Source organism: Stenella coeruleoalba (genome assembly GCF_951394435.1).
Source record: "Stenella coeruleoalba genome assembly, chromosome: X".
Lineage (NCBI taxonomy): Eukaryota > Metazoa > Chordata > Mammalia > Artiodactyla > Delphinidae > Stenella > Stenella coeruleoalba.
The window spans coordinates 30,814,350-30,958,528 of NC_137152.1; the positions used below are offsets into that span (position 1 = coordinate 30,814,350).

The 144,179-nt window shown below is 47.8% G+C and overlaps 2 long non-coding RNA genes across 2 annotated transcripts; both read left to right on the forward strand.

Annotated features, from left to right (window-relative positions):
- The first annotated feature begins 2,481 nt into the window (after nucleotides 1-2,481).
- LOC307180130 lies at nucleotides 2,482-61,875 on the forward strand. Its single transcript, XR_013825686.1, has 7 exons — nucleotides 2,482-3,031; nucleotides 5,138-5,375; nucleotides 14,588-14,702; nucleotides 14,779-14,974; nucleotides 33,039-33,238; nucleotides 36,838-37,007; nucleotides 61,670-61,875. It is a non-coding gene; the product is annotated as an uncharacterized lncRNA (long non-coding RNA).
- Nucleotides 61,876-77,917: 16,042 nt separating this feature from the next.
- LOC307180131 lies at nucleotides 77,918-82,031 on the forward strand. Its single transcript, XR_013825687.1, has 3 exons — nucleotides 77,918-77,990; nucleotides 78,927-79,608; nucleotides 80,929-82,031. It is a non-coding gene; the product is annotated as an uncharacterized lncRNA (long non-coding RNA).
- Nucleotides 82,032-144,179: the final 62,148 nt, after the last annotated feature.

Here is a 144,179-nt window from a genome sequence, read left to right on the forward strand (position 1 = left end):
CAAATGTCGGGCTTCCTCATCTCTTCCCAAAACCCTTTGGAAGGTGGGGGGTCCAACACCCCCCCAAACAGCTCACCTTCACTACACAACACTGGGGAGGCAGCACAGCCCTACATTCCTCGGTCGGGGGGCGATCCTGGCCATAGCCCAAACTGTGCAACAAAGCCGCTTAACAGTTCTGGGCCTCGGTGTCCTTATCTGTAAAATGATACCAGTAACGTGTCTAACTCACGGGGTTGTTTTCAGGATAAGAGTTAATACATAAAGTGCCTAGAACTCTGCCTGGCATACAGTGCTACAGTGTTGGTTGTTAGGGTTTGGTACCCTCTTACCAGGCTGAAGCAGGTGAAGGTGGGGTTTGCACAGGGTAGAAAGGGCACTGCTGCCCACAAAAGGCGGCAAAATGGGCTCCAACTGTCTCCACTAGATTTTCCCTTAAAGACCCTCGTGTGTGGTAGGGATGGAAGGGGGAACTTTGCTTTAATGGTGCTCATTTAGGCTGGATTAATGGGAAGCTCCTGCTAGGGCTCAGGCACAATTACCCACCCTCTCCCTGAGGCCTTGGGCGAACAGCACCGGTTTAGAGGACGTCCGGTAGACTCTTCCAGGACACCCTTTCTGATGGCTCAAGGCCACCTCCTATAAATCAGTTCTTAGAGGCGCTGGGCAAAAGCCACATCCTCTGGGGATGTAAGTTAGCCAGATTTTAACACTGGTCCAGAGCTGGCAGGCGGCAGGCCCTAGTCCCCGGGCTGCTGGTGAGTCTCATTTTAGAGACTCACAAACGCACCACTATTTACGTACATAGAACGGGTCAGATTTCTAATTTCAAAAAGCTTCCCATTTCCTTTGAAATGGGGTCTCCTGCGCGATGGGGCGGAGTTGGGGCAAAGAAGCGCCCCGAGGAGGCCTCGGCGCCACTCACTCCCCGCCTGGCCTCTCCCAGGTCACTCATAATTCATTTGGTGGGACAGCCTTTTCCTTTTCAAAGACAACGCAAATGGCCTTTCCCTTACGTGGCTGCCGGCGTTCGCCTAATCACTGAAATGTGCTGGCGGTGCGCTCTCGCTCTCGCAGTTGATCCTTATCGGAACTGTGCGTGCCAGGCGGCCAGCCCCGCGAAAGACAAAGACGCGGGTGCCTCCGGGTTTGCTCCCGAAGCCTCAGGGTCACCTCCGGGGCTTCCCCTTCACAGCCTCTGGCTCCCAAGCCGCTGCCGGCCAGCCTCCGGAACAAACCCGCAGCCTTAAGTCAGAATTCCAGTTCTCGAGCGCCACCCGGAGCGTTCACTTTTCCCCTCCTCCGAGGCCGCGTGGTGCGCGAGTGAGAGTCCGAGGGCGGCGGGAGCAGACGTTTGGGGCCGGGGGCCGGGGGCGGGGACTCCCCGGCACCCAGCAGCACGAACGCAGGTTAAAGAAAAAGGCAAGAGAAAAACGTGGGCTTATAAAAGCCAAAGCCCAGGACCATCTAGTCTGAAGTACAAACAACCTCAGGAGGGAGTTTGCAAGGAGCAAGCAACCCCCATATAGAAACTACAACTAAACGAAATCCCCGTTTAGAGTTATAGTAAGAGTCCTCGAAGGTGGAGTGCAAAGGGGACCGCGGTTTCTTAGGACACACACGGGCTGTGCTAAGATACATCATGCTCAGCCCGGCACCTCCTGCACACACGTTTAACAGCAGGCAGAGAGCGGAGTTTCATCTACAGATCAACTAGTTCTCACAGTATTTATAACTGACTCAACGTTTACTTGATTTTTTAAAAAAAGATTTATCTTGCTTGAAAGATACATTAACAACCTGTATTTAGATGAGCTAAGTTCTCTCAGCTGTCTGCCCATGTCTGTCTGGTCTCTCTAAGAATCCACGTTTTCTAGCCCGGGAAGGGGCAGGCTCCTCCTTCGGCGGTTTCCTGGCTTGGCGCCCATCCTCCCCAAGCACCGGGAACGGAGACGGCCGCATTAATACTCGCGGGCAGCCTGTTCTGACCTATACTGTCATTTTTTCCATCGGTCAGAATCGGGCGGGGGGGGGGGGAGGTGTTCTCCTCCGAGGGGCTCTGCACGGATCATTGGGTTTTCCCCGGCGAACTTAACACGGAGGCAAAAGGGGCAGATGGAAACCAGGCCTCGGCTGGCCGGGCGCGCGTAAGCGCCGCACTCGGCAGCTCGACGCAAAGCCAGGGCTGGATTTTCGCAGCCTGGGCCCGGCGGCCTCCCCGCGCCGGCGCGATCCTCTCTCCCTCGGGCTGAGCAAACGTGCTCTTCAAATTCCGCCCTGGAGACAGCAGCTGTGCGGCGCGGGGGGGTGGGGGGGGATAACCCGCAACTTTTCCAACAGAAAGTGTATGCGCACAGGAGAGGTGAAGGCCCACCCGATTCTGTGCACGTACCGACACAGCATCTAATCAGTGTCACTGCCAGGAATACGCTTCCGCGGCGGGCGACACCCCGGCCCCCGCCAACCTGCAGGAGGGAGGGGGGGATGCAAATGGCGTCTCGCGTCGTCCCAGACTCTGCACAGCTCCCGCTGCCGAGACTCCGAGCAGACGTCGCAGCGGGCCAAGCGTCGCCACTCTGGGGACGCGAACAAGCCGGCGGCCCGCGCCTCTCTCCTGCTACCTGGTCGCGGGAAAACGAACTAGCACCGCTCCCCGGGCCGAGGCCATTCCCCCGCCCCCACCGCCGGAAGAGCTGCCCTTCCCCGATGGGAGGGGGGCGGGAAACTTTGCGAGACGACTGTTCCGCGCCTTTCTCGCGTGGCGTCGGAGAGGAACTTGGGTGGGTTTCCCGTCCGAGGCCTGACCACACCCTCCCACTTTTCTAGGCCTCGGACCTGAACCTCGTGGACTACGGAGCGGAGGGGGACACTTCGGGCCACTCGGAGGGCGGCACCGAAGTCAGGCGTCCCCAAGGGCTCTGGCGGACGGCCAAGTTTGTGTTCTTTCCATCCCACGCCGGAGTAGCGCTCGCTACTTTGGGGAAACTTCAGACTCCTCAACCCCGGCCACGAGGCCACCCCTGTCTTTAAGGTAGGGCCAATGGTCTCTCTACAGCACCCTCTCCCGCTCTGCGGCCCCCGCACCGCTCCCACAGCCCCGGGGAGTCCCCACAGATGGCCCGCGCCTTCCCTCGCCCGCTCTTCCGGGGGAGGGGGAGGCGCGTGGGTCGTGTGCACCACGACTCCGGCCCGCATCCTCCGCGGAGCCACCTCCGCAACCTGCCCCGCCCGGAGTCGCCCTGCGGGATGCAGCCTTCCCCGCGCGTAATGGGGCACCCCTGGGACGCAGGCAAGGATGGCGGTTCCGGTCGTTCCGGGATTTGCGTGCAAGAAGACAACAAGGCCGGCGACTACAGGAGCGGCGCCTCCATTCTCGGGGTTGAGACGCCCGCGCAGTCTCCGCGTCGGTCCCGCTATCGCCACTCTTGCCTGGGGGGCCCGCTTCCGTACCCCGTGCCACCCCCCAGCAATCCCTCGTCCCGCCCTTGCGGCACCACGCGGAGCTCCGAGCACGCTGTCTCCCACCCCAGCCCCTCCATAACTCGCGCACCTCCCTCGCCCCGGGCTCGGGGCACTACTCGCTCTCAGCGCCCGGAGTACGCCGGTTCCACCCTCGGCTGCGAAAGCCGCCGCCCCGTGCCACCCCCGCCCGGCCCGGCCCTTGTCCCAGCCCTTGTCCCAGCCCGGCTCCCCCGCCAGCTGCGCCGCCACCGCCGCACGTGACCCGCCCCCGTCGCGGCTTCCGCCTATCTGCCTGTTCCGGAGCACAAACAATTTCTGCTCTGACGCGGGGTCTCTCGGGCCCCGGCGTCCTCTCCTCCTTGCCTCCCCCCCTTCCGGGTACGAGAACTCAAAACAACTCGCTGACCTTCGGGCCGACCAGCTCCAGCTTCCACCGACTCCGGCATTCTGTTCAAACCCGGCAGCGGCGGCTTCTAAGATTTCACTCCGCGCTGGGCTGGGGGGAGGGGGTGATTCCTCCGGGAGGGGGTGTCTCAGATCGAAAGAGCCACTTCACGCTCATTCCTCTCCTCCCAAGTGAGTTTTTAGACTGTCCAGAGGCCCTGGGGAAAGCCGCGCGCAAAGAAAGCCACCCCCCCACTCCCACCCCAACACGCGGGCGCGCGCGGGCGCGCGCGCGCGCGCACACACACACACACACACACACACACACACACACACACACACACACACACACACACACACACACACGCCGCCTTGACTGGTGCCTGACCTGATTTCCAGGGTCACGGCCCAGCGGCGGAGGGCCTGGACAGCCTCCGAAATACCACGGAGCGGTGGAGTGCGGCACGGATCAGAGCTGGGGTGGGGTGGAGGGATTGCGCTAAATAGTCATAGTAGCTCCCACTTCTGCGCTGTGCCGAGTACTTTACAAGCCCTTGAACTTTACGGATCAGGAAACTGAGGCGTAGAGAAAGGTCAGTTAATTGACTCTATCAGTCACCCAGCAAGCTAAATGACTTAGTAGGAGTAGGAATTTGAACCCAGGTGTCCCGGAGTCCGGGGTGGTTAAACATTATGCTAGTACTCACATTGGAATCAAAAGTACAGACCCATCTCCAGAACTTAGTGTTCACTTGAGGGCTACATATTTTCCACGTTGCGTTGTGACTGGTACCCAGTAGGCCTTAATAAATAATGGTGAAATGAATGGGTGTCTGAATAAATGATTGACAGAATCACTGATGGCAAGTGATTTTAGAGAAAACAGCCCCAACCACTGCTCCTTCTAAGAGGACTGTTTTACCTTAATAAAATCTCTAGCTGTTTTGTGACTGTTTGCAGATAACAGGAAACTCTTATTCAAAAATATATTAACCTCCCACCCCTCCCCCCAGCCAATCAGCCTGGCAGCGTTTGAACTTGCTGGGGCACATACCCAAAGCAGCTTGTACTTGATCTCAGCCATTTTCCCTACCCTGTTCCTTCTCCGTAGGCTTCTGCTCAGGGTCAGGCAGCCTGGAGCTGCATTTGAAGTGATTCTGAACATATCCCAGGAAAAGAGTATACACCCACCAAACGTGGCTCATTGACTTCCCTTCCACAGGCTGGTGGTGGTGGTGTTGGCGTGGGGGGAGCGTGACTTGCAGCTCAGTGGTTATCTTTTAATTCACAGACCACATAAGGAACACCATGATCCGTGCGTCTGTGCAGCGTGTTCCAGAGTCCCAGCCCTCACCAGCTGTGAGGTCACATCTCTTGGAAGGCAGTCATCTACCTCAACCAACAGCTCCGAGATGCTGGGCAGCGGGACCGTATCTGCCATTGGGAGAGCTGCCGCTGGTGCTCTGGGCTGTCCTACTCCTTCCGGTAGCCAAAGAGAGGATGCGAGTTTTAAAAATGCATATATTCAGGTAATCCATATTGTCATACGCCATCTCCCCCCCCGCCCCCGTTTTCTAAACCTAACAAGTTGTTCCTTCTGTGTCACTAATTGGGCAGCCTGAAATGAGGACAAATTTCATTTCCGGTTACCTGAAAGTAAACTTTCTCCCTTCCAGTTTGATTCCTCCAACATCTGTTGAATGCCTCTGTGGTGTAAGTCACTATATTAGGCAGAACATGGAGGAGGAAAATGGCTAGCCTCTGTTTCTGATTAGTGATATAGTCTGTCCTCCCTCCTCTCTCTCTCTCTCTCTCTCTCTCTCTCTCTCTCTCTCTCTCTCGCCCTCCCTTCCTCCCTCCCTTCCTCCTTTGTCTTTCTCTCTTTCTGACAGTTGTCTATTTTGGCTCATGTTCCTATGATAATTACCCAAGAAATGAAAGCGTTTATTTTCTAAGTAACAACCCAATATTGATTAGAAGGCTGGGGTTTCAGCCGCCTCTTTTACAGTCTGGTCTGGAGGGACCAGCAGGACCCTGTGACCTCAGCTTGTGGCCAGCCCAGGTTGGAAACATCAAGGGATTTCCAAGGAGGCCACAGGCCTCAATCCTACTTGGTCAGATCGTAGCTGCACACACTCTTGCCGAAATTCACTTACCCCTCGTGCAGGGGGAACTGGTGACAAGTGATGCTGAACCAGAGGTTCAGGACGCTCATATGATTTATTATCTGTGTACAGCCTGGGGAGGAGAAAAGACTCATAGAAGTGTTCTAGGCTGGTCATTCTGCATGTGAGCATTTATTTATCTGCAAAGCTGCCGAATGTCCCTGCAGGAAGTCGCGGGCGCAGCAACCCCTGACTGCACAGACAAAAGTCTCCCCTTTACACAGGGCTGCTTTTATTGTTTCCAACAGCTTTGTGCTTTCCCTGGGGGAAGAGGAGAGTCACAGAGCGAGTTTTCTTCCTCTTTTCTCACGCTGCAGAGGAAGTGATGTTGTGGAAACAGGGGCATTAACTTGGCCTGCAAACCACATCAGAGCCAGAGTTGGGAAAAGCTCGGAGCAGGGTGGCATTCCTATGGCTTTCGTCCTCCGGGTCCCCAAAAACCCAGCCTGGGTCTGAGCATGGGGATGGCGGGCGCTCACAGGTGGCACAGAGCAAGAGAAGTCGTACTTGGGAATCATTCCATGGGTACAAGGGGCTCCCTGGGGACGGGTGCGCCTGAACCATTAGGAGTCAAGCCCCCAAATGACTCCTGGGGCAGCTTCCTTCATTCGTCATTCATCTATTGGAACACACTTAGGGATTAGGCACTTGGTGCCCAGCACTGTGTGGCCCAGGGTGTGCAATGGTAAGCGACAGAGACACAGCCCCTGCGTCACGGAGCTTACATTCTACTTCGCTTGGCACGCGCAAGGTACCGGATGTGGTCCCGACCGTCGAATCCTGTAGGTCCTACCTCCTTAACGTCTATCCTGGGCTCTTCCTCATCCGACCATCCTTAATTCAGACCCTTGAGGACTCCTCGTGGAACAATGGAACCCACCCTCCCCAAACTCACCTCCTCCATCTGAATCGTTCAAGCAGCAAGAAGGGGAGAGACAAGGGGAGATAAGGACACCCCCATCCAGCTGAGTCAGCCTCCTTTCTAAAGATTTCTCAGAAGTCCCACCTAATGATTTCTACTTATGTCTCATTGGCCACTTCTTGCTGCAGGGGAGGCCGAGGAATGGTACCTTTTAGCTTGAGGCCATTGCTGCCTCAGGTTACTACGGAAGGGGGGATGGCTACTGGGGTGGCCAGCCAGCCACCTCTGCTCATATACTCACAGGGTATGTGACAGACAGTATGACATCACTTAGTAGGTGGTAGGAGAGAGTTTGAGAGGGACCTTTTGGGCTCTGTTCCCTGGTTCACATCCCAGTTCTGTGAGAGCCGCCCTCTGTCTCCTCCGTGGGGTTGGGATGCCAGCAGCCTCTATGTTGCTGTAGGTGCAGGTGGAATCTGCCCCTAGCTGAGCCAGTTCTGTTCTTTTTTTTTTTTTTTCCCCTGGAAATGGGGGATCAGGAGAGAGAAAGCCGGTCAGTCAGGGCAGGGCTGGCTGCATGGTTCCACCTCCCGCCCTGCACCCCGGCTCACCTTCCTGAGATGGGTCCTCGGATGCCAGCTCCCCACCTCCTCGTGACCCTGGCCCTGCTTGGCCTCCCACACACCACCCTGGCCTTGGGACTGCTACCACCCTTTGCCCCTGGGTACTAACTTTGGGAAGGTCAGGGTTGGGGAGCCTCACGGTGCCTTGGGGGTGGGGCAAGGTGGCAGCACTTTTGGCCGGACACATGGCAGGGTCCTCTCCTCCACGGAGGATCCAGGCACCGAATGTGTCCCAGCATGGAGGTTGTGATCCCTTGGAGGCCAGCGAGTACCTTGGGTGGAGGCAGTGGGCGTGCGGGGGAAGGGGAGAGTGAGGTCCCAGCCCCTGGCTGGGACCCTGCATTTTAGTTTTGTTCTGGGCCCCACAAATGATGTAGTCAGCCCTGTCTGACCGTGGGGCCATTGCGTTCAAGCCTGTGGATGCCAGGCCAGGGAAAGCCAGTCTGCAGAAAGGCAGAGAATAATAAAGAAATGCGGTAAAAAACAGAGTGCCTTCAGAAACAGGGCCCCAGAGAGGGCAAAGATTGGTTCCTGAAGGGCGTCCAGTGCCCGGCTCCTGCCCGCTGTGGGGACCTGCCTGTACTTCTGCTCCTGAGTTCTTCTCATCAGTTCCCTTCTGTTCCTTGTGCTACTATGAATGATTTCCCCTGATTACCAGCTAAAAGTGCCCCAACCCAGACCAAAAAAAAAAAAAAAAAAAGCTTGGTTTGCAGTTTATAGTGTTGGGTTTCAGTCCCAACTTTGCCGTTTAATTCGCTGTGTGATACTGGGCGAGTAGTTTTTTTAAAAAATATATTTATTTATTTAGGCTGCACCAGGTCTTAGTTGTGGCACATAGGATCTTCATTGTGGCATGACTAGTTGCGGCATGCATGTGGGAACTAGTTCCCCCACCAGGGATCGAACCCGGGCCCCCTGCATTGGGAACGCGGAGTCTTACCTGCTGGACCACTAGGGAAGTCCCTGGGCAGGTTAGTTATTCTCTCTGAGGCTTCGTTTCTTCAACCTTAAAAAAATGGCTGGACCTAATGGTACCAACGTTGTAAGTTGCTATAAGGATTATCTGTTTACACCTCTTCTCGTTAATAGAAGTATTTAAGACACAAAGGCATGTAGAGGATTTTGAGTGAAACAACTTCCTTCTCTGACTGTTTTCTCAGTACTTCGATACGGCATACTTGAATCTGGTTAACTTAAGTGGTTAGAATAGGGTCAAACGAGATGGATGTCATAGGTTTTGAGCACTAGACAGGTTTGCTTAGCGTATTTCCATGACTAAAGACTAAACACATAAGGTAGATATTCCAGTTATCTATTGCTGCACAATGAACAACCCCCAAATGTGTGGTTCAAAATAACAACCATGTTACTGTATCTCATTATCTTGTGGGCCAGGAATTGGGACGGGACTAGGATGGGTGATTCTTCTGCTCCATGTGGGGCCAACTAGGGGCTCTCGGTGGCACTCTGGTGGTGGATGTGCTGGTCTGGAGGGTCCAAGTTGGCTTCATGCACAAGTGTAGTGCTTTGGTGGGGATGGCTCCAAGGCTGGGCTCAGCTGGGACTGTAGAATGTGGTTCCTATCTGTGGCCTCTCCAGCATGGTGGTCTTCGGATAGTATCACTTTTTCCGTGGTTGCCCAAGTTCCAAAAGACCAAGATAGAATCTAGAAAGCCTTTTCTGACCTAGCCTTGGACATCATGTGGTATCACTTCTGCGGATTCACCTCATTACAGGAGAGTTAGAAGCTCACCCAGATTCAAAAGCAGGAGACTACATGAGGGTGTGAATACCAGGATGCATGGGTCATGGGTGGGGGCATTTTTGGAGACTAGCTATCACAGTGGACCAACCACTTATATGTTTGTTCCCTTAGTCCTGGGGGGCAAAGTGCAAGGACATGGTTGGGAGAGCTCAGGTCCATCCCCAGTTCATCATCAGAAGTATTCTGGGAAATCCTCAGCAAGGGGCAGGAGATGGAAAGGCTCTTGGGAACATCAACCTCTGCAGAGAGCTAATTCCATAGGCTCTGGATGTTAAATCCTAGTCCTGCTTCAAAACCAGCCTCTTGGGCTCTTGAACTTACAAAAAATAATCTCAGATTCCTATGAGGGAGTTATAATTGTCTCCATTTTCTATATGAGGAAACTTAATTAAATTGCCCAGAATCACAGCTAGAAAATGGTACAGCTGGAATTTGAAACCAGCTATGTCTAATGCAAAAGCAGTAGGTCATTTTACAGTTTAAGTTACTTTCCCAGGGTCACCCAGAGAAATACAGAAATACAATTCAGTACCCATTCATGGTAAAAACGTTTAGCAAGATTAGAAGAGAATGGAAGTTCCTTCATCTGATAAGGAGTATGTACAAACAGAGCTTACAACAAACACTGTATTTAATGGTAAAATATTAAAAGCTTCCCCCCTGAGATCAGGAACTAGACAGGATGATTGCTGTCACTCTTTCTATTCATTATTATTCTGGAGGTCATAGCCAGTGCAATAAAGCAAGAAAAAGAAAGAAAAAGCATCCAGATTGGAAAGGAAGAAGTGAAACTCTCATTATTCTCAAATGACATGCTCGTGCACATAGAAAATCCAAAAGAACCTACAATCCAACTATTAGAATTAATAAGGGAGTTCATCAAGGTCACTGAATTTAATGTAGGGCTCTGGTGAGGAGTCAATGAGAAGTTTGTATCAGCTACTAAACCCTAACCTACTTAATCCTCACAACCACTTCTCTTTGGCCTGTGACCCTGGTGACACTTCCTTCTTGACATTCCCTTGACCTTGTCTTCCTTGATACAATCTTCCTTTGGGTCTCGTCCTCCTCTTCTGGTATCTGCTCCTACAACATCGGCCGTGCTCAGAGTTTGATCCACAAGCAGTGCTGTGGCAAGGACAGCTTCATCGTGTTCTCTGTGGGTGGCATCTCCCATGGGTGTCCAACACTCTTATCATTTCTTCCCTGGACTCGCCCGCTGACCTAGTTCTTGGTTCTCCCCCCTCAATTTTTCCCCCCATTTTTTTTATTGTGGTAAAATACACATAATATAAAACCCACTATCTTAACCATTGTAAGTGTACCATTCAATGGTGTTAAGTACATTCATGTTTCGAAACCATCACTACCATCCTCCTGCCTCCCTTTGTTTCCATCTGTCACACAGGCCCCAGTGGGAGGGGACCTTCCTCAAACACAAACTTGATCTTGCTGCCTTTTCCCTCTTTAAAATCTTTCAAGACCGGAGACACCTTGGTTAAGGATTTGGGGCCATAAGAGAGGTGATCCCAGGAAGCACAGTGAGGGAATGAGAATCAAGACAGGGAAGGGAGGAAGGCCAATATACGGTACGTTTGTGAGCAGGTTACCGATATGGGCAACTGGGGCTCAATTCTGCTGGTGCCTCTCTGAGATCCTGTGTAGCACACCCCTCAGCACTGCCCCGGTGAGGGGTGAGGAAGCTGGAGTATTTACCCACCAACTCCCATCCAGCTGGTAAACCAGCTTTCTGGGAGAACAAAGAAAGTCCCAATTTGTAGTGTTTGCCAGTGGCCACGATATAAATATTCCCAGTGTGGCTGATTGGAAGCTACCAATGTTTTAACACTCGGCTTGCAAATTTTCTGAATATGTAACAGTCAGGCTCTCAGGCTCTCCAGAGCTAGTACCACTGCTCCAGCACACCCCAGCTCTCATTCCGCATTAGCTGAGGGTTGTTTCTGGGAAGCTAAGCACTTAGGATCTGCTCGCCCATATGGTGGCCAGCTGAGCATGCTTCAGCGGCCTGAGAACTCCCTCTGATGGTTTCAGGAAGTCCTCATTGTGTTTGGGAAATCTTTTCAGGTGCCTTCCGGGTCGGGTGGAGGGACACGGGTGGGACACCAACAGAGCTTGCGGTTAGGTCTTCGCAGGGCCCCCCTGCTTGGAATGCCTGCTCCTTCTTAGCACACACCCCCGCCCCCCACCCCCGTAAGCTTCTGCTCGTCCTTCAGTACTCAGCTGTGGTGGCACCACCTCTGTGAAGCTCTCCCCGTGTTGCCACACACTGTCCTTGCTCTCGTGACAGCCTGAAAGCACGCCCTTGGCTTGTTCATTGCTACCTGCCTTTGTTCCTCACTGTACCGTAAGATGCCAAGGCCAGGGATGTTGTCTATCAGTTTCTGTAACCGCAGTTGTTAGCCCAGGGCCCAGCACAAACTTAGCTACTTAATAAACAGACAACTCGCCCCACCCGACCCTGGCACGTAGTAATGATTGAGTCAAATGAACACTCTCCCCCCTCCCCCTCCACTATTTCTATATCCACTGCTCAATCGATCAGTTGGTCCCTACAGCTTTATTGCTTATTCCCATCCGTTTCCAAAGAGGACTTTAGGCAACAAGCAGGTGCTTCCTTTCCCGTGAAGGTGTGAGTGACCGTATTTTCTGAAGCAATGATCAGGACACATGCTCTGACACATGTTACGACACACGGTCTGACAATGGGACAGAACAGTTTAAATCACCACCGTCTCGGAAAATCTGGGCTGCGTGGCCCTGTGTCGAAAAGAGCCAGGAGCCATGGCTTCGTAATGCACGCCCAGAGCAGGCAGGAGTTCTGTTTTGAGGACCTCTGTGCTTTTAAGAGCGGCACGTGAAGATAGCGGAAGAGAGAAGTTGATTTCTGCGGCACTCTAGCTGGAGTGATCATAGGGACCAGGGAAAAATCTGTGGCAGAAACAAGCTCCCATGAAGACCATATGCTGTAGTTCTAATCGATGGCTCTTAGAAGTAATTCCTCGACATTGCATTCATTTTTACTGCCTCCCCTTCAGGGGCAGGAAGAACAGGGTTGTTAGCCCGCGTTTATAGATGAGGGTATTTAGAAACAGAGAGGTTCAATGGCTCAGCCCCAGTCACAGAGTGAATCAGAGACACCGCCAGCCTCGAATCCAGAATTCCGACTTGAGCTTCTGCGCCAAGATCCCTCGGGGCACGTTTCCTCTCTAATTTGCATAAATCATCAACATTTTTTTCCAAGCTTGTGCTGAGAAAGCCCCTTTTCAAAGAGCGGAAACTCCCTTTGCCTTCTGTCGCCTTAGTTTTATTTTATGAACCAAATTCTTTTACTTCAACATGTAGACTTGCTATTTTCCCTTCCGTTGAGCCCTTTTCAAAAGAGGTCATGACCTTTGCTTATAGATGCAATGGAAACGGGTGAGCCTAAATGAAATAAAACAGACGATCCGGAGGCCATATAAAGTGTCATTTCAACTAATGTTCAAAATCCCATGCAGTTGATTATAAGTCTTAGATCCTGGCAGGTTATCAGGAAGATAAGAATGGATAAATGGTGCTTCCAGTGTTTGGACCCCACTAGGTGTAAGATGAGCCTCCAACCTCGGGAGCAGATTCCTAGGATTAGAAATAAGAAACTGGCCATACCAGGGCCGTGCAAGCTTTGAGACATTTCAATTTGGAAATATGTAGGGAACCATACCTGAGACTGAAGGTATGCCAACTTGGTCTTTTAATCACCAACATAATTACATAATTACTCACAATCCTTTCACATATTTAAGAAATTCTTAGCTTATGACCTCATCTGTCTGATGGTCCTTAGGTGACTCCAGTATTGAGGTTTCTGGACATGAACTGTGCTTCCTGGAATCCCAGGTCAGCGCTTAGTGCCTTGCTGACACTCACGAAATAGTAATAATCCTCTTGAAAGTAAAAACATGCAGTGTGTTTGGAAAAATCTTCTCCTCCATGTCAAGTACGTTAGATTTTCAAAATAATGTATGGCTCATCTGTTTAACCATTAGAAAAAAAAGGAGTTCTGTCTATTTGAAATCTTTGGTCAAATAAAATTCAGCATGGAGGAAAAGCTTTTTGTCTACATGGCGCAGTAATTTACTTTATTACTTATCACATTAGTCAGCTATTGCTGCAGTCATGCTGTGTAACAAAAGTTTTAAGCACACCCAAACTCAGCAGCTTAAAATGTTTATTTCCTGTTCACGGGGTAGGGGTCGGGGGCTGGGGTTCTGATGATCTCAGTTGAGTTTGGCTGTACTCGGTAGCTTGGGTCCAGGCCTGTTCCACGTCTCCTCATCCTCCTTGGCCCAGCAGCTCCCTGGAGCATCCTCATTTTATGGCAGATCACCGGAGAGCAAAAGGCAGGCCAAACAACACAAGCACCTTTAAAGCCTTTGCTGGCATCATATCTGCTCACATTCCATTGACTAAAGCAAGTCACAGGGTCAAGCCCAAGGTCAGTGGAGCAGGGGAGCACAACAGCCCAAGAGGGAGGGGGAGGGGAGTAAATATTTGCTGAACAATACTCCAGTCTCTCACAGTTATCATCCCTAAAAGCCTGTGTTATGGACTGCATTGTGTCCACCCCCAAAATTCATATGTTGCAGCCTGAGCCCCCAATCCCTCAGAATGTGACTGCATTGGGAAATGTGGCCTTTAAAGAGGTGATCAAGTTGAAATGAGGCCATGAAGGGAGCTCTAATCCCAACTGGCTGGTGTCATTATAAGAGAAGGAAATTTAGACACATAGAGGAAAGGCCACGTGAGGACACAGCGAGAAGGTGGCCGTCTGTAAGCCAAGGAGAGAGGCCTCAGGAGAAACCAACCCTGCCGACACCTTGATCTTGGGCTACCAGCCTCTTGAACTGTGAGACAATACATTTCTCTTGTTTAAGCCGCCCAGTCTGTGGTATTCTGTTATGGCAACCTGAGCTAATACAGCCTGTAAACCCCTTGTGGGTGACTCAGGGCTGTGTCTTACTCATGGTGTTGTCTTCCCCCACAGTACTTAGCACATTACCATGTATACATATTTATGTATATTTGGTGAATGAATGAAATCTTCTCTCAGTTTCAAAATCAATAATTAACTTATTTTATCAGCCAGACTCATGGTTGCAGGTGTTAGAAACCCATTTAAAGTTTTTTTAAGCAAAAAGGAAATCTTTGGGGTCAGATGACTGGCGTAGCTTCTAAAATGTACAGAGTGATTCTAAGAACCAGGGCCTCACCTGCCGGATCCTCTTTCCATGGTCCCTCACTGATGCACTTGGCCTTGTTTTTGCAGAGAAAATGACTACCAAGAGAACGACAGATTATATTTTCCAAAAGTGATGACAACAGTATCTCCCATCCCAGCTGCTCATCTTACAGTGTGACTTTGACGTTCCTCCCGTTGAGAGGTAGGGTCTGTGTTTTCTGCCTCTGAATATGGGTGGGCTTGTGACGACAGTGGAAGTGACACTGTGTGACTTCTAGGCTAGGTCATAAAAGACGATGCAGCTTCTGCCTCGTTTGCTGGAACATTGCCTTTGGAGTCCTGAGCTGCCATGGCAGAAGTCTGAGGCTGCCATGCTGTCAGGAAGCCCAAGCTACATGGAGAAGCCACATGAAAGTGTTCTGGCCAAGAGCCCCAGCTGAGGTCCCATCTAACAGCCAGCATCAGCTACCACATGTGAGTGAAGATGACTCCACATGACTCTGGCCCCCAGCCATCGAGTCCTTCCTGTTGAGGCCCCAGATATTGGGGAACAGGAACAAGTCCTCCCCATGGTGCCCTGTCAAAATTCCTGATCCACAGAATCTGTGAGCATGATAAATGGTTCTTTTATGCCACTATGCTTTGACATAATTTGTTCCATAGCGGTTGTAAGTGGAATACAGAGCCCAGGATTACACTCTTACAGCTACCACTCTTTAGAAAATTCTGGGAAAGGTCTCCAATTGGCCAGGCTTGGGTCACATGCCTACCTCTTGAGCCAACTGCTCTGTCCGGGAGGAAGTAGAGTAGCTCTAGCCTACTTTATGTGTTCATTCCTGGGGACGTAGGCAGGGATGTTATTACGGCCACATACCAGACGCCTAGGGCTAGAGTGATTCATCAAAGGTGGTAGGGGTGGTCTCAGCAGAAGGGGTATGAGAATGTGTTCTGGGCAGACTGAAATAATAGCTATATTCTGTCACCTTTACTTTATTTGGTAACCTTTTTTGGGGGGAGAAGGGGAGGTTTAAGATAGTTTCCTTTAAAAGAAGATCGGAGACCACAAGCTGTGTGACTTTGAGCAAGTTACTTTGCCACGCTGAGCCTAATAAGAATTTTTTTTTTTTTGTACTTCTCTGGCAAGTTGTTAAGAGTGTGTTAGAAACGCTTTTCACTTTAGTCAAAATTTACGTCAGGTCAGTCATCACTTGGAAGCAGGGACTTCAATGTTCTGCTGAAGGGTCCACATTGCTGTCTGCATTAATTTCCACATGGCTTCCGTCTTTCCCTTTTCCACCCCAAAATACACACACACACACACCAGTCGCACGTGATGTGCACACACACATATTAAATATGTATTTTTCATATATTCCAAAAATAACCAAACCTTTCTTCTTTCCTGAAAGCCAGTAATATTTTTGCAGCCTAGAAATATCCTTAGGGTCAATATCCTCTATCAGGGATCGGCAAACTTTTTTTGTGACAGGCCAGAGAAGAAAAGTTTCAGGCTTTGCAGGCCAGTTTCTGTTGTGACTACTCATCTCTGCCCTTGCAGCCAAAGCAACCACAGACGATATATAAGCAAATGGGTGTGGCTGGGTTCCAATAAAACTTTATTTATAAAAACAGGTAGTGGGCCAGATTTGGTGCACAGGCTGTACTTTGCACAGAATCTATAGCAGCACTGTCCAATAGAAATATAACGCAAGCCACATATGTATGTAGCTGCGGAGAAAGGCGGTGTCTCCCCAGTATCAATTCCCAGCCTGCAGTAGCATCAGCTCCCCTGTGGTAGGAGAAGGTATCCAGGCAGAGCATCAAAGATATGTGGGTGCTGGAGGAAGGAAGTTGTCAGAGTACAGAGAATTGTCTCACATAGCTGCCCGCGAACTCAGGCAGGTCCAGGGCGTAAGGAATGGGGCATCAATGGTGTCTGCCTTGGGGAGCAAACCTAAGGAAGAAACCTGTGCCTTGGAAGGTAGAACAGTGAAATGGGGGAGGGGGTACTATGCCACTGGAGATATCATGGTGCTGCTGGGTCAGGGTTTTCCTGAAGCCAGATCTAACTCTGGACTTTAAGGGTATGTGAACCAGTACATTCCCCAATCAGTACGTAAGCCAGTTTCCATGGGGATTTCTATGTCTTATCACGGAAAGCAGTTTTTACTACTCTACAGGTTAATTAGCTCAGCAATTCTTTGGATGTTGAATAATCTTACTATGAGAATTGAGATTGGCAGAGGTGCGGAGATTCTGTATAAGCGTTTCTCAGCCCCTCTATGTTTGATAGGATACTTCCCTCCTACTCCTGCCCCTCAAACAACGAAACGAACACGGCCTTTTTGGTTTTCAACCCTAGGTCAGTAGTAAAATAAGACTTAAGAAACACCCTGGGGAGTTTGGTTAGGATCTATTTCTGAATTGCACATGGTCCAGCCTGTTGACGGAAGCAAAGTGTAGACAGAAGCTACACCATCATTAAAGAAGGTGGGGTATATATATATATATATATATATATATATATATATGTATACATATATGTATATATGTATATATATGTATATATATATATATGAATATTATTCAGCTATTAAAAAAAAGAAGGGAATCTTGCCATATGTGACAACATGAATGGACCTTGAGGGCATTGTGCTAAGTAAGATAAGTCAGACAGAGAAAGGCAAATACTGTATGATCTCACTTATATGTAGAATCTACAAAACCAAACCAAACCAAACCAAATTCATAGAGAACAGATTGGTGGTTGCCAGAGGCAGGGGATGGGGGTGTGGGTGAAATGGGTGAAGGGGCTCAAAAGGTACAAACTTCCAGCTATAAAATAAGTCAGTCGTAGGAATGCAATGTACAGCGTGGTGACTATGCTATACATTAATAATAGTTAAGAATAGTGCATTGCAGTATTTGAAAGTTGCTAAGAGAATAGATCTTAAAAGTTTTCACCACACACAAAAAATTGTGTAACTATGTATGGGAACGAATGTTAACTCGACTTCCATCGTACTGATCGTTTCGCAATATATACAGATATGGAATCATTCTGTTGTATACCTGAAACGAATATACTGTTATATGTCGATTACATCTCATTTAAAAAAGAAAGACAGAAAGGAACCATCAGTCCGAAAGAGACCAGGGCAGGTATGGTAGGTTGTTGGGTCCCTAAACACCCATTTCAACTCTCCTCTTGCTGACAGTCTTTTAGAGCAAGGCTCTACGTTCAATAACGCGCTTTCCCAGACATCTGTGCAGGAGAGGTGGCCGTGTGACTCCAGTCCAGCCAGTGGGACACAGTCAGAAGTCACCTATCATTGCCTCTTCTGCTGCTTTCTCCTTTGGCTGGAGTGAGGGGCTGGGGCTGGAGATGCACGCGTCATTGCCACGTTCCGAGGAGGGGGAGACAGGCAGGCTTCTTCTTGGCCTTCGTGGGCCACCCTTCCAGACCTGGACTCTATTACCCCGACTTCTTACTGCCTGAGATAAATCAGTGCCTTTACCATTAAGCCAACAGCCACGGTTGTTGAGTTTCTCTTATGGGCAGCTGAATGCAGTCCTGTGTGATACAGAATCATATAAGCCTCTTTACTTTTACCAGGATGTTCCTTTACCGCTTTCCCAAGGATCGTGGGCACGTGGGAGACCTCAGAGGGCCTAAACTGTGGCCAGGGCAACAGATGCAAACCAGGACAGATGAAAGTAGGTAGACTAGAGCTAAATGGCCGTGGGAGGACCTCTCCAAGCTTGTTTTTAAAAATCTTCAGGGAATCCAGGGGAGATCATACAGCCTTGGTGGTGAACCCGGAGCCAGTTCGTCCTCCTCATTGGTAGAGACTCTTGGTGAGTGAAAGTGCCCAGATTCCAATTCCAATGCATGGAGGGAGAGGGGTCCCCCGCGCACCTGCTCCAACAACAAGCAGTGCCTGGGACACCAGCTGGGTGTCCTGCAGTTCAACTCAATTCTGACACCATCTACCTGGAGACAGCGTCAGATCCCACAGGTTAAGGGCTCAGTCCCACAAGACTGCCCTCTGCCTCAGATGCCAATTGCAAGTCCAGGTTGTCACCTGTGCCTCTGACCTACTGGCTATAAATCAGAGGTTCCCACGACCTCCTTCTTGGGTTCAATTAATTTGCTAGAGCAGCTCACAGGACTCAGAGAAACATTTTACTCACGAGATCACTGGTTTATTATAAAAGGCTACAACTCAGGAACAACCCGATGGAATTGATGCATAGGGCAAGGTGTGGGGAAAGGGCACAGAGCTTCCATGCCCTCTCTGGGCTCACCACTCCCCCCATGTCTCCACGAGTGCACCAACCTGGAAGCTCTCGAAACCCTGTCTTTTTGGGTGTTTATGGAGGCTTCGTTACACAGGCACGATTGATTAAATCATTGGCCATCAACGACTGATTCAACCTCCCTCCCCTCTTCCCTCCCAGGAGATCAGGGGGTGGGAATGAAAGTTCCAACCTGCTAAGCACAGGGTTGGTTCCTCTGGTGACCAGCTCCCATCCTTAATGAGGTGTCCAAAAGTCATCTCATTAACATAACAAAAGACACCTTGTATCACTCTCAGCACTTAAGAAATTCCAAGGGTTTTAGGAGCTCTGTGCCAGAAGGGGACCAGACCAAATCTGTGTTTCTTATTATAAATCACGAGATGACAGTGAATCTCTCTTGGACTCTACCAGCGCAGAATGAGCCATCAGACGCTAAACGACTATCCCAAGCTACACGATGGGGAACATCTCCCATTGCTCTAGGACCTGGGTGCTCACCAAACCCTTGTCCCACATGAAAAAGGCCTTTCGTTTTAGCTCCTGTGCTCTCAGGCACCCCCATCATTCTCTCCACTTCTCTTTACTGCTAGTTTATGGCATTGAAAAAACAACCATCGCGACAAATTGCCTTTTCTTCTTGCCTTTCGAGAAAGAAACCTAAGTGCTAGTATTATTTTCCACTTTTAATCACAGCTTGACAGAGATGGAAAGTTAAGTCGTGTAATTGCTTTTGTGTTTTGTACTTCTTTTCACTATTTTGGAAAAAAGAAATAGTTCAATGGATAAAATGTGGGTTTACACCAGACCCCAAACATCACGAGCATTCATGGCACCCATGTGTTATTCCAGAGAATGTGCACCTACTTTGTGGGAGGAAGAAAAAATACGGCGCTGCTCGGCTCGTGCACAGAGGAAACCAAAGAGTTCCAAAGGCATGTTTGGGGACAGAGAGCTGTTTCAGGTATCTCAAAGTAAAAAAGATATATTGTGTAAAAACTTAAGATGTAGATATTACCATGGGCGTACTTGCAGCAAGATTGCCTTCCCCAAACTATTAATTCATAAAACGTCTGTCTCCTGACTGGAAGGTGGGGGATGCCTGGAGGCACATCTGGCCCATCCCACCGCCTTCTGCCTGGATTGTCCACAAAGCCACTGGGCCAGCATGTGGCCCTCTGTGCAGAGGCCAAGACGAGAGGCTGCAGACAGGTGGGGCTTCAGCTTGGCCACAAAGCGCTCCCTACCGCCACCAAGAATGGAGCTGGGATGGGGCTCTCCGCCCAGCACGAATCTTTCCCCATCTCTCCCGTTGCCAGAAGCCTCAGGTGGGCTGGGCTGGCAGAGGAATGAACTTAGCAGAGACCCACTTGGTTCCAGGAAACAAGACTTGATACCGCTGAATCACGATTGCCTGCTGGAAGGGACAGTGCAGGCTTAGTCTTTGTATGTGTGAATTTAGTGTCTGCTCGGGGGCTAGAATCAGAGTTGTGGTTGGACGCATCCAGCCCCAGATTGTAAAGTGGGTAGGAATTTTTGCTTGGTCACAAAGTCTGGTGTGCAGACACTAACGCTCTTTATTTGCCTTTTTCGTTCTTTTTTTTTTTTTTTTTTTTGCAGCCTCTAAATTTTTATTAACATGCATTTTTAAAAGCAAGCATCCGTACTAGTGTGTGTGGGGGGTAAGGGTGGGAGAGGAGGGCAGGGCAGGGCGAAGGAATTCTGCTTTATTGGTAATAAAATGCCAGAATTTTTTATGTATGTATTTTTAAAAAATTATTTATTTTTGGCTGCGTTGGGTCTTTGTTGCTGCGTGAGGGCTTTCTCTAGTTGTGGCGAGCAGGGGCTACTCTTCGTTGCGGTGCGCGGGCTTCTCATGGCGGTGGCTTTTCTTGTTGCGGAGCACGGGCTGTAGGTGCGTGGGCTCAGTAGTTGTGGCACGTGGGCTCAGTAGTTGTGGCACACGGACTTAGTTGCTCCACGGCCTGTGGGATCTTCCCGGACCAGGGATCGAACCCGTTTCCCCTGCCAGTGCAGGCGGATTCTTAACCACTGCGCCACCAGGGAAGCTCAAGCGCCAGCATGAACTAGAATTACCTTTGCTCTTGAGCTCTCGTTTCCACTGATGATGAATACTGTCAGCGTGCCAATTCAACCCAGCTCAGCACTTCCTGTTTAAAGGTGGTGCCTCTCAGGGTGAATGTGGCACTCCCTCGTCCTCACATCCTCCTTCCCTTCTCCCAGGGGTAATCAAGGGCTGACCCCTGGTCCCGGCCTGAGGAAGGGGCCCACAGGCCACCATTGGTACTCGCTGACTTCTGCCCAATTGTGTTATTCATCTCCAGCTGCATACGAAACCACTCCAAAACTTACAACGAACACAATATTTATTTTTCCCGTAAAATCTGCAATTTGAGCAGGGCTTCGCAGATATTTGGTGTCAGCTGGGGTAGCTTGAAGGCTGGGGTTCGGAATCTCTCCGAGGCCCCCTCAGATGGTGGCTGCCATCTGGGACCTCATCTGGGACCTCATCTGGGGCTGTCAGATGGAACGCCTACACGTGGCCTCTGCCTGTGGTCTGGGTTTCCTCACAACATGGCAGCTGGGTTCTAAGGGTAAATGGAGAGAGAGGGGAGGGGTGTGCCAATTTGCCCTTCATGACCTAGTCCTTAAAAATCGTGTGGTATCACTTCGTCACATTCCGTTTGTCAAGGTGGTCACAAAAGCCCGCTGAACTTCAAGAGGTGGAGAGGAAGACTCCACCTCTTGAGGGGGGAAACGGCACATACTAGAAGAGCATGTGAATTCATAAGTGTTGTAGAGGCCACTCTCCAACTACGGTCTGCTACACCCTCTCTTCTCCGTGCATTGGCCGTTGATCTTTTTAGAGCTGCCACCATCTCTGGTTCATTAAGTCCACTCTAGTTCCCTCACCGCTACCCAGAGGCCTCTTGGTGTTCCAGCCTCACAACCATGTCTGTGCCCATCTTGGGGATGGAAACATTTATACAGCTCTATTTCCTCATGCTTGAGAACGCTGTTGGCCTGCAGGCCTCCTGGGCTGTAGCTGCCCTGCGGCTCCGGCACCACGTTGGATGTGAGGCTTCTCCGTGTAGCTTGCAACCATCCCTGGTCTCCTCTGCTTGAGCCCCAGCCTTCTGGTGCCCATTCCAGCCGGCAGGGAAGAGGCAGCTACTCTTCTGCGGGCAGACTCCACATTCAGGGCATTTATTGTAAATTGTATCCACCGTTTCATTTTACCCCTTATTGGCCAGAACTTTGTCACATGGCCACATCTAACTGGGAAATGTAGACCTTATTCTGTCAAACCGTGGGTTCAGTGAAAAACTGGAAGTTTTTTTCTCAAGGGAGAAAAGAACGGGTTTTTCAGGAGAACTCCTACCTTGACAACAGAGGCAGCATTTAACCTGAGAGCTTCAGGGTGAGTCAGAGTCAGCAATGATAGAACCAGGGGAAGAGTATTTTAGGCAGAGGGAACAGCAAAAACAGAGGCTCAGAGGCAGGAAAGAGCATGGCCTATTCGAGGTACAGGAGCGTAATTAGTGAAGGGTGTGACCTGTGGAAGTGAGGGCAGGTAGACAGGAGGAGAGAGATGAGATGAAAGGAAAGGCGGGTAACTACCAGACCATGCGGGGCCATGTTGGCTAGGATCAGTAGTTTGGATTTTATTCTAGAACACGTTTCCGAACGGCCTCTTTGATGTCTACAGTTCCCACAATTAGCAATTTTTTTTTTGGTGCAAAAGTCCATTCAACACAAATATTTATTGAGCACCTACTCACGACAGGAAAACAGAAGGCATGTGGCAAGGTAGGAATAGCTTAATATTTGGAGTATTAGCATTTAGAAGGTACCCAGTTTGGTCAGTGTATTAGCTGAGTATCCCTGGGCAAATTACTTAACTTCTCTGAGTCTCAGATTCCTTGCTAGGCAACGTTGTGAGTTTTTAACAATATAATGCGTGTAAAGGTTCATGGTGAACTCTAAGGAGCCTCGTGTACACTGTGGTTATTGAGATATTGTTACAATATTGGTGTAAGTTCATCACACTCTTTCTGGAGTACCAAAGGGCCAATCTGAGGGTAGGTGGTGGAGGGGAGAGGATGGATATAGAGAAGGACCCAGCAGGGAGAGGGCTGAAGGGAGGGCCCCTGGCATGGTCACCAAGCACTGGGCCCTGAGGTGTGCAGTTAAGGAGGGACAGCAGGGGATACCAATGAGTCACTCTGGCAAAACTGATGCCCATCTCCGCATCCCCTCAGCCCGTCACTATTGATGCCCATCTCCGCATCCCCTCAGCCCGCCTCTGAGTTCACCTGCAGGTACGCTGAGCTCTTTCTAGAAAGCCTGCAGGGCTCGTCTCTCTTTTCTTCTCAGCCTATGGACTTTCTTGGGCATCAGGGATCTTGCTGGAAGCATGCAACCTGGAAATGCCATGGAGTTAGCATCCTGGGGAAATTCTCAACCCTGCTACCCCAAGTTGGGTGTTTGGAACGGGGGACGTGTTCTCATGTGTGCCCCACATGGCCTCTCAGGGGCTGCCGGGTGGGGTGGAGCAGCTGCCCTCAGTGGTAACTTGCTCATCAACACCCCCTGAATACGCTCTCCTCTTTATCTCACCTCCCCACTCCCTCACCGTGCTTCCCGGGGTCACCTTCCCAATAAGCGACCTGCACCCAAATTCTCATCTCAGGCTCTGCTTTGGGGGGAACCTCGGGCAGCTCTCCATTCCCGACCCCCTTCCCCGATACGTAAGGCGAAAGGGCACAATTATAGGTGGCCACGTGACCCACTGCCAGGTATTGGCTCATAAGCCAAAGTCTTTTGGAAACTTTCTTGGAAAGCTTTCACTTCTTTATAAAAGGAACAGATATTTTTGGTGCTGGAATACCTCCCCCACCTTCCTGCCTTGACCATGAACACGCTTTTAGAGCTGCTGCAGCTGTCTTGAGGCCAGAAGGGAAGGCCAAGAGGATAACAGAAACGCTGGTGTCCCTTATGTATTAAGTCACCGGGCTCACATCTATAGACAGCTAATTCTAGACTTCTTCTTTTGTAAGGAGTATAACCCCCGGGTTTGTTGAGGACGCCGTTCACGGAGTGCTTGGTTACTTGCATCCTAATGCAGACCTAACTGATAGCAGTTGCTCAGGGTGCCAAGGTCAGTGGTGGCTGCAACCTAGATTTTCAAGTCGTGGAGCCGGTGAGTCAAGCTGCTCTGCAGCAGGCTGGCAAATGTTGGAGCAGCACAGCCGCCCCTGCCCCGCCAACTCCCACTCCTGTTCTTGCCTCTCTCCAAATCCCACGGCTTCTCCCAAGCGGGATGGACGAGGCTCCTCTTGGGAATTCTCAGGCTTAAAGGTTGAGGAATGCAGGTGGCCTCGGAGACCCCAGGCAAGTCTCTGACCTGCGTCACTCACCTTCCAGCCTCTGTTTCCTTCTTTCTTACTTCAGATTGACAGAGAGAGCAAGGTCTGAAGCGAAAGGATAAGAATCTATCCAATTAGGGGGACAATTCCCTGATTCCCCTGTCATTTACATTTCTTCTTTACTTTCTGTCTCGTTTTGTCTTAGAAAGCAAGCCCGTGAAAACTAGGCTTGGGATTTCTTTGGACTGAATCGCGTACGGTTGTTCACTGGTACTAACTGAGAGCCTGGATTGCTCCGGGCTAGGGGAAAATACCAAGGAGATGGAAGGCCTGTCCTGTCCTAAAACGGGGCCCAGTCTAGTTGGAGGCAATGGAACCTCCCAAGAGGGCCTATAGTTCAGGAGGCGTGATCGCATAGGGGTCCACGAACATATGTTCTGGAATGGATGACCTGCATCGAGCAAGGTACTTAACGTGTGTGTGCCTCAGGTTCTTCCTCCGTAAAATGGAGAGAATCATTGTACCTAATCCTTGGTGCCATTGGTGCAAATGAAGTGAATTAGCCGTGATGATGATGATGATGATGAAAGTTATGTGTTCATTCACAGTGCCCAAGGCAGTGCTTTGCACATTCGAAGCTCCAGGAACAGTTTCCTTTACCCAACACCTATTTATGAGTATTCGGTACATACCAGGCGCCGTGTTAGGTGCTGGAGGTACAGTGGCAAATTAGACAGATAAGGCACCTGTCCTCATGGTCTGCCAGGGACAAGGACATGAAAGTCATTACACCAGTGACAAATAAGGACTCCAGTCAGAGGGCCTGGCCCGGGTCCAGGCCTTGGGGTGTGAAGGGGGTGGGCTGCTGAAGCCCAGACGGAGCGCCCCTAAGTGGAGGCTGGAACGGGGTCCAGATCCTGTGCACCTGGACGGTTAAGTGTAGGTAGACAATCAAGGTCACATATCAGTGATTGGGTTCAAACCGGTGGAGAATTCTGGCACGGGGACACAGGGCAAGGTGTGTGAGAACCACACCCCGGGCCTCCTTCTGACCTCCTCTGCCTTGCCCCCTGCCCATCGGCAGTGTGGACGGATCCGGGGCCCCCGCGGGAGCCAGGCGACGATCTCCTGCAGGCAACAGTTCTGATCCAGCCGTGTAGGAAGATTAGCAATGGAAGATTAATTTCTCCTTGTCATTTCCCCAGGGGCCTTAAGCAATCTCGGGGGCAATTTTCCTCGCCTAGAACACCGCCCTCGGGAAGCTGGCTGGGATGGGCTGCGGTGAGGCGCCGGGTGAAGGACAGCCCTCGAGTCCCAGCTTCGGAGCTGGGTGGCGAGCCAGAGAGAAGTGTGCCCGCTGAGCGGTCATCGCCGTCCTGTAATGGACGCTGAACAAAAGAAAGGGAAAGCACGAGCATCGCTTTGCTGTGCGGGCTCTCCATTTGGCTAAGGAGTGTGAAGGACGCTGGAAACGGAGCTCCCGGACTTTCGGTGCTGACAGCCGCAGGGAGCCGGCAGTCTTTGTCTCCAAAGAGATTTCTTTTCACAGTCGCGGCTTTGCCTGGAGGGCGGGGTGCTGAATCCAAGGCCACAGTTTCTCCTTCCTGCTAAAGAGAAGGAAGAGGGCAGGGCTGTCTTGTGCTCTCCCACGGGGGAGTCTGAGGTCAGATCTTAGGAAGGACTTCCAGGTCAGAAGGGTAGTCTTCACCCTGGATTTCCATTAGAGGCTCTTCAGTGAGACCCAGAAAACTGTTGTTTGGCATGAATTGGGAGATGCTTAGGCTGGAGGGTCTAGGAATTGTCTGAAGGTTGGGACAGGGTGCGTCCCACAGACGATTGTGTTTCCCGGCCACCAAGTGGCTGTGCCCTTCAGCCACTCAGCTGCACCCCATGCTGGGCCATGGATCCCCCCGCCACTGAACCTTTATTGAGCACTGATGGTGCTTAAAATAGGGCTCCACCAGTGTGACGTTGGATGTGGTATTAACCTCTCAGACTCCATCGCTTCATCCCTAAAATGGGCTTGATAACGTCTTCCTCGCAGGCAGATGAACAGCAGTGAGCTAACGTATGTAAGGCAACCAGCATACATGGCCATTGCTTCGGACAGGGTGCCTTCAGCTGCGACGAACGGAAGACCCAGCTAAGAGTGGCTTCACAAAATGGGACTGCGTCTCACAAGAGAACTCCTGAGGCAGGTTCACTTTGGGGGGTGGGCTGGGGGCGGGGGTAGCATCTCTCTGCTCCACTACCCTCGGCTTGTTGGAGGTGACGATCCTCATGGTGTAAAGATGACTAAAGCAATTCCAGACATCACAGGCTCAGTTTAAAGAAACTGACACCTCCTTTTCTGTGGGTAGTGCATTCTACTTCCAGTCTCATTGTCTAGGACTGGGTCACAAGGCTGTGCTCCACCAATCTTTGGTAAAGAATATGAGGTCATCATGGTTGGCTTGGATCAAGCGTAACTCACCCCCTAAGAATGCGAGGGGGTCCCCTTCCCTGACCACACTGCAGGATGAACACCAGAACAAAATTTGGGCTTGGCCATCGAGGAGGATGCAGTGACCTTGAGGGCATAGAAGGAGAGAACGGACCCTCAGATAAGCAACCTGTAGTTTTGGCCACAATTACCTGCCTACCTATTTGCCTTTTTATCCTTTTTTCTTTTTTCTTTTTTTTTTTTGCCTTACCAGGCAGCATACAGGATGTTAGTTCCCCGACCGGGGATCGAACCTGTGTCCCCTGTAGTGGAAGTGCGGAGTCTTAACCACTGGACCTCCAGGGAAGTCCCTACCTTTATATGCTTGACTGTATGTCATATTTCCTTGAATAGAGAGAGTATAACCCCTTGCTGGCAGGAACCTCTTGTTTTTTCTATTCCCCAGCCCCAGGCACATAGTAGGTACTTCATAAACATTTGTTATTGATGATGATGACGTGTATCAATGATTTCAAACATCAGGAAGCAGCAGAGTTTGTACATATTTCTTTTTTTGAGAGCGGGAAGGGACTTTAGGAAACAAAATATAATTTTTGAAGCAGTACCTCAAGCATTATTCTGAAATTCATTATGAGATCAAGGAGGAGATATTACAGAGAAACAAAAGTATGTTGTTGTCTGGTGAGAGGAAGTCAGGAGAAAAAAATAACCAACATACATCTAAGGAAATATATATATATACACATACAGACTTTTTTTTTGGGTCCAGCTTTCACTTCCTGCTTTACCAAAGTAATCTACACTGAGAATTCCGCCCCCCCCACCCCCCCACCCCGCCCCATAGTAAAGTGTTTTTTTACAGTTTGGTTAACCAAACAAATCAATAGTGGCACCCAGTGGCTAGAAGGGTTAATCAGGGAACAACAGTTTCTTTTTGCATCTCAGTTTTATCAACCAGAGCTGCATTTAAAAATTAAACCACTGAGTCAAACATTGAAGGAAATGTCTCTTTGGGCTTTGACTCTGGTAGCACTTTTTTCCCACGCCTCCTTTCCTCTTAGCAGCCAAGATCTTGTGGGCTCATCCTCCACCTTGGAGCCCAGAATTTGGTGGGGGGAGGGGTCTTAGAAAAGCCTCTGTTGTCTGGCACGGGTATGGGGATTGTTAAAAGCCTGTTTATTCTATGTCCTCTCTAGAACCAAGCGTGTGTAATTATGTGCATTGCTGGAGTTCCAGGTCTTTCCTCCAGAGGACATTCACCCCTAAAGTTGCTGACGTCTGGTCCTTACCGGATTTCAGAAGGCAAGCGATCCAGAGGAAACCAAGACCTCTGCCAGTTAACAGGATAACCAATTAACCAAACCAGTGAGAGGGAACACGGGAATGCCCGTATCTAGCCTTGGAGTTCCATCTTCATTCTTCTAGCAGTTAGCAGGGAGAACATGTGACATAGGCCAGACTGGTAATTCCTTACTCACTAGGCTTTGCAAGGTTCTAAGTCCTATTTATTGAGCTGCATGGACTGTGCCGCTGCCTCAGAAGGGAAGGTAGGCCCAAGTTACACGCTGACATAGGAACGAATTATTTTGTGTTCCAAACAAGCTGTAAGATCCCCATGGCAGAGGCCATTCACTGTCCCTAAATAGCTCTTCCCCTCCTCCCCGCTATTTATAAGTAATAAAGTAATAGAATTTTAGCTGGGCACATAGCCTCCTGGAGAAAAAAAAATTTTTCCCCAGCTTCCTTTGCAGCTAAGTGTGGCCATGTGACTAAGTTCTGGTCAGTGGAATGTAAGTGGAAGCCTTGCATGCAACTTCTGGGAAGTGGGAAGTATCCTTAAAAGGAGTGGTCTTTCTCTGTTCCTTCTAACATTTGCTTAGAATCTAGTCCTGATGGCTGGAGCTCAGGCAGCCATCTGGGACTGTGAGGTGGCATAGAATGGTGAAGTGTACCAAGATAGCAGAAACACAGGTCCCCGAGTGCCATATCAGTTCTGGGCACATTATGGACACGCTTTTCCCCCTAGCATTTTCCTACTCAAAATGTGGTCATGGACCAGCAGAATCAGGATCATGGGAACTTGTTAGAAATGCAAATTCTCAGGCCCTATCCCAGACCTACTGAAACAGCAACTCTGGGGGTGGGGCCCAGCCATCTGTGTTTTAACAGGCCCATGGGTGATTCTGATGCACTTTATAATTTAAAAACTGTCGTAGACTATTAAAGTATTTTCCTGTTTTTTTCCTATTAAGGTATTTGCATTGATTTTTCCCCAAATTATTAAGAAAAAGTATTTAGAACTAGGATACCCTAATACTCCTTCTGTCTTCTATTTTCCCCCACCTAATTTAAGAGGAGATATTATCAACATCAATAAAATTGTGAAAATACATGAATTATGTATGGGTGAGGGCAGGACTCCTTAAAGCATAAAATTTAGACCAAGCAAGAGCAAGACTGGTCTCACAAACTAAAAATGTGCAAGGATAAGCAAGTTGAGTTCATGGAGGACAGTGTGATAGCTAATTGCAGGTGTCAACTTGACTGGGCCACGGGAGCCCAGATATTCGGTCAAACAGTATTCTGGGTGTGTCTTTGAGAGTGTTTTTATTTATTTATTTATTTATGGCTGCGTTGGGTCTTAGTCGCGGCACACAGGGTCTTTCGTCGTGGCGTACGGGCTCTTCCTTGTGGTGCACGGGCTTCTCTCTAGTTGTGGCGTAGGCCTCCGGAGTGCGTGGGCTCTGTAGTTGTGGCACATGGGTTTAGTTGCCTTGTGGCACGTGGGATCTTAGTTTCCCGACCAGGGGTCAAGCCTGCGTCCCCTGCATTGGAAGGCAGATTCTTAACCACTGAACCACCAGGGAAGTCTCTGAGAGTGTTTTTGGATGAAATTAACATCTGAATTGGTGGACTGAGTGAAGCAGATTGCCCTCTGTAATGTGGGTGGGCCTTACCCAATCAGTTGAAGGCCTGAAGAGAACAAAAAGGCTGACCCTCCTGGGGGTAAGGGGGAACTCCTCCTGTCTGGCTGCCTTCTGGCTGGGACGTCTGTTTCTTCCTGCTTTTGAACTCAACTGAAACATTGGCTGTCCCTGGGTTTTGAACCTGAAGACGTTCAGACTGGAACTATACCATTGGCTCTCCTGGGTCTCCAGCTTGCTGACTAAAGATCTTGGGACTTGTCAGTCTCCATAATCATGTGAGCCAATTCCTTAAAATAAATCTCTGTCTCTCTACACACACACACACACACACACACACACACACTATTGGTTCTGTTTCTCAGGAGAACCCTAATACAGACAGGGAGGCAGTGTGACAGAAAACAAAGACCCAGAGAGCCCCGTATTCAAATTCTGGTTCCATTACTAGCTAGGTGTGAAGTTCTTAACCTTCTGAATCTCACTTTCTTCATTTGTAAAGTGGGGCTCATCATACTTCCTTTTCCAAGATTTTTGACAAGACTAAAGGAGATAATGTTTGTAGAACACCTGACACAGTGCCTGGCACACAGTTGAATGCTCAGTAACTGACAACAGTGACAAAGATAATGATTGTTATTATGGTAACGATGATGAGTCTAGATCCCTAGTGGATGAATACGAGAAGGGGAAGACACATCCTGAAACTTTTAAGATAATGTTTCTTGGCTGGGATTTTTCTCAAAAGCCATGAGTAGGAGAGCCATGTCTGACCTTCTGTCCTTGTCATTATTATGCATCATGATCCACATATAGAGGTGATGGGAGGTGTGGAAGCCAGTCTCCAAGGTGGGCCCAGTGAGCCACGCCTAGTATTCCTGTCCTTGTGCAATCCCCTCCTACACTGAATCAGGGTGGATCCACTCTGAATCTACTGTGACCTGTAGACTCCTGCAGGTGTGCTGGCATGTGACTTTTGAGGTTGGTTATAAAAGATATTGCAACTTTCTTTCTTTAAAGAATTCTTTTATATTGAGATATATTTGACATATAACATTGTATAAGTTTAAGGTGCACCACATGTTGGCTTTATACGTTTATATATTGTAATATGATTGTCATCACAGCATTAGCTAACACTTCTATAACATCCCATAATTATCATTTCTTTTTTTTAATGGAACAATTAAGATCTAGTCTCTTAGCAACTTTGAAATTTATAATACAGTATTGTTGTCTATAATCACTAAGCTGGGCATTGCAGCTTTTGCCTTGCTCTCTTTTTTTTTTTTGTGATACGTAGGCCTCTCACTGCTGTGGCCTCTCCCGTTGTGGAGCACAGGCTCCGGACGCGCAGGCTCAGCGGCCATGAATCACCGGCCCAGCCGCCCCGCGGCACGTGGGATCTTCCCGGACCGGGGCACGAACCCATATCCCCTGCATCGGCAGGCGGACTCTCAACCACCGCGCCACCAGGGAAGCCCTGCCTTGCTCTCTTGTGTAGCTTGCTCTGGGGGACGCTAGGCGCCACGTTGTAAGGACATTCAAGAAGCATTGTGGAGAGATCCACATGGTGAGAAACCAACTAGCCAGCACCACCTTGCCAGCCATGTGAGTGTGCTATCATGGAAGTGTATCTTCCAGGCCCTGACTTCATGGCTTTTAACCGAAGCCCCAGACATCATGGAGCAGAGACAAGCTGTCCCCACTGTGACTTTTCTGAATTCCTGACCCACAGCAATTAAGAGATGTAATAAATTGTCAGAAATTGTCTTCATATGACATTCTCCCTGTGTCTTCACACGCATTCCCCTTTCTCTGTGTGTCTGTGTCCAAATTTCCCTCTTCTTATAAGGACACCAGTCCTATAGGATTAGGGCCCCACCCTTATGACCTCTTTAACCTTGATTATCTCCCTAAAGTCCCTATCTCTAAAAACAGTCGCACTGGGGGTTAAGATTTCAACCTACGAATTTGTGTGTGGGGGGGACACAATTCAGTCCATAACAAAGAGCCTCAGTATAGATAGCTTGTTTTAAATCTATACTGTAGAAGAGGTGGGTTTCCATTTGAAATACACTAATGAAGGATGCGCACCTCTGGGATGGTTAGTTAACATTCGAAAAACCTGAATCGGAAATCCACAGTCCAAAGACACCTACTACACATCCGCTATCTAAATCTGTACCAGAGGGTTCACTGATTAGCATTTTTAAATGTTAGAAAAAAGTTTATATTGACAAAATAAGTGGTTTTCAAGACATGGGGCTTGGCTACGCTACTATAAATAAAGTAGATAACCAATAAGGACCTACTACAGAGTACAGGGAACTGTCCTCAATATTTTGTAATAACCTCTAAGGGAAAAGAATCTGAAAAAGAATATATATATATATATATATATATTCACTGTGCTGTACACCTAAAACTAACATGGCATTGTAAATCAACTGTACTTCAAAAAAAAAAAAGACATGGGGATTGGCAAGAAATATTGTACTAGTACCTCTGTTGCTGCCTGAATGGGGTCTGTGAATGTGAGGAACCCAGAGGGGAAATACCCTGGGGTGTGGCATCCCAGGCCACAGACTTCGTTTACTTCTGTGGCCTGCCACCTAACAGAGGACATTGTGCCTGTTCTAACCGGAGGGTTAGTCGAATCCTGCCACTTAAATATTGTCACTTCTCTATCCAGCGTAGCTTTTAGCCAGATTGCGTAACTGGTTTTTGTGCTTGCTTGTAATAAACGTTTTTATGTGTGATTTCTGTTAACAGAACACCTGGTAACAAGGTTGTGCGAGATGGGACCAATAGCCTTTGATCCGCACTAGACCGCAGTTCTTGACTTGAGGTTCAAGGATAGAATTCACAGGGTTTGTGAATTCGATGGGGGAAAAACGGCATCTCCATTTTCACTAGCCTCTAACTACAGCTTAGCATTTCCTTCAATTACTTACATAGGCAACAAGTCTCAGTAGTATTAGCAGATATCTTAAAATATCACATATGCTCATCAACACTGTGAAATGACGGTAGTCATTAGATCTGCCACGGATCTTGTTACTTAACGATTTACTAAAGTAGCCCATACGTACGTATCTATAACACAAATTTGTTTGAATAATTTGATAAAGATTTCAACCTCCTCGGTTTCCTTTGTAATCCGATGTATTTATTTATGGTTAAGGACCTCTGTTCTGGAGGCTTGTGACGTTCACCAGATAGTCCCCATATACCATATACACTCAAGGCCAGGCTTGTCATTAAGACAGCGGTGATGGGAAACTCATGTTTCCAATTGTCTCTTGATAATTTCAATTTGGGGGCTGACTTCGGCTCAGATCTGATTAGATTATGGCTGTTTCTGCCACATGACGTGGCTGACAAAGAGCTCATAGTAGAAGAAACATCTGCTCGGCCTCCATCTTGTTCAAGCGTGCTTGTATTATTAGTATTATTTTTAACACATGGTTTCTTCGCAGGAATCTTTTTAAGCCCTATGGCTCATTTGGGAGTTAAGCTAAAACTAGGTCATATGATCAGTAAATCCACATCACTAGGCACCTGTAAGCCGCAGTGCGTCACAATATGCTGACAGTGGAGGACGGAGTGGGCCTCCTGCCCTTCTCCTGAAGCCGCGTGCGTGCCACCCGTGACTGCGGTTCACAGTCCTACTGGCCAGGTAAGGGCATCCTTAAGTGGCGATCTGCACAGTAAACATAGAGACTAGTCACATTGATTTTAATCTAGAAATAAAAAGAAATTAATCTCCACTAGTATTTACATTATGACTTTATGTAGATTTTTTTATCCTAAAAACATAAGAGAGAAATGAAAGCTGTTGGTGCACCCCAGTGGAGTGTCAAAGACCACGACTCTGCAGCATTAAGCCTCTGGTATTAGCATTTTGGGGGCGGTCACATGACACCAGAAATTCATCTGGCATTTACCAAAGCCCCTAAGTCGTAGTTATCCATACATTCGTTTTGTTCATTGACCCATTCATTCAACAAGTATTTATTAGGCACGATTCCATGCCAGACTCTGCTAGGTGCTCAGATTCAAAGATGAAATCATCTATATTTTCCACCCTCCCTTGGCCACAGTGCCAGGAGAGATGGGCAGTGACCAGTCCTGGGATCCTGGGAGAAAGGTACCTAAGTAAGTGGGTAGGGGGCACAGGGACCAGGTAGGAGTGCTGCTGGCCTGTCTGGACTCAGTCTGGAAGGGACCCCTGGTCTGGAGAGAGGAGGTGTGGGATGGGGAAGCTGGAGAGGGTCTGCCAGACTCCCAGAAGGAGCTTACAGTGGGTGTCGGGCAGTTGTTCATCATGGCGGGTGGGCGCATCATGACAGGCAGCAGGGCGGGACCAAAGCCTGGTCCACAGGGTCTTGTCTCCTTTGGAGGACTCTTGGTTGTATCATGGAGCAATGGGATGGATTGTTCTGGTGCCTTTTTTTTTAGGTCATAGGCAGAGGACTTGTTATTTATTTCAACCTCTTGAGATATCTTCCTATCCTGATTAGTCCTACATTTTATGCCACGAAAGTTGCAGAATGGGACTGCATTACCTAATGTGAATCACTAAAGGTGGCCAGTTCCACCGAAGGGAAATGTGTTAGGTTGTGACCGACCTAGGTTCTTGGACTCTTTAAATCAATAGAAATTGTTAAGAGGCCATAGGAGGAATTCAGGCGAGGCTTTAATGGGACTCGTGCTGCAGCACGAGGGAGCGAAAACAAGTAACAGGTGTCCTTGCTGGCTCCCTGATTGGGGAGATGAGCTGGTTCCTTACATGGGGTGGGGTAGGGGCGCGTCCAGGGGTCGGGCCAGAGGGATGGCCTGGGAGGTCTGCCCACCCCCTTGGCGGTGCTGTGCTCAGGGATCACGCACAGTCCCCTGCTTTTGCTCCTGACACCTCAGAAGTGGCACTTGGGTTTTTGCTCTTTTTGTATCTTGTTGTTCCTAATTTGCCCCAACTGGGCATGCGTGCAGTTACTTTTAGCCCCTTATAGGTTTTTTTTTGTATTCTGTTGCTCGAAGGTCCAGGTGCCAGCACTGCAGCAAAGGGTCCTAGGTCCCAGCCTGTCTCAAGGTGACAGACACTTACCTGTGCTGCAGCTCTGGGGTGGGGCTGGGGTGAGAACACAAACCACTCGCTCTCCATTTTGGTGTCATTTTGACTTTAAACAAACCGCTGAGAGAAAGACTACACAGTGAAAAAAATCCCTGGCCATAAACATATCATGCTATGCTCCGAGGTAACGGCAAAATACTTCCCTATAAAAAATGAAAAAGGAATCTGTGTCATCTAATTATACCCCAGCAAGCAAGTTCTTGTTCAATAAAACAATGAACATTGCCAATCACCAGTTTCCCTTCTACACATGAGAGCACCTGGACCCAGACATTTGGAATTTCACATCGGGGAGACTCTGAGATCGTCTGATGATGGAGAGTTTGAACTTCGATGATTCTTCTTCCTTTTTAGTATGATAAAATTGGCCTAGATATTTCTGCCTTCCCAAATATGCATGGGGATGTGGCTGTCGGTGGAGGGAGGCAGAGGCGGGAGCCAGGACCTTTCATCTTTGTATGGAAAATTGGAATTCAGCTCAGGCTGTAGTCACTGAGCTTTATTACCACCTTTCTGGCTGCCTCTGCTTTAAGAAGGTTGCTGCAACCCAAACTCTTTCTCAATTTACTAGATTTGCACTGTGTCCGGACGCCTCAAGTCCCTCTTCCTGGCTTATCAAGAGGCTTCTGAGCAGCTCCTATCTGGGCTGGTCGCTTCTTATGCTTGGGGCTCAGCCGTCACCCTGGGGTTGCCTCCTTCATCATGGAAATTCCCTCTGCCTCTATCTTGGGTGGCATCCCCAGTTCCCTGGATTCCACGTGTTCCCCTTTCTTGATGTTTTCCAGCATTTTGGTGGACCATCTCCTCCAGCTGCTTTCTGAGAAAGGATGCACAGGCAGCAACTTTATGAGACCTTGCATGTCAGAGAAGTTTTCTTTCTATGCTCACACTTAACCGATCGTTTGGCTGGATATAGAATTCTAAATTGGATTACTTTCCCTTAGAATTTTGAAAGGCATTTTTCTATTTTCTCCCAGATTCCAGACTTGCTATTAAGAAGTCCAAAGCCAGGAATGTTCCCAATCCTTTGTATGTAGTATATATCTTCTCTTTCGAAGCTTTAAGGGTCTTTGTCTCCAATGTTCTAAAAATTCATGATGATATGTATTTATGTGAGTCTGTTTTCATCCATTGTGTTAGATACTTCTGTGGTCCTTTCCATCTGTAAGATTGTGTCCCTTAGGGATGGGAAATTTTCTTGAATTATTTCTTTGATGCTTCCTTCCCCTCTGTCTCTCTGTTCTCTCTTTCTAAAACTCCTTTTTTTTTTTTGCGGTACGCGGGCCTCTCACTGTTGTGGCCTCTCCCGTTGCGGAGCAACAGGCTCCGGACGCGCAGGCTCGGCGGCCATGGCTCACGGGCCCAGCCGCTCCGCGGCATGTGGGATCCTCCCGGACTGGGGCACGAACCCGCGTTCCCTGCATCGGCAGGCGGACTCTCAACCACTGCGCCACCAGGGAAGCCCTCTAAAACTCCTTTTATTTAGACTTTTAGAGTAATCATTTAAAAACTGTTTTTCTGTTTCTCATCTCCTTTTCTTTTCTCTATTTTCTGGAAAACGTTCTAGACTTTACATTCCAATCCTTCTACTATTTTCTTCATTTCTGCTGTCATATTTTAATTTTCCAGTAGCCCGATTTTTACTCTCTAAAAGTTTCTTTGTATTCCCTGAATGCTTCTTTTTAATGCTATTAAAATAATGTCTCTTCTGGGACATTATTGATAGGTAGGTGTGTGTGTGTGCGCGCGCGCGTGCGCGCGCATGTGTGAAATTTACATTGCTCAGCATAGTTTGTTTCCTTCAGCTTGCTTCATCTGTTTTGGTCTTGGTCATTCATGTTAGAGGTTTCCCTTAGACGTCTGGTGATCACAGTTATGTGTGCACATCTACAGCAGGGCACTAAAAAGCTGCTGGAAACCTCTGTGTGTGGGGATGTGGCTTGCCAACTGCAGACTTCACTCTAGAGCAGCAGTTTTCTAAGTGTGGTCCTCAGACCAGCAGCAGCAGCACCTGGGAACTTCTAAGAAATGTACATTCTTAGGCCCCACTCCAGATTTATTGGATTTGAAACCCTGGCAGTCTGTGTTTTAAGAAACCCTCCAGGGGATTCTTATGCAGGCTAAAGTTTTTTTTTGATGCACAGGCTCAGCGGCCATGGCTCACGGGCTCAGCCGCTCCGCGGCACGTGGGATCTTCCCGGACCGGGGCACGAACCCGTGTCCCCTGCATCGGCAGGCGGACTCTCAACCACTGCGCCACCAGGGAAGCCCCCGCAGGCTAAAGTTTGAGAACCACCACTCTATGCTGATCTAGGTAAGACTTTTAATTGGCAAATCTCTGATGTCGGTATTCGATCTCTTTCCTAGAGGGTCCAAGCCTGAATATCAAGTTTCTGGGAGTTGAATGAGCAGGGAAGCTTGGCTGGGGGTACAATGTTCATTAAAAAAAAAACTTATATCTAATCTCCCTGTTTTCAACTATGCTTTATACCTCTATCCAAAAGTAGAGATATTTTTAATTTTTTTAATTTTAATATTTTTATTTTTTTAATTTTTATTTTTAATTGAAATATAATTGGTTTACAGTGTTGTGTTAGTTTCAGGTGTACAGCAAAGTGATTCAGTTTTATATACATTCTGATTCTTTTCCATTATACGTTATCACAAGATATTGAATATAGTTCCCTGTGCTATACAGTAGGTCCTCGTTGTTTATCTATTTTATATACAGTAGCGTGTATCTGTTAATCCGAAACTCCTAATTTATCCCCCGCCCCACCCTTTCCCCTTTGTTAACCATAAGTTTGTTTTCTATGCAAAGACCCTTTTTAAAACCCTCTCCAGGTACTAAATAAAAGTCCAGTCTTCTGTCTGAGATGGGGGATGAGGGAGTGAAGGGACAGTCACTTAGGTTCACAGCACAGGGAAAGGCATCCGAACATCTGACTGCTTCTTCAATGGGCTTTCAGTTGATCCTCCTGTTCTTAGTACCACTTTCACCTCCTCTTCCAGAAGTACCTGGCATTGCCACTTCTGAGTCTTTGGAGCGGGGAGAGGTTCTGCGACGCCATCCATTCAGGCCGCTTCTCAGCTTTCCCCACAGCCAGTTTGAGACTCAGCTCTCTCAGCCCTGCTATAAGTTAGTCACCAAACAACCTTCTGCTTTCCAGCTTCCAAAACTCTTGGCTCTTTTCTCCTTTCTCGTTCTCTTTATACTTGCAGGTGAATGCCTTTTGAAAATCCCATTACTATCATCTTCATGAAGTTTTGGCCTGGAGCAGAGGGATGGACGCATGTGTTCAATCCTCAATCTTTAACCAGACATATCATTTTTCTCTAAAAGTGTTCCCTTTGGGGACGAGGAACTAGAAACCATCAATGAGAGAACAGAGTTTCCAGAATTGCTCCCTGCTGCAGCTACTGTAATCCGTGTCAGGGCTGGGGGTGTCCGGCTGTGTTTTGGCCTGTCTGGGCCCCCTGAGTGAAAGCGAAAGGGGATCCAAGGCCTACTGTCATTCTGGCAGAGTCCCCATCTGAAAATATGGCTTCCACCCCTTGCGTAGGAGCCAACCGTGGCTCCCCACTGTCTATGGTGTTTATCCCTCAAGGGGGGTGTTTTAACTGGGCTTCATTCAACTCGCCCGGCGCACCTCTCTGCTCTCCCCTTCCTTCCCTGACTACAGACACTGGCGTTCCTGCCCGCTGCCTGTCCCCTCACACCCAGAAGGACCTCTCTCTGCCCTTGGCCTGTGCAGACCCTGTCATCCCTCCAAGTCCAGCTGAGGTGTCCCCACTCCCTTTAGGCAGCCTGCTTCAGCTTCTTTCTGACCTCACACACTTGTCATCAGCGTCGTACAAGTTAGCCCTACAGTGTCAGCTCCAAAAGGACACTCTGCCTCATCTTCTGGGCCTCCCACAGGGCCCAGCGTCATGCTGGGGACACTGGATATTAAACATATATATATTTGATGGATTGGTAAGGACTCACTATCTTTCCTTATGGTTTTTCTCTGTACAGTCTTGCCCCACAAGTCTTAAGAAAAAGTAAGAGACTTTGCTTTAGTTGATTAATGGTCTGTTTGGGGTTTTTTTTGGCTGTGCCATGCGCCTTGTGGGCTCTTAGTTCCCTGACCAGGGATCGAACCTGGGCCCTCGGCCCTGAAAGCACGGAGTCCTAACCACTGGACCACCAGGCAATTCCCCTGTTTTGTTTTGTTTTTTATTAAAGTGTAGTTGATTTACAATATCATGCTAGTTTCAGGTGTACAGCAAAGTGATTCGGTTTTATATATATATATACACACACACATATGTATATATTCTTTTTCAGATTCTTTTCGCTTATAGGTTATTACAAAATATTGAGCACAGTTCCCTGTATACAGTAGGTCCTTGTTGGTTATCTATTTTGTATATAGTAGTGTGTATATGTTAATCCCGTATACATTCTGTTTTTTGTGACAGATTTTCTACCTGACAGTTTTTTTTTAATATGTAAAAAATACATTGCACAAACTGTATTTTAACAATTTTTTCAGAAATCAAAATGAATCCACCAATAGTCCTAACCATCCTAACGCATTAAACAGTTCTCAGTTTTCCACATTCCCTTTCAGTCTCCTCCTAATCCAGTTTTTAAAAAAATTGAGATGAAATGCACATAACATAAAATTAACCATTTTAAAGTGAACAATTCAATGGTGTTTAGTACATTCACAGTGTTGTACAACCAATCACCTCTATCTATATCTAGTTCTAAAACATTGTCATCGTCCCTAAATAAAACCCTGTACTGATTAAGCAGTTATTCCCTATGCCCTCCTCCTCCCAGCCTCTGGCAGTCACCAATCTACCTAATGCACTTTAAAAAAAGTTAATTTTTTTTTTTTTTTTTTTTTGCGGTACATGGGCCTCTCACTGTTGTGGCCTCTCCCGTTGCGGAGCACAGGCTCCGGACGCGCAGGCTCAGCGGCCATGGCTCACGAGCCCAGCCGCTCCGCGGCATGTGGGATCTTCCCGGACCGGGGCACGAACCCGTGTCCCCTGCATCGGCAGGCGGACTCTCAACCACCGCGCCACCCGGGAAGCCCAGTTTTTTTATTGTAAAATATACATAACATAAAATTTACCATCTTAACCATTTTTAAGTGTCCTGTTCAGTGGTATTACGTACTTTTACAATGTCGTGCCACCATCACCGCCATCCATCTCCAGAACTTTTTCATCATCCCAAACAGAAACTCCGTATCTATTAAACAACAACTCCCCATTCCCTCCTCCCCGCGGCCCCTGAAGCCACCATTCTACTGTCTGTCTCTTTGAATCTGACTATTCCAGGGGCTTCGTATAACTGGAATCGTACAGTATTTATCCTTTTGCGACTGGCTAATTTCACTTAGCATAACGTCTTCAAGCTTCATCCGTGTTGTAGCAGGTCTCCACATTTCATTCCTTTTTAAGGTCAAAGAGGAATTTTTGATCATTTTGTTTATCCATTCATCCGTCGATGGACACTTGGGTTGTTTCCACCTTTGGGCTACTGTGAATAACGCTGCTGTGGACATTGACGTACAAGTGTCTGTTTGAGTCCCTGCTCCTAATGCACTTTGAACATAGTTATGACAGTACCTCAGGCACAGTTTGGAGTTCTACTATTTCGTTTAATGTTATGTCGCGCCTGCCTTTCCCATGTTGCCACATGGTCTTTATAATCATCTTTCTGAATAGCTGCGTTATAGCCTGTCTCAGTAACTAGATTTTCACAAAGAAATGCAGTGCCAGTTTAGACAAGTTCTCACAAGCCTTTGCACCCCGCATCCTTTGAAGGTTGGGAGCAGGATGCATTTGGAAAACTCTTGGGAGAAGTAGTTTGAGCCTGTAGCGCAGACACCCCTGGCCTCGCCTCCTTTGACCTTTCATCCCCAGCCCCATCAAAGCTTCAGGAAACAAAAAGAGACAACCATGTCCCGCAAACAGATAACAACAAGCTGAAAGACAGAGAGAGGAGTTTCTCTGAAGTTCTATACTGAAAACGGGAGGGGGATAAAGGAGGCGAGAGGAAGCTTGGAGCAAAGCAGAAGTGCATTCCGGGGAGTTTGCATTCAGCCTCAGAGCGCAGCTGTGCGCGAGCCAGCACCGGGTGCCGGGTCCCCGCTACCTCCGCCTCCACCCACATCCTTCGCGCGCATCCATTGGTAACCCCCACAATGCGCCTGCCGGAACACTGCTGCCCCATGCTTGCCTTGGCTCGTGTCAAACGCTATAAACAACACTCACGCGCCTTCAGAGCAGGGAGCAGCAGGGGCAGAAAACCGCTTTCGAGGACCCAGGGAACCGCTGCTGACAGCCCTGGGTGCCGGGTAGGGAAAGAAAATGTTTTGTTTGGCTTTGTGTTGTTCACAGAGCCTCCTTTCCCAGCCCTGTTCACCTTACCAGCATCACTTGAAGCCACAAAGCAGCTTAATTATCCTTCCTTTTAAAACTTTGAACTAGGCAGGTTGGATTCCTTGTGTTAGAATCCTTTCCCTCCTTTAAGAGCTGAAAGGCGCTTCCCTGCTCAGCCTGGTTTTAAAACCCTCACACCAAGCATGGAAAATTCTATAAATACCAAATGCAAACCTGGAGTTTAACCTTTAATTATTCTAGCCTCCAGCTTAACCTCCCGATTCCACAATTTTCTTTCTGTATACACGTTTCCTTTAAACTCTGTCCAGAGCTTGACCAACGTGAATAAAAAAATCTCCTTGGGAAGATGTTCAGAGTTGCCGGAAAATGAATAGGAATCGTAAAGTGGGTGTGATCTTCAGAGGACCGCTCATCTGACAGCCTGTTTTTCTGCATTGATGCCGGAGGTTTGCACCGCTTTGATTGTCTGAAATCACAGCAATACCCCCCACAACAGGTCAAGCCTATATATTGGCTTGGCCCCATTTTCTCTTAGGCGGTCATGCCTTTGTTCTGAGGACCTCTCTTCTGGTCATCTACTGCTGCATAATGAATCACACCAAAATCAGTGGCTCGAAACAACAGCAACTCATTTATTTTGCTGACAAATCTGTAGTCTGGACGTGGCCAGTGGGGACAGAATGGCCTCTGGGGTGGCTCAAAGGGTAGGGGGTGACTCAATGGCTGGGGGCTGGAATCACCCAAAGCCTCCCTCGATCGCACATCTAGTGTCGATGCTGACTGCTGCCGGGACCTCAGCTGGGATTGTTGGCTGTGGACTCTCCACGTGGCCTCTCCCTGTGGCTTCTTGGCTTCTTCACAGCATGGTGGCTGGGTTCTAAGAGTGAGTGTCCTGGGGGAACAAGGTAGAAGGGCATGGTATTTTTAGGACCTAGTCTCGGAAGTCACGTAGCTTCACTTCTGCTGTATTCTGTTGGTTGAGGCGGTCATGAAGGCCTGATCAGGTTCAAGGCAAGAGGGTGTAGACACCACCATCGGAAGTATTGTCATTGGAGTGTCACTGTCACATTTGAAGAAGAGCCTGTGGGATGGGAGATAGTGTGGTGGCCATATTCGTCTGCTTGGGCTTCCATAACAAAATACCACAGACTGGGTAGCTTAAACAACAGACATTTCTTTCCTCACAGTCCCAGAGGCTGGAAGTTCAAGATCGAGGTGTTGGTAGGGTTGGTTTCTCCTGAGGCCTCACTCCTTGGCTTGCAGACAGGCACCCTCTCTGTGGTTTTCCCTCTGTGCGTGCAAGTCCCTGGTGTCTCTTCCTCTTCTTATAAGGACACCAATCCTAATGGGTTAGGGCCCCACCCTTATGACCTCACTTAACCTTACTTGTCTCTTTAGAGGCCCCATCTCTAAATACAGTCATATTGGGAGTTAGGGCTTTAACATACGGATTCGTTGGGGGGGGGGGGGCGGGGCGGGGACACAGTTCAGTCCCTCTTTGGAAAATACAGTCTGCCATAGGCCCTTAGCTATTTTCCTCTCTGAGTCTCTCAAGCTGAAATCATTCTTCTTGAGTGATAAGGGGGTCAACAGGACAGTGTCGAGCTTGACCTGCTGGTGAGATTTGGAAGGTGCTGTCCCATAAAGGTCTTTCCCTCCGTGAGCCCAGTCCATCTGCCAAGCCTGGGGCACAGAAATGTTTGAGGACAAGCAGTGTACTCCTCACTTCTAAAGGAGCTGTGCAGAAGAGCCATGGCGGACCCCGTGACAGCTCAAATCTTGTGGTGGTTTTGTGTCGTGTCACCTCAGCTAAGCTGGAGCCTTTTCCAGAATTCCCTTCCTTTTATGATTCCACATTAGAGGTGATCAGAAGAGAAATTTGCACAACATTTGGAAGGTGGCAGAGAAGCAGCTGCTACTCGTCTCTGGCCATCATGGTTAGATGCAATAAAAGACAGGAGGCGCCGGAAGGGGCCGTTTTGTCCTTGCTCTGCAGGCCTTGCTGAGCCACAGCCATGCCAGGCCTGCCACCAGACGTAGAGACACATCTTCTGTGGGCTGTTCCCCCAACTCCCCCTCGTGGCCCTGCTCTGGTAGCTGCTCGCGCCTGGCTGCAGGAGGGCTGGCTAGTGACTCTCCTTGGACCCTCCAGCCTCGCCTTTGGACCCTTCCTTTCCCAGACTCTCCCACAGTGGGGTCAGCTCTTGTTCCATTATGAAGCCCTTCCTCCATAATCCTCATCGTGGTCTGCGTCCCTGCTCCAGCCCCAACTGGTGTAACCTCCTCGTCCTTTCTGTCCCAGTCTCTTCATAGTAATGCCCGGGCATGGGTGGCCTCCCATGAATTTGATGAAAATCCTTCAGAACAGAGACCTCAGGGTCAAACAGTACCCTCCCCTCCACCCATAACCCATGCAATGCCCTATGTTCACAGCAGCCCAGAGAGAAACCCGGGGACTCATGCACCCAGCTCCCTAAATAGGTTCTACACTCAAAGGAATATAAAATGGGGTCCTCACCTCCGTAAGGCCTGGCCCACATCCTTGAGACGGGATGCACCCATGCGGAAGTCTAAGCGACAGTACTTGAAGACAGAATGGGGTCAGCATCGTAGGGAAGATAGAAACGATGCAGGGACTTCCCTGGTGGTCCAGTGGTTAGGACTCTGCGCTTCCACTGCAGGGGGTGCGGGTTTGATCCCGGGTGGGGGAACTATGATCCTGCAAGTTGTGCGGCACAGCCAAAACAAAAAGAAAAAGAAAAAGAAACGATGCAGCTCAAAAGAGTTCAAGGGAGGAAGATATTTATTTTCTGGAGTGGAGGGAGTGGTCAGCATTATTTGACACTTTCTGGTTTAATCAGAGTTGGGCATGAAGTCAGGCTGCCCGGTGTCTGTGCCCAGAGTGAGATTCTGGTTGGGAGTGGGGTGTGTCTCCTTGTCTCCATGCCCTGAATGGTGGTGTTGGAGTCGGGACGGGGCAGCAGAGCTGGGCCCTTTCAGGACTTCTTGAAGCTGGGAGGAGTCTTTGGGCCCAAAGCAGGGCCCCCCTGCCCTGGGCACCCTCTCTGCTGAACAGCGCGTCAGCTCCCCGCTCTGGAAGGTTCTCCTTGGGCCCGGCACTGAGGTGCGTCCTCACTTTCCGCGTGACATCAATTTCTCCCCCAGGCTTTAGAAACAGGGTGAACACAGCCAAACACTGGAGGGCCCATGGGTTCTGCACACTGCACTTCGAGGGGACAGGTCTTTCCCATGTTCACAATGGCACCCTAATAATCCCTCAACATTAAAAACAATGAACTCGCCCAAAAGGTTAATAAATCAGTCTGATAGGCTGGACTCACTTTCAAGCGACTTTCAAGTGGTCTTGACCCGAGTAGTGAAACATTTCTTGCACATTTGGAGTATATTTATTTACTTACAAATCACATTCATGTGCTAACGTTTTCTGCTAAGAGCATAAGGCCATATATATGTGTGCGAGGCCCATTCTTAAGAATAGAAGTCGAAAATCTGCATCTCAAATGATCTTCTGAAGTCTGAAACTTTTAAAACGTACTCTTTGTCAAATCTGGTTCAGATCACGGTGTTTCCTCCTAATCGGGCTGGCAGAGCTCTGGAACCCGGAGCTGACCAGTTCCTTCCTAGCTGGTGGTTGCTTTCATAGTATTATCTGCAAGCCATGGTTTCTTTAGAGGAGGCATTTCAAGCCCCTTGCCCATTTTGTGATGATTAGTTTAGTTAGAGCAAGATCATATAATTTGCAAATCACTCGACATGGCACTCGTAACAGGCCGTTTACTGAGGTGAAAGATCACGCGAGGCGGATGCCAGCCAAGTTCCAGGACTGTCCCTCTTCCCTTGGCATTCCTTGCCTGTCACACTGCATGCCGAGCAGTGACATTCAGCCTGAGTGAGGCCATGTGGTCAATCTACATGTTGCGTATCGGTCATTGTAACAGTCAACTCTTCCTGCGATGATGCTACGAAACAAACACTCCGAAACTCGGTGGCTCACGACGATAGGCATTTATGGTTTTTTGGCGCTCCTGGTCCTGCGGGGTCTTAATGGATCTTGGCTGGGCTGGGCGACTTCAGGCTGCAGGTTGGCCAGGCTTGGTTCCAGCTTGCAGGTTTTGTGCAGGTCTGGAGCCCAGGCTGATGTGATTGTAGCCACCTGGGACCTGTTCTTCTCTTAGTGACGGCAGAAGCTCAAGAGGGCAAATCACACACCACACAACACGTTTACAGCCCTGTTCACAAGCCACGTCCACTAATACTCCTTTGGTCAAGTGCAATGTCACTGGCATGGGGGGAGTATATTCCCCCCCACAGTGGGAAGCACTGCAAAGTGACATGGCAAATGATATAAACAGAAATTCTAAAGTTCTAGTATCTTCTTCCTATCTGTGTTAGTTTGCTTGGGCTGCCGTGACGAGGTACCATAGACAGGGTGGTTTAAACAACAGAAATATATTGTCTCACCTATGTGTATCTCTGTCCAAATTTCCCCACTTTATAAGGGCACTAGTCATATTTTTTAGGGCCCACCCTAAAGATCTCACTTTAACTTTATTACCCCTTTAAAGATCCTATCTCCAAATAAGGTTGCATTCTGAGGTCCTGGAGGTTAGGACTTCAACATATGAGTTTTGGGGAGGGGGACAGAATTCAACCCATGAACACTACCCCTCAAAGAATTGTCTTGTGTGCCACTTAGGGTGTGTGTGCCCCCACTTTGGAGACTTTCTGGCGTAGAGAAAGTTCTCTTGCACCTGGCCATGACTGATGCCTCCTGGCCCAGTGTTGAGCAGGAAACAAAGGCTCCAGACTTCCAGACCCCGCCGCAGCCCCACGACCGTCAGGAGAAGCCCTGACCTCTTTGACACCATACCCAAGCCTTAGGTTAAGTTCATCAACACATCTCTTCCAAGGGGGAGGGGGAGTGGCGAAGGGATGGATTGGGAGTTTGGGATTAGCAGATGCGAAGTATTATATATAGAATGGATAAACAATAGTGTCTTACTGTAGAGCACAGGGAACTGTATTCGTATCCTGTGATAAACCATAATGGAAAAGAATAAGAAAAAGAACGTGTATCTATATGAATAACTGAATCACTTTGCTGTACAGTAGAAATTAACACAACATTTTAAATCAACTGTACCTCAATAAAATTTTTAAAAGTTCATCAATGCATCTCACACCCACTTTGCCGGAGAGGGAAAAAAATCTATCCCGTTGGCTATAAGGTGTCACGGAGGCAAAACCTGTGTGTCAGTCTTACCGTCTGTGAAATGAGTACTTCGCGTCCCTTGAATGGGGTGTCATGACGTTTATTTATTTTATTGATTTATATTTTGGCTGCGTTGGGTCTTCATTGCTGCACGCGGGCTTTCTCTAGTTGCGGTGAGCGGGGGCTGCTCTTTGTTGCGGTGCGCGGGCTTCTCATTGCTGTGGCTTCTCTTGTTGCGGAGCACGGGCTCTAGGCGCACGGGCTTCAGTAGTTGTGGTACGCAAGGTCAGTAGCTGTGGCTTGTGGGCTCTAGAGCACAGGCTCAGTAGTTGTGGCGCACAGGCTTAGTTTCTCCGCGGCATGTGGGATCTTCCCGGACCAGGGCTCGAACCCGTGACTCCTGCATTGGCAGGCAGATGCTTAACCACTGTGCCACCACGGAAGTCCCTCGTGATGTTTAATGTTTGCCAGAAAAGCCCTAGAGGAAAGGGCAGAATGAATCGCACTGATGATTCTATAGCACCATCCTACTTTTCTTACGCTCAGGAAGGGGTCTGGGACAAAGGATTGAACTCACATAAGTCTGCGTTCCAGTGAAAGGGTTGGAATGGACCGGCATGTATGCACGCAGTAAATATCTTTAACACTTTACAGGAGCTGGCAAGGAGGCAATTCTCTTAGCAGACTGCCCCAGGACGCTGGTCTGATTCATTCCTGAGTGACGTGGCCCACACGTGCTCCCTGTTACAGCAGAAACAAGTGTCCTTTCTGCCCCGTCAGCGTTTTCCGTCCTGGCATAAATTAGGTACACTCTCGCCATTTCATTAAGAAATTATATCTCTGATGTGACACATTGGGTTTCCAGAGGTGGACAGAAAAGCCTGCCTGTGGCTGCGGACAACGACTTGCCCTAAATACAATGACCGCTCCCGTGACACCTCTCCTTTAGGGACAGGAGGAAACGGCACAAGCAGCCCCACTAGACACGCCACCGCAGACTACGAGACTGTTGCCGAATGAGCAACAGCTTCCTTTCTTCCTCCCCATCCCCACGCCTGGTGTTGGAATATTCCAGACATCTGGAATTATGACTGGTTAAATGCAGTCAAACACAGATTTCTTTTTGTGGAACTATTCTGATCTAAGACCCAGGAGGGCAGGGATATTGGGTGATTGCCATCCATGCAATAAACATATTATGGAAGTTTATAAACTTGGCCTATCTCTTGGCTGCTTTAGGCTTCTGGTGTGTCTGGGATGGCTTTGATTTTGAAATCACTTAGACGTTAGGCAGACTTGCCCTCTCCGAGCGTTTGCAGTACAATCTGATAAACACATCTGTGGCAAGTCCTGTTTGGGGTAGTTTGGGGCAGACCAAAGGATAGAGTACTTTTTACGAAATAAATACATACATAGAAAAGCATGTTTGTGACTCAAGCGGGGTTGGGAAGAATGGAAAATATCACAAGATATTCCGTGCACATGATATCTAATCTCTCTTTTCGACAGAAAAAATTCAAATGAGCCTCTGCCCTTAAAACTCTGATTATCAGAAACTTCGTCTTAATCAGAGCTTGCCATAAACTCTGTGCTCAGCTGACTTGTGTATTTAACGTGCTTGATATTCTCTGCTGTTCCAATTATCCAAATTTTTTCTAAAACTCAATTTCCCAGGGCCTCGTGGTGTTCAGCTAATCAAGCTTTAACTTTTTACAAAAGTGTTTATCTCGAGCTCTCTGCATACACACTGCGTATATAGACACACAGGCACCAGATCCAGGAAGATGTCAGGGTGCTTTATAGGTGGCGGAGTGCACAGCCGCGGTGCGGTATTTGCTGATGCAGGGGCAGCTCTGGTCCTGCTCGTGTCAGTGCCCTGTGTGAACCTTTCCCTGCCTCTTCCCGGTGCCACCCACGCTCCCTGGGACCCTCATCCCAAGCAGAAGTACTAGGAAGGCAGAGGGTGTGTTCCGTGGACAGATATTTTGCTGCTCCCGCTCCCCTCTGCCTCCTCCTCAGTGGCTCAGAAAGATTAGCCTTCAGGAATGCGGTTAGCACACACCGCACTCATAACTCAAGCCCGTAGATCACAGCACACAATCACAGGAAATGCCGCCTGTCAGAACGACGTGCACGCTCACGCGTCAGTCCACACACACACACACACACACACACACGGCGCCCCCAGACCCACGCTGCCACGCATGCCCCCACCTGGCTCCACCCGCATCCCCAGCATGTGCCCTGCATATACTTGGGCCCAGCAGCTGGGGGAGAGGATCCACTTCTTTTTTTCAATCTCTGTGGCCGCTTCTCTTCCCATTCTACGTTTGGTCCACAAGGGTCAAGAATCTTTGAGAAGGTCGATCTTGGCCCCATTCCAAGCACCAGAAGGGATGGGGCCAGAGATTGTGTTATTTCAGTTGTGGGAGGGGAGGCCTGCGATGGCCCGCCTGGGACCGGCACGACTGCATCCCGCAGCCTGGCCCGCGGGGCCAAATGTCCGCTCAGCATCTTCTGCACATGCCCACCAAGTCGCACTGCCCTTTGAACCAAGCTCTTTTTTGCCACTGGAATGTTCTTTCCCCCTTTCTCTGCCTATTGAAATCTTCCCCTTTCCTCAATGCCTCGTTGCGAGCCCCACCTCCCCTGAAGAGGCCAGCTGGAAATGATCTCTCTCATTTCAACTCTTAAAGGCTTTATTTTCTATAGCACTCATTGGTCCCAAAGTAAACACTGCCATTGGGCGTTTGGGGTTTTTTTTTTGTGCATGTGAGAGCAGGGACTTTGTTTTGTGCTTCTCTGCCTCCCGATGCAGCCTAAATATGATGACTTGCACATAATAGGCACTCAACAAATGTTTGTGGACGATGATAAGACCAACAGCGACCATTAATTGAGCATGTACTGTGGGCCAGGCACTTACCTAGATGATTCTATTTAGTCTTTTGGGTTTTGATTAAATACATTTTACATATGCAAAACTTTAATACGTTCTCTTTATAAAAAATTAAAATTTAATACATGGAGTAAGAAGTGAAAGCCTTTCCCATCTCACTCTCTACCCCCCTTTATCCCACCCTCTTATCTTGTGAGAGATAATCACCCTTACTACTTTATTCTGTCTGGCTTTTGTCTGATATTTATATATATGTGTAAGATACACATGTACACAGTTTCAAATATGTATTCACGGAATTATACCAGATGTACAGCAACTCACAGTTTAAATGTCACAAAATCTTAATAGGAGAAGTATTAGTTTTATTTTAAAAGCTTTTTAAAAAAATTTCTTTTCTTTTTTTTTTTGTCTGTGTTGGGTCTTCGTTGCTGCGCGCGGGCTTTCTCTAGTTGCAGCGAGAGGGGGCTACTCTTCGTTGCGGTGCGCGGGCTTCTCAGTGCGGTGCCTTCTCGTTGCGGAGCACAGGCTCTAGGTGCGTGGGCTTCAGTAGTTGTAGCACACAGGCTCAGTAGTTGTGGCGCACAGGCTTAGTTGCCCTACGGCATGTGGGATCTTTCCGGACCAGGGCTCGAACCCGTGTCCTCTGCATTGGCAGGCGGATTCATAACCACTGCGCCACCAGGGAAGTCCTTGGTTTTATGTTAGATTTGAGAACAATTGAGGCTCAGGGAGTTGAATGAAATTTTCCAAGGTCACACAGATAGAAAGTGGAAGAGCTGGAATTTGGTTTTTTTTTTTTTTTTTTTTGGTGGTACGCGGGCCTCTCACTGTTGTGGCCTCTCCCGTTGCGGAGCGCAGGCTCCGGACGCGCTAGGCCCAGCGGCCATGGCTCACGGGCGTAGCCACTCCACAGCATGTGGGATCTTCCCGAACTGGGGCACGAACCCGTGTTCCCTGCATCGGCAGGCAGACTCTCAACCACTGCGCCACCAGGGAAGCCCGAAGAGCTGGAATTTGAAACTGGCCTCTACTCTTTCAATCTGAATCATTGTGGGGTTTCAGCGTTGCCATCTGTGTCAGACACCTGGGGGGCTTGTTAAATGTATAGATTTCCACCTGGCCCTCAGCCCTGGATTCTGCATAGGTTCAGGATGAGGCTCTGGATTCTGTAGTGCAACACTCACCCCCAGGTGATTCTGATGTATAAACACGCTCCTTTGAAGGCATCCACGGTGGTGGTCTCCTGCCTTATAGCATCATGTACTCCAGCTAGACAGCCAGGGGCGGTAGAGCGGTGGTGTAGCCCTCCCGAGCCAGGCTACCTAGGTTCAAATCCTGGCTCTGCTACTTCCAACTGTTAACTTGGGCAAATTAATGAACCTTTCTGAGCCTCAGTGTCCTCATCTGTAAAATGGGGATGGCCAATAATCACGCCTCACTACTGTGGTTGGTGTGAGGATTAAATGAAGGTAACAGACATAAAGCGCTTAGAACAGCACCTGGCAGAGTAACGTCTGTACAGGTTGCCGCTGTTGTCAGAACTCAACTCTTCTGGAAGCTTGCTGGGGAGCCCCTTAGGTCTCAGGCTACTGTTTGACAGCAGGAGTACGTGTGTGGTTCTCAGATTGGGTCTGTTCTGAGGGCACCTGCACAGACATTCTGCTCGGATGTGCCTAGAAGGATCCACTTGAGTTGAGGCCGTTCCCTGTCCATCTGTTCTAATGACAGGCAGCTGGAAGGACTTCTGAAGAATCCTGCCCCCTCAGGAGGCTTTTTCTTGTTTCTACCTTACCTCTCTCCTGCTTCTGTTTGAGAGGGCAGCCCTTTGTGGCTGCTGGTGGTGTCTAGCCAGATGCCCTGCATTGATCCCAGCTGAGCAGCTCACAGCCTTCTCTGTTGGAGCAGCCCTCCACCCTACGGGAGCAGCCTCACCCAGAGCTGATGGCTGGGGGCTTACGTGCCCTCCTGCCCCCCATGGAGGTGGCCTGCGGTCGGTGACTGACTTGATATGGGAGCTATAAAGGCCCACCCCCTGTGTCACGTATGGGAATGAATGACTCTGTGGTGCTGCCCCGCCTCCTTTTCCCCTGCCCCTACCCGCCTCCCTCCAGGGGATCAGGCTGAGGCTAGGCTTTGGCCAAACCTCCATCTTTGCTTGGCTTCTTTCCCTGCCCTATTCTCCTTCCCTCCCACCATTACCTGTGTCTCCTGAGAGCCCTTCCATCAATAATTCACTTGCACAAGAATCCACGTCTGGGGCTCTCCTTCTGGAGAACCTGACCTAAGCCACTGCTAGTCACCATGGGCCGCAGCAATAAGCCTCGAGATGTACGGAGAGTGTTCCAAGCCACTCCCGGGCCTCTCTGTCCCCTACTTAAATAATTAGTTCCCTCCTACGGCCTGTTTTCCATCCTCTAATCAGAAGTTGGCATGGGGGGCTGCTGGGGGAGTATGATAAAGGAAAGAAGGAACCGTGGTGCGGTGTGAAGCTGAGAAACGCAGTTACCTGGGACTCAGGGACAGTGGGAAAGTCCCACTCAAAACCCAGTGTCAGGGGCTTCCCTGGTGGCGCAGTGCTTGGGAGTCCGCCTGCCGGTGCGGGGGGGTCCCGCGTGCCGCGGAGCGGCTGGGCCCGTGAGCCATGGCCGCTGGGCCTGCGCGTCCGGAGCCTGTGCTCCGCGGCAGGAGAGGCCACAACAGTGAGAGGCCCGCGTACCAAAAAAAAAAAAAAAAAAAAAAAACAAAAACCCAGTGTCAGGACCACCCGCTGGAGGCACTCGGTTGCCTCTCCTTTCTGCGCATGTACACTGTGAGGTCACGAGCCCTGGATGCCGGCAAAATAACATGAGTTAGTGGCTCTTGCTGCAGATACATTAAGCTTAGTATAGTGAAGGCTAGATATTTGGGAAATACAGAAGTGTTTTAAACCTGTTTATGTCATTGTATTGTGGGTTTGGAGGGGCAGGAAGGCTCTGGAAGTTCACATAGGCCACTGACGTGGACCTGCCCTGGGCTGTTACAGAAACAAAATGACCACCTGGAATGGCCGTCCTGCCCGCTGCCTTTCGGTCAAGCACTTTCTTGACAAGTATCTGTTGACATCAGAGCCTTTGTGTTTCTCTGTGCAGTGCAGTTCCCTGAATACTGTCTTTCCAGAAACTGTTTGGTAGGCAGGTGATACTGCTGTAATGTTGTTCATTTGGTTTTTAACTCCCTTCCTTAGTTGTCTGAATGAAGCCATGTGATATGTGGCCGGTTCCTTCCCTTCAGAGGTCTGGGCTGGAGAAGGCCTGGAAAGGGGATGTCAGATACCCACTAAGGACGCTTTGATTCTCTGTCAAAATGAGTTCTGATTTTAATACAACATATGATAACACTAATTAGGGCAAAATGTAAAGAAACACAAACACCTACAGGCAAATCTAGCAACTTTCTACGTAAATTTTAACACACAAATAAATGCTTATCTCCTAATTTTTCTTCTTTGGCTTCAAGAAGAAACTTTCATTTACTCCCAACTATGTTTTACTAGATTTTGAAAGATGTCAGGCCTGGGTAAATCTTCCCAGCTCCCTCATAACTGGATGTATCCATGTGGATGGTCCAATATTTACTCAACTATCCAACTCTATATAAATATATATATTAAAAAATTGTTTTAGTTTAAAATTTTATTTTATCGAATTATAGTTGATTTACAATGTTGTGTTAATTTCTGCTGTGCAGCAAAGTGATTCGGTTTTATATATACATATCACATTCTTTTCCATAAATATATATATATTTAAAATAAATTTTCTTTTTTAGAGCAGTTCTAGGTTTACAGGAAAACTGGGCAGATGGTATCGAGTTCCCATGTACAAGCCCCAGTTTCCCCTATTATTAACATCTTGCGTTAGAATATTGGTTCAATATTGATGACTCCATATGGATCCACTATTACTGACCAATGTCCATAGTTTATATTGGGGTTTACTCTTTGCTGTATACATTCTGTGGACTGTGACAATGCCTAATGTCATGCATCCGCCATTACAGTATCATACAGAATAGCTTCACCCCCTAAACGTCCTCTGTGCCCCATCTATTCATCCCTCCCTCTCCCTCAACCCCTGGCAACCACTGATCTTTTGACCGTCTCCATAGTTTTGTCTTTTCCAGAATGTCAGGTAGTTGGACTCATCCAGCAGGTAGCCTTTTCAGACGGGCTTCTGTCACTTGGTAATCAGCATTTCCGCTTCCTCCACGTCTTCTCATGGCTTGCTAGCTCATCTCTCTTTAGCGCTGAATCATATTCCATCGTCTGGATGTACATGCTGCTTCTTCTGCACTAGACACTGATGGGAGAGCTAAAGAGATCCAAGAGGGGCTAAGCATCAGTTTTACCTTCGGGCAACTTCTAGTTTAGTTGGGGCCAGAAGACACACACCCGTGCAAAGTCGGCTCGTGATATTAAACAGTAAGTCAGACATGCTGAAAGACACATATGGAACGAATAACTGTTCCAGCAGTTCGGGGAAGGAAGAGTTCGTGGAAGGTTCCACAGAAGAAATGCGATGGGAGGAGGGTGGGGAGAGACAGAGAGGATTTGAGGAAGGCTTTGTGTGTCTCAGCTTTTAACCCTGTGTCCTCTGACCCAGGCTGTAGACAGAGAAGAGAGAGAAGGGAAATGACATGCCCACGGTCTCCCTGTCCAGCCCATGTCCAGCCTCCCTGGCTCAGGACCATCCCCGCCTGGGGAGTCTCTCTGGCCATTAGCTCGCAGGTGGCTGAAGCCAGTCCCTCTCTCAACACGTGCAAAACTGCAACAAGGAAACTGGTGTCTTTCTTAAATTCCATCTCCAGGCAGCAAAGCCTCTCAAATCTTGAGCTAAACTTTTGTGTGTGTATGGAGTATAAAGTTTACTTTAGAAGAGATCCTTCTTTATACTGTTTTATGCGTGTGCATGTCATGAGCTAGGTTTTCGGATACCAGGAAATTTTTCTTTTTTTAATCGAAGTATAGCTGAGTTACAATATTAGTTTAGTTTAGTTTCAGGTGTACAGCAAAGTGATTCAGTGATACACACACACACACACACACACACACACACACACACACTCGTTTTTCAGATTCTTTTCCCTTATAGATTATAAGATACTATAGTTCCCTGTGCTATACAGTAGGTCCTTGTTGTTTATCTATTTTACATTTAATACTGTGTATCTGTTAATCCCCAACCCCTCATTTATCCCTCCCTCTCCCAGGAAATTTTTATTCTAGTCTTCATATTTTTTCTGCATTAAAAAAAATGAGTGCTTTACGAATTTGCGCGCCGTCCTTGTGCAGGGCCCGCGCTAATCTTCTCTGTATGGTTCCAATTGTAGTGTATGCGCTGCTGAAGCGAGCACTATCCTCTTTCTTTGTTGTGGTAAAATATACGTAACATAAAATTTACCATCTTAACCTTGTGGAAGAGTCCAGATCAGTGGCATTAAAGACATGCGCATTTTGGGGCAGCCATCACCACCATCCAGCTCCAGAACATTTTTATCTTCCCAAACTGAAACTCTGCACCCGTTAAACATTGACTCCTTCTTTCCTCCTGGCAGCCACCATCCTACTTTCTGTCTCTAAGAATCTGACCACACGAGGGACCTCATATAAGTGGAATCATACATTTGTCCTTTTGTGCCTGGCTACTGTTTTCCACAGTGGCTACGCCATTTTACATTCCGGCCAGCAGTGCACAAGGGATCCAGTTTCTCCATTTCCTCGTCAACACTTGTTATTCTCTGTTTTTTCTGGGTTTTGAAAATAGCCACCCTGATGGGTGTGAAGTAGTCTCTTCTCGTGGTTTTGATTTCTTTAGCTAAACTTCTATTTGTCGGGGAAAGAGTTGAGAGTAATGATTCCTGTACAGGATGTTAACTGTGCGCGGACTCAACTTTGCCTGTCAGAGGCCAGCCTTCCCACCTCTGGCAGGTCACCTGCGTCCTCTGAGGCCTGTCGTATAAAGTACGCATGAAGTGTCAAAATCCCTTCCCCGAGGATTATTGATGCCATCAGTTCATATGTAAAAAGTTCTTCTAGATATTTCAGTGCGTGCATTTTATCTTTCGTTAATTCATTTTCTAAATGGCAAGCAAGTGCAAATACAGGTGGCCCAGAGACTGGGGTGGGGAGGCCTGGGTCATCCCCGCATAAGAGCACTGGGCGCCGGATGTGTGGGAGGAGCCCAGAATTGGGAGCCATCCTTCTTGTTTCCCTTTCTCCCACCTCTGTTAGCAAGATTTTTGTTTTTGCTTTTGCAACACATTCCAGTGTCTGTTGTCAAGCACACACAAGGCTTTCTAGGAAAGCCGGAGGCCAAGCCCTGGCTGCCTTGGCTGATAAAGATGAAGGGAGCCACTCTCAGATTTGGACAGTTTCTTACTTACATAAACAGTGAAAGGAAGATTAGTCAGAGGTGCCAGCTCCCTGGGTGTTTGCCTCACCCCAAAAAGGACGACATCAAAACAAAATGGGCCTGATGGGCCGATTCTAGACTGGCAGTATAAAATTATAAAACGAGGCAGTTTTGTACAAGCGCTATCTTGAGGGGGGTGGTATGAAAATTTCCTAGCTCATCAGAAGCCAGGAGGTGATGAGAAACCATCCCCTGAAAGCCTCCCAGGGCAGATAGCGGGGTGTTATGGGCTGAATTATATCCCCCCCCCACCCCAAATTCATATGTTGAAATCTTAATCCCTCGTATCTCAGGACGTGACTGTATTTGGAGACAGGGCCTTTAAAGATGTAATTACGTTAAAGTGAGATCATATGGGTGGGCCCTAATCCAATCTGATCGGTGTCTCTACAAGAAGAGGAGATTAGGACACAGAGAGATGATGATGTCAAGACTCAGGAAGAAGACAGCCATCTATAAACCACGGGGAGAGGCCTGGAACCCATCCTCCTTCTTGGCCCTCAGAAGGAACCAACTCTGCGGGCACCTTGATCTGGTACTTCCAGCCTCCAGAACTGGGAGGAATTAAATTTCTGTTGTATAAGCCACTCAGTCTGTGGTGCTGTGTGTGACAGCCTGAGCTGACTAATATGGGAGATGAATGCAAGATGGCCTCAGAGCAATCCTCACAGGCCTCTATCTTCTCATGTTCCGCCAAGATGAAGATTAGCTGCGGTTCAAGCTTTGCCTGTGTTGTGACCCATGTGGGTACATGGAAGGTCACTAGGGTGCCATGGTACAGCTGTTCCTGGGGGGACACTGGCCTGTCACCTACTTTGCAGATAATGAGATGTTATGCTGTTCATGGCTTCCAGATCTTCGAATGCATATATATATATGCACTTGTATTGTTTTAACTTGAAATTTTTCATTTATATGCATATATATATATGCACTTGTATTGTTTTAACTTGAAATTTTTCATTTAAAAAAAAATGGGATTTTACCCTACCTACTTCTTTGCAAGATTCTTTTTTCACTTGATGGGCAGTGTCACGGGCAGCCTTACCGACCCCGCCACAATAGGGTACTCTTGAGTCTTGAGGCCAACATTTCCATGGGCCGTCCCCTGAGTCCCCACCTTCCTGATGGTGGCAGAGATGACTTGAGAAGTGAACCCGTAAGGAGACCATTGTGTTTTCAACACCAGAGCTATGGTGGCTTAGTATAGGACAGTAGCAATGAGGATGGAGAAAAGTAGATGAATTTGAGATGTATAGAATATACATAAAATCTCACCCCTTCCTCCCCTGCCCCCCCACTGCCTTTCCCTTCTCTAGTTCATATATGAAAAGTCCTTCCGGATATAATGGACACACATCTCCACGTATAAAGGTCTGTTTTATCTCTTGTTAGTTTAAAAAGTGGAATCGTACTATACTCAATTTTTTTGCAGGATTTTTTTTTTCACTTGATGATGTGTGAGCACCTTTCCATTTCAGAATCCACCTATGGAGCTCGTTCTCTTTTTTTATGAGCTGCATACCATTTCAAGTCACAGGGAAGCATTGCATCATTTTCTTTAACCCTATCGTTATTAGTGAACGCAGAGGTTGACCGCACTCTTCTTTAATGTTATAATAAACAGCCTTGGACATGAAGTCTTGTTCTCTCGGGGTTCTGTAAAGTAGATTCCTAGTGTGAGTGGTGTCAAGAGGTATACAGTTGACCCTTGAACAACAGGGGTTTGAACTGGTCGGGTCCACTTATAGGCGGGTTTTTTTCAATAGTAAATACTACAGCACTACACGGGTTGGTTGAATCCTCGGATTTGGAACCGTGAATACAGAGGAAACATATATACCTGGAAGGCCGACTCTAAGTTATACACAGATTTAACTGTGTGGAGGGCCCACGCCCCTAACCCCCATGTTGTTCAAGGCTTAACTGTATACCCGACAGAAATGTGTTTCTATGGGCACCGGAAGTCACATGCAAGAATGTTCCTTAAAAAAAAAAAAAAGAAGAATGTTCCTTAGCAGCACTATTTGCAATAGCCCCAAACCAGAAACAACGCAAGTGGTCTTCATCAATACAACAGAATAATAAAGTTCCGTCTAGCCACGCAATGGAATGCTATACAGCAACGAAACTGAATGTTCTGCTTCTCAGAACAACATAGGTGAAGTTTAAAAATATAATGTTTGTGGGGGAGGGATGGACTGGGAGTTTGAGGTTATTAGACGCAAACTATTACATATGGAATGGATGGACAACAAGGTCCTGCTGTATGGCACGGGGAACTATATTCAATGTCCTGGGATAAACCGTAATGGAAAAGAATATATATATGTGCATAACTGAGTCACTTTGCTGTACAGCAGAAATGAACACAACTTTGTAAATCAACTGTACTTGGATTAAAAAAGAAAATAAGTGTATAATATTCGGTGAAAGAAGCCAGACAGCAAAGAATATATACTACATAATTCCATTCACGGAACGTTCGGAAACAGTCAAATCCCGTTAGAAGTTGGGATAGTGGTTCTCTTTGGGGAGACTTACTGACCGAGAAAGGGCGCAGGGGGGCTTCTGCGTACTGATAATATCCTCTTTCTCCCTTCGCAGTGGTCACCTGGGTGTGTTCAGTGTCTTAGCCACACACTCAGGATTTGCATCCTTTTCTCCCTGCATGCTGTACTTCAATAAAAATGTACCTGCATTTCTTTAAAGGTACATGTATTTAAACTAATGATCGGAGCTGCCAACTCACCCTCCACAAAGGTTGCAGCAATTTACACGCTCGGCAGCAACACGCACAAGCTCTCCTTTCCCCACACCCTTGCCAACAGCAGCGCTGGAAAAGCTTTTTGATTGTTTGCCAGTTTGATGGCTTCGGCAAAAGGGTATCTTCTCATTTTCATTTGCATTTTCCTAATCACCCGTAGGTTGAGTATGTTTCACGTTTATTGGCTGTTTGAATTTCTTTCTCTATGAATTACCTGTTTATACTTTCCCCCGTTCTTCCATTGAACCGTTGGTGGGGTCCTTATTGATATATAATGGATATTAACTTTTCCTTGGATGTGTGGCAAACACGTTCTCCTAAAGCACCTCTTGCTTTTATTCGTTTTGTTTATGGCCCATCACAGGCATCTGCTGCAGGCGAGGCAAGCGATGTGAATAAGTGATGCAGGCTCCGAGGCCATGGCAGGCCGGGGAGAGCACATACCTCTGCTGGGAACCAGTATGCCAGATCTTCTGATTCTTCAGGAGATGCTGGAAATATGGATTTTTTATGGGAAAACTTCCAGTTTTAAAATGCTGGCAACTCATTCAAAAAACTTTAAGCACTAGAAGTGACAGCCATGTTTGGGCTGGGTTGGATCGGCAGGACATCAGCTCGCAACCTCTGGTTGATGCTGTATTGCCCTGCAAAAGAGGTTTGTGTTGTCACATCCGCCCATCTTTTCCTTTAGGACTTCTGAGTTCTGTGTCTTTTATTTTTCTTTTTATCAGTTTAACACATTTTTTTTTTTTTTACTCTCTAAATCCTTCTCTTTTAAAGATGGAGAAAAGCTTTTCATGCTTTTATTCAGGTTTCCTTAATGAGAAATAAAGGTGAATACATGCGCTGCTGAACTCAGAGAATAGAGAAGGTTCTGATCTTGGGGATGTGGGTGGCTGAGCCCAGGAATGGCTAAAACAGAATTAGAACTCCTTCCCATTTTCTCATTTAAGGCCAAGGACCCCCCCCCCCCACACCACACACACACATGGTAGGATTTCAAGGGAAGAGAATAAAGAGTTTTATTCCATGATGAAACCGGAGGCCTCTGGGAATACTGAAATTCATACTAATGTGTAAATGACTTACTGAAAACCCCTTCCTGGGAGCAAGTGTGTAAGTCAGAGCAGGGAGAGAGCAGCTGGGCACTGCGAGTCTGAAAGTACAGGAGGATAGAGGAGCTCTTCCTGAGTCCATTCCTCTGCGTGAGGGAACTTCACCACTCCCAGCTGTGTCTGCCTTCCCCAGACCCACCCTGCCCTGTGCGGCTCCCACCCTGGCTGGGTACTGTCATCGTTCTGAGCAGAACTGATGGGAAGCAAAACAAACACCCCCAACCAGCTGGGGGTACTTTAATGGCTTTTGATGGTATCATCTGGGCATTTCTCACCCATGTTAATTAGCAGCTTGCTTTGACCAAGGTAGCACATCTAGAAACTGCTCTGGGGGTGGAAAACATTTTTTCTGCTTGCATATTTAGCAGAATCCGGCAAGGAACAAGACAGGGGATTGCCGGCTGAGCACCGTGATGGCTCGTCCCTTTTCTGGCACCAGATGACTGGGGTGCTGGGCTTAGCCAGGAGGGCCGGTGCTGCTGGGCATGTGTTTATTCCTAGTAATCACAGCTGCATTTATTGAGCGCCTTGTGTGTGCTAGGAATTGTGCTGAACGGTGTATATGCGCCACCTCGCCTCCTACAATTCATGCTCTGCCTGCAACGTAGGGCTGTTCATCTAAGTGACGGGGTCCAGTGTGAACCAGGCGGCGTGCGTGAGCCAGGCCTCAGAATTTCACTTCTGGGCCAGGGCTTCCTGCCCTCCCAGGCCAGGCAGGGGTGGCCCTCCATTCCAGCAACTTCTCCAGCCCAGTCTTGCAGTGCCTTGGGTACCACGTCTTCAGTCCACAGGAGGACTGGAAGCAGTCCTAGGTACTGACTGCACAGGCTCCAGGCTCACTGACCCCGCCCCTTTCTGCTTGCCTCAATGGCCCTGCCCCCTTTTGCCTTGGGCATTGGGGCCGCTCCCTTCCCTTCTGTACCCTGGGTGAAGACTCAGGTGTCCGGAGACACTACTAATAATCCAGGTGTGAACCAATAATGAAGGTGCTGGATGGGAAGAGGTTTTTTTTTTTAAAGCGTTTTTAAAAAATATTTATTCATTTATTTGGCTGTGCCGGGTCTTAGTTGTCGCAGGCGGGATCTTCAGTTGAGGCATGAGGGATCTTTTAGTTGCAGCATGTAGGATCTAGTTCCCTGATCCAGGATTGAACCCGGGACCATTGCAGTGGGAGCACGGAGTCTTAGCCACTGGACCACCAGGGAAGTCCCTGGGAGGAGTTTTAAGGTGTGACTTTTCTAGGCCGTGCACATTCATTAAAAAGCACAGATAGTATAGTTTATTTTCTGATTCTAAAAGCAATCATGCCCTTCGTAGAGAAGTCGAAGATACAAAAGGTACAAAGAAGAAAAAACTCTATCTTACCATCTAGAGATAATCATTGTCAACATTTTCAGATGGTTCTTGTTACTTGTTTTTGTATATTGATGAAAAAATATATATAAAATTTCAAATATATATAATGTTAAGCAAAGTTGAGGCCATTCTAGCAATATACTTTTAGATGATCTCTTTTCACACATTGTGTCATGTGTGAACACTTGTGAAAAGGACCCCCGTGAAAGCAAGATGGATAAGATGGGCGGAACCAAGGAGAGGGGTGGAGGGTGTGGGTTTTTTCAGCTGCAGGCTTCCCTACCCCACCCAGGACAAGGTTGTTCCTGGGCCTCTGGGGTGGAGAGTGATGCCATCAGCTTGGGGAGGACAAGAAAGGATCCCTCTGCCACCCTCTTCAGTGTCACTCACCAGTTCTTGGGAGGGTGGGAGCCTCCCAGCAGCGGCCGCCTGGGCCAGCGGGGCCCCCTGGTCATGCCCCACTCCCACCCCATTGTGATCCAGGACCCCACAGCTGCCCCCTCCCGTGTGATTTTGTGTGTGAGTGTGTGTGTCGAGGGGGGCTGTCTCTCAGAGGGACAAAAGGGGTGGCTTCTGGCTTCTTGAGGCCTTCCAGTGGCGGGGGCGGGGCACTCGTGGCTGAGGTGCCCCTGCCTCTTGAGAAACAAGCTGTCTTTTGCTTGTGACTGTGGTAGCGCTAAGCCCCATTAGCCGTTTTCCTAGAAGTGAGAATGGATTTGCTCTGAGTTCTGTCATCCTTTGTAACCCAGGGCTCACTGAAGCAGTACCAAGAGCAGGGGACTGGCCACCAGACGGGGCCCTGCTAACCTGCCCTCAAGGGTGCTTGGACTTGATGCTGGCCTTGTGAGTATGCCCCCCGTCTCCATCCTCCAACCACCTGACAGAGACAAAGCTCTTGAAGCATAGGAAGGTTTGGTGCTCCCCCGGAAGGTCGTTCATTCATCGGTGCCAGTGGAGGAGGCCCTGCTGGGTCTTAGTGATTAGAATGAGAGGGACCTGGGTTAGAGCCCCAGCTCCGACCTTAACCTGCCACCTTGGGCAAGTTACTTAACCCCTCTGAGTTCAGTGTCCTTGTCTGGAAAATGGGCCTAACAGTACTTACTTCACAGAGATAGATGCTCTGCAGATGATATGCTTTCAATGATGTACATTCGGCATCTAATACAGTACCTGAAACACAGCAGGTACTCAATAAATGCTCATTGTTATTGTGTGTTAAATTTACTCCTCATAACTTTTGGCAACGAATATTATCACCCCATTTTACAGAGGGGGCAGCTGAGGCTCAGAAGGTTACACAGTATTTCAGCTAATTAGTACAGTGTGACAACCATCCAAAACCTTAGTGGCTTAAAACAACACTGAATGGACATGAATGAACAATAATTTCTTATGATTCTGTGGATTAACTGGGTGGTTCTTGGGCTCCAGGTGGTGTCAGCTGGGGTCTATCATGTGAATACAGTCAGTTGGCAGCTAGATTTGGCTGAAAGGTTGAAGAGGGCCTCTCACGTGCCTGGGGTCTTGGTGCTGGCTGTTGGCTGAGCTGCCTCGGTTCTCTTCCTCATGTCGTTTTCACCAGGCTAGCTTGGGCTTCCCAAAGCGTGGCAGTTGACTTCCAAGAGGGAGTGTTGCAAGAGGACAAGCCTCAGCATGCAAGCACTTAGCAAGCCTCCGCTTTACATCATGCTCATTAATGTCCTTATTGGCCAAAGAAAGTCACGTGCCCAAAGCCAGAGTCAGTGTGGGAGGGGACAACATGACGGCACACATACCGGGAAGCATGGCTTATTGGCGATGCCCAAGTAACAGTTCACCAAAAAAAGGCTTGTCTAGGCTCCCACGGCTGTTGAATGGCATAGCTGGGATTTGAACCCGGGTCTGTCTGACTCCAAAATCCGTGCTTCTCCCTCAAAGCATGGCCAAGGCTGACTCTGTGGCAGGCTGGTGTTTGTGGCCGCCCCCACCAGAATTGGATGGTGATGTGATTTTCCGTCTCATCTTCAGCCCACCCTGCCCTAGCACTCCATGATGTCCTTGAACCTCTCCTGCTCACCTGACAAAGGGGAGAAAAGCACCCTTCTTCTGCTGGGCCCCTTCTGTTCTTCTCCCTTCCATGTTGACTACAGAAAGCTACTCCTGCTTCCTTCAGAGTCCCAGCCAGGACCGAGGTGGCCCCATCACTTGTGGCCTCTCCAACCACAGCAGCATCCTGGCTCTGCTGGCCTCAGGGTACACACACCTCTCTGGACTTCAGTTCTGTTTGGGGGGTACCCTTTCTTGGAAAGCAAGGGTCACGGGAACAAAGACAATATCACGGAGATAAACCCAAGTTTATAGCACATTGTCGTCATCCCAGAGGACTTCCAGTCTGCCCACCGGCTGGGCCAACTCCTCAGATAGGCCTCCTACCCCCACCCCTGTCTACACTCAGCTGATTTGAGTTGGCTCCACGGTGATGACTGCAGGAATCCAGCCCCTTCCGGCTCCTGCCTGCCTCTGACTGAGTGAGGCCCTGGTCAATTCCACCCACTGATCTGACCTGAAGGCCCAGCACCTAGGTGAGCAGTGCCCTTCTCGTGGTCCTTTCCGCTCCCAGTTTGTGGTTGCAGGGAGCATTGTTCGCTTTCCTGTGGCTGGACTCTCACTCTCCCCTCTTCTTAAGGCCTCAAAAGGACAAGCCATTTGTTCAGTGCCCTATCATAAGCTGATGGCAAAGCTGGGGCCTTGAACCTGGAATGTCATCTCCAGCCGTTCTCTCTTTCTCTCTCTTTTTTTAAAAATTTTTATTTTATTTTTTGCGGTACGCGGACCTCTCACTGCTGTGGCCTCTCCCATTGTGGAGCACAGGCTCTGGACGCGCAGGCTCAGTGGCCATGGCTCACGGGCCCAGCCGCTCAGCGGCATGTGGGATCTTCCCGGACCGGGACACGAACCCGTGTCCCCTGCATCGGCAGGCGGACTCTCAACCACTGCGCCACCAGGGAAGCCCCTTAACTTTTTATTTTATATTGAAGTATAGTTGATTAACAATGTTGTGATAGCTTCAGGTGTACGGCAAAGTGATTCAGTTATACATATACATGTATCTATTCTTTTTTTTTTTTTTTTTTTGGCTGCACTGGGTCTTTGTTGTGGTACGCGGGCTTCTCTCTAGTTGTGGCACTCAGGCTTCTCTAGTTGTGGCGCACAGGCTCCAGAGATCGCGGGCTCAGTAGTTGTGGCGTGCGGGCTTAGTTGCCCCGGGGCATTTGGGATCTTAGTTACCCCACCAGGGATCGAACCCACATCCCCTGCATTGGAAGGTGGATTCTTAACCATTGGACCACCAGGGTAGTCCCCCATGTATCTATTCTTTTTCAAATTCTTTTCCCATTTAGGCTGTTACATAGCATTGAGCAGAGTTCCCCGTGCCATACAGTAGGTCCTGCTGGTTATCCATTTTAAATTCAGCAGTGTGTACATGTCAGTCCCAAGCTTCCTGACTATCCCTTCCCCGCATCCTTCCCCACCCCCCGCAACCACAGTTGGTTCTCTAAGTCTGTGAGTCTGTTTCTGTTTTGTAAATAAGTTCATTTGTATCATTTCTTTTTTAGATTCCCCATATAAGCGATATCATACGATATTTCTTTGTCTGACTTACTTCAGTCAGTATGACAGTCTCTAGATCCATCCATGTTGCTGCAGATGGCATTATTTCATTCTTTTTAATGTCCAGCCATTATCTGGCCCATCCAGTGACAATCCCACTGCTAAGTCCAGGACACCCTGGCTCACACTGCCACCTCCGGACATGGATATGGTCCCTGCCATCCCAGGAATGGAATGTCATTGACATGGTGACTGCCACCCTCCACCAGAATGGACTCCTGTGCTCTGTGCGTCTCTGCTTCACTAGCTCCTGACTCCAAGTCTTTGATGGGGCATCTGATTGGCTGAGCGTAAGTCAGGAGCCCACACTAACTGCAGTGGCAGCTGGGAAAATGACTGTATGGCGTTTTTCGCTTCTCTGGTGGGAGGCAACTAGGAAGATGGGGAATTTCTCAAACACGGTGGTGGGGGTTGGACGCCAGTCAGCCTTGTACTTACCTCACCTGGAAAAATGCCGAACAGCTGTCCCCAGGGAGTGCTAGAGGATTGTATGTCTCCAGGGACAGCCTGAGCTTGTCTTCCCTTCCTCCAGATGCTGATGGAAGTGTGTGTGTGTGTGTGTGTGTGTGTGTGTGTGTCTCTAAGGACAGGAACACATTACACAACGTGGGGTCAGGAACCCTGGGTACGGTTCTGAGTCCCCGGGCCTCAGTTCCACTCAGCCTGCTGTCCAGCCTTTGAGCATGCAGAAGATGTGTGGTGGCTTCTGCTGTAGTCTGGGCCACTGGGCCAAAAGATGCCCCCAAGACTGCCAAAGCCCCAGATGGAATGGGGCCATTGGTTCCGTGTAACAGATGAGAGCGCAGGCTTTGGAGTCAGAGAGATCGGGGTTCGCCAGCCATGTGACCTTGTACACGTTCCTTAACGTCTCTGAACCTTAGTTTCCTCATCTGTAAAATGGAGAGGAGGTGGCAGGCACTCAGCCTCCATTCCAACCAGTTTCTGTGGCGCCTTCATGTTCTGCAGAGGTGGGAAGGCTAAAAACTACAGTTCCCAGACACCTTTGCAGCTGGGGCTGCAGACGAGAATTAGATTCCAGCAAGGAGATGCACTTGTGTGAGGTTAGGAAGGCAGCAGTGGGGAAGAGGCTACTTGCTGCTGAATGTTGCTGCTGAAGACAGTGTGTGTGTGTGTGTGTGTGTGTGTGTCAGTGTGAGAGAGACAGAGAGAGAGAGGCAACATTCTAGTGTTTGATTAGTTACCGGCTTTGTGGGTATTGAGAGGTGGTGTGGTGGCAGTGGCTTCCTGACCTTGGATGGCAACTACAATAGTGTCCTCTTGAAATCGACATCTCTGGGGCTGACCCCCTCCCTTCCCGCCTCCCTGATGATGGCAGAGATGGCAGCAGTCTTGGCAGCCCAGCTCAGCGGTGTTGCGGGCGTCTAGAGCCTGCTCCAATGATCTGTTTCCTGCAACTGAACCCTAACTGCTATAGGAGTCATGCCCCATTGCTCACACAGTCGTTGGGATGAGATGAGATGGTGGGTGCTACACAGCTTTGTAAACTGTAAAGCCCTTTATGTCCGTTAGGTGTTTTTCGAGGAAGGGTGTCCGTTTTGTCAGGGGAGACTAAACAGGATAGAAACCCTTGGGACGAGCCACTTGTTTACACGCTCTTTTATCGCAAACTGCTGGAGCAGAAGACAGCCTGAAAGAATTCAGGTAATTTGTGTACATCACCTGTTTTCGGAGGCCGAAAGGGTTCTGCTGTGGATTCAGGGCGAATACAGCCTCTCTGTCCCCAGTTAGAGCAATGAGTGACATGCCATGGCGGCTGGGAAAGGTGGCAGGTGTCCTGGTGTGAGCCTGAAAAGCCAGCTACCACGGGACTCTCCCGTACCCATGCCTGGGCTCCCCCATTAACCCGCTAGTTGGTGTTAAAGCCCACTTTAATTCCGTACCCCTCCCAGTTAAATCTTTGCATGTACAAAACCTTTCCCTCCTCTCCCATCAGGTTTGAAGCATCTCGCTTTCTGTGGTGAATAACATTCTCATGGTCATGTCATTGGCCCCTATTTCCTGCCACAAAATGAGGAGTCTCTGTGGGGTGAGGGTCCAGGCAGGTGGTCCTGGGGGCCGTGAAGCTGGGAGGAAGCTGGGCTGGGGCTTGGCTGCCAGAACAGTCCAGGCTCCACTCCAGCCCATCAGGGGGCTTGAGGCTGAGTGGGCAAGATAAACCGTTTCAGTGGTTTTTAGGAGCCCTGATCAATTGCAAGGCAGGGCAAAGCCCTCGGGGACAGATAAAGCCAGCCCTGCGCTCCAAGCCCAGTTGGAGCCAACATTTGTGTGGCTTGAACTTTTGTGTGGTTTGGACAAGTCTGCCCAGCTTTGCCGGGGTGGTTTACTCTGTTCCCAAACTGCAGTACAGGCAGGCGAACAGCCCTGGACCCCGTAAGCCAGCGCTGAAATGATTTAGGTGGCCTGTCCTCTGTCCCCGCAGGGCCCTACAGCCTTGGGGAAGAGAGGCTGAGCGTGCCATACCCCTGCTTCTCGCCGGTGGCACGGGGTTTTAGAAACGCTCCATTGCCCAAGGCAGGCAAGACCTTCGCCTCGGGGAGCTGAGCTGCTGCTGGTTTGATTCTCCGCTCCTGCTTCCAAACTAAAAAACCGATGCCCTCTTTCAGATTCCATCCTCGCCGCGCAGAGGAAGCCCGGGGTGCTGGGGACACCACCTGGAGCCTGGGCGCATAGCACCTGGGCAGTTTTTTTTTTTTTTTTTCCTTCCAGCTTGAGGTATCTTGTTTAACCTCTAAGGTGCCTGAAGGTCTGGAAGGCTCGCGGGCAGGCCTTTGGCTGGCTACAGGAGAGGCTGGGCGCCCCAGATCCCCGCGCCGCCGGTGGGCACTCTATGTGCCAATGTCCGTAGTGCTTGTGTGCAGCAGAGCAAGGCTGCCCCACGAGGTAGTTGGCCGCTGGGCCGGAAGAGACCCATCTGACAATGCCCTGTCCCCTGGGAAGCCAGTGCCAGCCTGCGCGGGCCACAGCTAAATAGAATCAGGAACAGGTGCTGCCTGGGAGGGAAACTCGGGCGCCTGGCATAGCTCAGTGATGCTCGCACCCTCTGGGGACCTTCCTGCCTCCACAGAAGGTGGGGACAGAGAGGCGAGCACGAAGAGAGAGAAAGGGAAGTGGGAAGAAACTGGTCACGGAGGAGGCTCTTTTTATTCTTTGGTGCAGCTGCGTGCATTTCTCTGACCAGCGAGGCAGAGAAAATCAGACTGGCTCCTGCCGAAACAGGCCTTCTAGTTGGGGTTGGGGGCAGGGAGGCGGAGGTGCACAGGAAAGGGGTGAAGAGGGGGAAATGCCTGAGGATACAGCAAACCACAGTCTCCAGAAGCCTTCACTGCACAGAACAACCCTCCCCTGCCGTCCTGTGCCCCAGATGCCTCAGCCTTAACCTTGGCTGCCCGAAGTGGGCCATCCTTTCCCTTCTGGGTGACACCTTGGGCATGACCCAGTCAAGACTAGGCATTCGTTCATCACTGTCTTCTGCTGTTGGGCCTTGGAGGAGAGCCTTATCCCTTCCAGCAGGGGACAAGACCTCCTGGGTGGTGTCGGTTACCCTGGTCACCCTAGCACCTGGAGAAACTGGCAAACGTCCCAAACGGGAAAGCAACATGAGGGGTCAAGGCCCTAGAGTTAGTCTCTCGTGAGGCCCTGATTGTCTAAGTCAGCAGTTCCCAAAGTGTGTTCCAAGGATCCCTGTGGTACCCCAGACCTTTTCAAGACTGTCTTTTCTAACTGCAAGCTCCATAAAGCTGGATTTTCTTCATGTATTTCAACCAAAACCACATATCACAACAGATTGAATGCTGAAGCAGCTAGGAGAAAGCAGCTGTCTTCTATGAAGCCAGCTATTAAAGAGGTTTGCAAAAATGTAAAGCGATGTCACTTTACTCCCTGATTTTTTTTTTTTTTAGAAAATACAGTCTTGTTTTTTCATTAAATTGTGCTATTGATGTGAACATGTGTATCAGTTATCTATTGCTGTGTAACAAATAGCCCCAAAACCTAGTGGCTGAAAACAACACACATTGTCTCTCAGTTTCTGTGGGTTAGGAATCTGGGAGCAGCCAGCTTAGCTGGGTGGTTCTGACTCGGAGTCTCTCATGAGGCTGTAATCAAGGCATGGTCCAGGGCTGCAGTCATGTCAAAGCTCAACCAAGGAAAGAAGGGATCCAGCTCTCAGCTCACTCACATGGCTGTTGGCAGGCCTCAGCTCCTTGCCATGTGGGCCTCTCATCAGGGCTGCCTTGTGACATGGCAGCTGGCTTCCCCCAGAGAGAGTGAAGGAGAGCACCCAAGACAGAAGCCACCGTCTTTTTATAATCTAATTTTGGAAATGACATCCCATCACTTCTGTCTTGTCTATTAGAAGTGACTCAGTAAGTCCACCCCAACTTCAAGGGGAGGGAAATACTCAAGGATGCGGGTGACAGAAGGTGGGGATTACTGGATACCATCTCAAAGGCTGCCTACCACTCATCTAAGAAGTTCATTATTGTTATTTTTATATCAATTAACAAATATTTAAAACTTTCCTCCGTTTTCATTTTTAATATGGGAAATACGGATACATGGGTCAATATAAACAAAAGCTTTTTGGAGTGCTCGATGATAAATAAAAAAGTAAAGGGGTCCCAAGATCTAAACATTTGTTAACTGCTGGTCTAGGTGTTACGGTATCTATAGAAGTATGTTAGTAACATGTGGAGGCCAGTCTACCCACCCATCGATCTATCCATTCATCCACCTGACCATCCATCCATCCATCCATCCATCCTTCTATCTACCCATTTACCCATCCATCCACCCTCATCCTCCCATCCAGCCTTCCATCCATCCATCTATCCTTCCATGCATCTATTCTTCTATCCATCCATTCATCCACCCTTACATCCATCTACTCACTCACCTATCTACCCGTACAATCAAAATGTTCCAACTACTGTGCTAGGGCTGGTACTTTAACAGGGTGGCTAGTGACTGCCGTATGGAGCGTGTCACATTTTAACAGATGAAACAACAATAAGATGAATTTAAAAATAATAGCATCAGGTTGTGATCATTTGGACCCCCAAAGCCTGGAGCCCCAGGAAGCTGGTACACTCAAATTGGCACCATTTTGGTGGGTGACATCATATGTGGCCCAGACTAGGGGTGGGGTGGGCCCAGACTGCAGGGTCCAGGGAGCAAGAAATGTGTGGCAGCTGTGGAGAGATGGCATGAGGCCCTGGTGAGCCAGAATGATCTCAGGTTCTTCATGCCTAGTTAATTGGTGACTGTGGGACTCTGGGTAGAAGACCCTTAAGTGGAAGATGTAACCCATATGGGCAGAGTTCCTATTTCTTGGTTTACTTTCCCTTTTCCCAATGGAGGGTCTCCTTCTGGACCTGACTTGACATGCTCTGGCTTTAATTTTGATCCTGGAGACTCCTCTGTGGCTTGCAGTGTCCCCTGTGGATCCCTGAGCCAGAGAGGCCCCCATTTCAGAGTCCCCAGGGGAAATGCTCTGATTCATGAGAAGGGCCTCAACCTATCACCCCCAAATATGTGAAGACTGGGCTCTTTTATCATCTTGTCACTGACACCTGGGAAGTTTGAGCTGGCAACCTTCTTATAGGAGGAGGTAGGGGAGGTCGGGGGCAAAGAGAGACCAAAAACCCAGGCTGGAGGCATAAGGACACTCACTGGGTTCTGGAACAGGAAAAACGGGGGTGGGTGGCTGGGATGGACAGAGCGCATAAGTGATGATCTTCTCTACTTCAAAGCCTGGCCTCACCAGCCCTGCTCTAAGAGGCAGCTAAGGTAGGAGCCCCCCAGCCCCTCTTCCAACTCCTGAAAGCCATTGAGCATTTTAAAGAGGGAATGTGTGCCCCCCACTCAATGCTCGGAGCTTTCGTTGTGTGAATTGTTCCCTCAGGGAGCGGGGCCGTGTGAATAAGTTACACTTGGTCTTGGTGCCGATGCCCCAGCCCAGTGGCTTCCAGAAAGACCAGGCCAGGCCTCTTTGGGACGACATATGTCAGGGATGCTCTTGCGGGGGGAGGAGGGGTGTTGCTTAAAATGTGGCCTCTCTGTGGCCCGGCACAATTCTTCCAGTCTTCTCCGTGAGGGTTCGTTGGTGGCTTCAGGCCTCAGGTTTGAATGTGGGCTGTATCTTAGCAAAATGCTAAAACAGTGGAGATATTTGTGTGCAGGTTCAACCCCCGATATGGCTCTTGGGCCCTTCTCAAGAGAGAACGGGTGTTACCCTTGGTTTCTGGCCTTGTCATGGATAAAATTGGTGAATGGGTAATAAGCAGCTCAGGTGCCCCTGATATCAGGGGATCTCAAAACGCTGTCCTGTACCAGCAGCAGCATCATCATCACCTGGGAACTTGTTAGCAATGCAAATTTGGGGGGGCTCACCCCAGACCTACTGAGTCAGGATTTGGGGCAATGGGGCTAGGGCCTGGGAATCTGTGTTTAAACAACCCCTCCAGGTGACTGTGATGCCCTTTCAAGTTCAAGTTTGAGAGCCACTGTTTTATGAAGAATATTATTCTCATTTAACAGATAAAGAAAATGAAGATCAGGGCGGCTAAGTCACTCGACCGGGATCGTGCAGCCAGCAAGTTGGGTGCCAAGACTCAAAACAGGTCTTTCATGAGAAGGACTCTTGTTTTTTTTCTTTTGTCTCTTCCACTCCCTCCCTCTCTGTCCTCACCCCTCCATCCTCTATCCCGGAGGTTCTCAACTTGGCCGTATATTGACATCACCTGGGGAGCTTTAAAAAATAATATTGCTGTTAGGCCTCCACCCTAGGAAACCGAATCTCCGGGGTGTGACTCCAGCATCTGTACTTTTTACTCCCTCTTCACAGGCAGCCTTACCCAGATTCCTTTGCGATTCCAAATGTTTCTGATGCATGCATTTGCACTGAGGTGTTAGTAACTGGATGTGTTACCTTTCTCAGGGTGTCTGCATTTGAAAAAAGAGCCGAGGACATAAAATAATGAATTGCATAAGCATCTTAGCGAGTGGGAGAGACCAGCTTTTGATCTCCTTTCTCACACTTGCAGCAGATTTATTGCCCTTACATGTCCTGCTAGGAATCTACCCAGCAGTCTTCGCTGAGAATTCTGAATATGCTGTGGCTTTTCGAGGGGCTTTTTGGGCTAGAAGACCTTGAATGAATCATTTTTGAATGCCCATAAGCCATCAGCCTTGCCCACAGAGGGCAGTCGGTTCAATTCTAACTAGCAAGCAAAACCAAAATCATTCGCCCAAAATGTTTTTGCTGTTGTTGTTTGTTTTTTTTAACCATTCCGTGATGAATCTTCCCCTGTCGGACCTTTCCCAGATCCCAAGTCAATCAAATTTCAGGAGCCCCTTCCCATGGCTAATTTTAGGACATGACAAATTTTGATGTTGACGCCCCCTTTTCATTTTTTTAATTGTGTAAACCTTTTTTAATTGAAGTATACTTGATGTATAATATTACATTGTCGTAAACCTTTGATTTTTAAAAAGGAAGAAAAATAAAAGCCACCCTAAAATGATTTTTTTTTTTTGACTGGCATCTACATCTCTACCCTGCTTCCTGCACCTGGTGGGGGACACAGCGCTTCTCCGCCCTTCAGGAAACGGCCCACTTGTCAGCAGCTGGGCTCCCAGGAACAAAGGCCTAGGTTCATTACCACAGTATCGACCCTGACACGTTGCACTCGGGCCACCTCCCCCAGAGTTCCTCAATTCACACCCCAAATGAAGCGTAATTGGACCTGGACATCTTTGAAGTCCCCCGAGCAGCTCGCCAGCATTTTGAAATGTCCTCGATTTGCATGGTGAAAACCTGGTTGGAGGTGACTTTTTCTTTCCCCTCGTCCCACGGTTTTAAAGACAGAATGATTTAAAATGACATTCTCCAGCCAGGGAAGAGTTACCATGGAAGAAATAAAAATTCTCAAAGCCCAGAAAAGAAAAGGCCAAATAAGTCCGAGGATCTGATGAATCTCTCATCTGCTCCTTTGCTCGGTTTTTGTTCTGCGAGGGCCACATACCAGGCCGTGGTTTCCTCTCAAACTTCTCCCCACGTCCCCGACCTGGGGGGATGACAAGGATCCAGGAAACTTGGCTAGGAGGTTCTGCAGGCCAGCGGGTTGCTATCAGACCTGAAGCAAGAGCAGGAGCCCTGCCACAGGCCGGTGAGTTGATGAGGGAGACTGTGTGTTGATCAGGGATCATCTGTCTTGCGTTCCAGCTGAGCCAGCGCCGCTATGCAGGGATCGTGCACAGTCCCAGAAATCAGCATGCCCGTGTGCCCTGTGGGTCTAAAGCTTGGTGATTTCTTGCAGCCCACGGAGGGGCCTGCTTGGTGGAGTCGTGCCTGCGGCCTAGGCGGGCATTTGTTGAGCCCGGGAGGAGCTGCGCGGTCTGTTTTCCTCTGGGCAGTGGCCTGCCCCCGGTTTGTAGTCCCTCCCACACACCCACTCCTGCTTCTGTGAGCTTCCTCAGGGGTAGCCATCCTCTGAAACAAATGATCCACTTTCCTCTAGAGCACCACTGTCCAATAGAACTTTCTGTGAGAAGGGAAATATTTTATATCTGTGCTGAGATGTGGCTGGTGCAACTGAGGAAATGAATTTTCAACCTTATGTAATTTTTTTCGGATTTCTTTAATGGAAGTACCGTTGATTTATAATGTTTCAGGTGTACAGCAAAGTGATTCACGTCATTTAATTTAAATAGCCACATGTGGCTAGTGGCGACTACATTCGGACAGTTGACCAAATCCCAAGAGTGGGTGCCCCAGTTTGGGGGGTGTATGGTATTGACTATCGACGCTCTAAAAAGACTTTTTTTTTTTGGCCGTGCCACATGGCTTGCGGGATCTTAGTTGCCCAACCAGGGATCGAACCCGCGCCCCCTGCAGTGGAAGTGCGGAGTCCTAACCATTGGATCACCAGGGAAGTCCCCAGAAAAACTTTTCAATCAAGCAAAGCTTAATTTATTAGACCTACTTCAGTAAGGAAGAGGACCCCTGTGACAGAATGCTAGTGATGTCTCCAAGCAGGGACCCTGGGGAAGGGTATTGATAGCATTTAGAGGCTGGACTGGGTGATTCTGAAGTTGGGTCTTTCTTTTTTTTTTTTTTTTTTTTGGCGGTACGCGGGCCTCTCACTGTTGTGGCCTGTCCCGTTGCGGAGCACAGGCTCCGGACGCGCAGGCTCAGCGGCCATGGCTCACGGGCCCAGCCGCTCCGCGGCATGTGGGATCTTCCCAGACCGGGGCACGAACCCGTGTCCCCTGCGTCAGCAGGCGGACTCTCAACCACTGCGCCACCAGGGAAGCCCTGAAGTTGGGTCTTTCAAGGCAAGAAACTGACTGGGGTTGGGGAGAGTTTCTGACAAAGTAGTTTTGGATTGGGAACAGCAAGGCAGAGGTCTTGTAGTAAGTCTTGAGGAGCTAGCTGTTGGTCTTAGTAACAAGCTATTTTAGTTGGTTCAGTCTATCTTCCAGGAGCAAGTATTTCTTATAGCAAAGAGCTAAGTTAATTTTGTTTGTTCTCAGTACGATTTAAACATGGGGATCAGAAAGCATGCCTGGTCCCAGAATTGTTTAACGTAGGGACAGAGAATAACAAATCGCCACCAAATGTAGTGACTTAAAACAATAAACGTTTATCATCTGACAGTTGCTGAAGGTCAGGAATTTGGGAGCAGCTGAATGGGGTGGTCCTGGCTTGGAGTCTCCCATGAGGTGGTAGCCAGGATGTTGGCTCGGGTCACCAATAACCGTCTGAAAGATTTACCAGGGCTGGAGGACCCACTTACAAGGGGGCTCGTTTGCATGGCTGGTGAAATGGGGTTGGCAGTTGGCAGGAGGGCTCAGTTCCTTGGCCTGTGGGCCCCTCCCATGTGGCTGCTGGAGAAGCCTCATGGCATGGTAGCTAGCTTCCCCTAGAGCGAGTGATTCAAAGGAGAGCCAGACAGAACCCACAGTGTCTTTTATGAGCTAACCTCAGAAATCTCACTTCATCATTTCCAAGATATCCTATTGGTTATGCAGGGCAGCCTTGTTCAACATGGAAGGTGACCAGGCAAGGGAGTTAAGATTGGGGGTGAGAATCACAGGGAGAGGGAATTATGTGGTTTCAGTTCTCAGTGGTAAGTGGGGGTGGGGGGCAGTGGTATAAGGTAGGTGCAGAGTTTCCTGGGTTTCAGAACTGAGACACAACTGCGGCAGGTCTGTATATGTTGGGGAGGGAGGGACCCACTGGCTGACCCAGCCTTCCACCCACCTTCTGGAACGTTGTTCCAGTTACCACCTCTATGTAACAAATAACTCGAAAATGTAGTGACTTCAAGCAACCATTTTATTATGCTTATTGGACTCTATGGGTCAGGAATTCAGACAGGGCACAATGGGGGACGGCTTGTCCGTGCTCCACAATGTCTGGGGCCTCAGCTGGAAAGACTCAAAGCCCAGTGATGATAGTTGGGGGCTGGAGTCATCTGCAGGTTCAATCATTGACATGTCTGGTGCCTGGGCTCGGTGGGACTCAAAGGCTTGGACAGTGGATGGAGCACGTACAGGTGGCCTCTCTATATAGCTTGGGCTTCCTCACAGCATGGTGGCCTCAGCATGATGGGACTTCTTATGTGGTGGCTCAGGGCTTCAAGTGTGATTGTTCTAGCAAATAAGGTGGAAGCTGCATGGGCTTTTATGACTCAGCCTTGGGAGTCACCCGGCATCGCGTCCACGTACAGTGGAAGCGTTTACTGAAGCAGTCACAAGCCCACCTGGGTTCAAGGGAAGGGGGCGGAGACCCAGTTTCTCAACAGGGAATGTCAATGTCACATTGTAGAAGAGTATGTGGGCTGGATGGTATTGTTACAGCCATTCTTAGAAAATACAGTCTGCTGTGCGCATCAGTTACTTTTTGCGGTACACGGGCCTCTCACTGTTGTGGCCTCTCCCGCTGTGGAGCACAGGCTCCGGACGCGCAGGCTCAGCGGCCATGGCTCACGGGCCCAGCCGCTCCGCGGCATGTGGGATCTTCCCGGACCGGGACACGAACCCGCGTCCCCTGCATCGGCAGGCGGACTCTCAACCACTGCGCCACCAGGGAAGCCCAGGCTTTTGTCTTTGATGGGTGGGAGCAATGGGGACTGGGGGAACGTGGGCCCTGGGCATCCCACACAGGCATCTTTGTTAGATAGTCCTTGTTGCTTCCTGATCATAGGTCACTGATCCAAGTCCGAGCTGAGTGGGACACATGAGGAGGAAGAGATGAGCCTAGGAGATGGGGTTCTTCACACAGGCCCATAGGACAGTGTCCCAGACTGTGTGGCCTTGGATAAGTGGCTCATCTCTGAACTGGGAATAATAAGCCCTGCCTCGGGGTCGTTGTGGGGAGCAGGTTAGGTAAGGTGTGCAGAGTACAGTAGGGTGCCTGGCACGTAGTGGGTCTTCAACAGATGAGAGAGCTACTATAATGATATGTGCTGTTACACCACCTGAGTTCAATCATCTGTGGCACAGTATTAGGTATGTATTGCGGGGTAACAACTCACCCCAAAACTTAGTAGCTTAAAGCAACCGAAGTCATGTTTTCCACTCTCTTGGTTTCTCTGGTGCAGAAATCCGAAGCTTGGCTGGGCGGTTGTGGCCCAGTGCTCTCAAAAGGTCGCAGTCAGAGCGGCCGAGGCTGCAGTTGTCTGAGGGCTCCGCTGGGGTCACAGCATCCACTTCCAAGGTGGTTCACTCACCTTGGAAGTGGCTGGCAAGTTGGTGCTGGCTGGGGGCCTCTGTTCTCTCTACACGGGCCCTCCACGGGGCTGCTTGAGCACCCTCATGCCATGGTGGCCGACATCCCCTAGAGCAGGTTTCTCCAGGAGGGCAGAATCTGGGCCTGCCTTGGTCTTTGCTGTCTCTCCAGAGCTTGGCCTGGCTCAGAGCATTCTGTGAGGGTTTGAAAGACTGAGAACTGCCTTAGCTATTCTGCCCTAGTCCCTTGACATTGTTCTGGAAGGTCTTTCCATGCCTCTGCCTAGGTCGACAGCAGGCTCAAGGTCTCAAAGAGGATTCCAAGGTTGCGGAAAGGAAGAATCAGGGAGAGACAGCCGCTAAGGCTCAGGGCCCAGCTGCCCTTCCTTCCCGGAAACTCTCCTTTCAGAGCTTGACCTTGGGCTTCTGAGTGCGTTCTGAGGGAGTCCATGTTCATGAAAACCCAAATAACTGTCCTACCAGGCTGAGAGCTGTGCAGACCCTGAGAGAAGAAAGTGCATGGGAAGGAGCTCACATCCCACTGAGGGTAACCTAGGGGCCGGGGTTTCCAGCTGGGCCAAAAAGGACGGGTCAAAGTTGCTGTCCTGTTTGAGTAGCAGATGCAAAGGCCCTGAGGTGCAGGGGCAGGTTCTGGGGCCTCTGAGCAGGAGGCCGGGCCCGATGAGGCCGAAAGATGGTGGAAGCAGAGCAGTGGGGTAACAGAGGCAGCCACGAGGAAGAGGGGGCTGTGTTGGGGAGACTGAAGTGGGGAGCCTGCAAATTTCCGGGCAAAAGTGAACAGGATCTGAGCCAAGGCGGCAGCTCTGGGAAAGGGATGTAAGGAAAGGGAAGAGGCAGTTTCCAGAGATATTTAGATGTAAACTTAACTGGATCGGGGCTTCCCTGGTGGCGCAGTGGTTGAGAGTCCTCCTGCCAATGCAGGGGACACGGATTCGTGCCCCGGTCCGGGAAGATCCCACATGCTGCGGAGCGGCTGGGCCCGTGAGCCATGGCCGCTGAGCCTGCAAGTCCGGAGCCTGTGCTCCGCAGCGGGAGAGGCCACAACAGTGAGAGGCCCGCGTATCGCAAAAAAAAAAAACAACAAACAACTTGACCGGATCAGATAGCCAGATTGGGTTAGAGAGCAGGAGGCAGGGATGGTGGATGAGTGGTTTTCCCTCTGAACATTCTTTCTCTCTGATGTTCAGAGGCAGCCGTGCTGTAAGGAGGCTTCAGGTGTTTGCTCAGTGTCCTGGGGCCAGAAAGAGAACCCAGCAAGCCTGGGGCCCGGCAGAGTGTGATGTTATTCACATGGGGGGTCTGGCTGTGGAGGCCCCCACTGCTGCTCGTCTCCCAGGCAACCTGCCCTGCGACCTGCTGGATGTGTAGGCTACCAAGCCCTTGCACATATATCACTGTCTCCTTTAATGTTCCAGGGGGGAGTTGTTATTCCCATTCTACAGATGAAGCAACTGAGGCTTCCAGGCTCAGAGAGGTGTGATATGTTTTCTAAGGTCAAAGAGGTGGCAGAGCCAGGCCTGGAACCCAGCTGAGTCTTCTCTCCAACATACTTCCCTGCTTTCTCATCTCACAGGTCCCTTCATGGCCGTTTGTATTGGATGAAGTTCATAAGGATTTGCAGAGGTCCTCCAGGGCCTCTGTGAGGTGGGTAGTTGTGGCAGACTTTGGGCGGGAGGGGGTGGTCTTGACAGGTGTGTTAGAAGTGTGGGCGTATGGTGGGGTGGGACTAGGGGGTGAGGGACAGAGAGATCAGAGCCATCACTCAGAAAGCGGTCCCCGAATGCAGGCTGACGCGGCTGGGGCCACATTCAGGAAACCCATCAGGATGGCAGTGACCTTGGGCAAAGACCCATGGAGGCAGGTGTCAAGTTCACAGAGATCTTGATAACAGGGCTGTTTGCTGTCTCCCTCTTCTCGTGCCAGATGTTCAGGAACTTGACCCCCTTTTCTGGCTTTGTCTTATTTACTGTCCCCCGTTCCCCAGCACCTTGCCATGACCCTCTTTGCTGGTTCCCTTTTCCTGGAATGGGTGGCCAGGGTAGTACCACCACCCAGAAGGGAGCTCCCAATTCCATCCCCTTGATTCCCTCCCCAGCTCCCTTGCAGCCGGAACACCTAAATGCTTTCTGCGACAAGCTCTCTAAATGATTGGAACTTTCTCCCAGATCAGCACTTTTTCATGCTCCATTAGCATTTATTGGTTTGATATTTACATTTGCCGAAGGAGCACCCAGTCCCTGGGTCCCTGGGAGCACACACCGTCAACCGAATAGACTCTAATTGCCGCTCACAACCTCCCTCCCCCTGCCCCTGTCTGCCACCTGCCTTGTCCCCCCCCCGCCACCCCCAGTCCCATTAAAAAAAACTCAGAAGGATTATCTTTGCAGACCAAAAGGTCTGCTGATAAACAGGGGCCCTACCCAGAGGAGAGAGGCGCTCCGCAAACAAAAGGGCTGGCAGGGACAATCTGAATTAGTATTGCAGTAGTGTATCTACATGAGAGCTTCTCCACTGGATTCTAACCTCCTTGAAGGCAGAGATCTGTTTTCGTTCTTTGAATTTCTCCATATTCCTCTCCAGGGTGAAGAAACTAGCTCTGCCGACCTCGGGTTCTCAAGGAACATTTGTCTGCAGTGGAATTAATCAGAAGTCGCGCCCTCCCTGCCTCTGACAGCTGCAGGGGGAGAGGGTGGAGGAATTATCCAGGGAATGCGAGGGCAATGGGGGCCACGTGATAAGAAGGAGAGTTCTCCCTTGTCCCTTTCCAACGCCCCCGCAGATGTGGCCGAGGAGCCCGGCCCTGCAAGGCCATGGTGGAGGAAGGAGGCTGTGTAGTAATGTGGTTAGGGCTCGGCAAACCCGGCTCCAAAAGCCAGCGCTGTTATGTAACTGGTGTGCGCCTCAGTTTCCTCTGTAGTAAAATGGGAATGACTTCCGGGCTGCTTGTGGGGATTAAGGGAGGTCAGGCGAATAACGGCCCAGGCACACCATGGGTTTAGGAGATGGCGGTTCCTGGGATTTATGCAGACCTGTGGCCCTATGCCCTGTGGGAGTGGAGCCCTAAGCGTAAATCGTTAACTCCTCAAAGGTATGTTTGCTGTGCCCTGGGATTTTCAAAGGGCAGGCTCTCCCAACAGCTCCAGAACCTTGCTACTCAAAAGGCCCGCGGACCGGCAGAAGCCTCACCTGAGAGGCTGTAAGGACGCCCTCAGATGCTCCCCAGGCCTGTCGAATCAGAATTTCTATATTAAGATTCCCTCAGGTGAGTCATATGCACATTAAACTTTGAGAAGCACTTTAGAAACTCCCTGTGAAATCGGCAATGTAGAAATGACTATTCCCATTTTGAGAATGAGATCACTTCCGCAGAGTCAGAGAATTGATGCCTTCTTTTGCCCAAGCTTATGAGCTCTCTAAAAGAGGCCTTGTGACTCCTGGGGGTGGGGGGGGGTCCTGGATCCCTTTCCCTACCCATGGCTGTTCCCTGAAGGACCGGCATACTCCAGGGCAGGGTGGAGATGAGCGAGGCCAGGGGCCAGGGTCTTATCTGCGGCCCCATCGCCGCGAAGGGGGCCAGGTTGGCTGCCGGCTGTCAAAGTGCTGTGTGGAGTCCACCCTGAGGAGTATGGGTTCTTGAACCCGGGGCCTGAGGTGGGATGACAAAGAGGCCAGAAAAAAATGTCGTGTTAAAGTGGAATTTCACACAGGTGGAAACCCTTGACTCTCGTGCAAATATAAAATGACCGCATGTCAAAGATTTGATTTAGCTCATTCGTTAATGAGGGGACCCTCTAAGATGTTAAAACCGATTACAGTGAGAATGTGAGGGGCTAGGTATTTATAGGCAGTTTAATAGAAGAATTTGGGGGTGAGATAGCTAGGTTAGAAATTATTTGCATCTCTACCAGACAAAAATCTGAAAGTTAAGCAACCTCTGCAGCTATGGGGTTGTAAAATAGCCCAGTCAATAGGAAATCGATCAAAGGTGCCAGCCCCTGCACGGTGCAGCAAGAACACCCAATAATCTCTTTCGCCTATTTCCAATTTTGGATAATTTCTTCTGACACTACCCTCGGTTAGTCCTTGAGAATCCGGAAATTGCTCTTGCCTGAGAATTACGCTCAGAATGGAATGTAGGTCTTGGCAGGAAAGGAGGAATGAAAGATGAGCAAGTGCATCTTCTCGAAGACGGGGAGTGTGCTCTCCCGGCCACCTTCCGTGTCTCCTGCGACGTACCGTGCGACGTACCAGCTCAGAGGGCGAGAGCTGGCATCGTGCAGGAGGAAACCGACTGCTCACAGAAGGGACACAGCGCGGCCTGCTCCTGACTCCCATTCTCTTTAACCTTGGCTGCCGTACGGAGGCGGATGATGTATCTGCAAACATATGCAGCCTTGTCCAAAATATTTTCCCCTCCTATATAGTTCTTGCCAATATTGTTAATCTGTGGGTTGACTTCAGACCAAAATAAATCTCCCAGCCCTGGCCACCAGCTAGCTAATTTTACTTTGTAACCAGGGAATAGAAAGTACGGGCCCTTGGCCGACCATTCTGTGTTTATTTGGCTTTCTCTCTGCTGCAGTTTCAAAATCACATTTGGAGAAGTGGACCCTCTGTGCATAAGAACAGCCACTGAGAGAAACAACAACAAAGATGAACGGGTTGAAAAAGGCAAGTTCTTCCATTGCCCTCCACGTTTGTCTCTCATCTCAGGATTCTGACCGTCCCCACTGGCCTTTTCCGTGATGGCTAGAGTTGTAAAATGGGCCCCAGAGCAGGATACATGGCCATTCGGGGAGGATTTTTCCCTGGAACTCTCCTGGGTTCTCCTGGACCAGTCCTAGAGGAAGCAAGTGGGTAGAAGCTTACCAAGTCGGCCCTGGAAGGGACCTTGGAGGGCACCTAGTCCAGCCAAGCCAGCTGAAAGGCAGGGTTACCTAGTGGTTGAGCGCACACGTTTGAAGCCAGACAGCCCCAGTTTGAACCAGTTCTCCACCACTTCCTAGCTGTGTGACCTTGGACAAGTTTACTAACCTCCGCCTCAGTTTCCTCATCTGTCACATAGTAATCATCCTACCTACCTCAGACAGTTGTAGCGGTGACAGAGTGAATTCACACATAAAGCACGAGGAATAGCACAAAGTGTACAGTAAGCGTTTGATAAGAGAAGGAAATGAGGCTCAGAGGAGAAGCAGCCTCCCCGAGGTCACTGAGGGATTTGCCAAACTGAGCTGGACTCGGTGAAAAAGAGGAGAGGTTACAGCCTCTTGGAAATTCTGACTAATAACCGTTTCTCTGCCTGTGTTACATCACCCTCGCTCAACACTTGGAGAGAGACCTCATGTGGAAGTCAGGGTGCCGCATTCCAGTCCAGGCGTGCAGCTCACCGACAGTGGCCCTCCTAGCTAATGAGCTTGGGGCTGGATGGTCTCTGGGGTTCCTGTTGGCACTAACGTCTTATAATTTGAAATTAGGGTCTGTACCCTCCATTCAAATCAAGTCTGTCTTTTCCTGCAACACGCTTTACACTGGTTTTTTTTTTCTCCCCATTTCCCTCTGACGTTTTGCCCAACTGTATCCTGTGCTCATCAACACCCGGTTTCCTTTTGGCCCTCCCACTCTGTCCCTCCCCACGTTGGCCCCTCTCCCCTTCCCCCCTGCTAGGGCAATCATGGGCTCCCACTGGCCCACACCTGAGCCCTCAGTTGCCAGGTTTAAGCTGATTAGACACTGTCTTGGAGGCGTCTTGAAAGTTACCATGTAGGCACCTTGAAACTAGAGACTGGATTTCTTCCTTGTCATGGCCCACTTTAAGAGTCTAATAGAGTGCCCTAGGCAGAGTGGCTTATCCATTACGGATTGCTGACTGGCTCTAAAACGAGTCGGGATGTTGGATGAAATCTTGGATTATCGAGGCTCCCTGTGGAGCATTCAGTACAGCTGTCATAGATGTCCTTTGTTCGGGAGAAAACCGGTGTTATCAAACTTCAAAGCTTGATGAAAAGGGTATTTTAGAACAATTAATATTTCAAACTCGAGAATTGCAGACTGCAGCACAGGAACGTTAGATACTTCCTTTGCTGCCTTTCTTTCTCCCCAACCGTATCCCACAACCCCATCCCCTTTTCCCTAAAATACAAGCCTGGGTCAGATGTTAGGTTGCCACCTGTTGGTGTAACGAGGCATTGCAGCCCAGCTCTACGAAATACTCTAAATGCCTGTAGGGAAGTGTACAGAGACTGAAATGCTGGGAGATGTGATTGTAGAGTCAGGTGTGGCCCAGAGAAATATCTTCTGGATTAGGTCGATCCTGAAGGAAGGGTGAGGGCTAACAGCAGAGGGGAATCCAGGAGTAAGAGAGACACTACTAAGCCCTCTAAGTGCTGTAGAGGAAAAGCAAACAGTTATTTGGAGGCACTAACTTCTGTAATACCTAATACTACTAGTGTGTAAATAGTAAGACCTCCATCCCACTGGGCTGACCATCAGTGGAATCCTGCCTTTCTCAAACCTTTGCCCTTGGTCAAAGTTGTTGGAGCCCAGCTTAAAACTACATTGAAGAGCAAAGAAAAATGAGGTTTCACTATATATTTGGGGTGGGCTGCATTTTTGAAAGATGGCTGCCACAATATCCCATATATTTTTCCGCAGTGAGACCTGTCACTCTCCCGTCAAGTAGAGAGGTCTGTGTCTCTACCCCTTTGAACCCAGGTGGGTCCTATGCCTACTTCGACTGAGAGAATGAGGTGGAAGTGATGCTGTGTGGTTTTTCAGGACAGGATCACAGAAAGACTTGAAGCTTCCTGAGCCTACTAGAATGCTCACTTTTGGGACAGTCCCTCTTGGAAGCTAGCCACCATGCTGTGAGAAGCCCAAACTACAACGGACAGGCCACGCTTAAGGCGTTCCGGTTGAAGCCCCAGTTAAGTTCCCAGCCAGCAGCCAATATTAACTGTCAGCCCCGTGTGTGTGCCATTTTGGATGTCCAGCTGGGTTAAGCCTTCAGGACTCCAGCCCCAGCCAACACCTAACTACAGCTGCACAAGACACCCAGAGTAAAAAGCCCCCCAGCTGAGCCCAGTCAACTCACAGAACTGTGAGAGAGAGTAACGAGTTGTTGTCCTGAAGCCACTAGGTTTGGGTTCATGATGTGGCAATAGATACCAAGGACAAGAGCAACTCTGGTTAGACACATAAACCATAGGGTGACACATAATTAGGTATAGTTTTTAAATCTTGGGTTCAGCTTTAGGGCAATGAGTCCCTAACATCGTAGAGCCGTACTATTTCAGTTCACATCTGCTGCCTCTGATCAAAACACTATCTTGCACTTCCTGAGAGAGAGAGAGCACTTCCTGCCAGGTGTCCCCTTGTGTCCTCCTCTGTGTGACTGTGGGGTTCAGTGTCTCTCACACATTCGAGCGTGGCGCTTGGTGCCTTGAGATAGAAGCCATGCTCTTGCCTCCAGAAGGTTTTGTGGGTGGGATTGTGTCATAGACAGCAAGAATCCACCCGCACGTTTTCTTTGAACCAACTTCAGTGATGGATATTTACATATGATACATTAGACCCATTTGAAGTGTTCAGATGGATGAGATTTGACAAATGTAACCCGTGTGACCACCACCCATGTGCCACCACCATGATCAAAGTCTAGAACATTTTCATCACCCTAGATTTTCCTTGTGCCCCCTTTGCGGTCAATCCCCTCCTCCCACCCCCAGCCCCAGGCAAGCACTGATTTTCTTTGCCATTAGAGATCAGTTTTTGTCTTTTCTGGTGTTCCATATAAGTAGAATCATATAGGATGCACTCGTGTGACTGCATAATATTTTGTTCAGCATATTTTTGAGGTCATCCATGTGGTGTGTACCTATAGTTAATTCCCTTTTATTGCTGCGTAGTCTATCATTGTATGGATAGATCACAGTCTGTCTGTGCTTCTGTTGATGGACATTTGGGTCAGTTATACTTGGGGCTATTATGAATAAAAGTGCTATGAATGTTCACCTACAAGGATTTGTGGTCATATGTTTTCCTTCTGGGTAAATATCTGAGTGCTAATAAAGGGTTATATGATAAGTGTATATTTCACTTTATAGGAAACTGACAAATTGTTTTACGTGCCCGCCAGCAAAGTATGAGAGTTCTGGTTGCTCCATATTCTTATTAGCGCTCACCATTGTCAGTCTTTTTACTTGTAGCATCCCTGGTGAGTGTAATGGTACCTCATTTGCCCACAGGTTTTTGTGTCCTCCATTAGGATGTGACCAGGGACTTGTTTTTTCACTGCTGCATCTCCTAGCACCTGGAAAGGTGCCAACACCTGGAACAGCCCTCAGTACCTGGAACAGCATGCAAGAAATATTTTTGGAACGAACTAGTTCATGTCTCCTCGAGTTTTCGTGTTTCCTTAAGATTTATTTCTGTAGGGGATATTGAGCAAGGAGGAGTTACACACTTACAGTTGTGAAAGATATTGCCAAGTTGCTTCACCCCAAAATGCTGAACCAATTTACCCTCCCACCAACATGAGCTATTGTCAATTGTTTCAATTTTTCTACCAGTGGAACAGGTTAAAAATGGTATTTCATTTTGGTTTTTATTTTGCATTACTCCTTTTTAAAAGTTTTATTTATTTAATTTTATTTTTGGCTGCGTCGGGTCTTAGTTGCGGCACGTGGGATCTTTTGTTGCGGTGCATGGGCTTCGCTCTAGTTGTGCACGGGCTCCAGAGTGCGTGGGCTCTGTAGTTGTGGCACGTAGGCTCCAGAGCACATGTGGGCTCTGTAGTTCGTGGCATGCGGGCTTAGTTGCCCTGCGGCATGTGGGATCTTGGTTCCCTGACCAGGGCTCGAACCTGCATCCCCTGCATTGGAAGGCATATTCTTAACCGCTGGACCACCAGGGAAGTCCCTAATTTTGCATTACTCTTATCGTTGGGTGAAATTGAGCATCTTTTCATATGTTTTGGGGTCTTGTATACTTCATCTGTGATTTGTGTTCCTATATTTTGCTTATGTTTTTTTAATTAATTAATTTTTTAAATTTATTTTTGGCTGCCTTGGGTCTTTGTTGCTGTGCGCGGGCTTTCTCTATTTGCAGCGAGCGGGGGCTACTCTTCGTTGAGGTGCGTGGGCTTCTCATTGCAGTGGCTTCTCTTGTTGTGGAGCACAGGCTCTAGGCACGTGGGCTTCCGTAGTTGTGGCACACAGGATCGGTAGTTGTGGCTCGTGGGCTCTAGAGCGCAGGCTCAGTAGTCGTGGCATACGGGCTTAGTTGCTCCACGTCATGTGGGATCTTCCCGGACCAGGGCTCGAACCTGTGTCCCCTGCATTGGCAGGCAGATTCTTAACCACTGCGCCACCAGGCAAGTCCCATTTTGCTTATACTTTATTGGACTATTTTTTTTCTAATTTCTAGAAACTCTTTGCTTATCAGAGATGGTAACATTTTGCCTGTTATGTATGTTGCAAACATTTTGTGGAGTGACAAGCAGAATGGTGACTCCTGGAACCTTCTCTTGTTGCCTGCTCAGGCTGAGGACTCCCACCTTCCCCCTAGTGGGAGTGGCTGTGACTGAACCCAACTTGGCATTGGGCTGAGGGCTCCCCTTCCTCCAGCACACATACCTCCAAGTCTTGACTGTTCCCTGTATGTAAACCCTCTCCAATCTTACACAATTGAAAGGTAGCATCCAGAGTGGGGAGGGGCAGGGTCCCTCCCTGGATCATAGCCCACTATGCATCCTACATCCAGAGTCCCAGCTCCTTTCCGTGGACTGATGACAGCACAGGGTCCATGTACCTCATCTCGCTGAGCATTTACTTGAAAACTTTCCCAATAAAATCTGCTCTTCGTACCCCTTCCATGTGGCATTGTGGTGTTTGCTTCCACCTTCTCCTCCACATATTTTCTCCCAGTCTGTCATTTATCTTAGACATTGTTCATGACGTCTTTTTTCATACACAAGGTTTTACTTCTACATTGTCAAATCTGTCCGTCTTTTCCATGACTTCTAGACTTCATGGCTTGCCTAGGAAGTTTTTTCTTTACCCCAATCATGTAAAAAATTAGTTTGTGTTTTCTTCTAGTGTTTTCATAGGCTTTTAAGGTTTTGGTCCTATCTACCCGGAATACACTTTTGGATGTGGGGATGCCCACCTCCCAGGGGTCAACAGCAGAGTTTCTATCCGCAGAGCTGCTCTGAGTATAATGTTCCTGTACTGTATTGGTGATCTATTGCTGCACGTCGAATTACACCAGAACTTAGTGGCTTAAAACAACAGCAAACCTTTATTACCTCCCTGTTTCTCTGGGTCAGGAATTTAGGAGCAGCTTAGCTCCGTGGTTCTGGCTCATGGTTTCTCATGAGGTTGTAGTTAAGATGCTGGCTGGGGCTGCAGTCATCCGAAGGCTTAGACTGGGGCTGAAGGATCCACTTCCAAGATGGCTCACTTATATGGATATTGGCAATAGGCCTCAGTTCCTCACTGGCTGTTGGCAGAAGGCCTCAGCTCCTCACCATATGGACGTCTCCGTAGGGCTCTCCATAGAGTGTCCTTATAACATGGCAGCTGGCTTACCCCAGATAGGTTGATCCAAGAGAGAGCAGGGCACAAGCCACAATGTCTTTGATAATCTAGCCTCAGAAGCCACACTGTGTCATCCCCACAATATCCTATTGATCAGGGGAGGAATATACAAGGACCTGAATAACGGGAGGTGCGGCTCAGGGAGGCCGTCTCAGAGGTGAGCTACCACACGTACGTGTTATCCGGCCAACATTTTTGGCTTTGTGGTTCCCGGCCCTGTGAATGAGGGTCCTGTTGGTCCAAAGTACACTCAAGAAAGTGAAGAGCTATCAAAGTCAGACAACTACTCTGAATGTCTGAAAAGGAAATTGGAAATTCTGGCTATGAACATAGGGGTCCCAAAGACTCGTTTCGTTTTGCTGTTTTAGAATCCAGGAGAAAGACAAACTTTTCAGAGTGAATCAAATTGAGTGACGATGGGGCTGAGACTCGATTCTGGGGTTTATGCACTCCGTGACCTCGTCTGCTTTTCTGCAAGCACTTGCTGGCCCTTGCTAGTTATATCGGTCAAAGTCCAATCAAGGATACAGGAACTACTCTAGGTGTTTGGAGCGGATGGAACTTAATGCATAAAATTGTTTACACATGTGATGGAAAACGCCGAGCTAGGCAAGTGCAGGAAGCGTCTGTTGCCCCTGAAGCTGGAGGGAGGGAGGGAAGAGCTGGGTCAGTGGAGTCCGGAAGTGGGCTCACCAGGCAGGAGCCAGAGCTGCGATGCTTCTGTCCCCCGGGATCTGCAGGCACAGAGGTGCTCCAGCTACTGAGGCAGAGAGCAAGGAGGAGAAATTCCCTGGCTTCTCCCTTCCTCCTGTCCTCCAGTCTCCTTCCAGGGCTTTCCACGGATACCAGTGAACATTCAGGCAAAACTAAGCAGAGGAAGTGGGGCGGGAGTGGGGAGTGGGGCATCTGAGGGCACGAGGCTTGGGACTGGCACGTTGGTGTCAGGCTCGTGGCAGATTTTATTTCCCAAAAATGGCCACAACAATATTTCTGGTCCTACTTGTTTTTCTAGAACCCTCCCATCCACAGGTGGAGTCTGAGTCCCCCTCCTCCATCCTGGGTGGGACTTTGTAATTACCTGCGTGAAGAGAATGAGTCAGACGTGATGTTAATTGTCTTCTGAGGCTGGGTCATAAAAGGCGATACAGCTTCCACCTGCGATGCTCTCCCTTCGAACCCAGCTGCCGAGCTGTGAGCAAATCCAAACCAGCCCGTGCGAGAGGCTGCATGGTGGGGGCTCATGGGGAGAGGAACCGAGGCCCTCAGCCGATGACCAACATTATCCCCCAGCCCCCAGCCTCTGAGTCCTCCCGAGGAGGGTCCAGACGACACAGAGCAGAGACAAGCTGTCCCCGCTGTCTGAATTCCTGACCTGCAGAATCTGTAAGCATAATTATTTTTTTAGGTTACTAAGTCTTGGGAAAATTCGTTCCACCGTTTATGATAACTGGGACAGCTGGGTCGAGGGGCAGGAGGCGTTCGGGTGCATATTTGGGGCTCAGGGCAGTATCAGCCTCCTCTCAGATCTTCTGTTTTGGGGCAGAATCCCAACCAATAACTGGCATTGGTTTGAGAGTACACGGCAGCTGGTCTCACTCTCCTGCAAATTCTTAAAACTTTGTCTTTGGAACCATTCCCTTGAAGAATTCATAAATTCATTTTACACATATTCATTGAGTGCCTAAGCCGTTAGGCACCGTTCCTAACTTCAGCCAGAAAACAAATTACCTTATAAGTAAATACATAATTACAAATTGAGATAAATGCTCTGGAGGAAAAATGCCAGATGCGGATGCTACGAGAGTATAACCGAGGGTCTAGATTTTGTTTGGGGTGTTGACGGAGCCTCTCTCAGGAAGTGAGATTTCTCTCCCCCTCTCTCTCTCCCACCCCTCGCCTTCTCCCCTTTTCTTTCCAAAACTTACTTCTTCCAAGCCGTGGAAGGTTTTATAATACACTTTTGAAAGTTAGCAAAATGAGATTTCCTACTGAGAAAGATAGCCGGACCCACATATACTAAAAAGCATTTACTCATAAGAAGCCAGAAATCATTGGGGTTTTTTTCTGGGTGACCCATGGAAACTAGGGACCCCGCCATCCCTCACCCCAGAGAGTGCCTGGACGGTGCTTACGCATCAAATTTGTTACTGAGTTTTAGGAGCGTGGTTGACCGGTATGTGTGGCTGGTCTCGGCTTTAATGATTTCTCCAGAAGCTCAAGCGTAGTAGTGAGACGGCTCCAGGGAAAGAGAAGAAGGGAGGTTGCGGGGAGGCTGGGGAATTGCACCTGGAAAGCCCAGGGAGCAGGGACTGGGTTGCAGGCTGGGGGTGAGAATGAGGGGCAGGTCAGGTCCGCATCACAGCCACCGGGCTGTGCTCTGTGTCCGTCACTGCCTAGGAAGATGGGCCGAAATTGCTACTTCCAGCAGCCTCCACAGGGAAAGGGGCAGCTCTGAGCCCATTCCCAAGGCTGTTGACTTCCCTATGAGTGGAGAATGCGGGTTCCTCTGGAGATGGGGTTGGGGTCTTTCCATCTGCTGCCTTTTCACAGGGCTGTCCTGGCTGTGGTGGCATCTGTCTGGTCCATCAGCATTAAGCTCACACACAGCCTCTTCCACCTGTAGTTGTCCATGGGCTTGAGAGTAGACACTGGTGGGTCACTCCATCTTCTCCACCGCTAGCTGTACCTGCGCCTCGGCTGCCGCCTGCATTCGCACAGCCTGGTTCATCAGCCCCAGAAGGTGCTCACTCAGTGTCCCTTGCAGGGACCAGGGTGGTCATTAAATAACACGCAGCCGACCTCAGAGCCGCAGCCCTGCTTCGCGATACTGTGAGGGACATCCAGGGCTCCCACAGCAGACAGGAGGTACCTCTAGGGTCTAAGTCCCGGGCCTTGCTGCTGACTCGCTCCATCCAGGTCTGTTCCCTGTTCTGATTAATCCCCTCCCCCAAGATACAGAGGCCAGACTTACAAATGGGTGATCACTGTGGACACGCCCGCCCCTAACTTTGTTGGGGGCCAGGACAGGAGTACACACAGAAGCCCGCATTCTGTACCCCTAAATATTTCAAAAGTAAAATCAGCCTTCCCGAAGTATGTTGACAAATGTAACTTCACAGTGACGTGGAAAGCCAGGTGTGGATTTCGAATTCTTGGATTCCGCAGCGTTCTGCACCAGAGCACAGCCGGCTCCTGGGCCCCCTCTGCCCGTTCCCGTTCCATACTGGGAGGGACCTGGTGCCTCTAAATGCTCCCCCCTCAGGCCCACCTGGTCCAGCGCTGTCCCCCAAATCCCCCTGCAAACAGTCACCCCTGGGCCACCTAAGGGGGGGTGTGAACAGATGGCAGTGTGTGCCCTTGGGAGGACAGACGAGGGGAGGAGGCCTGGGCAGTCCCTGGTAGTGCACTTAGGGCTGTCTGGAGGGGAATTCTGGGGTCCCAGGATCCCAGAGCATGTCCAGAGGGGAGAAGAGGCTCCAGGTGGGTGTCCCTTTGGTCCTGTGGGTGCCTTGCCTCATGGGCAGGGGTGTGGCCAGAGCAGGGCCCTCTAGAGCACGGCACCCAGGCCAGGGGCCTTGATCGCCCAGTTCTAAGGGTACTTCTTATCCTAGAGAGCAGACTAAGTCGTGCTCGGTAGAATTGCTCTGTGTCCTTCGAGCTGTCACTCATTTCTTTTTCCGTCTTCCTGTGCGGCTACTAGGAAACTTCATTTGGGCTCTTCACCTGCCTGGCACCCGTCCTTCCAAGGGTGACATTCGAAATATTTCACCGCCGTATAGGACAGGCAATGACCAATCAGAGCAGATGCCTGCCCAGTGCTGAACCGGGGTTCTTGAGGTCCTCTAGGTATTGACCCTCCAGTTGCTAGGTCATAGGGAGATAGAGGAGGGGTCAGGGCCACAAGGAGGGACATTGGGGGCGAGGCTTGGGGAAGGGGCCACTTATCATCAGTATGCAGATATTTCACTATTTTAACAACAGTGCTGTCATACTCGCGAATATCAACTCTGCCTTCTCCTCGTCTTCCTTGGATTTTATTAGGGGCAGCATTGTGTGCAGGTAAAAGACTACATCCCCAGCTTTGCTTGAAGATTAGAGGTGGCGCATAATAATAAGGGCAAGTCTTCAAAGGGGCTCTTTTAACTGGGAAGAGTCCCCTTTGCCCCTTGCTCTTCTCCTTCTCCCTAAACCTCTCCTTCCTGTGATGATGATGGCTGGAGCTCCAGCAGCTATCTTGTGATGTTGAGGATGGAAGCCCCATGCTAAGGAAAGTAAAGCAGAAACATAGAAGGCGCTTGGGACCTTCTATGATGACTGTAGAACAGCCATACCAGCCCTAGACTGCCTACTGCTGGACTCTTTTTTATGAGAGAGGATAAACTTCAAGTTTGTGTAAGCCTCTGTAGTTAGATCTCTGTTGTTAGTATTTAAATTTGATCGCTAACTCATTTCAGTTCCAGTCCTCGAGGCCTGTGTCTCCAGGGTCAGGGATGTGGCCAGAAAAGGAATCTTCATCTGGCACGTGTCTTCCATGGGCTAGATGTGTTTTGTCAGCTAATCCTTAAAACCATTCTGGCGACTAATGTTACTTTCCTCACTTTAACAGAAAACTGGTCTGAGAGGTTATGTGGCTTGACTAGTGGCAGAACTGGGGCCAAGGCCTGGGTCTTGCGGGCTCCAGGGCCCACACCTGCTCTACCACACTTCTCATCTGTGCAGGCAGGACTGGGGTCCCCTTCCTGTTCGTCTCTGGGACGGTGCCTGGGAGGTCCTCCGAGGCTGGGCAATATTGGGATGGCCTTTGCAGATCCCACAACACCTCGCTGGCATCCTTCTGTCCAGGAAAGTGTGTGTGTGTGTGTGTGTGTGTGTGTAAGGAACCGTTTAAAAATCTCCTGTCTTTCCCTGTTATTATCCTTGAGAGAAAAGCCCAGAAAATCTCAGCAGGGCTATGGGATAGAGGGTAGGGGGGAGCTGTGAGGCAGGTAGCAGGCAGCCTTCTGCCTTCCATGCTCAGTGAAGGAACATCCCTGGGCAGAGGGAGAGTAGGGGAGGGAGGGAGGCACCTCTGAGATGCGTGTTCGTGCTCCTCAGGCTTGGAGGTCGCTGCGCCCCGTGCTCAGCACGCTCGTTCCCTTGAAGCCTGAAAGCCCAGCTTCTCCGTGCCCTTGAGGGCAGCCGGGGCAGAGGGACCATTCTCTGAGGCAGCTTTGTTGTCCCAAAGGTCATTAGTGGATGCTGGTGGAGGCCCAGCACCTGGAGGCTGATTCACATCCCTTCTTGGACCTCTCTGCCCAGCACTTCCATTCCCAGTACATTTTGAAGGGATAGAAAACTGTCCAGAAGCCTGAAGCCCTCGCCTTCCTGCAGCTCGGCCCGAGTTCTACATGACCTGTTTGTCTCTTCAGGGCCCAAGGCCTCTCCCTCCTTCTCCCCTCCATCTGCCCAGGGACTTGCAGAGGTGAAGCAGCCTCTGACAGCTCCCAGAGAGAGCCTGCCCTTGGCAAACCGGCTTCCCGAGCACTGGAGGAAGAGCGAGCAGACGCAGGCCTCCTCCGGGACGCCTCTAACGGTGCCTCCCTGCCCCTGACTCCCCTCGGAAAACGTGACCCACCAGGCCCTCCCGACAAGCCCCCCCCACGCCCTCCCATCCGCCTCCCCCTTCACGGGCTCCCAGGCGGAGGAGATGGAAAACAGAGCCTCCTGAATGTTTAACTTCAGCGGAGATGATAATAACTTTCCCATGGACGCAACTGTATCCTTTCCCTGTGTTCCTGCGGGGATCCCGAAACTCCATACGGTTCTCATTTGCAGCTCGTTCCTGAGGAGGCCTCATTTCCTCGCCACACACCCCTGATGTGGTCAGGGTCTCCCTCCCACAGCCCAGCGGGGGTGTGGGTGCGGGCGTCCCTGAGCTGTTCCCTCATGGCTGCTCCCCGCCCCCCGTCCCAGGCCCGCTTTGCCTACCTGGCCTTCCCAGACCGCTCTCTTGTCCTCTGCCCTTCATCTAAGCCCCGGCCCCCAAGGCCTCAGGCCTTTAAGTCCCTGCTCCGCACGCCCAGGGGTTGTGGTCAGGGCTGGGCTGTTCCTCAGGCAAAGGTGCCCTTTCTTCGAGAAGCTTCTCCCACTCAGCCTGGTAGGCAAGTTGAATGACTCCAAGGGTCACCATCCGTGTGTATCCTATGTGAAGGGCCCCTCCCGGAGTTAAAGCCAAACGGCTCTGCTGGTAGGCCCTAAAAGGAGACTAGATTCAAAGCCCTTTCCGGTCAGGAAAAGACCCCAACCCCCTCTTGCCAGGTAGCTCTGCCCCGCAAACTCTTTTCACCACACACCTCTCATAACTTTGATCTCGCAGGAAGCCTAGAGGAGTTGAGAAGAGGAAAGAAAAGGACAGTAGACGTTCGGTGGTGGTGTTGGTGGTGTTTTGTTTTTTTTTTAAAGTGTTCACGTTCCTGGCATCTCCCAAGTTTCATTTGACAAAATGGGGAAGGAACAGGACCCAGAGAGGTTGAAAATGATGAGCCTGGATGTTAGAGTCGGATCAGGGCCCCTGAGGTCCTGATTCTGCCCGTGTGCTACCGTGTCAGGGTCAGGAGGCAGGACGGGAAAAAACAGGGTGAGGAGACGGTGGGCTCAGTAGTGAGGCATGTGGATGGTGGAGCCAGATGGCCTGGGTCGAAGTATCTTGTTGTACCATTTGCAAATCGGGTTACCTTTTGTGAGTTACTTAACATCTCTGTACCTCAGTTTTCTCATCTGTAAAATAGGAATTACAGTAGCGTGGCCATGGGTTAGTAAAGGGCAAGTTTGAAGAAAAGTGCCGGGCGCGAAGTAAGTGCTACGATCACTGTTGTTATTAGATGTCGGGGAGTCCAATGAAAGGCCACTTCGAACTTGGCTTCTCCCACCCTCCGGCCCTCCTCCCCACGGCGCACACTTGGAGGTCTTTGAGGACAAGTAAATCCCATGGACGTTGCTGCTCTCGCCTCTGTATCCGGCTGCCACAGAGGTCACGGCCCAGTGGCTTCTACCCCCTTCTCCCCCTTCGCAGCTCTCTGGGCCCTAGTAAACCAGGTCCATCTTGGGCTCAGGGATCCCAGGACTGCCTTCTTGGTTGCCCAAGAAGTACCCACAGAACCCCAAGTACCTCCAGAGAAGCAAGAGCTCAGAGAGGCCCTCATGAGCCCGACTTGCCCTCAAAGCTGGTCCTTCTGGGCAGGTCTTCTGTCTCAGGCTGGACCCAGGATAAATAGATGTGATTAGGAGATCAAAGCACTTTCCACAGGTTCGGCCGAGGGGGCCCTTTGACCTGCTGCCTCCGGCATCCCCGCCACCCCTGGAGTCCTCAAGTTGGAAACCTCTCCCTGCTTTCGTTCCTGTTCTTATCGAAATGCTGCCGCGGCCCTCTGTGCCAGGCTGTTGGTGGGGAGCTGGGGTCCCCCCACTACCCCCACACAGTTGTTTACTAAATCACCAGTTTGAGGCCGAAGCCAGCACACTGCAGCGGGTCTGCCAAACCCAAACGGCTTTCATTTTGAGCCTCAGATGCAAAACCTGACATTTTGATACGCTTGTAAGTGGTGGACGGGTGAATCTCGCCTGCCGCTTGGGCTATCTAATTACATGCAGGGCCTGCCTGGTCTCCCAGAACTTGGCCCAATGAAGGAAGGAATCGTTATGAGCGTCCTGTCTTTTTCCTTTGAACAGGGGAGACATTCCTGTAAGTGCTCACTGTGGAGAACCTGTGGAATTTTCCTTAAGACTTGAGAGATGGCTTTGAGGGATTGTGTTGTAACGGCTCAGAATGGACCCTCTGTCACCCCTGGGCTCCTTCTTGGGATGGTTAGGCCTCTAGGCCCCAAAACTCGAAGGGAGGTGCGTGCTGAGGTGACGAGGCCTCTCCGAGACTTTGGGGGCACATTTCAGGACAGGCCACGGCGGCCAGCTTTCCCTGCCACCAACACAGGCCATGGGGGCCTCCGCTGGCCTGCTCCTGGGCTCTCGTCCTGTCCCTGAGTCTCAGCCCTGCTCAGAGAGTTGAGGATGTGCAGGGCAACTGGGTGCCTGTAAGGGAAGAACTTCCTCATCAAATGAAAGCTGTCGTAGGAGACGTGGAGGAGCATTTCTGGGAGAATCTCCAGGAAAGAGGGAGACCCCTGCCCTGAACTTCCCTGGGAGGCAGGCAAGTTGGGGGCGCTGCCTGCTTTTACCTCCAGGAGGGCTGGCCTACTTTTTCTAATCCAAGAGGGATTGATAACCTAGGTTCATTTATTCAACAAATACTTCGAGAGTGGCTGCCATGTGCTAGGAGCTGGCCTAGGTGCTGGGGACGTATTGGTGAACAAAATGGACAAAAGATTCCACCTCTCAGGACTTCCCTGGCGGGCCAATGGTTAAGACTCCGCGCTTCCACTGCAGGGGGACCGGGTTTGATCCCTGGTCGGGGAACTTAAGATCCCACATGCTGTAAGGCGTGCCCCGCCCCCCCCCCCCCAAAATCCACCTCTCATGGAGTTTACATTCTAGGAATGGGGCAAGACAAACAATGAACATAGCACATGAGTAAATTATCGCATCTCTTAAAAAAGAGAGAAGTTCTATGGAAAATGTAAGAGGAGAGGAGAAAAGCGGGGTTGGGAGTATGAGATGGGGATGGTGGCTAAATTGAATAGGGTGGTCAGGGAGGTCTCATCAAGAAGGTGACATTGGAACAAAGGCTCAAAGGAGGTGAAGAAGTAGGCCGGGCAGTTATCTGGATAAAGAGTGTTCTAGCCAGAGGGAACATCCAGTGCAAAGGTCCTGAGGCAGAATTGCCTGGGACGTTACAGGAGCACCAAGGAGGCTAGGGTGGCTGGGGTAGAGGGAGGGGGAGAATAGGAGATACGAGCAGAGATGTGAGAGGTGGGGCAGATTCTTGTACCCTCTGGTACCCAGTGGTCTTGGAGACCAGTGTCGGAACCTTGGCTTTTACTTTGAGTAAAATAGGGAGTCACTGCAAGGCTTTGAGTAAAGGAGTGATATGATCCGACTTAGGTTTTATTTCATTATTTTTTAATTTAATTTTTTTATTGGAGTATAGTTTATTTACAATGTTGTGTTAGTTTCAGGGGTACAGCAAAGTGATTCAGTTATACATATATCCATTCTTTTTCAGATTCTTTTCCCTTATAGCTTATTACATAATACTGAGTAGAGTTCCCTGTGCTATATAGTAAGTCCCTGTTGATTTTCTATTTTATATATAATAGTGTGTATATGTTAACGCCAAGCTCCTAATTTATCCCTCCCCCCAACCTTTCCCCTTTGGTAACTGTTAAGTTTGTTCTCAAAGTCTGTGAGTCTGTTTATGTTTTGTAAATAAGTTCATTTGTATAATTTTTTTAGACTCCACATATAAGTGATATTGTATGATATTTGTCTTTCTCTAGCTGACTTACTTCACTCAGTATGACAATCTCTAAGTCCATCCATGTTGCTGCAAATGGCATTATTTCATTCTTTTTTATGGCTGAGTAATATTCCACTGCATATATGTACCACATCTTCTTTATCCATTCATCTGTCGATGGACATTTAGGTTGTTTCCATGTCTTGGCTATTGTAAATAGTGCTGCAATGAACATTGGGGTGCATATATCTTTTCGAATCATGGTTTTCTCCGGATATATGCCCAGGAGTGGGATTGCTGGATCATAGGGTAGTTCTATTTTTAGTTTTTTAAGGAACCTCTATATTGTTCTCCATAGTGGTTATACCAATTTACGTTCCCACCAACGGTGTAGGAGGGTTCCCTTTTCTCCACACCTTCTCCAGCACTTATTGTTTGCAGACTTTTTGATGATGGCCATTCTGACCACGGTGAGGTGATACCTCATTGTAGTTTTGATTTGCATTTCTCTAATAATTAGTGATGTTGAGCATCTTTTCATGTGTTTTGTGGCCATCTCTGTCTTCTTTGGAGAAACGTTTATTTAGATCTTCTGCCCTTTTTTAAATTAATTAATTATTTTTGGCTGCGTTGGATTTTCATTGCTATGTACGGGCTTTCTCTAAGTGCGGCGAGCGGGGGCTACTCTTCGTTGTGGTGCATGGGCTTCTCATTGCGGTGGTTTCCCTTGTTGTGGAGCACGGGCTCTAGACGCATGGGCTTCAGCAGTTGTGGCACGTGGGCTCAGTAGTTGTGGCTCTTAGGCTCTAGAGCACAGGGTCGGTAGTTGTGGCGCACGAGCTTAGTTGCTCCGCGGCATGTGGGATCTTCCCAGACCAGGGGTCAAACCCATGTCCCCTGCATTGGCAGGCAGATTCCTAACCACTGTACCACCAGGGAAGTCCTTCTGCCCATTTTTTAATTTTTTTTTAATATAGAGCTACATGAGCTGTTTGTATATTTTAGAGATTAATCCCTTGTTGGTTGCTTTGTTTGCAAATATTTTCTCTCATTCCATGAGTTGTATTTTAATTCTGATTATGGTTTCCTTTGCTGTGGAAAAGCTTTTAAGTTTAATTAGGTTCCATTTGTTTATTTATTTTTTTATTTTTATTACTCTAGGAGGTGGATCCAAAAAGACATTGCTGCGATTTATGTCACAGACTGTTTTGCCTATGTTTTCCTCTAAGAGTTTTATAGTGTCTGGCCTTACATTTAGGTCTTTAATCCATTTTGAGTTTATTTTTGTGTATGTGTTAGAGAATGTTCTAATTTCATTCTTTTACATGTAGCTGTCCAGTTTTCCCAGCACCACTTATTGAAGAGGCTGTCTTTGCTCCATTGTATATTCTTGCCTCCTTTATCAAAGATAAGGTGACCATATGTGTGTGGGTTTACCTCTGGGCTTTCTATCCTGTTCCATTGATCTATATTTCTGTTTTTGTGCCAGTACCATACTGTCTTGATTACTGTAGCTTTGTAGTATAGTCTGAAGTCAGGGAGCCTGATTCCTCCAGCTCCGTTTTTCGTTCTCAAGATTGCTTTGGCTATTCGGGGTCTTTTGTGTTTCCATACAAATTGTGAAATTTTTTGTTCTAGTTCTGTGAAAAATGCCACTGGTAGTTGGATAGGGATTGCATTGAATCTGCAGATTGCCTTGGGTAGTATAGTCATTTTGACAATATTGATTCTTCCAATCCAAGAACATGGTATATCTTTCCATCTGTTTGTGTCATCTTAGATTTCTTTCATCAGTGTCTTATATTTTTCAGAGTACAGGTCTTTTGCCTCCTTAGGTAGGTTTAATCCTACATATTTTATTCTCGACTTAGGTTTTAAAAGGATCACCTTTATAATACGCACTTTCCAAAATGCTCATGCAAGACAAAAAGGGAATAAGCCATACTAAATTTCAGTATTGAGTTTCTAATATGTGCTAAGCATTGTAGGTCCCAGTTGCTAGGAATCTAGAAGGCTCTTCAGTTAAGGAACTCACTGTGTGTGTTGGGGGGTGGGTGGGTGGGTGTCCTGTTAGAGATATGAAACAAATTCAATTATAACACCAAGGGAAGAAGTACAGAGGTGATGGGAGGAGTCAAGAAAGGCCTTCTCAAAGGATGATGGAACTGGGTTCTGAAGGCTGAATAAGAGTTTTCCAGGTTGGACAAAGAGGGAAAGGTCATTCCAGCAAAGGAAATAACCCATGGAGTGGAATGGAGGCTTGAAAGAGCAGAGAACTATAAGTAACTCAGGGAATGAGTGCATGTTTTACTGTGGTATGTGCCAGAGGGAGTGGGCAGAGATGAAGTTGAAGAGAGAAAGGGGAGAGACAGATAGAGTGAAGGAAAAGAAATGCCTACCTCTTTTTCCGTGGCAGTTGAAGATGTGTTCTCTGCCCAGGTCTCACATGTCAACAACAAAAGTATCTGGTTTCCAAGATTTCACCTGACCAAGTCTGATGTGTTCTCCGTGCTATGTTTTGTCCTAGTTTGAGTTGAATTTTTTTTCACTTTTATGTTTTTATTTATCAAAACTTGCATACACCTGACCTCATTCACCAGCAAAAAAAACATACAACCAGGACACACACACAGAAGCAGACGCTGAGTGCCAGGATTTTATTTGGGAGGTGATCTCCAGAGACATCAGTAAGGAGGGAATGAGACAGGGAACGGGAAAAAAATAGTAGAGGGTGAGTGAATAAGCAAATGGGAAATAGACTGAATCCTGTCAGGTCCTCTGGGAATGAGTATAGAATTTACCCACGGGGTGAGGGAGCTGGGGTATTTATCTACCAGTCCCATCAGTCATTAGTTGAGGGCTGCTTCCTGAGGGTAATAACTCCTTGGCCCTCACAGCCTGCCCTGTAGCTAGGGAAAAGAGCTGTTACAATTGTGTACATTTCTTCAACCACCTATTATTTCTATACCACTGTGCTGGAGAGGCCTTGAGCCCGCCTGCGCCCAAGGAGGATGCCAATGTGGATGGAGTCAAAGGCAGAGCAGACCCAGGCTCACACTTGGGTGTTCTGGGCTCCATCTTGCTGTGGTCCACGTGACACCGGCTCAGGGGTAAGGGGACAGTATTTGTCTTTTTGTGTCTGGCTTCTTTCGCTTAGCATCATGTCTTCATGGTTCATCCATGTTGTAGCCTGTGTCAGAACTTCACTCCTTTTTAAGGCTGAACGATAGTCCATTGCATGGATAAATCATACTTTGCTTATGGACATCTGGGTTGCCTCCACTTTTTGGTTCTTGTGAATAATGCTGCTTTGAACGTGGGTGTGTTCAAACATGGGTATTTATCTGTTCGAATCTCTGCTTGCAATCCCTTGGGGTCTATACCTAGAAGTGGAATTGCTGGGTCACAGGGGAATTCTATGTGGAACTTGTTGAGAAACCACCATCCTGTCTTCCACAGAGGCTGCACCATTTTACATTCCCTCCAGCAATACACGAGAATCTCTTTTAAAGACACTTGGGTACCGCTCTTCACACCAGCTGGTGAGGTGGGGATGGGATGAGGACCACCCCCCACATGGAGGGATTACGGCAGGGTCCAGGGAGGACACACCCAGACTTCCATGGCGAGGCTTGGTGACAGTAGAGGGGACCCTTTTGGTCTCTGAGTGTCCAGTTCATTCTACTGTGGCTGCAACACTTCAGTTGGACTGTGTCATGGTGCTGGTCAGCTAGAAGGACACGGGTTTGAGTCCTGCCTTTCCTAGGGCTGTGTGACCTCAGACCGAGGACTTTTCCTGAGCCTCAGTTTCCTTTTCTGTTTAAACAAATGGGAAGAGTAATAGGGCAGGGGTGGGCACGCAGTGAGGTCATGTGAGTCTCGTGCTTAGTGTAGGGCCTGGCAGATGGATGGTACCTGCTCAGCGGGTGCCACTGTCATTATGATCCGTTTCTGGGAATTCCTCTGTGGGTGAGTGTCTAGCTGACAACTTATGCACCTACAGTCAAGGTTACGAGCCTACTTGCTGCCCATTTCTGTGCTAAGATTTGGGGACGGAGTGTGGTAGCGGACGCCATAATATACTGCCCAGGTTCCCCTTTAAGAAAGCACTTTCTGGGACTTCCCTGGTGGTCCAGTGGTGAAGAATCCGCCTTCCAATGCGGGGGAGGTGGGTTCGATCCCTGGTCAGGGAACTAAGATCCCACATGCCGCCGTGCAACTGAGCGCCTGTGCCCCAACTACTGAGCTCGCGCGCCTCAACGAGAGAGCCTGTGTGCCGCAAGCTACAGAGCCCACGTGGCCTGGAGACCGCGCACCACAACTAGAGAGAGAGAACCGGCACGCCACAACTAGAGAGACGTCCGCGCACTACAATGAAGAGCCCGCGCACCGCAATGGAAGACTGCACCTCAACGAAGATCCCGTGTGCCGCGGCTAAGCCCCGAGGCAGCCAAAAATAAATAAATAATAAATAAATCTTAAAAAAAAAAAAAAGAAACCACGTGCTGTCCTGGTTTGTGGAGTGCTTTCAGGGGCCCCCTCCGGCTATTAGCACCTTCAGGGGTGCCTCAGCTACAGAGAGTGCCTCGGTCGAAGTCATGCCCTTCCAGTGACCTTTTAATATAGGGATATAGAGTCCTAGGCACCTAGGCCCACCTCTGGACTACTCTGTGGAAGGCTGAGTAATGCCCCACAGCCTCCCAAGATGTCCACGTCCTAGTTCTGGGAATCTGTGAACACGTGTGTCACCTCACATGGCAAAAGGGACTGTGCAGATGTGATTAAATTAGGGATCTGGAGATGGAGAGCCAGGTGGACCCAATGTAATGACAGGGGGCCTTATAAGAGGGGGCCAAGAGGATCAGAGTCACAGAAGGAGATGCGACAGAAGCAGAGGTCAGAGTGATGTGCCCTGCTGCCTCTGAGGTTGAAGGTAGCGCCCAGGGCCAAGGGATGCAGGTGGCCTCTGGAAGCTAGAAAAAGCAAAGAAACGGATTCACCCCTGAAGCCTCCAGAAGGAACGCAGTTCGGTCAACACCTGGATTTTGGATTTCTGATCTCTTAAACTATAAGAGAATAAATGTGCGGTGGTGGAAGGCAGCACGTTTGGGGGAATTTGCCCCAGCAGCAGTAGGAAACTAGTACAACTCTGAAGGTGGGTCCGGCTCCAGCGCTCCCTGGGGGTGAGGGCCCGGAGGCTGCTGCCAGGTCTCCCTCTGCCCAATCCGGCTCTCCTCCCACCCTTCCACAAGGGTTGGTGCCACGGGCTCTCCCTGATAGGCATCCTGCATCTTAAAGTCCACCTGAGAGTCCACTTCCTAGGAAAGCCAAACTGCCACAGCTGGCGCACACACACACACATTTCACAGCTTTACTGGGGACAATTTCAAACACACACAAAAATAGCAAGAATAATATAATGATCTTCCATGATCTCATGGCCCAGATCAGGTAATTGCGAGCTCGTGGCCAATCTTGCTTGATCTCTGTGGGAATGGTCATTTACAGGGAAAAGTGCAGCTCCCGCCCTGGAGACCCTCCCAGTGTGGGTGGGGACTTCAGAGGGTGCAGACATCTCTTAGGCCAAGAGAACTCCAGGCAGCAGTCCCCAGGTCAGCGAGTATGGGGCCGGGGTGCAGAGAAGCAGCCTTGGAGAAAGGCAGGGACGAAGAGAGCCGGGCAGAGCCGGCAGGGCAGGCCACGTCTTAAAGGGTGGGTCCTAGGTCATGGGCAAACTCGCCTAAAGGGTCCCAAGTCTGGGCAGGAGGCAGGCGATGTGTGAAGGGACCGTGGTAGGCAGCACTTGGATAAAGTAGACATCATTTGCCTTTGTGTTACACTCCATTGTCTTTCTAATCTTTTTTTTTAAAATAAATTTATTTATTTATTTATTTAGTTAGTTAGTTAGTTTTGGCTGCGTTGGGTCTTCGTTTCTGTGCAAGGGCCTTCCCCAGTTGCGGCGAGCGGGGGCCACTCCTTCTTGCGGTGCGCGGGCCTCTCACTGTCGCAGCCCTCTCTGGTTGCGGAGCACAGGCTCCAGACGCGCAGGTTCAGTAGCTGTGGTGCACGGGCTTAGTTGCTCCGCGGCATGTGGGATCTTCCCAGACCAGGGCTCGAACCCGTGTCCCCTGCATTGGCAGGCAGACTCTCAACCACTGCGCCACCAGGGAAGCCCTTTTTTTTTTTGAAATAGGCCTCTACCTGCTTCTATATGACTCTACTAATAAATAACAGTGCAAGAATAGTGCCAGATGCTGGGCTGAGCACTTTCCACAGGTCATCTCACGGATCTGCCCAGCAACCCTAGGAGGCAGATACTATTTTTATCCCCATCTCACTGAGACTCAATGAAGTAAGGCCACTTGGCCAAGGTCCCATGGATGGTGTATTAGTTTCCTAGGGCTGCTATAACAAATTACCACAGACCGAGTGGCTTACGACAATAGAAATAGAGTCGCTTACAGTCCTACAGGCCAGCAGTTTGAAATCAAGGTGTTGGCTAGGCTCCGCTCCATCCAAAGGCTCTAGGGGAAGATCTTTCCTTGCCTCTTCCCGCTTCTGGTGGCCCCAGGCATCCCTTGGCTTGTGGCCACATCACTCCAATCTCTGCCTCTGTTTTCACGTGGCCTTTTTTCCTCTTCATGTATCTTCTCTGTGTGTTCTTATCAGGACACTTGTCACTGGATCCAGGGTCCACTTGGATAATCCAAGATCCCGTCTCAAGATCCTTACTTTAAATATGTCTGCAAACACCCTTTTTCCAAATAAGCTCACATTCCCAGGTTCCAGGGGTTAACACGTGGACATAGCTTTTTGGAGGCCAGCATTCAACCCACTACACATGGGAAGAGGGGGACCAGGGCCCTGAACCTAAGAAAATGGATCTACTGTCCCTGGAATGGGATACAATCTTGCCAAGAAGAGCTGGAGCAGTAGGAACCCCCTTGTCCTGCTTTTACAGCATGGCCATAAGGTCTTTGACACTCCTCCCATGGAAAGGTTGTCACTGCCCCTCACCTTGAACCTGAATGGGCTTGTGACTCACTTGTCACCAGAAGAATGTGGCGTGACTTCCAATGGTACATCCAAAAAGGCAGTGTAGTGTCTGCCTTTTTTGTGGAAACATTTGCTTTTGGAGCCCTGAGACCGCCATGCTGGGGGGAAGCCCAGGCCACATGGAGAGGTCCCACGTAGGTGTCCTGACCAACAGCTCTAGCTGAGACAGCTGACAGCCAGCACCCCGTGCCTCCAGATGATTCCAGCCCCCAGCTCTCCAGTCACCTCCAGCCGTGGAGTCTTCCCTGCTGAGGCCCCAGAAATCATGGAGCAAAGAAAAGCTGTCCCTGCCGTCCCTGTGTGAATTCCCAACCCACAGAATTTGAAGACAATAAAATGGCTATTTCATGCCACTAAGTTTGGGGGTGGTTTGTCACACAGCAATAGTAATCAGGACACCCCCTCCTTGTCTAGAGAAAGCCCCGAATCGGAGGTTAGCAGTTCCTGAGAAATAGGTCTGATTCAGAGGAGAGACAAAGGGAATAGATCCTGTGTGAACCAGCACCCCTGCCCCAATTCCCAGGGGTTCTGTGATGAGAGATGGAGGGGGGGGAGCACAGAAAATAGAAACAGCTCCTTTCAGCACAAGAAACCGCCCCTCCCCAAAGCCCGCTCGCAGACAGAACTGTAGGGCCTGAGGCTGCAGCCAGGCCTCCCCGCAGCTGCCGTCCCCCCAGCCTCCGCCAGAGCAAGGCTCCCGAAGGCGGGCTACGGTGGAGCCCGGCGGGACTTACAATTGCCCACGCAGCTGCGGCTGCAGCAGGGCCCCGACCACAGCCCTCCCCAGGCCCTGACCGCACGGCCCCGGGGGCCCAGCCTACCCTAGCCCAGGGGGCTGGCTGCTTCTCCAGCCGTGCCTTTGCCAGGGCCCTGGGTCTGTCTGCAGCCCTGACTGCCAATTATAGCGCAGGCCTGTTCATTTGCTGCATTGGATCTTGGGATTTTGTCATTTGCTATGCGGAGGTTTTCTTTCTGACTAATTTGTTTACCAGGTTTAATTCTTCAATCATGTTTTCATTTTAAGAGATTTCAGGGTAATTATGAACTTTGAATAAAGCCATCTGAGGCACCGAAGTGCGCTCGGCTCCGCTCTGCTAGGGCCCGCCATTCCATTGCTACACTTGAGATTTGGTGTGAATAGGACTTTTCCTGCCCAACCCACCCCCAGTGCCGGCAATTGAAAACAGCTGGGCCTCTAGGAGCCAAGGTCAGGATTGGAGAAAAAGCCACAGCTGAAAACCACACTGGAGTTGGGGAGAGATGGAATCAGGCTGGTGTGTGAGTGAGGCTCCAGGACCTGTGAGAATCTGGCCCCTCTCCACCTGCCTCACCCAGGCTGCCTCCCCCGCTCCCGGGGAATGTGGCAGAGGGACCCGAGGCCCGGGCTGCCCCAGCATTGCCAGCTGGGTTTGTCAAAGCAGGGTGCAGTGATACCTGGGAGAGGAGCAGACCCAGAGGCCAGAGGCCGGGGCCCTAGCTCCAGCCACGTAGTCCCTGAGCAGTGGGGCCGTAGGCAAAGTTTCTGGGACCTCAGGAGGAAAACAGAAGTAGATCGAGGGGGATGATGACAATTCCTGTTCCCTCTACTTTGCAGGCTTGTCACGAAGGAGCTGATGTAAGAAATGACATTTTGTAAGCTGTGTCACTTGGCACAGTTGTGAGGTGGTGGTGGTGTGGAACAGAATCTCGTGCTCATATCAGCAGGGTAACACTGGTAGGCTGGGGTGGCGTGACACCCAAACAACGGCTATAAAGGCAGGAAAGGCCACCAGGCCCCTAGATGTCTTGACTCCATCTCCGTTTCACAATCAGTGTGTCCTGGCTCCCGGGTGTGCAGGGATGGTCTCTATGGAGCGTGTGAGCCTATGAATTGTGACTCCGAATCCCAGTTCCAGCCTCAGCACCTTATCAATGCCACACAGGAGGACTTCCGTACATCCCTCATCTTATCAGCATCAACAAATTAGGGTTGCCTAATTTGCATATCCATACCAAGCCTACAGCCAGCCCAGCGGGGTGGGTAGCGCAGTGTGCGCAGTAATCACAACTAGGATCAATGGATTAGGCTTAGCTAATTTACATGCAGCCAATCATAGCCAAGGTATGAACAGCAGAGCTGCCGGGGGAACGAATCACACGAAGGGAATTCTCCACCGCAGAGTGTAAGTGTCTGAGCTTCCCCAGCTGGATGGCTCTCGCTCCCACCCCAAGGGAGAGGCCGTGGGGGACTCGGAATTTGCTCTGACAAGGATCCGGTGCTGGATCCCATCCACAGTGACAGCCTAAGTTGCCGAGGGGGAGAGGAAGGGAGTGGCCGTACCGTACGGTAGTGCTGTTTGGGTTCTCTCAGAAGCAAGCCTGAGACAAAGATTCGAGGGCAGGAAGCAGAAGCAGGGGCGTGCAGGTATGCGGGAAGACTGTGAATAAAGGATGCACAAGCGAGCAGGTACCTCTGTGGGCAACCGTTCTAGGCTGAATTGTGCCCTGCACAAATTCCTATGTTGACATCCTAACCCCCAGGACCTCCGAATGTGACCGTATTTGGGGATAGGATCTTTTAACAAGGTGATGAAAGTAACATGAGGTCATTAAGCTTGAGGCCTGACCCAATCTGCCTGGTATCCGTAGGACAGACACAGACAATCGTGTGAAGACCCGGTGGGGGAGAGGGCAGTGAGGAAGCTGGGGGATTCAGCCACCAACTTGCATCAGTCATTCACTGGGGGCTCTTTCCAGGGGGGCGCCACTGATTCCCACATCCCCAGTCTGCCCGGGGACAGGCAGAGCAGCGTTGGTCAGTAGAAGCCCCCGCGTGAAGAAACTCAGGGATTGCCATTTGAAAGTTGGGCCTGGTTACAATAAGCGGGAAGAGTGAGGGGACTTGTGGGCAGCAACAGTGATGGTGACATCTGCATAGGCCTATGAGGTGAATAATAGGCTGTCTTAGGTACCGGCCTAGGCACTAAGCTACTATGGCCTTTAACCTCTGCCCTAGAGGAAATTGTGTGTGGATGTGTGTTCATAGGAAGGTTTACTTACAGTATATATTTTTATATTGGATTATCCGTGTAATAGTATATGACCCTGTAATAAATAGTTTGCAAAGGTGGCCTCTGGTTAGTTTCCACGCCGAAGCCGGTGGGGTGAATGGACGCGTAACACAGCTCACTGTGGTCTTGGATTCTTGCAGCTCCTGTGGCCTCCCTCGTGAGACCGGCAGCACTTCAGTGCCTCTTGCTAATTTTAGACTTGCGTGCTGGGCTCAGCTAGGATGAGGGTGTTTTGAGTCAGGCTTCTTGGTTTCAAGCAACTGAAACTAATGCTACCCAACTTCGATAGTAAAGGGATTTCTGGAAGATGTGAGGTGGTCGACCTGCTTGACAGAAGGGAGTAGGACTTGTAGCCAAGGACAGTCTGGTGGGTGCGGGGAATGTGTGCGTGTAACTTGCTAGCACCCACCCCTACCTCCACCAGCCTCTGTAGGGCACTGTCACTGCTAGACCTTTGAGGTTGCCACCATGGTGTCCTTGTCCCTGCCTCTTTACGACATTCCTTTGAGATTCAGTTGGGGCTCTCTGGGACAGTGGGATTTCCTTTTCTCTCTCTCTTTTTTTTTGCGGTACGCGGGCCTCTCACTGTTGTGGCCTCTCCCGCTGCGGAGCACAGGCTCCGGACGCGCAGGCTCAGCGGCCATGGCTCACGGGCTCAGCCGCTCCGCAGCATGTGGGATCTTCCCGGACCGGGGCACGAACCCGCGTCCCCTGCAACGGCAGGTGGACTCCCAACCACTGCGCCACCAGGGAAGCCCTCTTTCTTTTTTTTTAATATGTGATTTTTTGTTGTTGTTTTGTCTTTATTTTTTTGGCTGCGTCGGGTCTTAGTTGCGGCATGTGGGATCTTTCATTGCGGTGCGGGCTCTTCGTTGTGGCGCGTGGGCTTCTCTCTGTTGTGGCATGGGGATTTTCTCTCTCTAGTTGTGGTACATGAGTTCCAGAGCGCGTGGGCTCTGTAGGTTGCGGCACATGGGCTCTCTCGTTGAGGTGCGTGAGCTCAGCAACTGTAGTGCGCGGGCTCAGCTGCCCCGCGGCATGTGGGATCTTAGTTCTCTGACCAGGGATCGAACCCGCATCCCCTGCATTGGAAGGCGGATTCTTTACCACTGGACCACCAGGGAAGTCCCAGGGCAGTGGGATTTCTTACACATCAGCCCAGGGCTTCCAAGAAGGAGAACCAGACAGAAGCTGTATCGCTTTTTATGACCTAGTGTTGGAAATCACTCAGCGTCACTTCTGCCATATTCTATTCATCCCATGCGAGTCTGAAAAGCCAGTCCCTATTCCAGGGAAGGGATTAGCCTCCTCCACCCTTTGATGAGAGGACTGTCAAAGAATTTGGGGACATGTTTTAAAACCACCACAGTGGACTAGGAGATGGCAGACAGCCACTTGGCTTGACAGTTTGGACAAACACATTTTTCCTTCTTGATTTTCTAATTCGGCTGCTTGTTTCCCATGATGCAGAAAGGCCTGGCTCAAACTCCAGGCAGCATGTTAGTAACTAACGTGCTTGCACCTCGTGGGCTGGACCCACTGACTCCAGTTCATCCCGCTTCATCATTGTGCCAGGAGAGCTCATTCCAACTGAAATTTGACTATTGGTTTTTAATTTTGGTGCCATTTTTCATGCTGATGGCTCTTCTGGCTGACAGTGAATTACCCTGGGTACAAATTAAATACAATAGAATTGCTAATCAGGCCATTAGAATATGCTGACAGGAGGAAATCTACAAGTTGTCAGATCTGGGTGGGCTCTCCCCTTGCCGTTGGGACAGAATTCTCTTGATTTCAAACGGACCTCTGCATGGAACGGGTTCGGGTATTGGAAGACAGACACCTGCAGGCAGCCGGAGGGGCTGTGCAAGTGGCTGCAAGGCCTGCAAGCCTACACTGGTTCGGCTGGTTCTCTTTGCAGGAAAAATCTTGTCCTGTGAGTACACAGGGGATCGCTCTGTGGGGCTCTGTCTCTGGGGATCACTGTCTAATGTCCCATACACTCTTCTCATGCAACAAAGTGTTGAGGTTTAATTCTCCACCTTCAGGCCCACAAGGAAGGCACCAAAATGTCTGGCAAAATGAACAGTGTTTTCAGATTTCTAAATTTAGACGGAAGGTGAGAATACACCAGCGGTTTTCCTCTTGTGTCTAATTCTGAGCGAAGATAGAAAGACTTATCTGTGGGAGACTTCGCGTCGCATGGTCAGTCCCAGTTTCTTTGTATTTTTTTTTAATCCCTACAAAACTGACTTCAAGGGTGAAGATGCGAACCTGGATGCTGGGCAGTGATGTTGTTTGGGGAGGGGAAATGTGTCGGAGATCATTTATAAGTGAGAGGAGGACCCCACTGCTTCAATAATAGCTAACACTTATTGAACCCCGCCTGCTATATCTGGTCACTTAGATTAAGATCATCACCCCCATTTAAACGATAGCAATCTTGAGGTTAGGTAACTTTTCCAAGGTCATCCAACAAGTTTGTACTTAATCCAGTGTTATTAGATTGGGTTCGGCTGCCAGAGACAGTGGGGGGAAGAAAAGAGTGGCTTAAACAAGAAAGATATTCTTTCTTAGAAAAACAACATATGGTCTCTGCCTTGGGTTGCTGGATAAAAGACAGGACACCAATTAAACTGGAATTCCAGATTAACAATTTTTTAGTATAAGTATGTCCTGTGCCACATTAAATAATTAAATACTACAATTAAAGTATTGAAAGTTTTCAATTGAATAAAAATTAAGTCAGAATAAAATATTTTTATTTGCTCAATCTGGCAAAACCCTATCTGCACCTCTTGGTTCAAGACGGCTGTGTGTGCTCCAGCCTTTGGGACCACACTTCAGGCAGCAGGAGGGAGGAGGGTTAAAGAAGGGTCTCGCTCCCTTTAAAGATACTTCATGGAAGTCAGTCCCCAGACTACTGCTCACCTCACATTGGCCACACATGGCTTTTAGCGAGGCTGGGAAATATGGCTTTTATTCTGGGCAGCCATGGGCCCAGCTGACAATCAGAGCTTCTGTATCAAGAAAAATGGATATCAGGGGTCAACTCAGTGTCTGCCACAGCTGGGATTTAAACGCAACCAGAATGGCTTTCAAGTCTTGGGGCTTAGTCACCCCGATGTCCTGCTTCTTCTCCATTTCACGAAAGAAAGGGTGTGTGTTTCACACAGCCCTCCTCAAATGCTTTCGTTGATTTCTGGGTGCCTCTTCCCTGACTTCTCTGTACTTTTGCTGCTAACAGACGGCACGTGCGACACTCTTCAGAGGTCTGCCTTCCGGTTACCGGAGCCACTCAGTCCGCGCCTGGGAATTGGGACGGCGCTTCGCCAATGACTCATTGTGCGGGAGTCTGCAAGCCCAGCTCCCTTGGCTGGAGTTGGGAGAAAGACTAAAGTGTAATTTACACTCAAGAGCCCTGGCAGGGTCAGGCCAAGTGTGCGCCCTTGCTCGACTGCTTTCCTTCCCTTGTCCTGCTTTCCTCACTCCCTTAACTGGTCTCTCCTGGAAGCACTGCCTTCATAAATCACTTGCACACAAATCCTGTCGCAGTGTCTTCGTGGCCTAAGATAAGGGTTTACCCTGGAAAATATAAATAGGAAATGGGACAGCACTTTTGAAGACAAAGCAGTTCTGTTGTCATGTGCCCCTCTGTGATGAAGAGGCCAAAGTGACTCGCAAAGCCCTTGAGGTTGAATTAGGTCACACCCCAGCCTTACCGGCAAATCCTGAGCTGTGACAACTTATACAAAGTTGGACTTTTAATATTTATTCCAATCTTCCTCCAAGCTGTATGTTTTTTTTAGGGAATGTGTATCAGTCAGGGTTTGGTTGGGAAAACGGCACTGGGTGCTTCAAATAGGAAGGGATTGAATACTGGAGATCAGGTGCTTACAAAACAATTGGAAGAGTTGGAAGAGCCAAGGTCCAGGAAAGCTGATACCAGCTCTCAGATTCCTTCAAACTTCCAGAGCGTCAGAGAGTACAGTGGATTGCATGCTGGTGCAGGACCAAGGTAGGTGATTCTCAGAGACGTGCCTGGAGGGGGCCATGAAATTTTCCACTTGCTGTACGCTTTGTGTCTGCCTGCTGTTGCTGGAGGAACAATAATTATGGCTTCTTGCCTCTCTTTAGCCTTCCAAGTCATGTGCAAATACAATAGCCCCTCATTACAGATTTCCCCTGCTCGCGGAAAGTAGAATGTTCCTGCGAAACCTTTTGTAAGCCAAAATGGCGTAAAGCAAAGAAGCAATTAACTTAGGACCCATCTTGCTAACAGGTGCACAAAATAAATGGAGCTAAATAAAACGCAGATGCTCACAGACACAGGTGCAAGCTATGGTGGCTTGATGCTGAGGGTAGTTCCCAGGGAAGGAGCTTGGCGGGACCACTCTTGCTGCTTGGGGTACGCGCTGCCTCTATAACAGCTTGCTGCAAAACAAACACTGAACGCTATTTTCGCTTTTCACCTTTATTTGAAAAAGCGAAAATCCTCTTCGAATTTCTCAGGGTTAGTGAAAACAGGTACTCATACAGGCCTTTAGTAAAAGTGAAGTGGCATAAAGCGAACTTTAGAAAATCAAGGAATACCTGTATCTGTGGATTCCCTATTTGCAAATTTGCCTTCTCACTAAAATTTATTTGTAACCTCAAAATAAATACTCATGGCGCATTCACGGTCATTCATGGGCTTGTGCAGAGGGGTGAAGAACTTGAGTCATCCAACGTGCCCATTCCCAGCTGAGGTTGAACATGGTGATACTCTGCTTTTTTGTTTTGGCTCTCCTGCTATAAATAAGTGTCTTTTTCGTGGTCTGTTCAGTGCCACGTTTTTCACATTTTTGAGCTTTCTGTTGGTGACTCTGCTGTTTAAGGTAACCCCCAAGTGTAGTGCTGAAGAGGCTGGGATGAGAAATTTGTGTGGTAGATAAGCTTCACTCATTCTGGAAAATTCTTGGCCATTATTTTTTCAAATATGTCTCCTGTGCCGTTCTCTCTCTTCTCCTAGGATTCCTATTACATATATGTTAGACTGATATTCTCCCACAGCATTGTGATGCTCTGTTCTGGTTTTTTCTCCTACAATTTTTTTCTCAGTGTTTCAGTTTGGGTAACTTCCATTGACCTATCTTCGAATTTGCTGATTCTTTCCTTAGCTGTGTCAAGTCTCCTGCTGAGCCATTAAAGGCACAGTAATGTTTTTCATTTCCAGTACTTCCATTGATTCTTTTTTTTTTTTTAATACTTAATTTACTCAGACATTGTTAACCCAACACAAGTATGCATTTAAGGAAATTTTTTTTTTTTTTTTTTTTGGCCAGGCAGTGCTGTGCAGCATGCAGGCTCTTAGTTCCCCAACCAGGGATCTAACCTGTGTCCCCTGCAGTGGAAGTGCAGAGTCTTAACCACTGGACCGCCAGGGAAGTCCCGCCATTTGATTCTTTCTTATAGTTTTATTCTCTCTGATGAAATTACCCATCTGATCTTGCATGTTGTTGTACTTTTTTCACTAAGGCCAGTGTCCAGTGGCTTCCACCTCAGGCAAACAGGTGCTCACCTCTTGTCTCACCTTGGAGGCACCCGTGTTTTCTTAGCATTCAGGTCACTTGGTTGCTCTGTGACCTCAGCTCTCTGATGAGTTTAAGAAAAGTTGTGATTTTCAGATTGTCCAGATTTTTGTTGTTGTTACTAGTGTGCTATTTCCAACATTCTGTATCCTAAGCAGACTGCTTTTTTTTTTTTTATAGACGAGAGATGCTTCTATAGGAAAAGTGCAAGAATTAATGTTTTGTTAAATTCCTGGTTTCTTTCAGATCCCTGTTATATGCGTATATAACCAAACCAAGGCACCGGTATTTACATGGTGGAATTCAAAAGGAAATTCTCAGTCTCTGTAGGACTAGCTTATAAGCAGTGGTAAATGGTGTAAATGACTGATCAAACTTAATATATTACCCCCGGTTATCGACTGAATTTTGTCCTCCCAAAATTCATATGTTGAAACCCTCCAATGTGACTGTGTTTGGAGATAGGGCCCTTAAAGAGGCGATTAAGTTTAAATGAGGTGTAAGGATGGAGCCCTAATCCAATCTGACTGGTGTCCTTAGAAGAGGAAGAGACACCAGGGATGTGTGAGCACGGAGGTAAGGATTTTGGTCACCAATTACAATATATGGGTTTTCTTCCCCACACCACCAATTAATTCTGGGATACCAGCTGGTGTCCTACCATTCAACTCAATTCTGACACTATCTACCCAGAGATAGCATCAGATCCCACAGGTTAAGGGCTCAGTCCTACAAGACTTGCTGCCCTACCCCCTCAATTTTAGACTGCGTTCACAAGCCCAGGTTATCACCTGTGCTTCTGACTGACAGGCTACAGATTGGAGGTTCCAGCGACCCCCTCCTTGGGTTCAATTAATTTGCTAGAGTGGCTCACAGAGCTCAGGTTACTGGTTTATTACAAAGGCTATTAAAGGATACAAATCAACAGCCAGATGAAGAGATACACAGGGCGAGGTCCTGAACAAAGGCGCTTCTGTCCTCTTGGAGTTTGGGGCCCAGCGCGGCGGGCAAGTGGAAACATTCTGGTTCACCATCCAGAAAGTCCTCCAAATCCCATCCTTCTGGGGTTTTATGGAGGCTTCATTACGTACGCACTATTGATTAAATCATTGGCCATTGGCAATCGATTAACCCTCCAGCCTCTCTCCCCTTCCTGGAAGTTGGGATAAGGGGAGGGACTGAAAGTTCCAACCCTCAGATCATATGGTTGGGTCCCCTGGCAACCGGCCCTCATCCTCAGGTTACCTGTGTGCTTTCCAAAAGTCACCTCATTAACATAACAAAAGATGCCTTTATTGCTCTCAACACTTAGGAAACTCCAATAGTTTTAGGAGCTCTGTGCCAGAAACAGGGATGAAGACCAAATAGATATTTATTTTAAATCACAGTATCACAAGAGGAAAGACCAGGTGTGGACATGATGAGAAGGTGGCCATCTGTAAGCCAAGGAGAGAGGTCTCAAGAAAAACCAACCCTGCCAGCTTCTCGATCTTGGACTTGCAGACTCCAGAACTGTGAGAAAATAAGTTTCTGTTGTTTAGGCCACCCAGTCAGTGGTATTATCTTAAGGCACCTCAGGTAGACTAGTACACCCCCAATTGCAGGTGTGGTAGATTGGTTTTTTAAATTTATTTTTTATTTTTAAATTTTTAAAATTGAAGTATAGTTGATTTACAGTGTTGTGTTAGTTCAGGTGTATAGCAAAGCGATTCAGTTATATATATCTGTGTATGTGTGTATATATATTGATATATTCTTCTTCAGATTCTTTTCCCTTATAGCTTATTACAAAATATTGAGTATAGTTCTCTGTGCTATGCAGTAGGTCCGTGTTGGTTATCTATTTTGTATACAGTAGTGTGTATCTGATAATCCAAAACTCCTAATTTATCCCTACCTGCCCTTCCCCTTTGATAACCATAAGTTTGTTTTCTATGTCTGGGGGTCTATTTCTGTTTTGTATGTAAGTTCATTTGTATCATTGTCTTTTTTTAGATTCCACATATAAATATATCATATGATATTTGTCTTTCTCTGTCTGACTTACTTCACTTAGTATGATAATCTCGAGGTCCATCCATGTTGCTGCAAATGGCATTATTTCATTCTTTTTCATGACTGAGTAGTATTCCATTATATCTGTGGACCACATCTTCTTTATTCATACGTCTGTCGACAGACATTTAGGTTGTTTCCATGTCCTGGCTGTTGTGAATAGTGCTGTAATGAGCATTGTGGTGTGTGTGTCTTTTTGTTTTTTTAAATTTATTTTATTTATTTATTATTTTTTTGGCTGCGTTAGGTCTTCATTGCTGTGCACGGGCTTTCTCTAGCTGTGGCGAGCGGGCTTCTCACAGCAGTGGCTTCTCTTGTTGAGGAGCACGGGCTCTAGGCGCATGGGCTTCAGTAGTTGTGGCTAGCGGGCTCGAGAGCGCAGGGTCAGTAGTTGTGGCGCACGGGCTTAGTTGCTCCACGGCATGTGGGATCTTCCAGGACCAGGGCTCGAACCTGTGTCCCATGCATTGGCAGGCGGATTCTTAACCACTGTGCCACCAGGGAAGCCCACGTGTGTCTTTTTGAATTATGGTTTTCTTTGGATATATGCCCAGGAGTGGGATTGCAGGATCATATGGTGGTAGATTCTAAAACACGGCTCCCAAAGAATCATGTCTCCCAGGGTTCACTTCCCTTTGCAAAGTATCTTTAGCTGCTTCCATCAAAAGGTGGAATTACCCGGCCTCAAGGGGACTTGCAGCTTCCATTTGGCTTGGGGAGGGATTTCCAGCTACCATGTAAAGCCCAGGCTGTCCTGCTGGAGAGAGAAACCACTTGGAGGAGAACAAAGCCCCCAGACATATTAGTGACTCTTGCCAATACCATGAGAAGACAGAGGCCCAGACATCCTAGTGGGCCCTCAGGCATTTGATCCACCCCAGCTGAGCCACGTGGGTTCTCCAGCCCCAGCCAACATCGTGCAGAGCAGAGATGAGTCATACTCCCACCCCACCCCACCCCCTGCCCCAAATTCCTGATCCACAGAATTGTGAGAATAAAAATGGTAGTTGTTTTAGACTACTAAGTTTTGGGGTGATTTTTTAGGTAGCAGTAGCTAGCTAACACAGCAGAGACCTCCAGGTGCCCCACAATGTCCCTTCTTTTGTCCTCGTTAAAAAAAAGGCCTCATTTTTCAGCTAGATATATGACCATTGGAAATGAAAATTACATTTCTCAACTTTCCTTGCAGCTAGACACAGCCATATAATTAAGTTCTGGCCAATGGGCTATACATAGAAAGGGCGGATACAACGTCCAGGTATTGTCTGTCTCTGAGGCCTTGACCTTAACAGTACATCAGGGTCTACTGGAGACACCGCTGCAATTGGAGAGACAGGAACGCTTTGCACCATGACCATCTTTGCTTCCTACCTTATCTGAATGAGACATGGGTTGCTTTGGTGCCTGTTAGGAAAAAACAAGAGCTACAACAACCAAAACAGCGTACTTTAGGCAAGGTACGAGGATCAACAAGTCAATGGAGGAAAAAGGAGCTGAAAATGATACAGTGTGAGGATGTGGACAAAAGGGAACCCTTGTGCACTGTTGGTGGGAATGTAAATTAGTGCAGCCACTATGGAGAACAGCATGGAGGTTCCTCAAAAAACTAAAAATAGAACTACCATATGATGCAGCAATTCCACTACTGGGTATTTATCTGAGAAAAATGAAACGCTAATTTGCAAAGTTATATGCAACCCCATGTTCACTGCAGCGTTATTTACGGTAGCCAACACATGCAAACAGCTTAAGTGTCTGTTGATGAATGAATGGATAAAGAAATTGTTAAATGGATACATTGTTTTATATACACACACACACACACACAATGGAATATTGCCCAGCCATTAAAAGAAGGAAATCTTGCCATTTGCAGCAACATGGATGGACCTTGAGGGCATTATGCTAAGTGAAATCAGTCAGAGAAAGACAAATACTGTATGATCTCACTTATATGTGGGATCAAAACCAAAACCAAACCCAAGCTCATAGATACAAAGAACAGATTGGTGGTTGGCAGAGATGGGGGGGTGGGGGAGGGCGAAATGGGTGAAGGGGGTCAAAAGGTACGAACTTCCAGTTATAAAATAAATAAATCATTACATCATGGGGATGTAATGTACAGTATGGTGGCTGTAGTTAATAATACTGTACTGTATACTTAAAAGTTGCTAATAGAGTAAATCTTAAAAGTCCTCCTCACAAGAAAAAGTTTTTTTGTAATTGTGTTTGATGACGGATGGTAACTAGACTTATTGTAGTGATCAGTTTGCAATATGTACAAATTTTGAATCACGTACACATGAAATTAATATAATGTTATATGTCAATTATACTTCAATTTAAAAATTTTGTTTAATACGACACAGGGAAATCCGATTGGAAAGACTACCTTTAACCTGCTAGCAATCTGCTAACATTTTGTGTGCCTTGAAAAATACGTGGTGCTGAATCTTCTCATTGAAAATGGATTTAAATCAAGACTTTGGGGCCCTCTGTCTGACTTTGGTCCCGGAATGTTCTCAGAGTAATAACACAGACCTGGTACTTGCATGTCAATTACCCGCTCACAGTTTATGCTGTGATCTCGCTGTGGTAAACTTACAAACATTCCCTTGTTGTATCCTGGTTCCAAGTAAAAAGTCCTTCCAGGTGTGGTAGAAAGTTCAGAGGTATTGAATGGATTAAAACTCTGGGTGGGGGCTTCCCTGGTGGCGCAGTGGTTGAGAGTCCGCCTGCCGATGCAGGGGACATGGGTTCTTGCCCCGGTCTGGGAAGATCCCACATGTCGCGGAGCGGCTGGGCCCGTGCGCCATGGCCGCTGAGCCTGCGCGTCCGGAGCCTGTGCTCCACAACGGGAGAGGCCACAGCAGTGAGAGGCCTGCGTACCGCAAAAAAAAACAAAAAACAACTCTGGGTGGGAACCTACGCCTGGTATAGATGCCTCTCGAGGGCTCCTCATCCTGTTTGCCATTAAGCCTTGTGCATTCTTCATCTCTCTTGATTTTATTGCCTTGTCTTTCTCCATTGCCACTTCTCTGTTTTCAACCTTTGTAATTTCTCTCCTGGGCTCCCTGCCCGCTGCCCGCGGTCCTGTCCCCTCAAATCTATTCTCTGCTCTGCAGCCACAGTGATTTCTCTAGAAAGTATATCAGATTCCTGACATACCTGTGCTTAAAATCCTAGCAAGTCTCCCCAGTCCTTCCATAGGAAGTAGAAAGCCACTTTCAGGCTCTGAATGATCCGGCACCAGTTCCTCTCCCTGCCTCATCCCTCTATGCTGCTTCTTTCACATGCTGGCTATGCTCCAGCTACACTGGATGACTTGAAAACTCCTGAAGCAGCCCATCTGTCAAAGCCTCAGGGGCTCTCTCCCAGCCCCTTCTTCGAGACCAACCCTTTGCTGCCTTTTGAGACTCAGTTCACGTGTTAGGCTACTTCCTTGAGGAGGCCTCTGAGATCAGGGACTTCTTTTTTGTGTTCCAAGCATGCCTCTATCATTGCACTTGTCAGGCTGTTTTCTGATGGTCACTCTTCCCCTCAGTGCTCTAAAGGGCTTGATGTGAGGGTAGCACTCACAGCCAGCGTGCCCTGCCCTGCCCCATATCCTGTCAGCAATGACCATTTCTGTGCCCAGCAGCACAGGGCAGGCTGAAAGTACCAGAGACTGACGATGGCTCCTGAGCAGAGCTCTCAACCAATGAAAGATGGGAGCTGGTGTATAAATACCCCAATTCCCTTGCGCCTTGGGTGGAATAACGCTGAAGCGTATGCTCTACACGGTCATCCTGAGTTTTCCCCGTGGTCGCCAGGAAAGCCCACCCTTCACCGACTGCATTCCCTTCCCTCCCACTTGGGCTGTTCCTTGAACCTCCCAAGTACACTGTTCAGCCAGCGCCCACCTCTTATCTCAGGATCTGCTTCTGAGGGAATACAAACCATGGTGGTACCTTGTCTTGTTTGAGTTCTCTTTCCACAGCACCTAGTTTAATCCCTTGCATAGAGAAGGCCCTTGATAAAAACTTGTCGACTGGCCCACTCTGTCTAAGTGAATAATAGAATTAAGTAATGTTTGGGAGTGATGCCGAAAACTTGGCCTCTGTGCACCGGTGCTAAATCAAATCTCGGAGACAGAGTTTTGAGTGAAGTAGAAAAGAATAGCTTTATTGCTTTGCCAGGCAAAGGGGGACACAGTGGGCTCGTGTGTGGGCCCTGAAAAACTGTGTGTCCGGACCCAGGAGGATTTGGTGAGGAGTTTTATGGCAATGGTTCAAGGGCAGGGTTGCTGATAAGATTAGGGTGTGTGCAGGGCCTGCACTCCTTTAATCTGGTCTCAGGTAGTCTCTTTTTTTTTTTTTTGCTTTACGCGGGCCTCTCACTGTTGTGGCCTCTCCCGTTGCGGAGCACAGGCTCCGGACACGCAGGCTCAGCGGCCATGGCTCACGGGCCCAGCCGCTCCGCGGCACGTGGGATCTTCCCGGACCGGGTCACGAACCTGTATCCCCTGCATCGGCAGGTGGACTCTCAACCACTGCGCCACCAGGGAAGCCCCTCAGGTAGTCTCTTGATGAGTTTCTCTGGTTCCTTTAATCTGGTCTCAGATGGTCTTTTCTGGAATGAACAATGCTGACATCTTCCACTTGTTGGGGCTTTTAGTTCTGTAAAGAGCTCAAAGAAATTGTTATGTGTATCCTTTGAGGCAGAACCAGGGCCCTGCTTTAATTGCTGCGCTATTGTTTCTTGACTGTTCCTCCCTTTTCTCTGCATCCCCTTCCTTCCCTGATTAGCAACTGTTTGAATCTGCCCTTTGGGACTCAGGAAAGGTCATGGAGGCTGGAGTCTGCTCCCTACAAACATGGAACGGGGGATACGGAAAGGCTTCCATGTCCAGGAGACCCACAGGGTCCTGCTCAGTTTCAGGAGGACCACTCTTCCGGTATTATCCCCTATCCCTCTTGCGGTAGACACAGAGATGCGTGCCCAGATCCACCTTCAAGGAAGTTCTTGTTGCCCGTCCCTAGGTATATGGGTATATGATGAGCAGACAGCCCCTAGCCGTCTCAGTACAGACAGCCACCTTGCTGCAGGTCATGCCCTTCCCAGGCAGCCCACACCCGGTGGCTGAGTACGAAGGTATGCTTTAGTAGAAAGTATAGCAAGGGTTTGACCATGTGGCCATTTTTGCCTATGGCAGAAAAACTCCAGTAGGGGATCCTCGCTCCGAGGCTCTGTGGGGCTCCTGCCACAGCTCAGCTTCCCCCTCTGCCCTATCCTGCCTCCCCCCACTTCTTTTCACAAGCCTTCATCCCTAATAAACAGCATGCCCTTCAAAAGCCATCTCATCATCTGCTTCCAGAGAGCCTGACGTGCAATGCTTCTCTCCCATCCGTGCTGCGCCTTAGTCACCCTGATTCCCTTGCTGTCGCCTCCACAGACTGTGCTTTTCTGACCTCACCCGACTACTCACACTACTGTCCACTCCCTCTGCCCAGTAATAATACCTGGATGGTGCTTTGCAGTCTACAGAGTATCTCCCCAGATGATAGCAGATTCAGTCCTCACAGTAGCCTGGTGGGGAGGTAGGGTAGGTGTTTTTATTCCCATTTTACAGATGAGGACTCTAAAGTTTAGAAAAATAGGGCTTCCCTGGTGGCGCAGTGGTTGAGAGTCCGCCTGCCGATGCAGGGGACACGGGTTCGTGCCCCGGTCCGGGAAGATCCCACATGCCGCGGAGTGGCTGGGCCCGTGAGCCATGGCCGCTGAGCCTGCGCGTTCGGAGCCTGTGCTCCGCAACGGGAGAGGCCACAACAGTGAGAAGCCCGCGTACCGCAAAAACAAACAAGCAAACAAACAAAACCGTGGGTTCAAGTCCCAATCTGGGTTCTGGCTGGGTTCGAGTCCCAGTGCATGGGTTCAAGGCCCAATCTGAGTTGCACGGTTTCACTTGCAGATGTCGGATGAGGGTAGGCGCTGCACGGGGAGGGCGGAGTCTGTCGGGGCGCCCCTTCTGCTGAGAGCTGCCTGGTGAAAGGGGCCGGTGGACAGGGGAAGGGGGGTGTCGGGGCGGGATCCATGTGGAATTTGAGAGTTCCTCCCTCAGTTGACACAAGTAGGCTGGCAACACAGTGGCTTCAGAAGAGCTGCCGCTGAATACGTGAGTTGAGAACAAAGGCTCTTCACGTTCCCCGTTCCCCCCGCAGGCACTCGATGGACACCTAGGGAGGGAAGCAAAGGAGGCCCCCAGCCCCCAGGGACAGACACGGATGAATGGGCAGCTTAGGTTGGGGGAAGAAGCCAGGGGTCCATTTCAGATAAAGTCCTGCGGCTTCATTCAGCCTGACCCTGGGGCTGGGGCTCTGGAGTGTTACACCTCAGGGTGATCCCACCCATGGTGAGGGAGCTGGGCTATCATACTCCCCCCCATCCATCAGTCCTGGACAGAGGCTGCCCTGCCCTTGGGAGAGATACATTTCCAGCCATTTCCAGCTCTCCTGAATTAAGCTGCTCTGGGAGCCCAGGGCAGGAACTCCAAAGAACTGACAAGTGTTCCTTATTGGTAACAGAAGCTCACTGAAGCCAGTACAGAAGTATCCAGAGGAAGCCGGGGGCAACATTGACATTGGCAACAATGATTCTTAGTAAAGAACAAGCAGTTTTTATGAGTTCCTCGCCCCTTCCAGAGCGCAACGGCTGCTCTTCCTCTGTGCCTCTGGCCATTGTTACAATCATCTTTGCTCTTGCCGGGAGGCAACTTCGTATCTCCAGACATCAGCTCCAGGCCCAGTATAGAACCCGCCTAAATCACCGTTGCCGAAGGGATGGAAGATAGAATGTCCACTAATGCAGAGGATCGAGACTGAACCATGGCTCTCTGGCAACGAGGCAGAAGTCAAGCCATGCACTAGGGTCTTCGCTGGCTCTGGAATGATCGTTTTGATCCTGAGACCAGTTGGGCAGCCTCTCAGCCACCAACTTGTTCCCCTGAATGAGTGATGCCTTCAGAGGATGTCAACTATTGTGTGTGTGTGGATGGGGTGGAGGGTTGGGGAATAAAGGTGCTTCTCTGCTTCCCCCAAAAGAGCCCAGATGGTTCTGAGCTTAGAGGAGAGTGAGATCAAAGAAAAGCAGGACGTCTGGGCCAGAGGGAAGCAGACTTTTAGGTTAGGTGAGAAGTTTCCAGGGCAGAGCTGAATCAGTTGAATCAACTGAAAATAGCCGGAAGAGGACGGTGGTGGGTCCACTTACCTCTGCTGTGGCCCTGGCTCCCTGCACTTCTTATTCCTTTAAACTTTTGGTATTTTATTCTTTTAGGTCTGATTGTTACTCTCCTTCACAAGCAGGAGGGCTCAGGGGACTGACTCACGGTAATTAAAATCACTGGAGATTGGTATAAAAAACCTGGAACGTTATTATTAATTTACAGTGAGAAATCCAGTCATTTACTCATTTATTTATTCCAAGTATCTGAGTGCTGACCTAAGGCAGTTTGGTCGTGCATAACCCGGAAGTTCTTTCTGGAAGGTTACATAGCCTTCGGGCCAGAGACAAAAATCACACTGGTTATTTTAACGGAGAGAAATTTAATATAGAGAATTGTTAGCTAGATACAGGCATACCTCATTTTATTGAGCTTCGCTTTATTGCGTTTTTAACAAATTGAAGGTTTGTGGCAACCCTGTGTCTAGCAAGTCTATAGGCTCCATTTTTCCAACAGCATTTGCCCACTTCGTGTCTCTGTGTCACATTTTGGTAATTCTTGCAGTATTTCAAATTTTTTCACTATTATTGTAGTTGTTATGGTGATCTGTGATCAGTGGTCTTTGATGTTCCTGCTACCACCTGTTGAAGGCTCAGATGATGGTTAGCATTTTTGAGCCATAAAGCTATTTATTTATTTATTTATTTTGTGTTATGCGGGCCTGTCACTGTTGTGGCCTCTCCCGTTGCGGAGCACAGGCTCCGGACGCGCAGGCTCAGCGGCCATGGCTCACGGGCCCAGCCGCTCCGCGGCATGTGGGATCTTCCCGGACCGGGGCACGAACCCGTGTCCCCTGCATCGGCAGGTGGACTCTCAACCACTGCACCACCAGGGAAGCCCCATAAAGTTATTTTTAATTAAAGTATGTACATTAGTTTTTTAGACATAATGCTTTTGCACGTTTAATAGACTACAGTATAGTGTAATATCACTTTTATATGCACTAGGAAACAAAAAACTTCATGTGACTCATTTTATTGCAATATTCACTTTATTGCAATGGTCTGGAACCGAACCTGCAATAATATCTCCAAGGTAGAAGGAATTATTAACTAGTCACCAAAGAAGCAAAAAGGGAGCTCTAAGGCATCATGGAGGTTGTAATTTCAGGCAGTAACTACCACTCCTGGGGGAACAAGGAGAAAGCTGGAACGATTAAAACCTAGAAGCTTGGAGTGGGGATCACATGGGGCTAAAATTCAGATGCTTGAGGAAAGGACACCTGCTGGCTGGTGCTGGTGTCTGAGCTCAGAGGAGGCGGCCCATACAGGTGGGACCCAGATCCCTGAGGGGGGCATGCTAGCCAGCTGATTTTGATGTCTCTGAGCTGAGAAAGGCAATCTGATGGAGCTTGGACCCAGACCTCTGAGGAGGGGATGCTGGCTGGTTCTGTGGATGTCAGGCAAACTGCAAACTGGATTCAGCTGCTGCTACAGGAAGAAACTGCTGCTGCCGGAGTGAAGAAACATGGACGATGCAGCTCACAGGGTCAGGAAGCGAACAGGAAGCCAGCAGATGCCCAAAGGAAGAAAGAAACAATTCCCTTCCTCGTCCTCTAGCTGTGAGTCTTCCTCTAGCACCTCCTACGGGCAGAGCCTAACAAGGAGCAGCTGGCAATGCAGAAACGTGGTCTGCAGAGCCCCAGCATCATAAAGAAGGGTGGGTTTGGAGCTGAGACACAATATCTTAATAACTGACACATCTCCAAAAAGTTTGAGGTTGAGTGAGGGTGAGCTAAGCGCCTCCCCATAACCTCACTACCAGTTCACACAAAAGCAAGTCTCTGACCAAACATCACACATGGAGACGTTTATTTTTTATTTTTAAAATTTATTTGTTTATTTATTTTTGGCTGCATTGGGTCTTCGTTGCTGCACGCAGGCTTTCTCTAGTTGCGGCGAGTGGGGGCTACTCTTTGTTGCAGTGCGCGGGCTTCTCATTGCTGTGGCTTCTCTTCTTGCAGAGCATGGGCTCTAGGTGTGCGGGCTTTAGTAGCTGTGGCTCGCGGGCTCAGTAGTTGTGGCTCATGGGCTCTAGAGCGCAGGCTCAGTAGTTGTGGCGCAGGGGCTTAGTTGCTCCACGGCATGTGGGATCTTCCCGGACCAGGGATCGAACTCCTGTCCCCTGCTTTGGCAGGCAGATTCTTAACCACTGTGCCACCAGGGAAATTCACGGAAACGTTTATTAAACAGGCATTCATTAGCAACCGGGCACAAAAAAGTCCCTGCAACCTATTCTCTAGGCTTGAGAAGCCCCAGCTCTCAGCCTACTCTTTGCATGAAAGGTCCATCAGAGGCAGATGCAACATTCCAGAAACATCAGGGAACCAGAAATCCTCCAAAACTAACGGTTGGACCAAGCCTCAGGTGCCATCTGTAGGGTGCAGCCTACAGGTCTTCCTAGATTCTGAAAACCTGTTCATGTAAAGGTGGGAGTATCTCAAACATACGTAAGCAAATCCACAGATCCTGAATCCCTTTAATCTCACCAGCAAGAGCCTATTTCTAACATCCGTCATGCTAATTAACAAGGCACCAGTTTCATCAATGAAAACCTATTTCTGACTTTCACTTTGCTAATTAGCGAAGCCTCAGGTATTGATGAAGCCCTTGTGATCTTGCATTTGGATATAGCCTTTCTGATGCAAAGCTAGCTGACTAGCTGGAGAGGGGATTTTCGATGGAGGGCAAATGACTACCTCCAGAATTGAAGTTTTAACACAGACATAGTGTCACACTATTCGGGTGGAAATATTTCAAAAATAAAATGCAGACATTATAAAAGGTTCTGTTTATACCAGGCGCCCTCCAGGATTTGGTGGTCGATCAGGCACCGTCCTTGCTCTGAAGGAACTCGTGGCCTGGAGACAAAAGATAAACAGGCAACTGCAGCATGTGTGAAGAGTGCCGATGAGATGCGGGGTCGGCCAGCACGGTCTGGGCACTTTTGTGGAAACATGGGAGGTTCTTCCACTCAACTGTCAGCCAACTCGCTGTGTAGTTTGAGTTACCAGATAAACTACAGGATGTCCAGTTCAATTAGCATTTCAGATCGACAACAAATAATTTTTTAGTATAAGTACTTGTATTTTATTTGCTAAATCTGGTGAACTGACTCCTAGGCAAAGCCAGAAGGAAAGTCAAACGGGGCAGGATTCTGCTTGGTGGGTGTAGATCAGTCAAGGCGGGAGGGTGAGATAATTGTAGGCTCTGTGCTGGAGTCATCCATTTCCTTCTGCCTGCTCAGACAAGCCCAAGTGTTTTGAAGGTCAGGGTGTCCACTTCCCTGAGCAGTGCTGGTCTCAAGCCACGTGTGGCCTCTCTGAGCTTCCCCTTTTATATATGCTGCAGAGTAAACCCCTTCTGCCAGCACATTCTTTTTTTTTTTTTTTTTTTGCGGTACGCGGGCTTGTCACTGTTGTGGCCTCTCCCGTTGCGGAGCACAGGCTCCGGACACGCAGGCTCAGCGGCCATGGCTCACGGGCCCAGCCGCTCCGCGGCATGTGGGATCCTCCCGGACCGGGGCACGAACCCGCGTCCCCTGCATCGGCAGGCGGACTCTCAACCACTGCGCCACCAGGGAAGCCCAGCACATTCTTTCTTTAACAGACCCCCAAGAAGCTGATTATGTTTGAGTTTTCCTAATGGCAATGCCATTTTGCTTTCCTCTTCTAAATAGTTCCCCTGGATGGGATGTGTTTGCTCACAGCCCTTCCTTTTCGTTTTTGCACTGATGGCTGATCTCATTTTCCACTTACCCAGGGCTACTCAGCTGGGACTTCTCACCTCTGGCTTCAAGGCCTATGCCCCTTTTATTTTTTTATTGTAATTGGAGTATACTTGCTTTACAGTGTGTTAGTTTCTGCTGTACAACGAAGTGAATCAGCTACGTGTGTACATATATCCCCTCCTTGGACCTGCTGTTTGGTTTCAGTCTGTGTCCTGGAAATCGTGATCCTCATCATAGTGAAGTAGTTGTTAGGTAAAGTGAAGGACTCTGGGCTTAGAGTCAGAGTGAAACCGCACAACAGACTGGGGCTTGAACCCACAGGGTGGGACTGGAACCCAGCCGAAACCCAGATTTGGGACTTGAACCCACTGTCTTTGAATTGAAATCGCACACCTGGTCTCAGGACTTAATGAAGTTCAGGTTCTTTATGTCTCGATGCAGAAAGAATTCAGTGAGAAACAAAGTGATAGGTAAGAAGTGGATTTATTGAGAGAGGTACACATTCCATACACAGAATGCGGTCTGTCTCAAAAGGCGAGAACAGCCCTGGGAGAAACACACTCCACAGACGGAGTGTGGGCCATCTCGGAAGGCAAGAGACCCTGAAATATGGGGTGCTTAGTTTTTATGGGCTGGGTAATTTCATAGGCTAGTGAGTGGGAGGATTATTCCAACTATTTGGGGGAAGGGGCGGGGATTTCCAGGAATTGGGCCACTGCCCAGTTTTGGGCCTTTTATGGTCGGCCTCGGAACTGTCATGGCGCCCGTGGGTGTGTTATTTAGCATATGCTAATGCATTACAATGAGCGTATAATGAGGATCAAGGTCCACTGGAAGTCAGTTCTTCTGCCATCTTGGGCCTAAACAGTTTTAACCAGTTATATCATATCCTCAGTGACCAAGTCATTCTTTTAAAAGTTGTCCCTTGCCCTCTTCCCTCCTGTTTCAAGAGGGCTTGGACCTTATTTAGAGATGGAAACAGTAGAGATGGGATCCGCAGCATGGGGAGGGCTTTGATGCTTTGCATCTACATATGTTCTGAGACTCACGCAGGTTGATGTAACAGAACCTCTTGAGGAACCTGAACTCTGGTCACAGAGAGTGACCCATGGCTAGGCCCTGTTAGTGATGTCCCAGCCCCAGGTGGTGCAGCAATTAAAGGAGCAGCCTTTGGGACAAAGGCTGGAGACCCTGCTGGTGGGAACTCAGGGCAGGGGTGGCTCCCACCCCACCTTTGCAAAACCAGCCCCATTATTCCAGCCCTGTGGCCTGGCCGTGCCTGTGCCCATCTGGAAGACTCAGGAGGATGGAGGGCAGGTTCATGACATACCTGAGACATCATAATCCTCAAATCCACCAGGCTGGGGTCAGGAAGTGATGGCAGGGCCGGGGGGCCAGGGGTTAAACGAGCACGGGCTTTATGGCCAACCAGGTGGGAACTCGAAACTTTTCTTTACTAGCTGTGTTCTAGGGTGACTAGACAATCCCTCTGATTAGCAATTTTCCCACATCAAAATGAGAATTACACTATCCACCTTTTGGGGTTAAGAACTAAAGATTATATATATATATATAAAAATGTCTAGCGCTGTATCTGGGATACAGTTGTTACTCGCTATGAAACAGTGCTGCCAGAGATGGTGGTGATGGGTGAGATGGTGGTGGTAGTGGTGGGGACAATAAAGTTGGTAGTGGCGGCAGTGACAGTAGTGGCAGCTGTGAAGCTGGCAGCTGTTCACATTACCTTGACTAGTCCAAGACATTGAATCCTTGTAACTTATTCAGAGGGACTGGGCCAAATGTTTGTTGGTTTTTTAATTTATTTTATTGACGTATAGTTGATTTATTACAGTGTTGTGTTTCTGGTGTACGGCACAGTGATTCAGTTATACATATATACATTCTTTTTTTTATATATTCTTTTCCATTCTGGTTTATCGCAGGCTATTGAACATAGTTCCCTGTGCTATACAGTAGGACCTTGTTGTTTATCCGTTCTCTCTATAATAGTTTGCACCTGCTAATCCCAAACTCCCAGTTCCTCCCTCCCCACCTCTTGTGGGCCAAGTGTTTTTGTTATTATTGTTTTAAATTTATCAATTCGTTTTAACTTGCATACCTCACTTTCATTATTCGCCTCTCTCTATGGTGAATCTTTCTTTTTTTTTTTGTAAATTTATTTATTTATTTTATTTTTGGCCGTGTTGGGTCTTTGTTGCTGCGAGTGGGCTTTCCCTAGTTGCGGCGAGTGGGCTTCTCATTGCACTGGCTTCTGTTGTGGAGCACGGGCTCCAGGTGCGAAGGCTTCAGTAGTTGTGGCACGAGGGTTCAGTAGTTGTGGCTCACAGGCTCTAGAGCGCAGGCTCAGTAGCTGTAGCGCACGGGCTTAGTTGCTCTGTGGCATGTGGGATCTTCCCGGACCAGGTCTCGAACCCGTGTCCCCTGCATTGGCAGGCAGATTCTTAACCACTGTGCCACCAGGGAAGCCCTTCATTCTTTTCTTTTAATGTAAATATTTAATTTGTATATTGCTTTGGGTATGTGTATGTTTCTTTTACTTTGAAAATCAGCTTCATGGGAGTATAATTTACATGCAAAAAATGTACCCATTTTAGGTGTGCAGTTCTCTGAGTTTTCACAAATGTATATACCCATTTACCCACGCTTTAATCAAGATATTGATCATTTCCATCACCACAAAAAGTTCCTTCGTATCCTTTTGCAGTCACTCCTCTCCCTCAACCCCAGCCTTAAGCAACACGAATCTGCTTTTTCTAACTAGATATTAGTTTTACCTGTTCTAGAATGTAATAGACACAGAATCGTATAGCGCGCACGCTGTCGTGTCTGGCTTTTGTTCAATGTGTTTTTGAGACTCATGCATGTATCAATAGTTTGTTTCTTTATATTGTACGAATATACCACAATTTATTCTCCCATTGATATCGTTTAAATTTAGGTATATTTTGCATTATAATATACGTTATGTACATTTATGTATATAGTTTAAATTTATGTATATTAAATTTACGTTACGTGTCTCCTTCTGTTTCTTAGCTTTTTCACTAAGCATAAGCTTTAAGATTCACCCATGTGGCTGAATGTACATCTGATCCACTGCTACTAAATGCTTCTGTTTATTCCACTGTGGGCAGCCCCCAGGTTTTACCTAACCCCACAGTGATGAGTACCCAGTGTTCCTCTCCACCACAAAAAAACACTGCATTGAGCATCCTTCTACCTATACCCTATGGACCTCTGAGTTGCCGTGGGATATATACCAGCAGGGGAATTGCTGGGTCTTTCTCTGTGTGTTTACTTATTTGTGTCAGAGGTGCCAGATTATACTCCAGGATGGCTACACCAGTCTGTATTCCTGCCAGCAGGACCAGAAGGCTTTTACAGCTCCACAGCCCCATAACACTTGGCATCACGCAGCCAATATTTTGCAAGCTAATGTACAAAAAGTGACATCTAATTTTAAAAAATTTTGCATCTCCCTGGCTCCAAATGATTTTGAGCACCTCTCCAAGTGGGTTCCTCTTCTCTACACCACCTGTAGGTATTTTTTTGCCCAGTTTTCTATTGAGGGTGCTGTTTTCCTTCTTGTTCATTTGCAGGTATTTCTTGTGTAGTTGACATGTGAATCTCTGGTTGCTTTTAGAGATCGCAAACATCTCCTTCCGTTTTTGCCATCTATTCACTTTGTGGTGTCTTTCAATAAACAGAAACTATTGATTTTGAAACAATCACATTAACTCTTTTGTGTTAGGGTTTGTGCCTTTGAAGTTTTATTTAAGAAGTTTTTCTCTGCCCATAGATCATAAATATATTCTTCTACATTTTCTTTTATTAACTTTATGGTTTTAACTTTCACATGTTGGTTCTAAATAGGAAAACCCCTCAGCTTTCCACCTGTGTTGGGAAAAACCCAGTTCTTCCCAACTGTGTGTGTCTTCCCTGTGAGTCTCCTTTCCTACTCACACAAAACACGTCACTTCTGACACTTCTGGTCACCAAATGTGTGGAGATTGTTTCCCCATGCCAAGCAATTCTCTGCAACACCATGTGGGTGTCCTACCATTCAACTCAATTCTGACACCATCTACCAGGAAACAGCATCAGATTCCACGGGTTAAGGGCTCAGTCCCCCGAGACTGCCTGAATCTCCCTCTCCTGCCCCCCCTTACCTACTTCAGATGCCAGTCAAAAGCCCAGGGTGTCACCTGTGCTTCTAACCAACCAGATAGATTGGAGCTTCCAATGACCTTCTCCTCAGGTTCCAATAATTTGCTAGAGCGGCTCACCGAACTCAGAGAAACATTTCACTTACTAGGTCACCAGTTTATGATAAAAGGCTATAACTCAGGAACAGCCAGATGGAAGAGAGGCATAGGGCAAGGTGTGGGGAAAGGGCACAGAGCTTCCATGCCCTCTCTGGGCTCACCACTCGCCCCATGTCTCCACATGTTCACCAACCCGGAAGCTCTCTGAACCCAGTCTTTCTGGGTATTTATGGGGGCTTCATTACATAGGCAGGAGTGATTAAATCGTTGGCCATTGGCAACTGAACTCAATCTCTAGCGCCTCCCCCCGCCCCCCAGAGGTGGGGGGAGGGGCGCGGTGGGTCTTAAAGTTGCAACGTTCTAATCACCTGGTTTTTTCTTTTGGCAACCAGCCCCCATCCTTTGGTTACCTAAGGGCTTTTGAAAAGTCACCTCATTAACATCACAAAAGAGAGCTTTATTGTCCTTATCACAGGAAATTCCAAGTGTTTTAGGAGCTGTGAGCCAGAAACTGTGAAGACCAAATATATATGAGAAATATATTTTGATCATCTGAATGACCAAGTCTTTCTTTCCCTCTCTTTCTTTCCCTTCCGTCCTCCCTTCTTTCCTTCCTCTTTCTTTCTTTCTTTTTCTTTCTTTCTTTCTCTTTTCTTTCTTCCTTCCTTCCTTCTTTCCTTCCTCCCTCCCTCCCTCTCTCCCTCTCTCTCTCCCCCTCCCTCCTTCTTTTTCTTTCTTTCTTCCTTCCTTTCTCCCTTTATCTCTTTCTTTCTTTATCATTTTTTTAAACATAATTAAGTGACTGTCTCCTTCTCATACTTATTTAACATCCGAGTAGACTCTACCCTGCAATCGCTGTTCTCAGATAGTCATTGTCATTGTTTGTTTATCCTTCCAACACTTATTTCTGAATTTATAAACAAATTAAAATATATTCTTTTTTTAAAATTTCAACTTATTTAAACTAAAAAAAAAGCAAAAACAAGATATACATTTCTTATAAATCACAATATCAAAGGTTCTTAATCCAAAGGATTGGGATCCAGTTTTAATTTTTCCCTCTTTGGTATACCAGTTGTTTTTCTCATCTCCACACAGGTGATCTCTAAAGCCTTGGCTCTGACATGAGTAGTTTGAAAAAAGAAATCTCTTATTTAGAATTTGTTTGAACTTTTTCTTAAAGTATGGCGTACATACATAAAAGTTCTCAAATCATAAATGATTTGGTGAATTTCCAAGTGAAAACACCATGAAACAGACCCTTGCCTGCACTCCAGAAGCCCTCCTATCACTACCTATCATAGATTAGTTTTGCTTTTGTTTTTTGTTGTTGTTGATTAGCTTCATACAATGGAATCATACTTTATGTTCTCACTTGTGTCTGGCATTTTTCACTCAATATTATGTTTGTAAAATTTATCCATATTTTTGTGTCTAATTGCAGTTTGTTCATTCTTATTTCTGTACGGTATTCCATTACATAATCATTCCACTGTTTTTTTTTTAAATTTTTATTTATTTTTTGGCTGCACTGGGTCTTTGTTGCTGCACACGGGCTTTCTCTAGTTGCGGCGAGCCGGGGCTACTCTTCGTTGCGGTGCGCAGGCTTCTCGTTGCACTGGCTTCTCTTGTTGCAGAGCACAGACTCTATGCGTGTGGGCTTCAGTAGTTGTGGTGCATGGGCTCAGTAGTTGTAGCTCTCAGGTTCTAGAGCACAGGCTCAGTAGTTGTGGTGCACGGGCTTAGTTGCTCCACGGCATGTGGGATCTTCCCGGACCAGGGCTCTAACCTGTGTCCCCTGCCTTGACAGGTGGATTCTTAACCACTGCACCACCAGGGAAGTCCCATTCATTCCACTGTTAATGGGCATTTGGGGAGTTTCCAGTTTTGGGCGATAAGGAATAGTGCCGCTATGAAAATTCTTGTACACATCTTTTGTCGAACTTATGTATACACTTCTACTGGGCCATAGGCTATACATATGTTCAGTTTTGGTATTTTCTGCCAAACAGTTTTTCAGAGTGGTTGTACCAATTTACACTCCGACAGAATGGTTGGAGAGTTCTGGGTGCGCTACATCTTTGTTAATACTTGGTATTTTCCATCTTCTTTTCATTTTAGCCATTCTGGTGGGAATATACTTGTATCTCATTGTGGTTTTAATTGGCATTTTCCTAATGCCTAATGAAGTTGAATGCCTTTTAAATATTTAATTGCCCCTTGACTATCTTCTCTTTTGAAGTGTCTGCTCAAGACTTTTGCCCGTTTCTCTTTTGTGTCGTTTATGTCTTTTTCTTATTAATTTGTGAATGCTCTTTATATAGCCCGGATATGAATCTTTTTTCTGATATAGGTACTGACACTATCTTCTTTCAATCTGTAGGTTGCCTCTTAATTCTTTTAATTTCAAATAGTCCAATAGCCCTTTTTGTGTTCTGTTAAAGATGTCCTTGCCCACACCAAGTCATGAAGATGTTTTCCTCTAAAAGCTTTATTATTTCCTCTTTCATATTTAGATCTGCACTTCTTCTAAAATTGATTTATATGTATGGTACGAGATAGGGATCCAGATTCTTTTTTTTCCATTAGGTATAATATTAACCCAGTACCATTTATTTAAAAGGCTATCATTTTTTTTCCCCACTGTACACCAGAGTCACACTGTCGTAATGATCTGAATGTATGTCTGCTTCTGGGTTTTCTATTCTTTTCCGTTGATCAGTTTATCCTTGTGCTAGTACCTCATTGTATTCCCTAGAGAGGGCTTATATATATTCTTGATTAAGTTAATTCTTAGACACTTTATAGTTTTGTAGCTATTATAAATGATGTTTTGTTTTTATTACATTTTATAGTTCCTAGTTATTTCTGGCAGGTAAAGAACTGTTACTAATTTCTGTAGGTTGATTTTCTAGCTGGAAAACTTATGTATGTCTCCTATTAGAGTTAAGAGTTTGTTGACTGAATTCTGATTTCTAGATAGATGATCATATCACCTGCAAATAGCAGTCTAATCTTTTTTCCTTCCAAAAATAATACTTCTGTGATGGTTAATTTTATGTGTCAACTTGCTTAGACTATGGTGCACAGTTTATTGGTCAAACACCGATGTAGCTGTTACTGTGAACGTTCTTTTTTAGATACGATTAACATTGAAATCAGTAGACTTTGAATAAAGTAGAATGATATGGGTGAGCTGTATCTAATCAGTGGAAGACTTTAAGAATAAAAAGACTGCCGTTCCCAAGGAATGGGGAATTCTGCCTGCAAAGTGTCTTTGGACTTGAGCTACAACATAAGCTCTTCCTTGGGTCTCCAGCCTTCCAGCCTACTCAGCAGATTTCAGCCCTTCCAACCCCCACAACTTCATGAGCCAATTTCTTAAAATAAATCTCCATCTCTCTCTCTCTCATCTATCTGTCTACATCTTATTGGTACCTAGACTAATATAACCTCTTAATAATTTTCATTTTCTAACATTGGTCAGGACTTTCACGCTATATCAAACAGTAGCAGTGATGAGGATATCCTTGTCTTACAGTCTTAAAAGGAATGTGTCTAAAGTTTGTCCGCTGAGTGTATTTGCTGTAGGTTTTTTTTTTTAATTTTTGTTTATTTTATTTTATTTATTTTTGGCTGCATTGGGTCTTCATTGCTGCACGTGGGCTTTCTCTAGTTGTGGCGAGCGGGGGCTACTCTTCATTGTGGTGCATGGGCTTCTCATCGCAGTGGCTTCTTTTGTTGTGGAGCACAGGCTCTATGCACACAGGCTTCAGTAGTTGTGGCTCGAGGGCTCTAGAGCGCAGGCTTAGTAGTTGTGGCGCACGGGCTTAGTTGCTCTGCCGCATGTGGGATCTTCCCGGACCAGGGCTAGAACCCGTGTCCCCTGCATTGGCAGGCGGATTCTTAACCACTGTGCCACCAGGGAAGCCCCTGTAGGTTTTGATATATAATCTCTATCAAAGTTTCTTTATATTCCTAGTTTGCTAGGTTTACTGATATTGAACCTTAGTTGAATTTCTGGGATAAAACTTTTATTATGATGGATTAAAAAAAACCTGTTGAATTCAGTTAGCTAATATTTTGTTCAGAATTTACACATCTGTATTCATAAATGAAAAAGTCCTATAAGTATCTTTTTAAAATTTTGTCACTAACTAATTTTGGAGTTAAGATTATACTGGCCTCATAAAATGAGCTGGAGAGCTTTCACTCTTTTTCTACTTCCCTGAAACAATTTCTGTAAAATAGGAATTAAGTGTTTCTTAAAAATTTCATAGAACTCACCTATAAAACCATCAGGGCTTGAAGTTTTGGGGGAGAGGATGTCTTTGACAGTCATTTCAATCACTTTAGACTTATTGGCCTGGAATTAGTCATCTTCTCCTTGATTAAATTTTGACATTTTATGTATTTCTAGAACTTTATTTCGTTTTTATTTTCAGTATTAGTAGTACAGAGTTATTCATAATGCTTTTCTCTTTTTTAATCCTCACTTTTCTGTCTGTAGTTATTTCTTCCTTATATTTCTGTATTTTATTTATTCGCATCTTCTCCCTTTCGTTCTTGAAAAGAATGGGAGGTAAAGAACTGTTACTAATTAAGTATTAATTAGTAATTAATTAATGCTTGCCAGAGGTATGTCTTTTTAAAAGTTTTTTTTACAGAACCAGCTCTTGACTTTTAAAATAATGCCTATGGTTTTTGCTGCTCTTCTCTATTTCGTAGAGTTCTACCAGAATCGAGCCAAGTATTTGCAGTTGTTTTCAGTTGTTTTCAATAAGAGGTGAACATGCAAGCAGAAGGTCAACTCCAGTTTCAATGTATCAATAATTGGTAACTATATCTGTCACAATATACTCTCTCGCCAAAGTTGCAATTATTCTAGGAAGATGGTCAAATTGTTACCTTGGCCACAGTACATATATCTGGGAACTGTTCACAGGAAAACATGAAAATAGAGTCTCATATTGGAAAGACAGTAATATTGATGATACATGCCTGGACTTTCCAGGACTTGTGATCTATTCAGCAAATGCACCACCTTGAGAAGGTCATGAAATCCTGGCCAAGAATTTTGCAGGACCAATCCAGAGACGGGACTTTTTGACCGTGATAAGCTCCTTTGCAGAATCACTTGAGATGCTCATTGTTCTAGCTCAGACCCCTGCTCTCACACGCTCAGATCTTCAATGGGCAATTTATAGCATGGGCATTGCAAGTCACTTATCTCTGGTAATGGGTCTGCCTTTGCGTCAGTTGAGTATAGAGGATTTATGGACAGGAATTTTATCCCACTGTGGCCATCCTCCCCCATACCCCCAGATAAATGGGCAGATGATAAAGCTGGTACAGTATGCTAAGGATGCTCTAAAGTAGATTACTGGAAAGATGAGCCGTAAGACACGCCAGGTTTCTCACTGCCCCATATGTCACACACTATTCAACCTTTACAGTCAGTCCTGCTGAATTACCGTGGGACCATCCAACAAGAATGGTCTCAGCTGTCTCCACACAGATAAATAAGTACGATGTCTGAACACCATTCTGTCTGTAACTATATTTCACTTAGTTTTACCCTATGAGTTAGTCTTTGCAAAGACTTGTGGGGTTAAGCCAAGGGTGGGTTCTGCTGCTAGAAAAATTAATGACCTCAGAGTGCAGTTAGGTCAGTGTGGAATTGTCCGGTTGATCCATGGTAAAGTATCCCTCTCAGTTATTACTTGAGAAAGACAGACGAATAGAAATGTGTCCTTCAGAGTCACTGGTGTTGATTTTTCAGACTCATGAGGATTCCTCAAAGCTGTAAGGATGGAAGCAATAACTTTTCAGTCACTGAAAATATACCCAGTATTTTACTTGGGTACTTCCCAAGAATACTACTGCAAAACAGTTTGTCACAGTCCAGATTTCCTGGGAAATCACCCTGAGACTGAGATTTGCATGCAGGAAGTTTATTGAGCAGTGCTCTCAGGATCTCCACCTGAGGGGCATGAGGGATGCAGAACTGGGCAGAGGAAATTTAACTGTGATGGTTGGTTGCAACCAAGGCCCAGAAGATCCCATGGGGAGCTCTGAAGCTGGGATGGTTCTTCAGAATTGTTCCAGATTGAGATGAGGGAGGCAGGGCTTTGTATTTCCACTTGACTGGTCATTGGATATGGGCTTGCCCCTGGGAAGGGAACATGAGATAGGTATTTTCAGCTGAAGGCAGTCCCCAGTGAGGGAAAGCGGACGGCTGTTAGCTGCCAGCACTCCCAGCAGCAGAGGGGATGAGTGCTTCAGTCCCAAAGTGGGACATTTGGGCATTGTGACATGGCACTCACTACAGTCCACCCCTTGTGCCACTCAGATCCACTTGCTTCATAGTTGCTCCAAGTTGGGGAGTGACTCCTCCAAGATTCAGGTGGGCTTTATTTCCTGGAAAAACTTACCAGAAGAAGGTTAGTGAGATGAACTACAGACCCAGGTACAGCAACTGGCCCCAAGGTCTCAACTGATATTCACTGTCTCCTTTCTCCACTACCTATTCTAGATTCTCTCCATGCTTTGAGAGCAACTCTGTCAGTGTAGGTGACTCATCTGTTAACATGATGCAGAGTCGCATCCCTGAGGGGTCTGAGCCCTGGTCACTATGCCCTTTTTAGGCCAGGGTGGCTACGTTTGTCCATATCCTATCAAAATTGGCCAAGGAAGTACCAAGAAGTACCCAAGATTATCATCTGAATGCCAAATATAATCTTCCCTGTCTCTGTTGTGTAACACAGCCCTACCTCCTCTTGAAGATCAAGGGCAATTAAACCCACCAGGAAAGTGACTCTTCTTGTTACCTACTTTCCTGTATGTCTCTAATTTTTTTATTCCTCAATTCCTCTATTACTGCTTTCTTGCATATCAAATGGATATTTTCTAGTGTACCACTTAAATTCCCTTGTCATTTCTTACACTACATATTTTTGTTATTTTCTTAGCAATTGCCCTGGGGATTACAATTAACATGTTAAATTTATAACAATCCAGTATAGATCAATGCCAACTTAATTTCAATAGTACAGAAAAACTTTTCTCTATAGAATTCCGATCCCCTTATATCGTTATTGTCACAAAGTACATAGTTATATATGATGTGCCTATCAATATAGTCAGTAGATTTATAATTATTGTTTTATGCAGATGTCTTTTAAAGCAGATAGGAAAAGGAGGAGTTACAAATACAAAATACATGGATAAACAACAAGGTCCTACTGTATAGTACAGGGAACTATATTCAATATTCTGTAATAAGCCATAATGGAAAAGAATATGAAAAAGAATATATATGTGTATAACTGAAAAATACATTAATACGCACTGTTATATTAACACATTATTGACCGGAGACATATTAATACATCTTTTGTTACCCGAACTTTATTGACTGGAGATGTATCAATACATTTTTATAGAGTGATACAATTAACATCCCTGTGCAGAGTTGTTAGAGCTTAAAATTGAGCAAGGGTTCATTATAGAACTTATGATAGTTGTTGTCATTCACATTTTGCTCCATTAGGTTTTTGTTCCAACCTTGTGTATATTATAAACATAAAATTTTCGGAAATGATGCATCGTTAGGGACTTCCCTGGTGGTGCAGTGGTTAAGAATCTGCCTGCCAATGCAGGGGACACGGGTTCGAGCCCTGGTCCGGGAAGATCCCACATGCCACGGAGCAACTAAGCCTGTGTGCCACAACTACTGAGCCTGCGCTCTAGAGCCCGCAAGCCACAACTACTGAGCCCACGTGCCACAACTGCTGAAGCCCACGTGCCTAGAGCCTGTGCTCTGCAACAAGAGAAGCCACTGCAATGAGAAGCCTGCACACTGCAACGAAGACCCCATGCAGCCTAAATAAATAAATTAATTTAAAAAAATTATGCCTTGTGAAATTTTGAGTGAAGAAGAATTTTTTGGTGAATTTTATGCATATACTTTCTCTGATTGTCTGAGTCACATATATACTAGTGTCTCAGAAGATGATAGTTCTTCAGAATATAGTTCTGATTCAGACGATGTGAATATTAGACCAACAAAAGACAGAAAACCTTAGTGATTGATTCTTATACGGAAAGTGAAAACAAAACTCATGGTGCTGGAGAATGGTCCTTTGCTTCTACAGAAGAGTGGATTGAAGACAACATTTCATGAAAATTAGAAGACTTCACAGGTGTGGCAGGTGTAACTATTGAATGTAATAACCCACAAAGTGTTACTGAAATAACAGAATTAATTTTTGGCTGGCCAAAATAAAAATTGCTAGGCACCGGCGTTACTTTCCGCAAAAATCCCCTGGTCCATAATGAGTTCATTTGTATAGTTATCTTTACCAGTATTCTTACTTCTTTGTGTGGATTTGACTTACTGCTAGTGTCCTTTCATTTCAACCTGAAGGACTCCTTTTAGCATTTCTTGTAGGACAGGTCTGCTAGTGACAAACTCACTCAGCTTTTGTTTATCAGGGAGTATCTTAATTTCTCCATCATTAAAAAATTATATCAATTATTTTTATTTGTTCTTTTTCACAAGAATTTATTTTGGAAGAAATTTAGAGCACTAATTTTTTTTTCTTTTCTGTTTTTTTTTTTTGCGGTACGCGGGCCTCTCACTGTTGTGCCCTCTCCTGTTGTGGAGCACAGGCTCCGGACGCACAGGCTCAGCGGCCATGGCTCACGGGCCCAGCCACTCCACGGCATGTGGGATCTTCCCGGACCGGGGCACGAACCCGTGTCCCCTGCATCGGCAGGCGGACGCTCAACCACTGTGCCACCAGGGAAGCCCTAGATCACTAATTTTTGAGTATAAATTCTATTTATGAGAGAAAACACAGAATTCAGGTAGGCTTGGAATGCCCTTCGTTTTTGAAGGATAGTTTTGGTGGATATGGAATTCTTGTTTGGTAGTTTTTTTCTTTCTGTACTTTGAATGTGAATGTGCCATCTCACTGCCTTCTGGCTTCCACGGTTTCTGATGAGAAGTCAGCTGTTAATCTCTGTCTTAGTGCATTTGGGCTGCTATAACAGAATGCCATAGATTGGGTGGCTTATAAACAACAGAAATTTATTTCTCACAGTTCTGGAGTCTGGGAAGTCCAAGGTCAAGGTGCCAGTGGATTCAGCACCCAGTGAGGGCCTATTCCTTCTTCATAGTCAGATGTCTTTTCACTTTTTCCACTTATGGTAGAGATGTGAGGGAGCTCTCTGCGGTCTCTTTTATAAGGACACTAATCCCATTCATGAGGGTTCCACTCTCACGACCTAATCATCTCCAAAAGCCCCATCTCTAATACCATCACCTTGAGGGCTAGGATTTCAACATGTGAATTTCAGGGGGACACAAACATTCAGACCACAGTAATCTTATTGAAGATTCCTTGTACATGATGAGTTTCTTCTCTCTTGCTGTTATCAAAAACTCTCTCTTTGTCTTTCAACAATTTGATTATTATGCGTCTATGTGGGGATATCTTTAAGTTTATCCTACTTGGAGTTTGTTTTGTTTCTTGGATGTGTATATTAATGATTTTCATCAAATTTGGGAAGTTTGGGCATTATTTCTCCAAATATTCTTTCTGCCTCTTTCTCTATCTCCTCCCCTTCTTGGACTTCCGTTATGCATGTTAGTATACTTGATGATGTCCCAATGTTCTCTTAAGCTTTACTGATTTTTATTTATTCTTTTTTTCTTTCTGTTCCTCAGACTAGGCAATCTGAATTGACACATTTTTACGTTTGCTGATCCTTTCTTCCACCTGCTTGAATCTGCTGTTAAGCCCCTTAGTAAATTTTCATTTCAGTTATTGTGCTTTTCAACTGTAGAATTTTCATTTGATTCCTTTTTATAATTTCTCTTTATTGACATTCTTTTTTTTTTGTGAGACGTTTTTTCATGGTTTCCTTTAGTTCTTTAGACATATTTAAACTAGCTGATTTAAAATCTGTGTCTGGTAAGTCCAATGTTAGGGCTTCCTTAGGGACTGTTTCTATTATTGCTTTTTTTCTGTGTATGGGTTATACTTTTTGTTTCTTTACATGCCTCATAAATTTTTTTTGTTAAAAACTGGACATTTTGGATATTATAATGTGGCAACTCTGAAATTAGACTCTCTTTCACCCTGGGATTTTTGGTTGCTGCTTGTAGTAGTAGTAGTTGTTTGCTTGTTTATAGCCTTTTTTGAACTAATTTTTTAAAGTCTGTATACTTTGCTGTGTGTGGCCACTGAAGTCACTGTTCCATTAGCTTAGTTGTCAACTAGAATTGGAGAAATATTTCTTTAAATTCCTAGAACCAAGAAACCAATAAAAGGAAAAAAAACTCTGTGTGTACGTTGGAGTACACTTTCAACACTCAGCCAGGTATCAGTAGTTTACAACTCTGCCTTAGCCTTCACTTCCGGCTTGCACAGAGCCTGAAGGTCACTCAGAGATCAGAGCTTAGAGCCTTCGTAGGTCTTTCCTGAGCATGCATACAGCCCTGGGCAGGCATGTGGCCTTCTAGCATCCTAGGAATACGTCAGAGCTTTTCAAAGCCCTTACTCCCAAAGCACCTCATTACACAACTTTTTCCTCCCATGCTTTTTAGTTAGTCTGTTGTTTGTTTGCCCCAACTGTTATCTGTTGCCCCAGGCAGCAGTGACTAACGTAGCTGCCTGTAAATGTTTTCAACAAATGCCTCTGGTAGTCATCTCAACAGTGGGAGAGTTCTGAGTTAGATGAGATAAAGGCAAGCCCTTTGAGCTGGTCCTCCAGGAAGCCATCAGACAGGTCAAAATAAACAACCACAGTTCTTTGTGAGTAAGGTCCATTCTTCTCCCCCCAGTACCAACACTAATACTGGAATGTAGGCTGTTATCATCAAGGCCACTGCCATAATGGAGAGTAGGTGATAGGACCAGGGTTAGTTAAAATGTCACAAAGCTCACTGTTCTTATTGAGATTCAACCTGTTTTTCTTGACTAAGCATTCCCCTCCTTGCTACAATGTTTTGATTACTTTCCAGAGTTCTGAAAAAGTTGATTATGACAGTTTTTTTCATTGCTTTCATGGAAGGATGGACTTTTGGCATTTGTTACTTTGACATTTTTGCTAGCATTAGCCTTTAATATGGAGAAGTAGGCCACTTCTGAAGGCCCTGAGGGTTTAGGGGTATATGGCAGGTTAAGAGTTTGTTGATTGCACTGATCCATATGTCCCTATTTTATGTCTCAGGGTCCCGCTCCTTCCCAATCAGGGCCATGATCTTGGTACAGCACACCTGGAGTTGAAAATTTTACTTTCTTTAGAGCTCTACTTTTATAATTAAGTCCTGGGCCTGCTCTCAGCTTTTTCTATCTGGTGGCTGCAGGAGATAAGAGTCTCTTTTAATGCAGTTGGGATGGGACACTGATGGAAAGGAATTCATTGGCCTGGTGCAATGTCTCAGACATTTAAGAGATACAGGGGAAATAATAATTATAAAGACTATAGAATTGAAAGGATATTTCTGAGAGCAATTGATTCATTGGAGAAAAACAATAAAACGTTGTGGATGACAAATCACCAATTAAAAGCAAAAAGTAAAAGCTGTATAGAGAGCTTCCATAATAATGCTAATAAATACAATAATACTAAAAACTACCGAAGTATTTCAAATGAAGTCACAAAAGGAGAGAAAAGGAAGTACAGAACTTGCAGAACAAATAGAATGTCTTCAGCAAATGATAGACTTAAAATTAAACATATCATTAATTATATTACATGTAAAGTAACTATATATATATATATATATATATATATATATATATTCACCAAAGGAAAGAAGATATAACTATATTCTCAAAGAAATAAGCTTTATGGGAAAAAGTATTACTAGAGAGAGAAGAGATTTCATAATGAATTTTTAAATGTTTGATTCACCAAGAAGATATACCAATATTAAGTGTGTATGCTTCTGATCAGAAGGCCCCCAAATAAAGCAAATCATAATTACAAAGGGAAAGCCCAAACCTTGATCACAGTGGGAAATTTTAACATACTTCTCTTAGTAACTGCTTAGTACATTGCAGACAAAAATATCAGTAAAGATACAGAACATTTGTAGAACTCAATTATCAAACATGACCTAGTAGACGTATAAAGAACAAAGTACCCAACAACTATAGAAAATAGCTTCTTTATCAGCTCCAATGAAACAGTTACAAAAATTAACTAGGCTGGGCCATAAGGCAAGTTTCAACACATTTCAAGAAATGGAGTACGTTCTCTGGCCATAATGCTTATAAGCTAGAATTCAATAATAAAAAGGTAACTTAAAATCCTCACAAGTTTGGATTAAGAAATATACTTCTAAATGACTAAATAAGACATTAACGTGAAAGTAAAACAATATTTTGAACTGAATGATAATGCTATATACCAAAACTTGGGAGACACAGCTAAAGCAGTACTAAAGCTAAGAAATGTAGAACCTTAAATACATATATTAATAAAGGAGAAAGCCTGAAAATTAATGAGCTGAGCACCCATATCAGGAAGGTAGAAAAAGAACAGCAAATTTCAACCAAAGAGAGTAGAAAAATGAAATAATAAAGATAAGAGCAGAAATCAATGAAATAAAAAGTAAAGATATAACAGAGGCATTCAACAAAACCAAATGCTGGCTCTCGGAAAAGATTAATGAAATTGATAAATCCATGTCAAGGTTGACCAAGAAAAAATGAGAAAAGACGCACATTATCAATATCAGGAATGAAAAAAAAGGCTCACTATACATCCTTTAGATATTACAAAGATAATAAAAGGATATTATGAACAATTTTATGCCAATAAAATAAAAATTTTAGATTAAATGTACAAATTACTAGAAAAATAAAATGTGTCAAAAGGATGCAAGGAGAAATAGAAAATCTGAATATTTCCATAACTATTGAATGAATTGAGTCTTTTAAAACTTTCCCATACCCCCCACTCTCCCCCGCCTCAACTCCAGGCCTAGGTGACTTCATCCAAGAATTCTACCATACATTTAGAGAAGAGATAATCCAACATTACAAAACTCTTCCAGATAGTAGAAAAAGATGTATCATTCCTATACTCCTCTGGTAAAGGCAACATTACCTAGATAACAAAATGCAACAAGAACATGATAAAAAAAGAAAATTTACAGACCTATCTTTCTCAGGAACATAGATGCAAACTATCCTAACCAAATATTAGCAAACTGAACCTAGCAATATAACAGGAGGGAGGACTTCCCTGGCAGTCCAGTGGGTGGGACTCCACGCTTCCACTGCAGGGGGGCCTGGGTTTGATCCCCGGTCAGGGAACTAGGATCCTACATGCTGCATGGCATGGCCAAAGGGGGAATATAGGAGGGAAATAAAAGGATAATGTACCTCGGGGCTTCCCTGGTGGCACAGTGGTTGAGAGTCTGCCTGCTAATGCAGGGGACGCGGGTTCGAGCCCTGGTCTGGGAGGATCCCACATGCTGCGGAGCAACTGGGCCTGTGAGCCACAACTACTGAGCCTGCGCATCTGGAGCCTGTCCTCTGCAACGAGAGGCCACGACAGTGAGAGGCCCGTGCACCGCGATGAAGAGTGGCCCCCGCTCGCCGCAACTGGAGAAAGCTGTCGCACAGAAACGAAGACCCAACACATCCAAAAATAATAAATTAATTAAAAAAAAGGATAATGTACCTTAACCACATAAGATTTAATCCAGAAATGCAGTTATTATGATAATAGAACATCAGCCAGTAGAATTTACCACATTAACAGAAAAAGGAAAGGAAATCACACAATCTATTTTATAAATGAAGAAAAAATGATAAAATGTAACATTCATTTATTGATAAGAACTCTTAGCAAACTTTCTCATTTTGATAAACACGATATACAAAAACTTTATAGCAAAAATTATGCTTAGTGGTGAGATGTAGAAAGCTTTCCTTTGAGATCGGGAAAAGGATAAGTGTCCTTATAATGGTTCTAGCCATTGCAGCAAAGCAAGAAAAATAAATAAAAGGTATAAGAACTAGAAAAGAAGAAGTAAAACTGTAATTATGTGTAGATGGTGTTACTGGGTACACAGAGTAGGAAATCCAAAATATTTCACAGATAAACTATTAAAGTTAATAATTAGCAAACTGCTGTGTACAGGGTCAATATAAAAATCAATTTTACTTATATATACTAGCCAAAACCAGAAACTGAAGTTTGATGCCATTTACAGTAGCATCAAAGAAGATCAAGTACGTAGGAAAAAATTTTTTCAAAAGGAGCGTAAGATGTCCTGCAGAAAACTATTAAACATTACTAAGAGAAATTAAAAAGAAAAAAACTAAATAAAAGAAATATACCATGTTCTAGAACTGGATGGTTCAATACTATAGAGATGTCAGTACTCCCCAAATTGATCTTCATATTCAATGAAATTATAATTTCAAAATCCCAACAGGTGTTTTTGTTTGTCTGTTTGTTTTGTGGATCTTGAAAAATTGGTACTAAAATTTTATGAATATTCAAGGAGTCAAGAAGAGCTGTGGCATGCTTGAAGAACAGAGTGGGAAGACTTGTTCTACTGCATATCAAGACTTATTATAAATTGACAGTCATTAAGACAGCATGCAATTAGTAACAAGATAGAAAATAAACAAATATGACATAATAGAGGGCCCAGAAACAAATCTTTGCAAATATGGACATGATTTATGACGAAAGCAACATTGTAGAACAGCAAGACAAGGATGGTCTTTTTCAATAAATGGTCCAAGAGCAAATGAATAGCTATATTTATGAAAATGAAACTTGATCCCTACCTCACACCATGCACAACA